Source organism: Pseudophryne corroboree, chromosome 11 (assembly GCF_028390025.1).
Source record: "Pseudophryne corroboree isolate aPseCor3 chromosome 11, aPseCor3.hap2, whole genome shotgun sequence".
In the NCBI taxonomy this organism is placed as follows: Eukaryota; Metazoa; Chordata; class Amphibia; order Anura; family Myobatrachidae; genus Pseudophryne; species Pseudophryne corroboree.
In genome coordinates, this window is record NC_086454.1 from 76,626,454 (window position 1) to 76,746,066 (window position 119,613).

A 119,613-nucleotide genomic window follows, 5' to 3' on the forward strand; every position below is an offset into this window, starting at 1 on the left:
GAAATTGCATGCGGGGATAAAGGAATTAAAAAGTTGGTATTGGGTGTATGCTATAGGCCGCCTGGTATTAATGTATCTGATGAGGAATTGTTACTGAAGCTAATTGAAAAAGCAGCAGGAGTAGGTGACATAGTAGTGATGGGAGATTTTAACTATCCAGAGATAAACTGGAAAAACGATTCATGTGATACTGCTAGGGGTAATATGTTTTTAAACACACTAAATGATAACTACTTAGTTCAACTAATTGAGGAACCTACCAGAAACAATGCAATCTTAGACCTGGTATTAACAAACAATGGGGATTTAGTATCAAGTATTATAGTAGGGGAACCCATAGGAAACAGCGACCACAATATGGTCACATTCAATATCAGTTTTCATAAACAGTCCTATACTGGCTCAACTAGGACTCTAAACTTTAGCAAAGCGAATTTTGAAAAGACAAGGGTATTTTTCAGGGATATTGATTGGGAAGGTTTGTTTCTAGGAAAAAATACTACGGAGAAATTCCTGCTAGCTAAAAATACTCTCAAATTTATTCCTACGAGCAGCAAAAAAAGGAATAAAAATCATAAACCGATGTGACTTAACAAAAAGATAAAGGTACTTATGGGCAAGAAAAGGCGAGCATTTAAAAAATACAAATCTGATGGGGAAGCGGAGTCATTTCAGCACTATAAGGACTGTAATAAAATATGCAAAAAGGAAATAAGAGCGGCTAAAGTAATAACTGAAAAACTAGTAGCAAAGGAAAGCAAAGCGAATCCCAAAAAAATCTTTAAATACATTAATAGCAAGAGATTAAAGAAGGAGAGTATAGGCCCTTTAAAAGACAAGTTGGGAGTCTTAAGCAAAAATGATAATGACATAGCGGACACACTAAATTAGTTTTTTTCAACACTATTTACTAGAGAGGACCCAATTCAGGGACTGACACATAATCTCAATAATGAGAATATCCCACTGATAGGTACTTATTTAAGCGAGGAGGTAGTCTGTGACCGATTAAAACATTTAAAAAGATTAATAAGTCACCGGGTCCCGATGGAATTCAATTCACCCAAGGGTTCTAATGGAGCTTCACTTTGAACTTCCAAAACCGCTATTTTTGATCTTTAAGGATTCAGTAATATCAGGTATGGTTCCCAAAGACTGGCGTATAGCGGAAGTAGTGCCTATATTCAAAAAGGGAAGTAAAGCTGAACCAGGTAATTATAGACCAGTTAGTCTTACATCTGTAGTGGGGAAAGTATTGGAAGGTATTCTAAGAGACAGTATTCAGAAGTTCCTTGAAGTCAATAAAGTCATTAAAAGGAATCAACATGGATTTGTGAAGGACAGATCCTGTCAAACCAAGTTACTTGGCTTTTATGAAACAGTAAGTGCAAACTTAGATCAGGGAAAAGAGGTGGATGTAATCTTTTTAGACTTTGCGAAAGCTTTCAACACTGTACCACACATGAGACTTATCTACAAGCTATAAGAATCAGTGCTAGGAAGCACAATATGCACTTGGATCAAAAATTGGTTAGATAATAGGGAGCAGCGCGTTGTGGTTAATGGGTCTTTTTCAAATTGGACTGAAGTGTTAAGAGGTGTGCCACAAGGCTCAGTATTAGGACTGCTATTGTTCAATATTTTCATTAACAACCTAACAGAAGGTCTAGAGAGCATGGTGTCAATTTTTGCAGATGATACCAAATTGTGTAAAGTTATAAATACGGAGGGGGATGCTGAGTCGCTTCAGAACGACTTAGTTAAATTAGAAGCATGGGCAGCGAAATGGAGAATGCGCTTCAATACAGACAAGTGTAAGGTAATGCACTGCGGTAACAAAAACAAAAATAACACCTACATACTAAATGGGGTAAAATTAGGGGATTCGGTACTGGAAAAGGACTTAGGTGTCCTCATAGATAGCAAACTAAGCAGTAGTACCCAAAGTAGGATTGCAGCAAAGAAGGCTAATAAGATATTAGCATGCATAAAACGGGGAATTGATGCTAGGGATGAGAGTGTTATACTCCCGTTGTATAAATCACCAGTGAGGCCACACCTTGAATACTGTGTACAATTCTGGGCACCATACTACAAAAAGGATATCCTGGAGCTAGAAAAGGTTCAGAGGCGGGCGACCAAACTAATTAAGGGCATGGAGACGCTGGAATACGAGGAAAGGCTAGCAAGGCTAGGCATGTTTACATTGGAAAAGAGGAGACTAAGAGGGGACATGATCATCATCTACAAATATATAAAGGGACAATACACAGATCTTGTGCAGGACCTGTTTTTGGTTACATCAACACAGAGAACTCGTGGACACTCGCTCAGGTTAGAGGAGAGGAGATTCCACACAATACGGCGTAAAGGCTTTTTTATGGTACGGACGATACGTGTTTGGAATTCCCTGCCTGAGGGAGTTGTAATGGCGGACTCAGTCAACACCTTTAAGAATGGATTAGATAAATTCCTAATGGATAAGGATATCCAGGGTTACGGGGCATAGTGACGCACTATGGTTATTATAAAAAAGAGGGATAAAACATAACGGCAGACATCAGCATCAGTCAAAATTTTATACAAAATTATCGTGCATAGGAGACCACAAATTGGTTGAACTCGATGGACAAATTGTCTTTTTTCAACCTTAGATACTATGTTACTATGACAGGGTCAAAAGGTCGACAGTCAAAAGGTCAACAGGGTCAAAAGGCCGACATGACATTGGTCATCACACATATGGTCGACACTTTTTTGTTATCACTTTCTTTTCAACCTTTTCATACTTTACCATTTACAAGCCCTACGATTGGGAATCGTAACCTGTGGAGAGCGAAGCAAGGCACCTTGCCCGAAGCATGGCGAGTGAATAAAGCCATGTGAGGGGACGTGGTACACTAATTGTTTGTGGCACAAACGAGACACAACAACCCAAAAAAACATAAAATTATTGTGTCTACCTTTTTTGTGTTGACCATTTCCATGTCGACCTTTTGATCTTTGTGACCTTTTGACCCTGTCGACCTAATGCATGTCTACTATTAGTAGTTGACCTATTGACTGTAGACCTTTATAGTGTAGATCTAATAATTCACACCAGAGGGAAATATAGCATGTTCTTATCACTTAACATTTTGCATTTGACTTTTCACCAACAAAGGAGAAATACATTTGTCATGAGTCAGAGATGTAAGCTAACCTGATTTTTACACTATGGAGTGATTAACTGCCGACCGCATATGTGTCTAAGGAGCTTATGTACTAAGCCTTGAAGAGAGATCAAGTGGAAAAAGATAAGAGTGGTGTCAGAAGTGGGGTTCTGGCCGCACTTAGGTGTCACCCTCGGAGGGGGTGACACCAAAATGCCAGCTACTCCATAGTGACAGGAGCCGGGTGCTGCAGTCTGTCATCATCCTGGAGCTCCTGTCTCCTGTCACTGAGAACGAGGCGGCAGTGCTGGAACAGGGGATTCCGCGAGGCTACACCCCCAAAGTGATGTAGAATGGAAGCTCTGGTGATGCCATGCCCCTTTATGCGAGGTCATGCCCCCTTTTCAAAGGCGCACGCAAGGGGGCTATTGGCCACACCAGGTGTCACTATCCCCAGTGCCGCCACTGAGATAAAGTACCAACCAATCAGTTCCTGTCATTTTTCAAATGCAGCCTATAACATAACAGTTATGAGCTGATTGGTTGGTACTTTGGGGCAGACTACTAAGCCTTGGAGAGAAAGAAAAGTAGAGAGAGATAAAGTACCAGCCAATCAGCTCCCATCAGCAGGTTATGTTTTAAAAATGACAGGAGCTGGTTGGTTGGTACTTTATCTCCTTCCATTTTATCTCTCTAGAAGGCTTAGTACATAGACCCGTTTGTGTTTTTTCTTTTTCCTGCTGTAGTGTGCATGTACTTCCTGCATAAAGTAATGAAGAAATATAAGCCTTTTTGCAATGAAAGCTTTTCAAGGCTGTAGAGCAGAGGTTCTCAAACTCGGTCCTCGGGAGCCCACAGAGTGCATGTTTTGCAGGTAACCCAGCAGGTGCACAGGTGTATTAATTACTCACTGACACATTTTAAAAGGTCTACAGGTGGAGCTAATTATTTCACTTGCGATTCTGTGAGGAGACCTGCAAAACATGCACTGTGTGGGCCCCCGAGGACCGAGTTTGAGAACCTCTGCTGTAGAGACCCTAGCTGTCCAGAGCTAGAAATCTCAGATCATGTTTCTCCAGGAGCCAGCAGGTTTACTGCGATACAGTCTCTACAAGGTGACGAGACTTATTTTGCTTAATTAAGCCACAGGCTTTTCCAAGATTCCATCTGCCGCTGATAGCGTTCATATTCCTGTCTGGCTTTCACATCGCTGATCGTACTTGGGTTTCAACATGTCTGGTCAACATGAACCTTGGGACAGCTTTTCAAAAATCCAGTTCCACATCGACCCATATAATCAGACCAGTATATACATGTCACAGACTACAGTTTGAAAATGTCTTTCTTTTTCCGCTGAGTGAGATATTTCTTGGGTTCCAGGTTCCCAACTCTCAGTCTACATGGTGGCATTTCAATGTAGAACGCTTTTGGAGAGCTGTTAATTTTCTGTGCATTCACTTTATAAGAAGGATTTATATTAGATGATGTTTTGATAAAAACTGACGTCTCTGCAGGGACGCTTTCAGGCCCTCCATATCGTAGGAGGACAGCATGGACTTGAGGAATCTTTAAGCAGTCCCTTTTGTCCCAGCCCTTTTTCTTTGGATGTGAGACAAACACTCCATGTTGGCCAGTTTTCTCGCCAGGGTCAGCCTTCTTCACATCATCCTGGTTTTTCTTACTTGACATAAGTAAATGAAACTCATTCAATTGCAAGTTGTAGCTTGCACAGAGCCTACACTGTTGGATTTGGTCCACCTTTAGTGGCTTGGTGTAGGAGAGGTCAGGATGGAGATTCGGTAGAGTTAACCCTGTTCTCTTTTTAAGAAAGCTGGTGGTAGGTGTAGCACAGGGAACAGCGGGTGGAATCCATTCGCTTAGAAGTCTTTCAACTACATTCTTCTGTGCGTCATGATACCGCCATACATCTCGTACAGGCATGATTCATGTCCTTTAGCACCTATAAATGAAAGAGATAACTCATCAGAGATAAAGAAATAAAAGGGGAACGAAATGGAAAGTATATTTATGGGTAATGGTGTGAAAGTGTTCTGTTTATTAATGTACTTTCTTTAGCACCGGTGACCAGGGCTGCCACCAGAAATTGTGGGGCCCGGGACTGACAAAATAGGCAGCCCCCCCCCCCCCCCCCCCTCTTTGACAGAAAATATTTTAGGCAGATATTTTGGCCATAAATTACGCCAGGCAGAGCACATTATACACATTACACCAGGCAGAGCACATTGTACACATTAGGCCAGGCAGAGTACGTTATACACATTATGCCAGGTATAGCACGTTATGCACATTATGCCAGGCAGAGCACGTTATACACATTACACCAGGCAGAGCACGTTATACACATTACGCCAGGCAGAGCACGTTATACAGGTGGGGGGACAATTCAATTGTGATCGCATTGTAAACCCAGCAAATAGTGGTGGAAACCCTGCATACATAGCCAGACTTTCTTCCACAGCGGCCACCACTGCTGATACATTGGCTGCCCCTAAACCGTTCTGGGCACACCTGTGTTGTCTGGACCACTCCCTCCTAATGTTGCTTCGCCGCCCCCCCATTGGCCACTCCTGTCAATCACAATGCAATCGCATCCTTCTGGGATGTGATCGCACTGTGAAAGCCTGCGTACAAGCTGTGCAACTGGAGCAAATGCGCAGACATCTGAAAATTGCCTATTTACAATTTTTGGATATCTGCGTCTGATACTGAATTAGGCCCATTGTCAATGTTGCTGGAAGTAGTAAGATATCTGACAAACCCACCAAGCTAAATATATTTATAATTTTATATATATATATATATATATATATATATATATATATTATAAAAGAGCAAACTAGAAGAGGCTTGGGGAGAAAGACATGAGGAGAGAGAGACAGACAGACAGACCTGGGGGGGGGGGGAGAGAGACAGAGAGAGAGACGGAGGCATGGGGAGAAAGAAGGAGAGAGAGAGGCATGGAAAGAAAGTGACAGAGAGGGCACCCAGGCCGTCACACACCTGTAGGCAGCGTGGCTGGTGGACTGCAGTGCAGACAGAAGGAGCTCCTCTTCACACCGCCAGCACTGCTTCCTGTCATACATTTTACAAGTGCAGGAAGCAACAGCCGGCACCCATACAGTGTGCACTGCGCAGTGACGTTTGGGCAGGCGGCGCGGCACACAAGCAAGGAAGCAGGGAGGGGGAATTGCTCTTCAAGCTGCCAGTGCCACTTAGTCATGGGCAAAGTGATTCACTGAACTGAGTTGAGACACATGACTCAGTTCAGTGAAGTGTCTCGAGTCAGTGTCTCGGCACATGAGTCATGACTCATTTGTAGTGGAATGTGTTGCAGAGACTGCACATGAATCAGTGAGTTGCCAGTGCTGGAGGATCAGTGCTGGACTCATGGAGTTATTCAGCTGCAGTGATTGTGCAGTGTATCTGGGGGATGCAGCTGCTTATTAGAGATGAGCGGGTTCGGTTCCTCGGAATCCGAACCCGCCCGAACTTCAGCTTTTTTTACACGGATCCGAGCGACTCGGATCTTCCCGCCTTGCTCGGTTAACCCGAGCGCGCCCGAACGTCATCATGACGCTGTCGGATTCTCGCGAGGCTCGGATTCTATCGCGAGACTCGGATTCTATATAAGGAGCCGCGCGTCGCCGCCATTTTCACACGTGCATTGAGATTGATAGGGAGAGGACGTGGCTGGCGTCCTCTCCATTTAGATTAGAAGAGAGAGAGTGAGATTGAGACAGAGACACTTGATTTACTGGAGCTTAGGAGTACTAGAGAGTGCAGAGTTTACTAGTGACTGACCAGTGACCACCAGTGCAGTTTTATTTAATATAATCCGTTCTCTGCCTGAAAAAAACGATACACAGTGACTCAGTCACATACCATATCTGTGCTCAGCCCAGTGTGCTGCATCATCTATGTATAATATCTGACTGTGCTCACACAGCTTAATTGTGGGGGAGACTGGGGAGCAGTTATAGGTTATAGCAGGAGCCAGGAGTACATATTATTAAAATTAAACAGTGCACACTTTTGCTGCAGGAGTGCCACTGCCAGTGTGACTGACCAGTGACCTGACCACACTGACCACCAGTATAGTATACTATATTGTGATTGCCTGAAAAAGTTAAACACTCGTCGTGTGACTTGTGTGGTGTTTTTTTATTCTATAAAAAACTCATTCTGCTGACAGACAGTGTCCAGCAGGTCCGTCATTATATAATATATACCTGTCCGGCTGCAGTAGTGATATATATATATTTTTTATATCATTATTTATCATCCAGTCGCAGCAGACACAGTACGGTAGTTCACGGCTGTAGCTACCTCTGTGTCGGCACTCGGCAGTCCATCCATAATTGTATACCACCTACCCGTGGTTTTTTTTTTCTTCTTTATACATACTACATCTCATTATCATCCAGTCTATATTAGCAGCAGACACAGTACAGTACGGTAGTCCACGGCTGTAGCTACCTCTGTGTCGGCACTCGGCAGTCCATCCATAATTGTATACCACCTACCCGTGGTTTTTTTTTTCTTCTTTATACATACTACATCTCATTATCATCCAGTCTATATTAGCAGCAGACACAGTACAGTACGGTAGTCCACGGCTGTAGCTACCTCTGTGTCGGCACTCGGCAGTCCATCCATAATTGTATACCACCTACCCGTGGTTTTTTTTTCTTTCTTCTTTATACATACTACATCTCATTATCAACCAGTCTATATTAGCAGCAGACACAGTACAGTACGGTAGTCCACGGCTGTAGCTACCTCTGTGTCGGCACTCGGCAGTCCGTCCATAATTGTATACCACCTACCCGTGGTTTTTTTTTCTTTCTTCTTTATACATACTACATCTCATTATCATCCAGTCTATATTAGCAGCAGACACAGTACAGTACGGTAGTCCACGGCTGTAGCTACCTCTGTGTCGGCACTCGGCAGTCCATCCATAATTGTATACCACCTACCCGTGGTTTTTTTTTCTTTCTTCTTTATACATACTACATCTCATTATCATCCAGTCTATATTATCAGCAGACACAGTACAGTACGGTAGTCCACGGCTGTAGCTACCTCTGTGTCGGAACTCGGCAGTCCATCCATAATTGTATACCACCTACCCGTGGTTTTTTTTTCTTCTTTATACATACTACATCTCATTATCATCCAGTCTATATTAGCAGCAGACACAGTACGGTACGGTAGTCCACGGCTGTAGCTACCTCTGTGTCGGCACTCGGCAGTCCATCCATAATTGTATACCACCGACCCGTGTTTTTTTTTTCTTTCTTCTTTATACATACTACATCTCATTATCAACCAGTCTATATTAGCAGCAGACACAGTACAGTACGGTAGTCCACGGCTGTAGCTACCTCTGTGTCGGCACTCGGCAGTCCGTCCATAATTGTATACCACCTACCCGTGGTTTTTTTTTCTTTCTTCTTTATACATACTACATCTCATTATCATCCAGTCTATATTAGCAGCAGACACAGTACAGTACGGTAGTCCACGGCTGTAGCTACCTCTGTGTCGGCACTCGGCAGTCCATCCATAATTGTATACCACCTACCCGTGTTTTTTTTTTTCTTCTTTATACATACTACATCTCATTATCATCCAGTCTATATTAGCAGCAGACACAGTACAGTACGGTAGTCCACGGCTGTAGCTACCTCTGTGTCGGCACTCGGCAGTCCATCCATAATTGTATACCACCTACCCGTGGTTTTTTTTTCTTTCTTCTTTATACATACTACATCTCATTATCAACCAGTCTATATTAGCAGCAGACACAGTACAGTACGGTAGTCCACGGCTGTAGCTACCTCTGTGTCGGCACTCGGCAGTCCGTCCATAATTGTATACCACCTACCCGTGGTTTTTTTTTCTTTCTTCTTTATACATACTACATCTCATTATCATCCAGTCTATATTAGCAGCAGACACAGTACAGTACGGTAGTCCACGGCTGTAGCTACCTCTGTGTCGGCACTCGGCAGTCCATCCATAATTGTATACCACCTACCCGTGGTTTTTTTTTCTTTCTTCTTTATACATACTACATCTCATTATCATCCAGTCTATATTATCAGCAGACACAGTACAGTACGGTAGTCCACGGCTGTAGCTACCTCTGTGTCGGAACTCGGCAGTCCATCCATAATTGTATACCACCTACCCATGGTTTTTTTTTCTTCTTTATACATACTACATCTCATTATCATCCAGTCTATATTAGCAGCAGACACAGTACGGTACGGTAGTCCACGGCTGTAGCTACCTCTGTGTCGGCACTCGGCAGTCCATCCATAATTGTATACCACCGACCCGTGTTTTTTTTTTCTTTCTTCTTTATACATACTACATCTCATTATCAACCAGTCTATATTAGCAGCAGACACAGTACAGTACGGTAGTCCACGGCTGTAGCTACCTCTGTGTCGGCACTCGGCAGTCCGTCCATAATTGTATACCACCTACCCGTGGTTTTTTTTTCTTTCTTCTTTATACATACTACATCTCATTATCATCCAGTCTATATTAGCAGCAGACACAGTACAGTACGGTAGTCCACGGCTGTAGCTACCTCTGTGTCGGCACTCGGCAGTCCATCCATAATTGTATACCACCTACCCGTGGTTTTTTTTTTCTTCTTTATACATACTACATCTCATTATCATCCAGTCTATATTAGCAGCAGACACAGTACAGTACGGTAGTCCACGGCTGTAGCTACCTCTGTGTCGGCACTCGGCAGTCCATCCATAATTGTATACCACCTACCCGTGGTTTTTTTTTCTTTCTTCTTTATACATACTACATCTCATTATCATCCAGTCTATATTAGCAGCAGACACAGTACAGTACGGTAGTCCACGGCTGTAGCTACCTCTGTGTCGGCACTCGGCAGTCCGTCCATAATTGTATACCACCTACCCGTGGTTTTTTTTTCTTTCTTCTTTATACATACATACTACATCTCATTATCAACCAGTCTATATTAGCAGCAGACACAGTACAGTACGGTAGTCCACGGCTGCAGCTACCTCTGTGTCGGCACTCGGCAGTCCATCCATAATTGTATACCACCTACCCGTGGTTTTTTTTTCTTCTTTATACATACTACATATCATTATCATCCAGTCTATATTAGCAGCAGACACAGTACAGTACGGTAGTCCACGGCTGTAGCTACCTCTGTGTCGGCACTCGGCAGTCCGTCCATAATTGTATACCACCTACCCGTGGTTTTTTTTTCTTTCTTCTTTATACATACATACTACATCTCTTTATCAACCAGTCTATATTAGCAGCAGACACAGTACGGTAGTCCACGGCTGTAGCTACCTCTGTGTCGGCACTCGGCAGTCCGTCCATAATTGTATACCACCTACCTGTGGTTTTTTTTTCTTTCTTCTTTATACATACATACTACATCTCTTTATCAACCAGTCTATATTAGCAGCAGACACAGTACGGTAGTCCAGGGCTGTAGCTACCTCTGTGTCGGCACTCGGCAGTCCATCCATAATTGTATACCACCTACCCGTGGTTTTTTTTTCTTTCTTCTTTATACATACTACATCTCATTATCATCCAGTCTATATTAGCAGCAGACACAGTACAGTACGGTAGTTCACGGCTGTAGCTACCTCTGTGTCGGCACTCGGCAGTCCATCCATAATTGTATACCACCTACCCGTGGTTTTTTTTTTCTTCTTTATACATACTACACCTCATTATCATCCAGTCTATATTAGCAGCAGACACAGTACAGTACGGTAGTCCACGGCTGTAGCTACCTCTGTGTCGGCACTCGGCAGTCCATCCATAATTGTATACCACCTACCTGTGGTTTTTTTTTTCTTCTTTATACATACTACATCTCATTATCATCCAGTCTATATTAGCAGCAGACACAGTACAGTACGGTAGTCCACGGCTGTAGCTACCTCTGTGTCGGCACTCGGCAGTCCATCCATAATTGTATACCACCTACCCGTGGTTTTTTTTTCTTTCTTCTTTATACATACTACATCTCATTATCAACCAGTCTATATTAGCAGCAGACACAGTACAGTACGGTAGTCCACGGCTGTAGCTACCTCTGTGTCGGCACTCGGCAGTCCGTCCATAATTGTATACCACCTACCCGTGGTTTTTTTTTCTTTCTTCTTTATACATACTACATCTCATTATCATCCAGTCTATATTAGCAGCAGACACAGTACAGTACGGTAGTCCACGGCTGTAGCTACCTCTGTGTCGGCACTCGGCAGTCCATCCATAATTGTATACCACCTACCCGTGGTTTTTTTTTCTTCTTTATACATACTACATCTCATTATCATCCAGTCTATATTATCAGCAGACACAGTACAGTACGGTAGTCCACGGCTGTAGCTACCTCTGTGTCGGCACTCGGCAGTCCATCCATAATTGTATACCACCTACCCGTGGTTTTTTTTTCTTCTTTATACATACTACATCTCATTATCATCCAGTCTATATTAGCAGCAGACACAGTACGGTACGGTAGTCCACGGCTGTAGCTACCTCTGTGTCGGCACTCGGCAGTCCATCCATAATTGTATACCACGACCCGTGTTTTTTTTTTCTTTCTTCCTTATACATACTACATCTCATTATCAACCAGTCTATATTAGCAGCAGACACAGTACAGTACGGTAGTCCACGGCTGTAGCTACCTCTGTGTCGGCACTCGGCAGTCCGTCCATAATTGTATACCACCTACCCGTGGTTTTTTTTTCTTTCTTCTTTATACATACTACATCTCATTATCATCCAGTCTATATTAGCAGCAGACACAGTACAGTACGGTAGTCCACGGCTGTAGCTACCTCTGTGTCGGCACTCGGCAGTCCATCCATAATTGTATACCACCTACCCGTGGTTTTTTTTTTTCTTCTTTATACATACTACATCTCATTATCATCCAGTCTATATTAGCAGCAGACACAGTACAGTACGGTAGTCCACGGCTGTAGCTACCTCTGTGTCGGCACTCGGCAGTCCATCCATAATTGTATACCACCTACCCGTGGTTTTTTTTTCTTTCTTCTTTATACATACTACATCTCATTATCATCCAGTCTATATTAGCAGCAGACACAGTACAGTACGGTAGTCCACGGCTGTAGCTACCTCTGTGTCGGCACTCGGCAGTCCGTCCATAATTGTATACCACCTACCCGTGGTTTTTTTTTCTTTCTTCTTTATACATACATACTACATCTCATTATCAACCAGTCTATATTAGCAGCAGACACAGTACAGTACGGTAGTCCACGGCTGCAGCTACCTCTGTGTCGGCACTCGGCAGTCCATCCATAATTGTATACCACCTACCCGTGGTTTTTTTTTCTTCTTTATACATACTACATATCATTATCATCCAGTCTATATTAGCAGCAGACACAGTACAGTACGGTAGTCCACGGCTGTAGCTACCTCTGTGTCGGCACTCGGCAGTCCATCCATAATTGTATACCACCTACCCGTGGTTTTTTTTTCTTTCTTCTTTATACATACTACATCTCATTATCAACCAGTCTATATTAGCAGCAGACACAGTACAGTACGGTAGTCCACGGCTGTAGCTACCTCTGTGTCGGCACTCGGCAGTCCATCCATAATTGTATACCACCTACCCGTGGTTTTTTTTTCTTTCTTCTTTATACATACATACTACATCTCTTTATCAACCAGTCTATATTAGCAGCAGACACAGTACGGTAGTCCACGGCTGTAGCTACCTCTGTGTCGGCACTCGGCAGTCCGTCCATAATTGTATACCACCTACCTGTGGTTTTTTTTTCTTTCTTCTTTATACATACATATTACATCTCTTTATCAACCAGTCTATATTAGCAGCAGACACAGTACGGTAGTCCAGGGCTGTAGCTACCTCTGTGTCGGCACTCGGCAGTCCATCCATAATTGTATACCACCTACCCGTGGTTTTTTTTTCTTTCTTCTTTATACATACTACATCTCATTATCATCCAGTCTATATTAGCAGCAGACACAGTACAGTACGGTAGTCCACGGCTGTAGATACCTCTGTGTCGGCACTCGGCAGTCCGTCCATAATTGTATACCACCTACCCGTGGTTTTTTTTTCTTTCTTCTTTATACATACATACTACATCTCATTATCAACCAGTCTATATTAGCAGCAGACACAGTACAGTACGGTAGTCCACGGCTGTAGCTACCTCTGTGTCGGCACTCGGCAGTCCATCCATAATTGTATACCACCTACCCGTGGTTTTTTTTTTCTTCTTTATACATACTACATCTCATTATCATCAAGTCTATATTAGCAGCAGACACAGTACAGTACGGTAGTCCACGGCTGTAGCTACCTCTGTGTCGGCACTCGGCAGTCCGTCCATAATTGTATACCACCTACCCGTGGTTTTTTTTTCTTTCTTCTTTATACATACATACTACATCTCTTTATCAACCAGTCTATATTAGCAGCAGACACAGTACGGTAGTCCACGGCTGTAACTACCTCTGTGTCGGCACTCGGCAGTCCGTCCATAATTGTATACCACCTACCCGTGGTTTTTTTTTCTTTCTTCTTTATACATACATACTACATCTCTTTATCAACCAGACTATATTAGCAGCAGACACAGTACGGTAGTCCACGGCTGTAGCTACCTCTGTGTTGGCACTCGGCAGTCCGTCCATAATTGTATACCACCTACCCGTGGTTTTTTTTTCTTTCTTCTTTATACATACATACTACATCTCTTTATCAACCAGTCTATATTAGCAGCAGACACAGTACAGTACGGTAGTCCACGGCTGTAGCTACCTCTGTGTCGGCACTCGGCAGTCCATCCATAATTGTATACTAGTATCCATCCATCTCCATTGTTTACCTGAGGTGCCTTTTAGTTGTGCCTATTAAAATATGGAGAACAAAAATGTTGAGGTTCCAAAATTAGGGAAAGATCAAGATCCATTTCCACCTCGTGCTGAAGCTGCTGCCACTAGTCATGGCCGAGACGATGAAATGCCAGCAACGTCGTCTGCCAAGGCCGATGCCCAATGTCATAGTACAGAGCATGTCAAATCCAAAACACCAAATATCAGTAAAAAAAGGACTCCAAAACCTAAAATAAAATTGTCGGAGGAGAAGCGTAAACTTGCCAATATGCCATTTACCACACGGAGTGGCAAGGAACGGCTGAGGCCCTGGCCTATGTTCATGGCTAGTGGTTCAGCTTCACATGAGGATGGAAGCACTCAGCCTCTCGCTAGAAAAATGAAAAGACTCAAGCTGGAAAAAGCACAGCAAAGAACTGTGCGTTCTTCGAAATCCCAAATCCACAAGGAGAGTCCAATTGTGTCGGTTGCGATGCCTGACCTTCCCAACACTGGACGTGAAGAGCATGCGCCTTCCACCATTTGCACGCCCCCTGCAAGTGCTGGAAGGAGCACCCGCAGTCCAGTTCCTGATAGTCAGATTGAAGATGTCAGTGTTGAAGTACACCAGGATGAGGAGGATATGGGTGTTGCTGGCGCTGGGGAGGAAATTGACCAGGAGGATTCTGATGGTGAGGTGGTTTGTTTAAGTCAGGCACCCGGGGAGACACCTGTTGTCCGTGGGAGGAATATGGCCGTTGACATGCCTGGTGAAAATACCAAAAAAATCAGCTCTTCGGTGTGGAAGTATTTCACCAGAAATGCGGACAACATTTGTCAAGCCGTGTGTTCCCTTTGTCAAGCTGTAATAAGTAGGGGTAAGGACGTTAACCACCTCGGAACATCCTCCCTTATACGTCACCTGCAGCGCATTCATAATAAGTCAGTGACAAGTTCAAAAACTTTGGCCGACAGCGGAAGCAGTCCACTGACCAGTAAATCCCTTCCTCTTGTAACCAAGCTCACGCAAACCACCCCACCAACTCCCTCAGTGTCAATTTCCTCCTTCCCCAGGAATGCCAATAGTCCTGCAGGCCATGTCACTGGCAATTCTGATGATTCCTCTCCTGCCTGGGATTCCTCCGATGCATCCTTGCGTGTAACGCCTACTGCTGCTGGCGCTGCTGTTGTTGCTGCTGGGAGTCGATGGTCATCCCAGAGGGGAAGTCGTAAGCCCACTTGTACTACTTCCAGTAAGCAATTGACTGTTCAACAGTCCTTTGCGAGGAAGATGAAATATCACAGCAGTCATCCTGCTGCAAAGCGGATAACTGAGGCCTTGACAACTATGTTGGTGTTAGACGTGCGTCCGGTATCCGCCGTTAGTTCACAGGGAACTAGACAATTTATTGAGGCAGTGTGCCCCCGTTACCAAATACCATCTAGGTTCCACTTCTCTAGGCAGGCGATACCGAGAATGTACACGGACGTCAGAAAAAGACTCACCAGTGTCCTAAAAAATGCAGTTGTACCCAATGTCCACTTAACCACGGACATGTGGACAAGTGGAGCAGGGCAGGGTCAGGACTATATGACTGTGACAGCCCACTGGGTAGATGTATGGACTCCCAGCAAGAACAGCAGCGGCGGCACCAGTAGCAGCATCTCGCAAACGCCAACTCTTTCCTAGGCAGGCTACGCTTTGTATCACCGGTTTCCAGAATACGCACACAGCTGAAAACCTCTTACGGCAACTGAGGAAGATCATCGCGGAATGGCTTACCCCAATTGGACTCTCCTGTGGATTTGTGGCATCGGACAACGCCAGCAATATTGTGTGTGCATTAAATATGGGCAAATTCCAGCACGTCCCATGTTTTGCACATACCTTGAATTTGGTGGTGCAGAATTTTTTTAAAAACGACAGGGGCGTGCAAGAGATGCTGTCGGTGGCCAGAAGAATTGCGGGACACTTTCGGCGTACAGGCACCACGTACAGAAGACTGGAGCACCACCAAAAACTACTGAACCTGCCCTGCCATCATCTGAAGCAAGAAGTGGTAACGAGGTGGAATTCAACCCTCTATATGCTTCAGAGGTTGGAGGAGCAGCAAAAGGCCATTCAAGCCTATACAATTGAGCACGATATAGGAGGTGGAATGCACCTGTCTCAAGCGCAGTGGAGAATGATTTCAACTTTGTGCAAGGTTCTGATGCCCTTTGAACTTGCCACACGTGAAGTCAGTTCAGACACTGCCAGCCTGAGTCAGGTCATTCCCCTCATCAGGCTTTTGCAGAAGAAGCTGGAGACATTGAAGGAGGAGCTAACACGGAGCGATTCCGCTAGGCATGTGGGACTTGTGGATGGAGCCCTTAATTCGCTTAACAAGGATTCACGGGTGGTCAATCTGTTGAAATCAGAGCACTACATTTTGGCCACCATGCTCGATCCTAGATTTAAAGCCTACCTTGGATCTCTCTTTCCGGCAGACACAAGTCTGCTGGGGTTGAAAGACCTGCTGGTGAGAAAATTGTCAAGTCAAGCAGAACGCGACCTGTCAACATCTCCTCCTTCACATTCTCCCGCAACTGGGGGTGCGAGGAAAAGGCTCAGAATTCCGAGCCCACCCGCTGGCGGTGATGCAGGGCAGTCTGGAGCGACTGCTGATGCTGACATCTGGTCCGGACTGAAGGACCTGACAACGATTACGGACATGTCGTCTACTGTCACTGCATATGATTCTCTCAACATTGAAAGAATGGTGGAGGATTATATGAGTGACCGCATCCAAGTAGGCACGTCACACAGTCCGTACTTATACTGGCAGGAAAAAGAGGCAATTTGGAGGCCCTTGCACAAACTGGCTTTATTCTACCTAAGTTGCCCTCCCACAAGTGTGTACTCCGAAAGAGTGTTTAGTGCCGCCGCTCACCTTGTCAGCAATCGGCGTACGAGGTTACATCCAGAAAATGTGGAGAAGATGATGTTCATTAAAATGAATTATAATCAATTCCTCCGCGGAGACATTGACCAGCAGCAATTGCCTCCACAAAGTACACAGGGAGCTGAGATGGTGGATTCCAGTGGGGACGAATTGATAATCTGTGAGGAGGGGGATGTACACGGTGATATATCGGAGGATGATGATGAGGTGGACATCTTGCCTCTGTAGAGCCAGTTTGTGCAAGGAGAGATTAATTGCTTCTTTTTTGGGGGGGGTCCAAACCAACCCGTCATATCAGTCACAGTCGTGTGGCAGACCCTGTCACTGAAATGATGGGTTGGTTAAAGTGTGCATGTCCTGTTTTGTTTATACAACATAAGGGTGGGTGGGAGGGCCCAAGGACAATTCCATCTTGCACCTCTTTTTTCTTTTATTTTTCTTTGCGTCATGTGCTGTTTGGGGAGGGTTTTTTGGAAGGGCCATCCTGCGTGACACTGCAGTGCCACTCCTAGATGGGCCCGGTGTTTGTGTCGGCCACTAGGGTCGCTTATCTTACTCACACAGTCAGCTACCTCATTGCGCCTCTTTTTTTCTTTGCGTCATGTGCTGTTTGGGGAGGGTTTTTTGGAAGGGACATCCTGCGTGACACTGCAGTGCCACTCCTAGATGGGCCCGGTGTTTGTGTCGGCCACTAGGGTCGCTTATCTTACTCACACAGTCAGCTACCTCATTGCGCCTCTTTTTTTCTTTGCGTCATGTGCTGTTTGGGGAGGGTTTTTTGGAAGGGACATCCTGCGTGACACTGCAGTGCCACTCCTAGATGGGCCCGGTGTTTGTGTCGGCCACTAGGGTCGCTTATCTTACTCACACAGCTACCTCATTGCGCCTCTTTTTTTCTTTGCGTCATGTGCTGTTTGGGGAGGGTTTTTTGGAAGGGACATCCTGCGTGACACTGCAGTGCCACTCCTAGATGGGCCCGGTGTTTGTGTCGGCCACTAGGGTCGCTTATCTTACTCACACAGCGACCTCGGTGCAAATTTTAGGACTAAAAATAATATTGTGAGGTGTGAGGTATTCAGAATAGACTGAAAATGAGTGGAAATTATGGTTTTTGAGGTTAATAATACTTTGGGATCAAAATGACCCCCAAATTCTATGATTTAAGCTGTTTTTTAGGGTTTTTTGAAAAAAACACCCGAATCCAAAACACACCCGAATCCGACAAAAAAAATTCGGTGAGGTTTTGCCAAAACGCGGTCGAACCCAAAACACGGCCGCGGAACCGAACCCAAAACCAAAACACAAAACCCGAAAAATTTCCGGCGCTCATCTCTACAGTGCTTATGCACTGATTGTTTATAATATATTAACATAGATTCACTGTTATGTTGATATATTATTAATAACCACTTATTGCATACTACTTACAGAATATGCACATTACTTCTGGCTGAGGAGAGAAAGCTTAACAGCCATGAAACACATCATTCAGTCTGTAACTAAAACAAATAAAAACATTTTTTATTTTATTTTGCATACTTTGCTAATTAATATTTTAGGTGGGCTTTTTTTTAGGTGGACTTGGATTTATTATATTATCCACTATCTAGCCTCCAGGGAGTTTGTCACCCACAATCACATTGAGCAGGAACAGTGAGTTGAGAGCCCTGTACCACAGGGGCTCCACCTCCTGCAGGCTTATGCTGCATGAATCAGATCCATCCACTGAGTCACTGAGTCTACACAGTGTACAACTGTCTCAACTCACTGGCAGACTCAGGATGAATCATGATTCATGACATGACTCAGGCACAGCAGCACAGCACTCACTGACTGGTGAGTCGTGACTGCTCCCTCCCCCCTCCCACTGGGTGTCACCTGGTATAGCCTCTGGCCAATCACAGCTAAAGACACTCAGCAGAACACACTGACTGAAGGACACACTGAGTTTCCTCCCTCTGGCTGAGAGAGGCTGCTGCTGCAGCTGTCTCGACTCATGAAACAGTGAGTGACTCGAATCATTCATACTTCCTGATGATTCGAGTCACTGTGTTGAGACAGTGAGTCAGTAGCCATCTCTAGTGCCACTGCCTGTCACACATTTGACAGGTGCAGGCTGTCAAAGTCAGAAAAATATCTTGCTACACACTGCCATATTTGCACCTCATGCGAGTGCCTGTTGCACGTTCATGGGCCCTGCCGTGCGTGCGCATACTCGCCGCTGCGGGCACCCGCGGGCGCACGGTGTGCGCATTTACGGTAAAGTTTATGTGCGTCTAGCGGGCGACTCGTTCGTAACATATTTTAACTATATAATGTATTTTGTAGATTATGGTCCCTTTGATAGAATCTGAAAGTTTAGTTAATGTAGCATGTTCATAGACAAAGAGATCCCTCTTTGTTTGATACGAAGGGTCAGACAGAGGTTATACAGTGGTGTTTAGTATCCATCGGAAGAGTATTTAATTAGCAATATTCCGGTGTTGGTTTGAAGCAGATTAATCGCTCGTGCGAATAGTTATGGACATAAGAAGTTTATGGACATTTGCTATTATTTGCACTTTATTATCCATGCGGCGGGAAACCTAGTTTCCCACCCACCTGAGCAGTTGGAAATAGTCACAGCCCACCTGTATGAATCAACCTATGACCTTTTGTTATAATGCAAAGACGAATTCCTGTGTCCAATGAACAATAAGAATATAGGGACCATTGTACTGTATTATGTGTAGGGTATAAAAGGACAAGCCGATCTGGGCCAGCTCTCTATTCTCTTCAACGGTTCTCACCACTGATAATCGGGAGCTGGATATCCAGAGGCGCATGCGATTGTTTCCCTTGAGCGTAAGTTTCTCCGCAACCATATTGCCTTTATTGTTATTGTGAGCCATATCTCTCTCTCTCTCTCTCTCTCTCTCTCTCTCTCTCTCTTCTCCTCTTTCTCTCTCTTTCTCTTAAGTATTATTGTACTGCTAATGTATTTCATGTGTAGTTATCTGGTTAGGTAGTCAATGTTATTTTGGTAGTGTATGACTTGTATTGTATTATTCTTTTGCAAATAGAACGTTCATATAAGGTGTTAGAACCTAATACCGGTATCTGTGTATTTATTATATTTCTAAGTATTCTCAGAGCGTCGGAGACGCTCGTACAGCTTTCAAGTTAATAAGGTTACACTGTGTTACATTTACACCCTATCACTGCATCAAGGTTTATTGCATAAATACATTGTTTATGGTATAGTTATAAAGGTTTAACATTGTGAGCATCAGCGCCGCTTGTGATCTCCTCGTGGTCCCAAGCGTCCGCTACGCTAGTAGCATATCATTACGTTAGTCAGCAGCCTATAGCGTGCCTGCCTGTGATCTCTTGGCCGTGAGCGAACGTGACGCTCGAGCGTCTCGACTACGGCTAAGCGATTGTTACGCAACGTGCGTACCCTTACGGTATACCATACGCCAATAGCGTACTGTGTTCTTTCACCTTTTAGAGGGTTTTAAGTAAGATAAATATTAGGCTTTATCAATTGGCGGCTCGTCCGTCCTTCACATATCTGCACTAGGTAATTTCAGCAGACATTATCCTTCAGCAAAGGGCGGGAGGTCATATTCCTCGTAGTGCTGACTGGATAAGCGTCTGCTTCGCTTAGTAAAGGGTGCTGAAGGAATCCGGAACCGGAGGTAAGAACAATACGCTAGTGTCTTTTAAAACTGTTTATTTCTGTCTTGCGTACGCACGCACGCATATATCTGCATTTCTTTTCATTCGTGTATTTTCACATATCACTCTCCTGTTTGCCATTTCACAATTAATAACGTGCTAAGAAAGATTTGTTGCTATTAGTAGTTAAAGAGTAAAAGTAATACATTTAAGGGGTAATTTGTAAAGCACGCACACAGCTTTGCCTAAGATACAAGGAGAGATCTGGGTGGTGCTCGGTAGATGATTGAGGATCATCTACATTGATAAATGTGTTAATTGTATTTCTGTGGACATATCTGGCTGGCATACACGTGTTTCTAACAAAAGGGTTAGACTAGTGTACGCAACGTAAAGGCCAACGCACGCAGCGTATATTACGCAACGGAGCATCCGGGTACGCCCACGTAACTCAAATCACACTATAGTATTATTTTAACAGGCGAAAAGGTGGCAACGCGATAAATAGCGCAAGTCAATTTTAGTGTCCGAAATTTAAACTAATAGATCCTTCTCTAAATTTACGACTCATCTGGTCTAAAGGAAAGAAATTTCTGCGCAGAAATAGAAACAAAAGTAAAGTGTACATGTGGTGAGTGAGTGTTTGCATATATATGTTTTTTTACAATTTTTGGGTTGAACCACAAGAAGTCGAGTTCTCGTGAGGTACATACATGTAAGTGACGTGCATGGTGGCTGGGGAGGCATCCCTTGTTAAACATAAATTTGAGCATTAGAGTATAGCAGACCAGGAGGTCCACTGTAGCACAGACCAGGAGGTCCGGAACAGACCAGGAGGTCCAGGTACAGCAGACTAAGAAGTCCGCTATAGAGAAAAGAGCACAACCCAGGGGGTTGGTGCAGAACCCATATAGGCCATTAAAGCTCTGGCTGAAGGAATTCGCAGCCGCAATTTTCGATTCCACTGGTCGCTCCACACATAAGATTAGTTGCTTATGTGCCGAACGATTGTACCGCACGTAATTGTGTGCATTAGTTAGTAATTTGACCCAGTACCATTTGCGTACGCTAGAGGGGTCATAAACGCTATTTGTACATTTTAACGTGATTTGTGAAAATTTTTTTATTTTAAGGGAGGTTCGCTGGTCACTCAGGGACTATCCAACAACCGATACTTACTGGGGACTGGTAGGTCCAACACGCCCCAGTAAATAAAGGCTTATAGGGGCCCTAGGTTGGGTACAACAGCTCTGGATACAGTGATTGCAGTACTGGCCAACGTGGGCGAGGAGTGAGTGGGGTACTCGGTAAACCGCCACCGCCGGCCTGCCCCGGACATCTTGGTTTTTGTAAGGGTTTGCTGAAGACCCTGATTGAAGGTCAGAGGTAGTGAAAGCAACACCTGCAAGTTATGGGGGCCAGTTGTTCAGGTAGGGGGCGATCAACCTCGGTTCGGGTTGATTCAGTAAACCGACCAATCGGGTCGGCAAGGTATGTAATGTGTGAAAAATACGGTTCATACACAGAGGTTTTATGTGATGAATGGGAAAGAATGACTGTACATGACGGGGAGAAGTTCCCAAGAGTAGGCAGCTTTAGCCCAGATGTGTTACTAAATCTAAGGAGAAGGATATGTCTCATTAAATCAGCAAAGAGACGGATCAAACATTATGATTATTTACAGTTATGGCAACAGGAGGGTGAAATTCAGAGAGGATTGGCTCAGGCGGCGGGATCTAACCCTATCAGGAAACTGATAGCTACGGCACCACCGCCACCTTACATAACGGGAGAGAAGTTGGTTGCGGAGAATGACGCACTAATGTGTAATAAACAGGCACTTAGTAACTGTATAAATGTTAAGGATAATATGAATAAGATGAGTAATGCAAGTATTAACCCGTGCAAGTTGTACCCTGTTTTAAACTTTCCCCAGGAGTGTGATCAAGAGGACGAATCGGCAACAATATCGGCGCTCTCTCTAGCAGCCACCATATCAGAAACAGCAGTAGGCACGTCCCAACCCCCGAGATTAGTATCAAAAGCCCCTAGCGGAGGGACAGGTGAGGTCGTATCAACGGGTAAGTACGGCACCATACACTATGCTGAAACCATATCACCACAGGCTGTAGAATCTACTCAGAATGATGTTATTAAACTTAATCCCGTTAGGGTAATAGCAGTGCCAAATGGGAAAACGGACACTTCAGGAGTCACTCCTGTCAGAAACATTGCCATGCACTGCCCATTTTCCCGAATGGAATTAAGAGCAATAGTGTCTGAATTCCCTGACCCTAGAAAAGATCTAGTTGCTAGCCAGAAATACATTAGAGACCTAGGGAATACGGTAGAGCCCAATAACAAAGATTGGCAGATATTGCTGAGGGCATGTTTACCCTCCAATGTCGACTCAGCACAATTCTTAGCTGACTGTAAATTAGATGAGGATGTACCCCTTACGGATGTGTACAACCAAGACAATGTAAAGAGGATAAATTTACAGTTAAAAGAGTATTTTCCAGCTGTAGTTAAATGGAACAAAATTTTCTCCATTAAACAAAAAGAGTCAGAAACAGCTGCTGAGTATTTTCATAGGGCACTACTAGAAATGGCTAAATACACAGGCATTGAAGACATTAAGACAAATGTAAATCATAGAGAAGTAGCAGTATCTGTGCTAATGGATGGTTTAAAAGAAGCATTAAAGACAAGAGTACAGACCACGCAACCATGTTGGCGAGGTCTGTCGGTGGCTACTTTGAGAGAGGCCGCTGTTGATCATGATCGCAATATCACCAGACACAGAGAGTCACAAAGTGATAAGTTAATGGCAGTAAGTATACAGGCCCTGACCACAAGGCAACCTTTGTATAAATCTCCAAACCCTGTGGGTAAGTCAAATGTGGTAACTTGTTATTCCTGTCATAGAGAGGGACATTTTGCACAAGACTGTAGATCGAAAAACACACAAAAATCATATCAGCACCCTAGACAACGACATGACACACGAAAGTGGGATCAGGGATCGCAGAGACGGAGTCATGAGCCACATGCAGGGGAAACAAAAAGGTATCCCCCAAAAAGAGACTGGCAAGTCTCGGGGTAGTTCCCATTTACCCCCTTCTCAAGTAGTTGCTGCCAGCGCGATTCAGGGAGGTCACCATACCCAATAGGGGTGTGGCCATACCTGTAATCTGCAGCCAGTGAAATTGATTGCAAGCCTTGGAAGTGAACCCGAGGTCACAATTGATGTAGCTGGTAAATCATTAAACTTCCTTGTAGATACGGGGGCGGCCAAATCAGTGATAAATTCGACAGTGGGCATGAGAACCACTGGTAAGACAATTCCAGCCATGGGAGTAACGGGAGTAGTCCAGCACTACCCTGTTATCAAACCAGCAGAGATTACAATAGGGCCTTTGCATACCAAGCATTCCTTTTTGCTGGCAGCATCGGCACCGACTAATCTCCTGGGAAGAGATTTATTGTGTAAAATGGGGTGCGTCATTTATTGCACTCCTGAAGGTGTATTCTTAGACATACCTGAGAATCACGCTCAGGAAGTGCGAGACATGTTAGACTCCCCATCAAAATTAATGTCACACACTGTTATATTAAATAGGAATCCATCCCAGGTAGAAGAAATGACATCCCAAATACCAGAGTCACTGTGGACTAAAGATGGACAAGACACTGGATTAATGGCAAACGTAGCTCCAGTAGTTGTGCAAGTAAAAGATGGTAGGATAGCTCCAAAAATCCCACAATACCCTCTGAAGCCAGAGGTGGAATTAGGAGTATACCCCGTAATAGAGCGCTTGCTACAACAGGGCATTCTGGTAAGAACATCCAGCACTGCCAATAGTCCCATCTTCCCTGTGAAAAAGAGTGGGGGGAGGGGTTACAGGCTAGTGCAGGATCTAAGGGGGATTAACAAAATAGTTGAGAGTCAGTTCCCTGTAGTGCCAAATCCAGCTGTCATCCTTATGCAGATCCCTCCCACTGCGAAATTTTTCACTGTTATTGACCTCTGCTCCGCCTTCTTTTCAGTACCCCTGCATCCTGACAGCCAATATTTGTTTGCATTTACATACAGAGGAGTCCAATACACATGGACTCGATTACCACAAGGTTTCATAGACAGTCCAAGTATATTTTCACAGGCTTTGCATGATTGTTTACAGTCTTTCCAACCAGAGAGTGGATCAATATTGATACAGTATGTGGACGATTTACTACTGTGTTCAGATTCACTGGAAGCGTCCCTGAAGGATACGAAACAGCTCCTGTTTCATCTTTCAGACACAGGACACAAGGTTTCCAAAGACAATCTACAATTATGCCAGCCTAAAGTAAAATATCTGGGACACTGTCTAACACAAGGACTGAGACACCTGACCGCTGATAGAATTCAAGCAATTAGAGACATGACTCTGCCACAAACCCAGCAACAGATCAGAACGTTTTTAGGAATGTGTGGGTATTGCCGTAACTGGATCCCAGGGTTTTCCATTCTAGCATTACCTTTGCAGGAGATGGTTTCATCAAACAAACTTGATCGGATTTCGCATACAGACGAATCTGAGATGGCATTTGAGAGACTCAAACAGTGCCTAACGCAGGCGCCAGGATTAGGTATGCCAGACTATGGGAAACCCTTTGAGCTGTATGGAACAGAAAGTGCTGGTTGCGCGGCAGGCGTCCTAACCCAAAAGCACGGTGATACCAGCAGGCCGGTAGCATACTACAGCGCTCAGGTAGATACGGTAGCGCGATCCCTCCCTACATGCTTGCGAAGTGTCGCTGCGATAGCATTGTTAGTCACAAAAAGCGAAGATGTAGTGCTAGGACACAACCTCACAATTCATACACCACATGCAGTGTCAGCCTTGCTGAATTCTGCCCAAACCAGGCACGTCTCATCAGCGCGGTTTACAAGATGGGAATTGGCATTAATGGCCCCCGTAAACATCACCATAAGGAGATGCAGTGCATTAAATCCTGCAACATATCTCCCAGGTGTGCCTGGACAGGCACAAAGGGTGGAGGATGAGAGTGATGGGGAAGGAGGATTTAATACAAGGGATGACACACATGATTGTATGGAATATTTGACCCAAAATTTCACAGCAAGGCCTGACATCAGTGACAACCCACTGGAAGATGTAGATTTCACTTTCTACACTGACGGTAGTTGTCACAGACAGACGGACTCGGGAGACTTGTGTACTGGATACGCAGTCGTAGATGACCAAGGCACCATAGAAGCAGAACCGCTAGGCCCACCTCACTCAGCCCAGGTTGCTGAACTGGTTGCCCTAACCAGAGCATGTGAATTGGCTAAGGGAAAGTCAGCCAATATCTACACCGATTCTAGATACGCCTTCGGGGTAGTCCATGATTTCGGAGCCCTATGGCGCCTCAGAAATTTCATGACGGCAGCTGGTACACCGGTAGCGCATGCAGCCCACATCAAAAGACTTCTAACAGCGATACAGGAACCCGACAGAGTGGCTGTTATCAAGTGTAAAGCACATACATATAGCCAAGACCCAGTATCACTTGGTAACAGCCGAGCAGACGAAGCTGCTAAGTTAGCAGCTGGTACCCCCAGACAGACAGACACCACACAATTGATGGTATTCAATACCATCAACACACAGAAGTTGTGTGAAATGCAAAATTTGTGTTTCACACAGGAAAAGGCAGTTTGGAGGTCAAAAGGATATGGCCAGGAGTCCTCAGGACTCTGGACAGATGGACAGGGTAAACCAGTGGCACCCAGAGCATACCTTCCATGTTTAGCTGAAGCAGCACATGGGCTGACTCATCTGGGCAAGGAGGGAATGTGCAAGTTGGTAAGAGCATATTGGTGCGCCCCAGGATTCTCATCCTATGCAGGTAAGAGAGCAATGTCATGCCTTACCTGCTTGAGGAAGAACATCGGAAAGGCAATACCAACAGAACCATCCCATATCCCACCTACAGGCGGCCCTTTTCAGGTAATACAGATTGATTTTATACAATTACCCCCTTGTCAAAATTTGAAATATGTACTTGTTTGTATAGATGTGTTTTCAAATTGGGTCGAAGCATTTCCGGCGGCCACAAATACCGCTATGTTTACTGCTAAGAAAATTGTGCAGGAATTTGTGTGTAGATGTGGTATCCCTAGAATAATTGAAAGTGATAGGGGTACCCATTTTACAGGTGATGTCTTTCAAGGAATGTGTAAGTTGATGGGAATTGATAGTAAGCTGCACACTCCATATCGCCCCCAGGCGAGTGCGAAGGTGGAAAGAGTGAACAGCACTATTAAAAATAAATTGAGCAAAGTTATGGCAGAAACGGGATTGACATGGCCAGAAGCTTTACCCATTGTACTATACAGCATCAGAACCACTCCCAGGTCCCCTCTTAATCTGTCCCCCTTTGAAATTCTGTTTGGTCGACAACCGCATGTTATGATTAACCCTCAGGATGATTTGAAGTGTAACAATGAAGTGACTGTAAAATACCTGGTTAACATGAGTAAACAGATAAGGAATCAAAATGACAATCTGAAGTTAGTGATTCCTGATTTGCCAGATAGTAATTGTCATGACATTGAACCTGGGGATTATGTAATGATACGGAATTTTCTACGCTCAGGTTGCCTTATTGACAGATGGGAAGGACCATACCAAGTCTTATTGATTAGCACGACAGCATTGAAGGTTGCCGAGAGAGAGACTTGGGTTCATTCGTCCCATTGTAAGAAGGTTGCTGATCCAGAGAGGTCCCGTGATAAAGAACAGACGATAGAGGAAGTTGTATCACTGGAGTGTCTGTTTCAGGAGGACTGAGACGGCACCTGAGCATTGAAAATAATAAGATCGGAGGCAGTTGTCGATCCCCTGTTCCCTTTTATTGTTTTTCTCCACTTCCCATCCCATCTCCCTCAATTATTTCTTTCCCCCTTCTCATTCTTCTCCATTTCCTCCTATAAGATGGACTTGCCCCAAGAGACTGTGATCCGGATTTTCCTGTTGACCATGATGTTGACCAGAGCAGTCTGTTCCGGCGAGAGTACCATGGAGGTCGAGAGAGGTTCTGGAATGGGTTCTGATGACAGAGATGGAGGCGTAGATTTCCAAGAACAACATAATCACCGAGTAAAGGCGAGTATCAGAAAACGATCTGGTAGCATTGACAATAGAAGAAATTGTGAAGGATTGTTAGCTGAAGAGAACTGTATCTGTAGACTCTGTGACAGTGTAGTTGAGGATGGGTGTATCAAGAAATGCCAATCCAGTTTTAATATCCACATGGACCGGCATCCATTGAGTGACTATCACACCTTAGTGGGTAAAGTGTTAAATCAGACAGATTGTTGGGTATGCTCTCAAGTACCTCAAGGCCATAGCAAATCAGGATTAGTGCCCTTCCCTTTAACTATAGGGGAGGTACTTGAGCTAAGTGGTGGGAGGCCGGTGGACAGGAGGTTTAATATCTCCAGTCCTCCTAGTTTGAAGCTCCACCAATATCATGTGGATAGATCCCTAGTATGTTTTAACATTTCCAATCCCCGAAAGCCGGGAAATTGGGAAGTGTCATGGAATAATCAAACCATGACCTTTTCATACAGAGCCGATAGAATGCCAACAGATACAGAACTTATACGCCACATAGCTGGTAGTGGAAAATATTTCCGATATAGGTATACCCTAGGAAGTAGGACCATGAGAGTTGGAGAGGTATCACCAGGATACTGTGCACATATCATACAAACTGATACGTGTAGTAAATAGTAGATGGGAGAATTAGGGTTAGGAAATTTCATATGGATAATGTGTAATATGGTTATGTCCTACTCCGTCCCATATGTTCTCCCCGATGATGCATATTTCATATGCGGGAGGAAGGCGTATAAGTGGCTTGCCCCAAATTCAGAAGGGTTATGTTATATTGGAAAAGTACTGCCTGAGGTAATGACCGTATCCCACACTAAAATGAAGGATATTCACCGCAGTGCCCAAGCTCCTTATACTCACACTCATTACGAGCACATCGTTAAACGGCACCTGATAGAGAGAACAGAGCATCCGGCCTCTGACCTGATCAGTGAATCCACCGGGATTCAATTCCTAATCGCGTTAGATATCACTCGCACCGCCAGAGGAGTGATAAATTATAAATATATATCTGCGCTTGCAAATTTATTAGACAATATCACTGAAATGTATGATGACACATTCAGGTATACTGGAAGGGAGCTCCAAGCTTACAAAACAGAACTGGTTCAGCATAGGATGATTCTCAATTATCTCACAGCTGTGACGGGTGGGTATTGTGTCACCCTAGCAACTCAGTATGGAATAAAGTGCTGCACGTATATCACAAACAGCACCGAGGACCCGGTCGAGGTCATAGACCAAAATATGGACGACATTCTCCAATTAAAATGGGAGTTCCGAAGGAAACACAATCTCACCCTTGCCGCTGTGGGTAATGAGCTGACCAGTTGGGTGTCATGGTTGAACCCGCGAAATTGGTTCTCTGGTTTAGGAGAATGGACCCAAGGTATTATCATGGATGTAGGGAAATTCCTTTTGTGTGTTCTGGGTGTCATCATATTAGTCGGTCTGATATTTAGATGCGTTCGGATTTTAACAAAGTGTAAACGTAGCGCTCGAGTGATGAGTTTAAGGAGTGAAGATACTGTAATAACAACGACGGATTTGATTTATGACCCAACGATAGAGACAATGTTGTGATGAAAATGTGATTCCACGGTCCGTTTCTTTCACCTGTTTCTCGTTTTCCTCCAAGGTAAAAAGACCCGCTTAGAAGAGGAATTTGACGACCTTGTATGCAGACAACAGATGGACTAAAGAAGAAGTTTGACAACCTTTTACACAGACAACTGATGGACTATGCCATAGACCCCCATATCCCTAGTGCTTTTAATTTTACGCTAGCCCAACACTTTTTGTAAGTCTATGGACATTGATAAAGCTTTGCTTACGTTTATTAGCAAAAGCACAAAGAGACTACAGTCAACATGTACATCAAGACAAGACAAGACAAGACAAGACCTCAATCGGCAAATGTATATTAAACTCACATAGTTTATCAATGCATTTACCATAAGTGTTCTTTATCTTCATCTCTACAACCTTCAGGTAATGACACACATAGTCGATAGGGAATACAGGCACAGATATCAGCACTCACATATTCCCCCCATTCATGTATCATCAACTAAAATGTGCTCCCCCATTTTGTTGCAACTAAAAGCCGAAAAGAGCTCGGTAAAGTTTGACAGCCCATCCACAGACCACGGGATAAGAAAGAATTCAAATGTATACTTCGCAATACCTCGAAGCTTGATTTAAGACACGTACGGCACGATGATACATGACCCCCCAAACATGGATTCATACACACATGCTTCTGCTATCTCACTAGGTCATACCCTTTTCTCACCTTCTCCTCTCCTCCCCTACCCAACCATAGAAATATTTACACATGACATATATTTTTCTCTTTTTGAAATGTTTTAGAAAGTGGCAGTTATTGGTGACTGCCAAAGGGTGGACTGTCAAAGTCAGAAAAATATCACGCTACACACTGCCATATTTGCACCTCATGCAAGTGCCTGTTGCACGTTCATGGGCCCTGCCGTGCGTGCGCATACTCGCCGCTGCGGGCACCCGCGGGCGCACGGTGTGCGCATTTACGGTAAAGTTTATGTGCGTCTAGCGGGCGACTCGTTCGTAACATATTTTAACTATATAATGTATTTTGTAGATTATGGTCCCTTTGATAGAATCTGAAAGTTTAGTTAATGTAGCATGTTCATAGACAAAGAGATCCCTCTTTGTTTGATACGAAGGGTCAGACAGAGGTTATACAGTGGTGTTTAGTATCCATCGGAAGAGTATTTAATTAGCAATATTCCGGTGTTGGTTTGAAGCAGATTAATCGCTCGTGCGAATAGTTATGGACATAAGAAGTTTATGGACATTTGCTATTATTTGCACTTTATTATCCATGCGGCGGGAAACCTAGTTTCCCACCCACCTGAGCAGTTGGAAATAGTCACAGCCCACCTGTATGAATCAACCTATGACCTTTTGTTATAATGCGAAGACGAATTCCTGTGTCCAATGAACAATAAGAATATAGGGACCATTGTACTGTATTATGTGTAGGGTATAAAAGGACAAGCCAATCTGGGCCAGCTCTCTATTCTCTTCAACGGTTCTCACCACTGATAATCGGGAGCTGGATATCCAGAGGCGCATGCGATTGTTTCCCTTGAGCGTAAGTTTCTCCGCAACCATATTGCCTTTATTGTTATTGTGAGCCATATCTCTCTCTCTCTCTTCTCCTCTTTCTCTCTCTTTCTCTTAAGTATTATTGTACTGCTATTGTATTTCATGTGTAGTTATCTGGTTAGGTAGTCAATGTTATTTTGGTAGTGTATGACTTGTATTGTATTATTCTTTTGCAAATAGAACGTTCATATAAGGTGTTAGAACCTAATACCGGTATCTGTGTATTTATTATATTTCTAAGTATTCTCAGAGCGTCGGAGACGCTCGTACAGCTTTCAAGTTAATAAGGTTACACTGTGTTACATTTACACCCTATCACTGCATCAAGGTTTATTGCATAAATACATTGTTTATGGTATAGTTATAAAGGTTTAACATTGTGAGCATCAGCGCCGCTTGTGATCTCCTCGTGGTCCCAAGCGTCCGCTACGCTAGTAGCATATCATTACGTTAGTCGGCAGCCTATAGCGTGCCTGCCTGTGATCTCTTGGCCGTGAGCGAACGTGACGCTCGAGCGTCTCGACTACGGCTAAGCGATTGTTACGTGCGTACCCTTACGGTATACCATACGCCAATAGCGTACTGTGTTCTTTCACCTTTTAGAGGGTTTTAAGTAAGATAAATATTAGGCTTTATCAAGGCTAAGGCAGCCGGCAGCAACTGCCTATGCACAGTGACAAGTGAGCGGGCGGGCAGCACCAGCGTGGGCCCGCCTGCCGCGATAAAAGGTGCAGGTGCTCACTATCCGACAGTGCAGGGCAGGCAGGCTCAGCAGAATGACAGCGGACGCCGGCATCTGAAGTCAAGGGCGGTGTAATGAACTGGTAGAGGCGGCAAGCCGCGGTCAGTGTCCCAGGCGGCGGTGGCGGCCGCCGGAAATATCCACACGGCTAGCTGTTTGAGCAGCCCGGGCCCTCCACTCTGTCAGAGTGGCCGGGCCCGGGACAACTGTGCACAGGGCCAGTGGCGGTTCTTGCCACGGGCAAGCGGTACTTTTGCCTGGGGCGCCGCCTTCCGGAGGGCGCCGGCGCCATCCGGAGGGCGCCGCACCAGGGCAAGATCCGCCACTGTGTCCCCCGCAGTGCCCTGCTGTGCCCCCCCGCTTTGAAGGGAACTAGACGCGTAGCGTCTAGTTTCCCTTCATTGAGAGGACCTTAGTTGTGCGGTGCGCGATGACGTCATCGCGCACCGCACAGCAAAGGTCCTCTCCATGAAGGGAAACTAGACGCTACGGTCTAGTTTCCCTTCGTCTAGAGGACCTTTGCTGTGCGATGCGCGATGACGTCATCGCGCACCGCACAGCAAAGTGGCACAGACACTAGGGGTCATAATTGACCTCTAGTGTCTATGCTGTTCTATGGGAGAGACGTAATAACGTCTCTCCCATAGATAGAAGAGAGGAGAGGAGAAGAGCGGCGCCGCCGGCGGAGGGGGTCTGGATCAGGAACGGGGATGGTAAGTATACTTTTTATTTATTTATTTTTTTCTTTCAGCGCATTGACCACGCCCCCAATTGAAGCCACGCCCCCATATTTTGCCCGGGGCGCCACAAATCTTAGAACCGGCCCTGCACAGGGCACCCCCTTGATGGTGGCCCTGCCGGTGACAGATTTTATCTAGGGACTGCAGGACTGCAGACTACCCCCAGTAAAATATGCCATCCACAGGGACTATCTAGCAGTGGTAGTGACTTCCCATAGGAAGCACTCCATGCAAATCACAGCCAGACAGGCAGTCCCAGGGGGATGTACTATCTTCCTCTGGTACTGCCAGGCCACCTGTGATAGCAGAAAGAACACTTCCCATGAGAAGCCACTTCCCCTGCTATAACATCAGCCCTATTTGGCTTTTAAGGGTTGCAGCTGATGCAGTCCCTAGAAGCCAGCAGTTAGCAGTACTGGATTTAAGCCCCACCCCAGGGCCTAAGCCCCACCTCCCAGTGACATCAGCCATCAGTCACCGGGAGAGCAGGGAGCTGCAGATCCTTCGGACAGACAGGTAACAAGCCACTGCTGTTTTGCCAATTTATCAAAAATCCTGCAACATTTTCTATATACTTGTTGATGTCTTAGACATGCAAGAGCATAACAGCGAAATTTACATACACAGAAATGTCACAACAGCAAAACTGGGGCATACACAGTAGGTGGCGATCCTATTAGCGACATTACAAGTCCCTGAATGTTGTGGTCACTCGATAAGATAACTGCGCAAAATTTTTGTGCACCTTTTTGACATTTTTTTATGATTTTCTTACCACATCTCATTTTGAGACAATTTAAAACATATAATGGTCTATTTCAGTAGTTCTCAAACTCAGTCCTCAGGACTCCACACAGTGCATGTTTTGCAGGTAACCCAGCAGGTGCACAGGTGTGTTAATTACTCACTGGCACATTTTAAAAGGTCCACAGGTGGAGCTAATTATTTCACTTGTGATTCTGTGAAGAGACCTGCAAAACATGCACTGTATGGGGTCCTGAGGACCGAGTTTGAGAACCTGTGGTCTATTTGAACACCTAAAACCCCCTTTTTTTGTTGGGTGGGGGAACTTAATAATAATATTTAATTACAATATATGTTTACAAATAATCCCATTGGGGAAAAATGACATGCATGGTTTTACTTATTTATATTACTTTAAGAAGTAGTTTCGTCTGTTACCTGACTTCACCTCATATCTCAGTAGAAAAAACAGTATGGCGTATGGCACACACAGAAATAAATAGCTTCCCATTACAGAGTTACATCTCATTTAGAAACAAGCACACACAAAAAAAACCTTTAATGCCGCAAAAGTGAAGACATTTTGAACCATGGTGCCGTCTGGAATGTATGTGTCCTGCATTCATTTCTTAATATTGATATGTACTGTGAGTTATGAGTTAGGCACTTTTCAATCAATAGTTCTTGCGAGGCAAAAATTGCATATTGTACATAAAAGAACATTCCACTAGTATGCTTGTAAAATAAAAATTCCTAGTGATACTCTGTGCATAGCTAGACAGCGTGCAGAATGCAGGATGGATCAGCTGCAGGTGGAAATGGGTGCACTAACTACTTTTACTTTTTAATCTTTTTAACCTTATTTTCGATACATATAGAAATCTACCATGCATTCAGAGCAGTGGGACTAATTCAGGGGTGTGGTTCGTTTTATCGACAGTATCTAGGTCGACAATGTTTAGGTCGACCACTATAGGTCGACAGTCACTAGGTCGACATGGATGGAAGGTCGACAGGGTTTCTAGGTCGACATGTGCTAGGTCTAAAGGTCGACATGAGGATTTTTATTTTATTTTTGTGTCGTTTTCTTCGTAAAGTGACCGGGATCCCAAATTAGTGCACCGCGTCCCCTCGCATGGCTCGCTTCGCTCGCCATGCTTCGGGCATGGTGCCTTCGCTTCGCTCGGCACACTTTACCGTTCCAATCGTAGTCCACGTGGATCGTTAAGTATGAAAAAAAAATTTGAAAAACTCATGTCGACCTTTAGACCTGTCGACATAGAAACCCTGTCGACCTTCCATCCATGTCGACCTAGTGACTGTCGACCTATAGTTTTTCGTCCTTCTATATATATATATACACTGTGTACACTGTGAGTGTATGTATGTATGTGTGTATATATATATACTGTGTGTGTATGTGTGTGTGTGTATATGTATATATATATATATACACACACACACGCAACCCAGAGCCTATGTTTAAATTGAATACATAACTTTAAAAAATAAATAAACAGCCCATCCTGACCTTACAGACAGGACTAGAGCCTGTCTCTTCATCCGGCCAGTAGTACACACGCGCTGGCAGGGAGCTTCCTTCTTTCCTGCAGCCTGCGTGCTCAGCCAGTCACTGAGCAGCAGGCTGCAGTGTCAAACACTATTGGGCAGCTGAGCCGTCGCTCAGCAACAGCCAAGGAAGCTCTCTGCGGCGCCGGCGGCTGTGTGAGCGGCGGCTGCTGCTGGGCAGATAGTGGGGAGGGGAGCGCAGTGAGGTGCCGCAGATCGGATCGGATTACAGATCCGATCTGTGGCGCTTGACAGAGGGCCCTTTCAGACAGGGGGGCCCGGGGTACTTAACCCCGGAGCCCCCCCTTAATCCGGCTCTGCATCCAAGCAATGAAAATGTCATGTCTAACAAGTTCTTTCAACTTTAGCAATTCACAATTCCACACTATTTGCAGGTACGGCCTTTATCCCCCTACTGTAAATGCAATTAATATATAGCAATAAAATGTACTATAATATTTAATTAGGTACCACATAAAAAGGGACCCAAGTGATCATGGATTAGGAACGTCAATTGGGCAGGTAAATCATTCTAAGATTGGCAGGACGTGGAAGGTTTGAGTTTGACCAAATAGATAGTAAGCAGGGTGAAATTAATGGGAGATGGGCCGGGGGACACATTAACCCACATCAGATAACACCTGCAATCCATTCCACTACTTATTACAAAAGAATTTAGAATTGACCAAATTTTAAAGTAAGTAATCTATATGCAGTGGCGCCGATGGGGAGCGGGGGGGGGTTTCTAATTACCCAGGCCCAGGTCGGATGGAGGGGCCCAGCGGGAGCCCAAATACTGCCCCTTGCCTGACAGCAGCAGCTACAGCTCTTCTCCTCAGCCCAGTACACAGCAGCCGTCAGCCTAGTACACGCTGCTGTATGCTGGGCTGCAGTGTTGCCAGGAGGGTGCTTAAAATACTATTTTTTTCTGTATTTTTTTTCTAAGGGTGCATGGCCACGCCTCCTGCAATCAGGCCACACCCACTAAAGAGTACCTGGGCCCAGCCAGGCAGTCTAATGCCCTGTCTATATGGGAACTTTGACCTAAAAACGCATTACACCTACAGTATGTACATCTCCTCCTGTGCTTACATAATGCAGTCATGCCTGGTCTTTCTTATACACCTCATTCATTTAACCACAACATATTCCAGTACACAAAGAGACTCTGTATTTTATTCATAATATGAAATCTATGGGATCTGACATTACCCCAGCAACAACTTGTTTCCTTAACCACTTTCTGTAATGGTAAAATGACTGACAAGTAAATATTAATGGACTGCAGATTAATCACTGGACATGTAATTGTTTCGGCCTGTCTGTAGAGCTGTACAAATCCTCCCACATAATAAGCTAGTTAATGCTGGTGCATGCCCCAAATCCGGTCTCTTTTTATCTGATGTTTACATTTCTATAGCTCAGAAAACACATCATCCTTTGCATGAAAAAAACAGAAGTATACTCTGAAGCATGCCCTATAAGGGTTTTTATAATGTCAGAGCCATAATCATACATTTTGGTACCCTGTGCAAGAAAGACCTTTGGTTCCCCTCCACCCCCCCCCCAGATTTTAGATAGGGACAGTGCACACTCCCAGGAAAGTGGTATGGTGTCTTGGGAAGGGCGTGGCCACACAAAAGTACCCACACTTCAACATACAGTAGTGCCCCTTCCTCACATTACACCACATAGTAGTGTCCCTTCACATTACACCACACACTAGAGCCCCTTATACACGTTATGCCACACACTAGAGCCCCTTAACACATTACGCCACAAAGTAGTGCCCCTTATACACGATACGCCACATGGTAGTACCCCTTATACACGTTACCCCACTTACTAGAGCCCCTTATACATGTTACGCCACACACTAGAGCCCTTTGCACACGGTATGCCCACAAAGTAGTACCCCTTATCAGGGTCAGACTTTCCCACAGGGGTACAGGGAAAACCCTGGTGGGGCCCACTGCCTGGGACCCACTCCCTCCTCAAGGGATCAGGTTCCAGACTGTGAACATGAATTATACATTATACATATGTTACATTATACTGCACAGGACTATGGAGTATCTTCTACATTGCATTGATGTTATCATCTGGTACATTATCATGCATTAGCAGTATCTACCATATATATATTTATCAAGAGGGCCCAGACCATGCACTCTATAATCGTTAGCAAAACCGATAAATACGGGCCACTAACACTGCATTCCCCTGCACTTCATGCCCCAGTCCGACACTGCCACTTATACACATTATGCCTACTCAGTAGTAGAGCCTCTTACACATGTTATGCCCACACAGTAGTAGAGCCTCTTACACATGTTATGCCCACACAGTGGTATATCCTCTTACACATGTTATGCCCACACAGCAGTAAAGCCCCTTACACATGTTATGCCCACACAGTAGTAGACACCCTTACACATGTTATGCCCACATGGTAGTGTGCGGATTGTAACAATCCCTAACCAGAAGTGAAGCACTTGTAACCTAAATCAAATGTAACTAAACATCAATAACAGGACCACACACACACACACACACACACACGTATACATAGGTAGTTAAAGATCAAAAGGGGAGGCTTGTCAGTGGCTTCAAAAGGGGAGTGCGGGCCACACCCGGGTGTTACCCACCGGGGGGTGACACCAAAATGCCAGCTCCTGCTCAGTGACAGGAGCCGGGTGCTGCATTGTAACATTATGTGCAGCACCCAGCTCCTATCACTGTGTAGGAGACGGCACTGCACTCCTGGGGGCAGCCTGCATCTCCCGTACCCCTTGAGTGCCGTAAACAAGGGTCCGGGACGCAAGGCTATGCCCCTTCTCACTAAGCCACATCCCTCAAATCAGGCCACACCCCTTTTGCGGTCGGCTGCACCTGGTGTCATCTGGGGCTTGTGCGCAACAAAATAAACCCAAATAAAGGTTAATTAACTAAAATGTAATTTTTAGAAGTTTAAAATGTGTGCTGCATGTACTCTAACCCACAAACACTTTTTAATATCATATATTGGGGTAAATGTACTAGGCAAGAAGCCAGAGGTGCGGGAGTTTGACCTATTACTTTTACCCCATATGGTCCTACAGTATATGGTTTCAGCAATCATAAAAACAGGTAAAATAGCATAACTAACATAAATGTGCACATGCATTACAAATTCAGTAAATTATCCTTAAACTCAGTAAATAACATAAGGGGGCAAATTTACTAAGATGGGAGTTCTATTAGGGATGGGATGTTGCCCATAGCAACCAATCAGATTTTTCGTCTCATTTATCTAGCACCTTCTAGAAGATCATATCTGGAATCTGATTGGTTGCAATGGGCAACATCCCATCTTAAATAGAACTCCCATCTTAGTAAATTTACCCCAAGGAGTGAAATACGCCGGATAATGACCAGTTCTTATTGCAGTACCTCTTAAAGCATATGGGTAAAGCATTGGTTGGTCAGTATAGCAGGTTCATAGAGGTGCAGCTTCTGGTGTTGATACCTTGTACAAATGGAAGCACTCCTGTGATGAGGTAATTCCTGTACGTTTACCACTGTCCATAGGTAAGTTGTGTTACTGTAGCTGCAGCTGTTCCGCTATGTGCTGAGGGTAAATGATCAGATGTCTGCTGTAGTCTCTGCCCAGCTGGGATGCCTGATGGGTGCTTAACTTGTCACTTACACGTCTGAGTGTTAAGGAGATTAATTTCACCAAGACCGCATCTTAAATAAGGGAACCTAAAGCCCTTGTTCATATTTCTCTGTTGTTGTTGTTGCTGGAGAAATAATCTGCAGAAAACGTTATCATGTAATACGACCAGTGTTTGATAAGATCTGTGTGTGGCGTGTGTGCAAAATCCCTTCTGATGGGAAGAGCAAAATACAGTAGCAGACTGTATATCTGTAATGGGGTGGTCTTCAGGTTGCCATCTGTCGGGATCCCGGCGCACAGTATACCAGCGCCGGAATCCCGACAGCCGCCATACCGACACTATTTTCTCCCTCTTGGGGGTCCACAACCCCTCTGGAGGGAGAATAGATAGCGTGGCACGCGTAGCCCTACTACACCCCTGTAATGGGAGGCTAAAATGATGCTGCACTATATACACCAGTACTGGCACGTGTAAGCTCAGCAGTCCCCGCACAGCTCCCGCCCAGTCTGGGGGGTAGAGGACATCAGTAGCCACCAGCAGGTGGCCGGAGGAGTCTGGGCATGGCCTATGTGGGAGGGGCGAGCAGAGGACCCCGCCCCTCCATCGGTGTGCAGTATATATAAAGCAGCTGAATTGGTTATCTGCCTCCTCCTCACCCGGTCATCTGCAGCCCCAGCACCGACCACTCCACCTCCCGGTCACTGTACTGCTCACCCCACACAGGGTCTTACCCATTCCTGCTGGACTGATTGACCCTTTCCTCCTGCTGGTAAGCAGCCACACGTGTCCCGATGCCTCTACCCTGAGCGCTACGGGACCGTCTGGTGGTTCCTGCATTTGATTCCTGGTTACTTCTGCTACTTGTTGCCGAGTCCTAGGATGGCAAGTAACCTGAGGTTGCAGCATAGTATATGGAGGAGGGGGTGCAGAGTATGCAGTATATAGCGGGAGCAGTATATGTACGTATGTACAGTGCATCCGGAAAGTATTCCCAGCACTTCACTTTTTCCACATTTTGTTATCTTACAGCCTTATTCCAAAATGGAATAAATTCATTTTTTCCCTCAAAATTCTGCACACAATACCCCATAATGACAATGTGAAAAAAAGGGGGGGTTCAGATTTTTGGAAATTTATTACAAATAAAAAACTAAGAAATCACATGTGCATAAGTATTCACAGCTTTTGCTCAATACTTTGTTGATGCACCTTTGGCAGCAATTACAGCCTCAAGTCTTTTTGAATATGATGCCACAAGCTTGGCACACCTATCTTTGGCTAGTTTCGCCCATTCCTCTGTGCAGCACCTCTCAAGCTCCATCAGGTTGGATGGGAAGTGTCGGTGCACAGCTATTTTCAGATCTTTCCAGAGATGTTCAGTCGGATTCAAGTCTGGACTCTGACTGGGCCACTCAAGGACATTCACAGAGTTGTCCTGAAGCCACTCCTTTGATATCTTGGCTGTGTGCTTAGGGTCGTTGTCCTGCTGAAAGATGAACCGTTGCCCCAGTCTGAGGTCAAGAGCGCTCTGGGGCAGGTTTTCGTCCAGGATGTCTCTGTACATTGCTGCATTCACCTTTCCCTCTATCCTGACTAGTCTCCCAGTTCCTGCCACTGAAAAATATCTTGCTGCCACTACCATGCTTCACTGTAGGGATGGTATTGGCCTGGTGATGAGCGGTGCCTAGTTTCTTCCAAACATGACGCCTGGCATTCACGCCAAAGAGTTCAATCTTTGTCTCCTCAGACTACATGATTTTGTTTCTCATGGTCTGAGAGTCCTTCAGGTGCATTTTGGTAAACTCCAGGCGGACTGCTATGTGCTTTTTAGTAAGGAGTGGTTTCCGGCTGGCCACTCTACCATACAGGCCTGATTCGTGGATTGCTGCAGAGATGGTTGTCCTTCTGGAAGGTTCTCCTCTCTCCACAGAGGAATGCTGTAGCTCTGACAGAGTGACCATCGGGTTCTTGGTCACCTCCCTGACTAGGGCCCTTCTCCCCCGATCACTCATTTTAGACGGCCGGCCAGCTCTAGGAAGAGTCCTGGTGGTTCAGAACTTCCATTTATGGATGATGGAGGCCACAGTGCCCATTGAGACCTTCAAAGCAGCAGATATTTTTCTGTTCCCTTCCCCAGATTTGTGCCTTGAGACAATCCTGTCTCAGAGGTCTACAGACAATTCCTTTGATTTCATGCTTGGTTTGTGATTAGACATTGTGGGACCTTATATAGACATTAGACAGGTGTGTGTGCCTTTCCAAATCATGTCCAATCAACTGAATTTACCACAGGTGGACTCCAATTAAACTGTAGGAGCATCTCAAGGATGATCAGTGGAAACAGGATGCACCTGAGCTCAAGTTTGAGCTTCATGGCAAAGGCTGTGAATACTTACGTACATGTGATTGCTTAGTTTTTTTATTTTAATAAATTAACAAAAATCTGAAAAAAACTTTTTTCATGTTGTCATTATGGGGCATTGGGGGTAATTCCAAGTTGATCGCAGCAGGAATTTTGTTAGCAGTTGGGCAAAACCATGGGGGTAATTCCAAGTTGATCGCAGCAGGATTTTTGATAGCAATTGGGCAAAACCATGTGCACTGCAGGGGAGGCAGATATAACATGTGTAGAGAGAGTAAGATTTGGGTGGGTTATTTTGTTTCTGTGCAGGGTAAATACTGGCTGCTTTATTTTTACACTGCAAATTAGATTGCAGATTGAACACACCCCACCCAAATCTAAGGGTGTGTACACACGGTGATATTCGGGCTATGCCCGATTCTCACTATGCGACAGGGGCCAGGTCGGCACTTAGCCAGTATCGCAAGCATATAATAAGTGTGCTTGCGATACTTGCTATGTGCGATTTTGGCTAAGTCCAGATTTTGGCTATCTCTTCTATAGAGATACCCAAAATTGACTTGCCTGCACAGTCTATTTTTTCTTTCGATGCCGACCGCGCGGGGCCGAGCATCGGCATCGAATCGGGATCGCAAGGTGACTGTCACCTTGCGATCTGCACTAACTTTTCTTCCGATTTTGTCTATATAGTCAGAATCGGAAGAAAAAATCTCACCGTGTGTACACACCTTAACTCTCTCTGCCAGGGGCGTTTTAAGAGAGGAGGAGGCCCGTGTGCAGCCTTCTGCTTCAGGGGCCCCCTCCTCTCTGACTGATGAACAGGTATTTTAATACTTACCTCTCCTGGGTCCCCCGGCGGTGCCATCCCTCTCCGCAGCGCAATAGAGTCTGAGAAAAGACTCTATTGCGCATGCGCATACCTCCGGGAACACAGCGCGGCGGCCATTTTCCCGAAGATTTTGCTAATGCGCATGCGCGAAACTCCAAAAAAATGGCCGCCGTGACATCTTTCCGGAGTTTTCAGCAAGCGCAATAGAGTTTGTTCCCCCTAGTGTTCAAACTCTATTACTCTGCTGAGAAGGGATGGCTCCAACGGGGGACTCCAGAGAGGTAAGTATTAAACAAATGTGTGCAGTGTGTGCGGGGTGGGCCCCCCAGAACCTCGCACACACTGCACCCATTATAGATACGCCAATGCTCTCTGCACATGTTATATCTGCCTCCCCTGCAGTGCACATGGTTTGCCCAATTGCTAACAAAAATCCTTCTGCGATCAACTTGGAATTACCCCCCATGTCCACTGCAGGGGAGGCAGATTTAACATGTGCAGAGAGAGTTAGATTTGGGTGTGGTGTGTTCAATCTGCAATCTAATTTGCAGTGTAAAAATAAAGCAGCCAGTATTTACCCTGCACAGAAACAAAATAACCCACCCAAATCTAACTCTCTCTGCACATGTTATATCTGCCTCCCCTGCAGTGCACATGGTTTGCCCAATTGCTAACAAAAATCCTTCTGCGATCAACTTGGAATTACCCCCCATGTCCACTGCAGGGGAGGCAGATATAACATGTGCAGAGAGAGTTAGATTTGGGTGTGGTGTGTTCAATCTGCAATCTAATTTGCAGTCTAAAAATAAAGCAGCCAGTATTTACCCTGGAGAGAAACAAAATAACACACCCAAATCTAACTCTCTCTGCACATGTTATATCTGCCTCCCCTGCAGTGCACATGATTTTGCCCAACTGCTTACACAATTCCTGCTGCGATCAACTTGGAATTACCCCCATTGTGTGTAAGCGGATCGTATATGGTACGAAGTCTGCGCCCGTGCAAGTAAATCCCTGCTTACCTCTGTATACGTCTTATGCACTGCCCTCAACCTGGGCTTCTGGGGTCGCTTCTTCGGAGCCCTCCCCGCCGTGGCCCAGCCGGAACTCGACGGCTAGAAAAGGACAAGAAACAGTCTTACTGCGGGGCCACTGGTTCCCTCCAGGGAATAGGTGGCACACCGGGGCAGCTGCGACGTTCACCGATTAGGTGAATGTCATCATCGGCCCGTGGGCCTCAGCTACCCAATCATCACCTATTGGCACTTGCGCACCGAGGTGTGAGCGGGTCCGCTAGGCCTAGCGGGATCCTGCAACCGGTGCTCGACACGGACAAATACACAACTCACAATTAGTACTTACGCAGGCAATCTTGTCAGCTTGCTTGAAGCGCCCCTCCGCTCCTGGGGAAAAAGGACGACAGCAACCTCCCTACAACTAAACAACGGCTAACAACAAACTGAGCCTAATTGTTAGAAACTACAACTTATTGGGCCGGCTACGTCTCCTAATCACTAACAGGTCAAGCAAGTGCAAGTTCAAATGCGAATACATTTATTATGAGGAGTACCTTGTCATCCGGTCCGTCACAGGTTCTGCTGCCCCTCCTGGTGAGGCCCCACTCCCCACGGTCCTTACCCACCTGGGAGCGTACACCCGACGCGAGGGTCAGCCGACCCTCCGCGCCTCACCTACAGCGCACCCCGCCGAGCGGCCGCACAGCACACTCGTCGAGGTACGCAAGGCACGGGGTTCCACCTATTAGGTCAACAGCCCGATGGTGTTCTCCTCCCCTGGTGGGTCTGTTACCGGGTCACCTTGTAATACCCTAATGCCCCACAGGCCTAGTGCCTGGCTTGCGCCCCGGACCTAGTGCCCGCCTAACTGGCGCCCGTTGGGTGACCTGGGCCTAATACCCAGGGTCACCTTATTCGTCCCACTTGGCCACAAGGACTCAACAGTATGCCCCACGGGCCAGGAGGACCCGACTCGGTGCCCACGGGCCGGAGGGGCCCGACTAACTACCCACAGGCCGAGAGGGCCTGACCATGCCCACGGGCCTAGTGCCCGAACACCCGGTGGTCTAGTGGTAGGAGGCTCGGCGCGAGGCCGCTTACCGGGCCGTTGGGAGAGGCCGCGGTGGGGAGCTTCGTTAGCTCTTTCGCTTCCCACACACCGCGGCACTCTCCGCCGGGACTTCCGGTGGGCTCCTCTGTCCTGGCCGTTCCGACGTCTTCGTCCTCTTCCCGGGCGTAGACAGGTTCTTCCAGCTGTGACCTCTTCTGTCTTCTTTTGCCGCTTCCGGGCCGCTCTCGTCGTCGTCGCCGCCGCCGCTTCTGCCGCTTCCCGGGCACCGCCGCCGTCTTCTTTCTTCTTTTTCTTCTGGAGCTCTTCTCTGCTCCGTCCCCGGCGCCGACTGACTGCTCCCGCTCCGCCGCGTCTGTTATAAGACGCTGGGAGGGGGCGGAGCTATGACGCGACGAGCCTTGATTGGCTCGTCGCGGCATGTCCTGATTGGCTGACCGGGCGCGAGCCCTGATTGGCTCCCGCCCGGCGCCGCTCCGTGCCGCGATTGGAGGGGCCTGAATCCCAACGGATGCAAGCCCCTCCGCACTCGGGACCCGCCGCAATGCCGCCGCCGACCGAGGGAGTGGGGGCAAGCAACTGCCCCCGTCCCCCGCAACCCGCTGCCCTCTCACAGTGTGTAGAATTTTCAGGGAAAAAATAATTTTATTCCATTATGCTGCAACATAACAAAATGTGGAAAAAGTGATGGGCGCCCTCCAGTGGCTGGCGGCACTGAGGATCAAGGTTAGCCTATACAGATATTTACCAGAGTGCATTGTACACCTTTTAGCATACTTTGCATAACAGCTAATTACTAGACACACTTCACAAAATCAAATAAACAAAAGTGATGCATTGATAAATCCCAATGTTACCTAAATCTCATAAGGCGTCTATCATTTATTGTGATTGCTCTAACCCAGGGGTGTCAAAGACAAGGCCCGCGGGCCAAATCCGGCCCGCCAGACCTCATCTGATGGCCCGCAGTGCCGCCGCCATGAAACCCCCTTCTCCCGAGTGCCCAGCTCGGGGGGGGCGGGGTTTCGCGGAATGACGCGATTGCGTCGTGACGTCACGGCGCAAACGCGTCATTCAACGAAACCCCGTCGGAGGAGGGAGAAGGGAGCCGCGCAGACGAGGAGGGAGAGGCGGCTGAAGAGCGGCGAGAACCGCTTCAAATGTAAGTCAGCCCCTCTCCCTTCCTCTCTTTCTCTCTCTCTCCCTCCTTCCACCACCTGCCGCAATGTGTAAAATGGGGACCTGTGCCTGCCACAATGTGTAAAATGGGGACCTGTGCCTGCCACAATGTGTAAAATGGGGACCTGTGCCTGCCACAATGTGTAAAATGGGGACCTGTGCCTGTCACAATGTGTAAAATGGGGACCTGTGCCTGCCACAATGTGTAAAATGGGGACCTGTACCTGCCGCTATGTGTAAAATGGGGACCTGTGCCTGCCACAATGTGTAAAATGGGGACCTGTGCCTGCCACAATGTGTAAAATGGGGACCTGTGCCTGCCACAATGTGTAAAATGGGGACCTGTACCTGCCGCTATGTGTAAAATGGGGACCTGTGCCTGCCACAATGTGTAAAATGGGGACCTGTGCCTGCCACAATGTGTAAAATGGGGACCTGTGCCTGCCACAATGTGTAAAATGGGGACCTGTGCCTGCCACAATGTGTAAAATGGGGACCTGTGCCTGCCACAATGTGTAAAATGGGGACCTGTGCCTGCCACAATGTGTAAAATGGGGACCTGTACCTGCCGCTATGTGTAAAATGGGGACCTGTGCCTGCCACAATGTGTAAAATGGGGACCTGTGCCTGCCACAATGTGTAAAATGGGGACCTGTACCTGCCGCTATGTGTAAAATGGGGACCTGTGCCTGCCACAATGTGTAAAATGGGGACCTGTACCTGCCGCTATGTGTAAAATGGGGACCTGTGCCTGCCGCAATGTGTAAAATGGGGACCTGTGCCTGCCGCAATGTGTAAAATGGGGACCTGTGCACTATAAAAGGGGGCACATGGCTGGGCACTATAAAAGGGGGCACATGGCTGGGCACTTTAAAAGGGGGCAGATGGCTGGGCACATATAAGGCAGGTGGAGCGGTAAATTTTGGATAGACCTACAGATACAACCGGCCCTTTGATGGGGACCAAACTGCTGATGCGGCCCCCGATGAATTTGAGTTTGACACCCCTGCTCTAACCTTAACAATATACTTTAAGCTAGCTTATCAACTAAAAATAACGACGCGGACATAAACTGCATTAGATTTAAAAGGTCATTGTATTTATTCATTGGATGACCCTAAACGTAGGGATGGCAAGGAAGACGCTACAATGGCCAGTTCCAGTCAAATATATCATACAACTTGGCGGCGACTGAAACGCCCCCAACTGTAATGGCGGCGACTGAAATGCCCCAACTATATATAAGCATAACCTGTGCTGTGAAGGACTCACCACCCCTTACTGGCAGTCTGGCATAGTACGGACCTCCTAGTGGGAACGCCCATTGTCCCCCCTCAGGTGCAGTACAACACCGGCTGTCCATCAATGGGGGAGGGGCCCCACAGCGACCACTTATGCTACATATGACCGCTGGCTGTAGCGCCTTCCCGCTGAATTAAATTGAATGAATTTCAGATCGAACGAGTATTAGAAATGTAGAACATGAACAAAAATAAATAAAATCGGTAGGGTGTGTGGGCTTCCAAACCGACAAGAGGATTTATATCCCTCAAACTCCTCCCTACTAAAGCCAGGGCCGAAACTAGGGGGGGGCTAGGGGGGCATGTGACCCAGGCGCAGGATTTAGAGGGGCGCTGAGAGAGACCCGGCGGCAGTGCCGTTTCTACTCCTTATCGCCTCTTCCGAGCGCTCCTGCTCGGGGGGCGGAGTTTCGCGGAATGACGCGTTGCGTCGTGCCGTCACGACGCAAACGCGTCATTCCGAGAAGCCCCGCCCCCCAAGCAGGAGCGCTCGGGGAGAGGCGATAAGCATGAAGGAGGAGGCGGCCGGCGCGAGGGACATGAGGCGGCGGGACCGAAGAGCGGGAAGACGTAAGTATTCTCTCTCTCTCCCCCCCCTCCTTCCCCCCAACTTGAAACCTGCCTGCCGCTGCCGCACTGTGTAAAATGGGGACACCTGCCTATGGGGATACCTGCCTGCCGCACTGTGTAAAATGGGGGCACCTGCCTGCGTACTGTGTATTATGGGGGCACCTGCCTGCGTACTGTGTAATATGGGGGTATCTGCCTGCGTACTGTGTATTATGGGGGCACCTGCCTGCGTACTGTGTAATATGGGGGCACCTGCCTGCGTACTGTGTAATATGGGGGCACCTGCCTGCGTACTGTGTAATATGGGGGCACCTGCCTGCGTACTGTGTAATATGGGGGCACCAGCCTGCGTACTGTGTAATATGGGGGCACCAGCCTGCGTACTGTGTAATATGGGGGCACCTGCCTGCGTACTGTGTAATATGGGGGCACCTGCCTGCGTACTGTGTAATATGGGGGCACCTGCCTGCGTACTGTGTAATATGGGGGCATCTGCCTGCGTACTGTGTAATATGGGGGCATCTGCCTGCGTACTGTGTAATATGGGGGCACCTGCTGTTAGGTTCCTGGTGCTCAGAACAAGGGAGATGTTATGAAGCGAGTCCAGAGCACCAGGACGTAATGCTGGGAAAGGGGAATGGAAAGGGAATAGCCCCTGGCGCCCTAACTCCGTTGTCTCGCCCGTGTGGTCAGAAATCCCCTGCGAGACTATGGTTGCTTGAGCCCATGGCAGCCGCGTTTGAAGGGCGGATTATGTCTGCCCAACTCCGATGCCCCCTCAGGTCTTAATGGGAGACAAAGGGAAATCCGAGACAGGGTGATAACAAGGGGCCCTCTGACTAAACAACCAGGCCAGGGGCTACAAGCTAACTGACTAAACCTGAGGTATGTGCGGTAACCCGCCAGGAAAAAGGACAACCAAAATCCACTAGTCCGTACTCCTACCCAGCACCGCTGGATACCAGAGTGGATCTGTGGGAGCGGAATCCTCCGCAAAAGCTCCGGAACACAAATAATAAAAGATAAATAATTAAGCGGCCCAAGCCGCAACACACGGCTACGCCGTGACTCACGAACACCACTGGATGTTCAAAGGTGCTCAGTCAGGACTCCAGGAACAGATGACGACTTCCGAGTACAGGACAACTGAGAACAGGAACGACCGGATACAGCAGGACTGGAAACACTTTCAGCAAACAGATTCAGCATTCAGGAAGCTCAGGAACTAGCAGGAACCAAGCTCAGAACTCAAGCAGACTGAAAACCCAGAAATATCACCAGCATCTGCGAACTGCAATCAGCCAGCATATAACAGAGAGGCCTAATTAATAATCCAGTGCAGCTGGCCTATTGCAGGACTCCAAGCTGACAAGATGCAATTAGCAGCCAGATGAGGCTGAACACATGGGAACAAGCTGCAATTGCACAGACTCACCAGCGGCAGCAGACAAGAGTAATCTAAAACAGAGCAATGGGAAATCCTGGCATGCAAGACAACTAAATAAACATAAAATAGAAATGAACCACTACCTGTGGTTCATAACAGTATCCCCTCCTTAAGGGTGAGCTCCGAGCACCCCATGACACCCACGGGGAACATAAACAGAAGTATAACATAAAATACATAACAAAAATGCAAAACAGGAATGAGCCACAGCCGTGGCTCATAACACCTGCCTGCGTACGGTGTAATATGGGGGCATCTGCCTGCGTACTGTGTAATATGTGGGCATCTGCCTGCGTACTGTGTAAAATGGGGATATATGCCTGCCGCGCTGTGTAAAATGGGGATATCTGCCTGCCGCACTGTGTAAAATGGGGATACCTGCCTGCAGTGTTATTGTTGGTAATGTAGATGTAGTGTAGTGTAGTGAAATGAAGTAATATATAGTACAGCATATAGGGTATGTAGTACAGTGTATAGGAGCATGTAATGTAGTGCAGCATATAGGGGATGGTGTAGTAGTGTAGTGCAGCATATAGGGGATAGTGTAGTAATGTAGTGCAGCATATAGGGGCATGTACGTAGTGTAGTGTACAGGAGCATGTAATGTAGTGCAGTGTATAGGGGATAGTGTAGTAATGTAGTGCAGCATATAGGGGCATGTACGTAGTGTTAGGAGCATGTAATGTAGTGCAGTGTATGGGAGATAGTGTAGTAATGTAGTGCAGCATATAGGGGCATGTACGTAGTGTAGTGCAATATAAAGGGCACTTAGTGTAATCATGTAGTGCAGTAATGTGGTGCAATGTGTGGGGACACACAGGGGCTATGTGACAGATGCTTAGGACATTTGGGGCACATGAGGCGCAATTTTGTTCAATGGTATCCCCTTTCTAAATATTTGATAACATGATAATTTTTTGTGTAATGCGGGAGGGGGGGGCGCGCCAAAATGCTTCCTTGCCCCGGGTGCTGACAAGTCTAGTTTCGGCCCTGCTAAAGCCCTCCTACCCTCTACTACTGATAGGCCAAGCCTAAACCAATAATAAACAGCCTAATACCCTTGATCTGCCTAGCAACATAGCCTAAACTAACCAATCACAAAAATCAAAGACTCTTATATGTTTCTCTAACGTCCTAGTGGATGCTGGGGACTCCGAAAGGACCATGGGGAATAGCGGCTCCGCAGGAGACTGGGCACAAAGTAAAAGCTTTAGGACTAGCTGGTGTGCACTGGCTCCTCCCCCTATGACCCCCCTCCAAGCCTCAGTTAAGATTTTGTGCCCGAACGAGAAGGGTGCAATCTAGGTGGCTCTCCTGAGCTGCTTAGAGTAAAAGTTTAAATAGGTTTTTTATTTTCAGTGAGACCTGCTGGCAACAGGCTCACTGCATCGAGGGACTAAGGGGAGAAGAAGCGAACTCACCTGCGTGCAGAGTGGATTGGGCTTCTTAGGCTACTGGACATTAGCTCCAGAGGGACGATCACAGGCCCAGCCATGGATGGGTCCCGGAGCCGCGCCGCCAGCCCCCTTACAGATGCTGAAGCAAGAAGAGGTCCATAAATCGGCGGCAGAAGACTTTCCTGTCTTCATAAGGTAGCGCACAGCACTGCAGCTGTGCGCCATTGCTCTCAGCACACTTCACACTTCGGTCACTGAGGGTGCAGGACGCTGGGGGGGGGCGCCCTGGGAAGCAATGAATTTACCTTATTTGGCAAAAAATACATCACATATAGCTCCTGGGCTATATGGATGTATTTAACCCCTGCCAGTTTTCCAGAAAAAAGCGGGAGAAGAGCCCGCCGTGAAGGGGGCGGGGCCTATCTCCTCAGCACACAGCGCCATTTTTCCCACACAGCTCCGCTGGTAGGAAGGCTCCCAGAATCTCCCCTGCATTCTGCAACTACAGAAACAGGGTAAAAAAGAGAGGGGGGCACTTATTTGGCAAAATAACAGATATAAGCAACTATAAGGGATAGACACTTATTGTAAGGTTGTCCCTATACATATATAGCGCTCTGGTGTGTGCTGGCAAACTCTCCCTCTGTCTCCCCAAGGGGCTAAGTGGGTCCTGTCCTCTATCAGAGCATTCCCTGTGTGTCTGCTGTGTGTCGATACGTTTGTGTCGACATGTATGAGGAGAAAAATGATGTGGAGACGGAGCAGAGTGTCTGTAACAGTGATGTCACCCCCTAGGGGGTCGACACCTGAGTGGATGTACTGTTGAAAATTACGTGACAGTGTCAGCTCTATATAAAAAAACAGTGGTTGACATGAGACAGCCGGCTACTCAGCTTGTGCCTGTCCAGACGTCTCATAGGCCGTCAGGCAGATGGCCGATACAGACGCCGACACGGATACTGACTCCTGTGTCGACGGTGAAGAGACAACCGTGATTTCCAGTAGGGCCACACGTTACATGATTGAGACAATGGAAAATGTTTTATACATTTCTGATAATACGAGTACCACCAAAAAAGGGGTATTATGTTCGGTGAGGGAAAAACTACCTGTAGTTTTCCTGAATCTGAGAAATAAAATGAGGTGTGTGATGATGCGTGGGTTTCCCCCCGATAACAATTAATAATTTCTTAAAAAGTATTGGCTGCATACCCTTTCCCGCCAGAGGTTAGGATGCATTGGGAAACACCCCCTAGGGGGGATAAGGCGCTCACACGCTTGTAAGAACAAGGGCTCTACCCTCTCATGAGATGGCCGCCCTTAAGGATCCTGCTGATAGAAAGCAGGAGGGTATCCAAAAAAGGTATTTACACACATACTGGTGTTATACTGCGACCAGCTATCGCCTCAGCCTGGAGGTGCAGTGCTGGGTTGGCATGGTCGGATTCCCTGACTGGAAAAATTGATATCCTAGATAAGGATAGTATATTATTGCCTATAGAGCATTTAAAGTTGGCAAGCGGACAAAAGGTTCCTCTTTTCTGCTCGTGACAGAGGGAGAGGAAAAAGGCTGCAGAGATCAGCCAGTTCCCAGGAACAGAAACCCTTTCCCGCCTCTGCCAAGCCCTCAGTATGACGCTAGGGCTTTACAAGCTCAGGCACGGTGGGGGCCCGTTCTCAATGAATTTCAGTGCGCAGTGGGCTCACTCGCAAGTAGACCCCTGGATCCTTCAGGTAATATCTCAGGGGTACATATTGGAATTCGAGACGTCTCCCCCTCGCCGTTTCCAAAAGTCGACTTTACCGACGTCTCCCTCTGACAGGGAGGCAGTTTTGGAAGCCATTCACAAGCTGTATTCCCAGCAGGTGATAATCAAGGTACCCCTCCTGCAACAGGGAACGGGGTATTATTCCACACTATTGTGGTACCGAAGCCAGACGGCTCGGTGAGACCGATTCTAAAATCTAAAATCTTTGAACACTTACATACAGAGGTTCAAATTCAAGATTGAGTCACTCAGAGCAGTGATTGCGAACCTGGAAGAAGGGGACTACATGATGTCTCGGGACATCAAGGATGCTTACCTTCATGTCAAAATTTACCCTTCTCACCAAGGGTACCTCAGGTTTATGGTACAGAACTGTCACTATCAGTTCAGACGCTGCCGTAGGGATGGTCCACGGCACCCCGGGTCTTTACCAAGGTAATGGCCGAAATGATGATATTCCTTCGAAGGAAGGGAATTTTAGTTATCCCTTACTTGGACGATTCCCTGATAAGGGTAAGATCCAGGGAACAGTTGGAGGTCGGTGTAGCACTATCTCAGGTAGTGTTGCGGCAGCACGATTGGATTCTCAATATTCCAAAATCGCAGCTGGTTCCGACGACGTGTCTTCTGTTCCTAGGGATGATCCTGGACACAGTCCAGAAAAAGGTGTTTCTCCCGGAGGAGAAAGCCAGGGAGTTATCCGAGCTAGTCAGGAACCTCCTCAAACCGAGCCAAGTCTCAGTGCATCAATGCACAAGGGTTCTGGGTAAAATGGTGGCTTCCTACGAAGCAATCCCATTCGGCAGATTCCACGCAAGAACTTTCCAGTGGGACCTGCTTGACAAATGGTCCGGGTCGCATCTTCAGATGCATCAGCGGATAACCCTGTCACCAAGGACAAGGGTGTCCCTCCTGTGGTGGTTGCAGAGTGCTCATCTTCTAGAGGGCCGCAGATTCGGCATTCAGGACTGGGTCCTGGTAACCACGGATGCCAGCCTGCGAGGCTGGGGAGCAGTCACACAGGGAAGGAATATCCAGGACTTATGGTCAAGCCTGGAGACATCACTTCACATAAATATCCTGAAGCTAAGGGACATTTACAATGCTCTAAGCTTAGCAAGACCTCTGCTTCAAGGACAGCCGGTGTTGATCCAGTCGGACAACATCACGGCAGTCACCCACGTAAACAGACAGGGTGGCACAAGAAGCAGAAGGGCAATGACAGAAGCTGCAAGGATTCTTCGCTGGGCGGAAAATCATGGGATAGCACTGTCAGCAGTATTCATTCCGGGAGTGGACAACTGGGAAGCAGACTTCCTCAGCACGACCTCCACCCGGGAGAGTGGGGACTTCACCCAGAAGTCTTCCACATGATTATAAACCGTTGGGAAAAACTCGACAGGTATTGCGCCAGGTCCAGGGACCCTCAGGCAATAGCTGTAGACGCTCTGGTAACACCGTGGGTGTACCAGTCAGGGTATGTGTTCCCTCCTCTGCCTCTCATACCCAAGGTACTGAGATTGATAAGATGGTGAGGAGTAAGCACTATATTCGTGGCTCCGGATTGGCCAAGAAGGACTTGGTAACCGGAACTTCAAGAGATGCTCACGGAGGATCCGTGGCCTCTACCTCTAAGAAGGGACCTGCTCCAGCAAGGACCCTGTCTGTTCCAAGACTTACCGCGGCTGCGTTTGACGGCATGGCGGTTGAACGCCGGATCCTGAAGGAAAAAGGGCATTCCAGATGAAGTCATCCCTATCCTGATCAAAGCCAGGAAGTATGTAACCGCAAAAACATTATCACCGCAATTGGCGAAAATATGTTGCGTGGTGCGAGGCCAGTAAGGCCCGACGGTGGAAATTCAACTGGGTCGATTCCTACATTTCCTGCAAACAGGAGTGTCTATGGGCCTGAAATTGGGGTCCATTAAGGTTCAAATTTCGGCCCTGTCAATTTTCTTCCAAAAAGAACTAGCTTCAGTCCCTGAAGTTCAGACGTTTGTAAAAGGGGTACTGCATATACAGCCTCCTTTTGTGCCTCCAGTGGCACTTTGGGATCTCAATGTAGTTTTTTGGGTTCCAAAAGTCACATTGGTTTGAACCACTTAAATCTGTGGAGTTAAAATATCTCACATGGAAAGTGGTCATGCTGTTGGCCCTGGCCTTGGCCAGGCGCGTGTCAGAATTGGCGGCTTTATCCTGAAAAAGCCCTTATCTGATTTTCCATTCGGACAGGGCGGAATTGAGGACTCGTCCTCAATTTCTCCCTAAGGTGGTTTCAGCATTTCACTTAAACCAACCTATTGTGGTGCCTGCGGCTACTAGGGACTTGGAGGATTCCAAGTTGCTGGACGTAGTCAGGGCCCTGAAAATATATGTTTCCAGGACGGCTGGAGTCAGAAAATCTGACTCGCTGTTTATCCTGTATGCACCCAACAAGCTGGGTGCTCCTGCTTCTAAGCAGACGATTGCTCGTTGGATTTGTAGTACAATTCAGCTTGCACATTCTGTGGCAGGCCTGCCACAGCCAAAATCTGTAAAAGCCCATTCCACACGGAAAGTGGGCTCATCTTGGGCGGCTGCCCGAGGGGTCTCGGCTTTACAACTTTGCCGAGCAGCTACTTGGTCAGGGGCAAACACGTTTGCTAAATTCTACAAATTTGATACCCTGGCTGAGGAGGACCTGGAGTTCTCTCATTCGGTGCTGCAGAGTCATCCGCACTCTCCCGCCCGTTTGGGAGCTTTGGTATAATCCCCAAGGTCCTTTCGGAGTCCCCAGCATCCACTAGGACGTTAGAGAAAATAAGAATTTACTTACCGATAATTCTATTTCTCATAGTCCGTAGTGGATGCTGGGCGCCCATCCCAAGTGCGGATTGTCTGCATTACTTGTACATAGTTATTGTTACAAAAATCGGGTTATTGTTGTTGTGAGCCATCTTTTCAGAGGCTCCTTCTGTTATCATGCTGTTAACTGGGTTCAGATCACAAGTTGTACGGTGTGATTGGTGTGGCTGGTATGAGTCTTACCCGGGATTCAAAATCCTTCCTTATTGTGTACGCCCGTCCGGGCACAGTATCCTAACTGAGGCTTGGAGGGGGGTCATAGGGGGAGGAGCCAGTGCACACCAGCTAGTCCTAAAGCTTTTACTTTGTGCCCAGTCTCCTGCGGAGCCGCTATTCCCCATGGTCCTTTCGGAGTCCCCAGCATCCACTACGGACTATGAGAAATAGAATTATCGGTAAGTAAATTCTTATTTTTTCGGCCTATTCAGCTCGCTCCCATTTGAATGTTAAAACATAAATTAGTCTAAAGCAGTATTTTAGGAGGGCAGCCTATAGGGGTCAGAGGTTGGACTTTAAAGTTGCAATCTTTTCACAATAGCCATTTGCATGTGGATCCAACAACCAGCAAAACTAGGCACACGTTGATTTGTTGGGGATAGTCACAAGTACATGAGCAGTGAGATGATTTTATGTACTATGCACTTACACATACACGCCAGTACTGTAAGGTGCATCTGCATTTTTTGCTGTTAGTAAATAAACCTTATTGTTTTTTGCACACATATAGAAGAGTTTTCCTTCACTACGTATGATGGGGTTCATTCCGAGTTGATCGCTAGCTGCAATTGTTCGCAGCACAGCGATCAGGCAAAAAAATGGCTGTTCTGCGCATGCGGCGCAATGCGCACGCGTGTCGTACGTGCACAACGAACGATTTAGTTTTGCACAGGGTCTAGCGAAGCATTTCAGTCGCACTGGTGGCCGCAGTGTGGTTGACATGAAGAGGGCGAACTTTCTGGGTGTCAACTGACCGTTTTCAGGGAGTGTTCAGAAAAATGCAGGCGTGCCAGGAAAAACGCAGGCGTGGCTGGGCGAACGCTGAGCGGGTTTGTGACGTCAAAACAGGAACTGAATAGTCTGAAGTGATCGCAAGCGCGGAGTAGGTTTTGAGCTACTCTGAAACTGCACAAAAAAACTTTGTAGCCGCTCTGCGATCCTTTCGTTTGCACTTCTGCTAAGCTAAAATACACCCCCAGTGGGCGGCGGCATAGCGTTTGCACTAGAGATGAGCGCCTGAAATTTTTCGGGTTTTGTGTTTTGGTTTTGGGTTCGGTTCCGCGGCCGTGTTTTGGGTTCGACCGCGTTTTGGCAAAACCTCACCGAATTTTTTTTGTCGGATTCGGGTGTGTTTTGGATTCGGGTGTTTTTTTCAAAAAACCCTAAAAAACAGCTTAAATCATAGAATTTGGGGGTAATTTTGATCCCAAAGTATTATTAACCTCAAAAAACATAATTTACACTCATTTTCAGCCTATTCTGAACACATCACACCTCACAATATTATTTTTAGTCCTAAAATTTGCACCGAGGTCGCTGTGTGAGTAAGATAAGCGACCCTAGTGGCCGACACAAACACCGGGCCCATCTAGGAGTGGCACTGCAGTGTCACGCAGGATGTCCCTTCCAAAAAACCCTCCCCAAACAGCACATGACGCAAAGAAAAAAAGAGGCGCAATGAGGTAGCTGACTGTGTGAGAAAGATAAGCGACCCTAGTGGCCGACACAAACACCGGGCCCATCTAGGAGTGGCACTGCAGTGTCACGCAGGATGTCCCTTCCAAAAAACCCTCCCCAATCAGCACATGATGCAAAGAAAAAGAAAAGAAAAAAGAGGTGCAAGATGGAATTATCCTTGGGCCCTCCCACCCACCCTTATGTTGTATAAACAAAACAGGACATGCACACTTTAACCAACCCATCATTTCAGTGACAGGGTCTGCCACACGACTGTGACTGATATGACGGGTTGGTTTGGACCCCCCCCAAAAAAAGAAGCAATTAATCTCTCCTTGCACAAACTGGCTCTACAGAGGCAAGATGTCCACCTCATCTTCACCCTCCGATATATCACCGTGTACATCCCCCTCCTCACAGATTATCAATTCGTCCCCACTGGAATCCACCATCTCAGCTCCCTGTGTACTTTGTGGAGGCAATTGCTGCTGGTCAATGTCTCCGCGGAGGAATTGATTATAATTCATTTTAATGAACATCATCTTCTCCACATTTTCTGGATGTAACCTCGTACGCCGATTACTGACAAGGTGAGCGGCGGCACTAAACACTCTTTCGGAGTACACACTTGTGGGAGGGCAACTTAGGTAGAATAAAGCCAGTTTGTGCAAGGGCCTCCAAATTGCCTCTTTTTCCTGCCAGTATAAGTACGGACTGTGTGACGTGCCTACTTGGATGCGGTCACTCATATAATCCTCCACCATTCTATCAATGTTGAGAGAATCATATGCAGTGACAGTAGACGACATGTCCGTAATCGTTGTCAGGTCCTTCAGTCCGGACCAGATGTCAGCATCAGCAGTCGCTCCAGACTGCCCTGCATCACCGCCAGCGGGTGGGCTCGGAATTCTGAGCCTTTTCCTCGCACCCCCAGTTGCGGGAGAATGTGAAGGAGGAGATGTTGACAGGTCGCGTTCCGCTTGACTTGACAATTTTGTCACCAGCAGGTCTTTCAACCCCAGCAGACCTGTGTCTGCCGGAAAGAGAGATCCAAGGTAGGCTTTAAATCTAGGATCGAGCACGGTGGCCAAAATGTAGTGCTCTGATTTCAACAGATTGACCACCCGTGAATCCTTGTTAAGCGAATTAAGGGCTGCATCCACAAGTCCCACATGCCTAGCGGAATCGCTCCGTGTTAGCTCCTTCTTCAATGCCTCCAGCTTCTTCTGCAAAAGCCTGATGAGGGGAATGACCTGACTCAGGCTGGCAGTGTCTGAACTGACTTCACGTGTGGCAAGTTCAAAGGGCATCAGAACCTTGCACAACGTTGAAATCATTCTCCACTGCACTTGAGACAGGTGCATTCCATCTCCTATATCGTGCTCAATTGTATAGGCTTGAATGGCCTTTTGCTGCTCCTCCAACCTCTGAAGCATATAGAGGGTTGAATTCCACCTCGTTACCACTTCTTGCTTCAGATGATGGCAGGGCAGGTTCAGTAGTTTTTGGTGGTGCTCCAGTCTTCTGTACGTGGTGCCTGTACGCCGAAAGTGTCCCGCAATTTTTCTGGCCACCGACAGCATCTCTTGCACGCCCCTGTCGTTTTTTAAAAAATTCTGCACCACCAAATTCAAGGTATGTGCAAAACATGGGACGTGCTGGAATTTGCCCATATTTAATGCACACACAATATTGCTGGCGTTGTCCGATGCCACAAATCCACAGGAGAGTCCAATTGGGGTAAGCCATTCCGCGATGATCTTCCTCAGTTGCCGTAAGAGGTTTTCAGCTGTGTGCGTATTCTGGAAAGCGGTGATACAAAGCGTAGCCTGCCTAGGAAAGAGTTGGCGTTTGCGAGATGCTGCTACTGGTGCCGCCGCTGCTGTTCTTGCGGCGGGAGTCCATACATCTACCCAGTGGGCTGTCACAGTCATATAGTCCTGACCCTGCCCTGCTCCACTTGTCCACATGTCCGTGGTTAAGTGGACATTGGGTACAACTGCATTTTTTAGGACACTGGTGAGTCTTTTTCTGACGTCCGTGTACATTCTCGGTATCGCCTGCCTAGAGAAGTGGAACCTAGATGGTATTTGGTAACGGGGGCACACTGCCTCAATAAATTGTCTAGTTCCCTGTGAACTAACGGCGGATACCGGACGCACGTCTAACACCAACATAGTTGTCAAGGACTCAGTTATCCGCTTTGCAGTAGGATGACTGCTGTGATATTTCATCTTCCTCGCAAAGGACTGTTGAACAGTCAATTGCTTACTGGAAGTAGTACAAGTGGGCTTACGACTTCCCCTCTGGGATGACCATCGACTCCCAGCGGCAACAACAGCAGCGCCAGCAGCAGTAGGCGTTACACGCAAGGATGCATCGGAGGAATCACAGGCAGGAGAGGACTCGTCAGACTTGCCAGTGACATGGCCTGCAGGACTATTGGCATTCCTGGGGAAGGAGGAAATTGACACTGAGGGAGTTGGTGGGGTGGTTTGCGTGAGCTTGGTTACAAGAGGAAGGGATTTACTGGTCAGTGGACTGCTTCCGCTGTCACCCAAAGTTTTTGAACTTGTCACTGACTTATTATGAATGCGCTGCAGGTGACGTATAAGGGAGGATGTTCCGAGGTGGTTAACGTCCTTACCCCTACTTATTACAGCTTGACAAAGGGAACACACGGCTTGACACCTGTTGTCCGCATTTCTGGTGAAATACCTCCACACCGAAGAGCTGATTTTTTTGGTATTTTCACCTGGCATGTCAACGGCCATATTCCTCCCACGGACAACAGGTGTCTCCCCGGGTGCCTGACTTAAACAAACCACCTCACCATCAGAATCCTCCTGGTCAATTTCCTCCCCAGCGCCAGCAACACCCATATCCTCCTCATCCTGGTGTACTTCAACACTGACATCTTCAATCTGACTATCAGGAACTGGACTGCGGGTGCTCCTTCCAGCACTTGCAGGGGGCATGCAAATAGTGGAAGGCGCATGCTCTTCACGTCCAGTGTTGGGAAGGTCAGGCATCGCAAACGACACAATTGGACTCTCCTTGTGGATTTGGGATTTCAAAGAACGCACAGTTCTTTGCGGTGCTTTTGCCAGCTTGAGTCTTTTCAGTTTTCTAGCGAGAGGCTGAGTGCTTCCATCCTCATGTGAAGCTGAACCACTAGCCATGAACATAGGCCAGGGCCTCAGCCGTTCCTTGCCACTCCGTGTGGTAAATGGCATATTGGCAAGTTTACGCTTCTCCTCCGACAATTTTATTTTAGGTTTTGGAGTCCTTTTTTTTCTGATATTTGGTGTTTTGGATTTGACATGCTCTGTACTATGACATTGGGCATCGGCCTTGGCAGACGACGTTGCTGGCATTTCATCGTCTCGGCCATGACTAGTGGCAGCAGCTTCAGCACGAGGTGGAAGTGGATCTTGATCTTTCCCTAATTTTGGAACCTCAACTTTTTTGTTCTCCATATTTTATAGGCAGAACTAAAAGGCACCTCAGGTAAACAATGGAGATGGATGGATTGGATACTAGTATACAATTATGGACGGACTGCCACGGTTAGGTGGTATAAAAAAACCACGGTTAGGTGGTATATATTATAATAATAATACAATTATGGATGGACGGACTGCCTGCCGACTGCCGACACAGAGGTAGCCACAGCCGTGAACTACCGCACTGTACACTGGTTGATAAAGAGATAGTAGTATACTCGTAACAACTAGTATGACACTATGACGACGGTATAAAGAAAGAAAAAAAAATACCACAGTTAGGTGGTATATATTATAATAATAATACAATTATGGATGGACGGACTGCCTGCCGACTGCCGACACAGAGGTAGCCACAGCCGTGAACTACCGCACTGTACACTGGTTGATAAAGAGATAGTAGTATACTCGTAACAACTAGTATGACACTATGACGACGGTATAAAGAATGAAAAAAAAACCACGGTTAGGTGGTATATATTATAATAATAATACAATTATGGATGGACGGACTGCCTGCCGAGTGCCGACACAGAGGTAGCCACAGCCGTGAACTACCGCACTGTACACTGGTTGATAAAGAGATAGTAGTATACTCGTAACAACTAGTATGACACTATGACGACGGTATAAAGAATGAAAAAAAAACCACGGTTAGGTGGTATATATTATAATAATAATACAATTATGGATGGACGGACTGCCTGCCGACTGCCGACACAGAGGTAGCCACAGCCGTGAACTACCGCACTGTACACTGGTTGATAAAGAGATAGTAGTATACTCGTAACAACTAGTATGACACTATGACGACGGTATAAAGAAAGAAAAAAAAAATCCCACAGTTAGGTGGTATATATTATAATAATAATACAATTATGGATGGACGGACTGCCTGCCGACTGCCGACACAGAGGTAGCCACAGCCGTGAACTACCGCACTGTACACTGGTTGATAAAGAGATAGTAGTATACTCGTAACAACTAGTATGACACTATGACGACGGTATAAAGAATGAAAAAAAAACCACGGTTAGGTGGTATATATTATAATAATAATACAATTATGGATGGACGGACTGCCTGCCGACTGCCGACACAGAGGTAGCCACAGCCGTGAACTACCGCACTGTACACTGGTGGATAAAGAGATAGTAGTATACTCGTAACAACTAGTATGACACTATGACGACGGTATAAAGAAAGAAAAAAAAATACCACAGTTAGGTGGTATATATTATAATAATAATACAATTATGGATGGACGGACTGCCTGCCGACTGCCGACACAGAGGTAGCCACAGCCGTGAACTACCGCACTGTACACTGGTTGATAAAGAGATAGTAGTATACTCGTAACAACTAGTATGACACTATGACGACGGTATAAAGAAAGAAAAAAAAATACCACAGTTAGGTGGTATATATTATAATAATAATACAATTATGGATGGACGGACTGCCTGCCGACTGCCGACACAGAGGTAGCCACAGCCGTGAACTACCGCACTGTACACTGGTTGATAAAGAGATAGTAGTATACTCGTAACAACTAGTATGACACTATGACGACGGTATAAAGAAAGAAAAAAAAATACCACAGTTAGGTGGTATATATTATAATAATAATACAATTATGGATGGACGGACTGCCTGCCGACTGCCGACACAGAGGTAGCCACAGCCGTGAACTACCGCACTGTACACTGGTTGATAAAGAGATAGTAGTATACTCGTAACAACTAGTATGACACTATGACGACGGTATAAAGAATGAAAAAAAAACCACGGTTAGGTGGTATATATTATAATAATAATACAATTATGGATGGACGGACTGCCTGCCGAGTGCCGACACAGAGGTAGCCACAGCCGTGAACTACCGCACTGTACACTGGTTGATAAAGAGATAGTAGTATACTCGTAACAACTAGTATGACACTATGACGACGGTATAAAGAATGAAAAAAAAACCACGGTTAGGTGGTATATATTATAATAATAATACAATTATGGATGGACGGACTGCCTGCCGACTGCCGACACAGAGGTAGCCACAGCCGTGAACTACCGCACTGTACACTGGTTGATAAAGAGATAGTAGTATACTCGTAACAACTAGTATGACACTATGACGACGGTATAAAGAAAGAAAAAAAAATACCACAGTTAGGTGGTATATATTATAATAATAATACAATTATGGATGGACGGACTGCCTGCCGACTGCCGACACAGAGGTAGCCACAGCCGTGAACTACCGCACTGTACACTGGTTGATAAAGAGATAGTAGTATACTCGTAACAACTAGTATGACACTATGACGACGGTATAAAGAATGAAAAAAAAACCACGGTTAGGTGGTATATATTATAATAATAATACAATTATGGATGGACGGACTGCCTGCCGACTGCCGACACAGAGGTAGCCACAGCCGTGAACTACCGCACTGTACACTGGTTGATAAAGAGATAGTAGTATACTCGTAACAACTAGTATGACACTATGACGACGGTATAAAGAAAGAAAAAAAAATACCACAGTTAGGTGGTATATATTATAATAATAATACAATTATGGATGGACGGACTGCCTGCCGACTGCCGACACAGAGGTAGCCACAGCCGTGAACTACCGCACTGTACACTGGTTGATAAAGAGATAGTAGTATACTCGTAACAACTAGTATGACACTATGACGACGGTATAAAGAAAGAAAAAAAAATACCACAGTTAGGTGGTATATATTATAATAATAATACAATTATGGATGGACGGACTGCCTGCCGACTGCCGACACAGAGGTAGCCACAGCCGTGAACTACCGCACTGTACACTGGTTGATAAAGAGATAGTAGTATACTCGTAACAACTAGTATGACACTATGACGACGGTATAAAGAATGAAAAAAAAACCACGGTTAGGTGGTATATATTATAATAATAATACAATTATGGATGGACGGACTGCCTGCCGACTGCCGACACAGAGGTAGCCACAGCCGTGAACTACCGCACTGTACACTGGTTGATAAAGAGATAGTTGTATACTCGTAACAACTAGTATGACACTATGACGACGGTATAAAGAATGAAAAAAAAACCACGGTTAGGTGGTATATATTATAATAATAATACAATTATGGATGGACGGACTGCCTGCCGACTGCCGACACAGAGGTAGCCACAGCCGTGAACTACCGCACTGTACACTGGTTGATAAAGAGATAGTAGTATACTCGTAACAACTAGTATGACACTATGACGGTATAAAGAATGAAAAAAAAACCACGGTTAGGTGGTATATATTATAATAATAATACAATTATGGATGGACGGACTGCCTGCCGACTGCCGACACAGAGGTAGCCACAGCCGTGAACTACCGCACTGTACACTGGTTGATAAAGAGATAGTAGTATACTCGTAACAACTAGTATGACACTATGACGACGGTATAAAGAAAGAAAAAAAAATACCACGGTTAGGTGGTATATATTGTAATACAATTATGGATGGACGGACTGCCTGCCGAGTTCCGACTGCCGACACAGAGGTAGCCACAGCCGTGAACTACCGCACTGTACTGTGTCTGCTGCTAATATAGACTGGTTGATAAAGAGATAGTATACAATACATACAACAATATACTACTATACTGGTGGTCAGGCACTGGTCACCACTAGTCACACTGGCAGTGGCACTCCTGCAGCAAAAGTGTGCACTGTTTAATTTTAAATTAATATAATATTATGTACTCCTGGGGGCTCCTGCTATAACAACCTGCAGTGCTCCCCAGTCTCCCCCACAATTATTATAAGCTTTGCCTTTTATACATTGATGTGCAGCACACTGGGCTGAGCTGAGTGCACACAGACTGAGTCACACTGTGTGACTGGCTGCTGCTGTGTATCGTTTTTTTTCAGGCAGAGAACGGATATAGCAGAGAACGGATATAGCAGAGAACGGATATATTATATTAAAATAAATAAAAGTTAACTAACAACAACTGCACTGGTCACTGTGGTAAACTCTGTCTGACTCTGCACAATCTCTCTCTCTCTTCTAATCTAATTTCTAATGGAGAGGACGCCAGCCACGTCCTCTCCCTATCAATCTCAATGCACGTGTGAAAATGGCGGCGACGCGCGGCTCCTTATATAGAATCCGAGTCTCGCGAGAATCCGACAGCGTCATGATGACGTTCGGGCGCGCTCGGGTTAACCGAGCAAGGCGGGAGGATCCGAGTCTGCTCGGACCCGTAAAAAAAACATGAAGTTCGTGCGGGTTCGGTTTCAGAGAAACCGAACCCGCTCATCTCTAGTTTGCACGGCTGCTAAAAACTGCTAGCAAGCGATCAACTCGGAATGACCACCCATGTCATTGATACTTTTCACAAAAGTACTATAGATGAATATTAAAGATTACGGGCCGCATGTAGGGGGTAATTCCAAGTTGATCGCAGCAGGAAATCTTTTAGCAGTTGGGCAAAACCATGTGCACTGCAGGGGGGGCAGATATAACATTTGCAGAGAGAGTTAGATTTGGGTGGGTTATTTTATTTCTGTGCAGGGTACTGGCTGCTTTATTTTTACACTGCAAATTAGATTGCAGATTGAACACACCCCACCCAAATCTAACTCTCTCTGCACATGTTATATCTGCCTCCCCTGCAGTGCACATGGGCCCTCATTCCGCGTTGTTCGCTCGTTCTTTTTCATCGCATTGCATCGATTTTCCGCAAACTGCGCATGCGCAATGTTCGCACTGTGGCTGCGCCAAGTAAATTTGCTAAGAAGTTTGGTATTTTATAGAGATGAGCGGGTTCGGTTCCTCTGAATCCGAACCCGCCCGAACTTCAGGTTTTTTTACACGGGTCCGAGCAGGCTCGGATCTTCCCGCCTTGCTCGGCTAACCCGAGCGCGCCCGAACGTCATCATCACGCTGTCGGATTCTCGCGAGGCTCGGATTCTATCGCGAGACTCGGATTCTATATAAGGAGCCGCGCGTCGCCGCCATTTTCACACGTGCATTGAGAGTCATAGGGAGAGGACGTGGCTGGCGTCCTCTCCGTTTAGAGAAGAGAGAGACACAGTATTTTGGGGAGCATTATTAGGAGGAGTACTACTATACTGTATACTACTATACTACTTGCTGAAGTGATATTTATAGATTAGATAGTGTGACTGTAAGTGTATTATCTGACTTGTGGGGGAGACACTGACAGTGGGGAGCAGTTAGAGTCTGAGAGCAGGACTCAGGAGTACATATAACGTACAGTGCACACTTTTGCTGCCAGAGTCAGTGCCACACTGCCATTGTTGTGACCACACTGACCACCAGTATAATAATATATTTTGTGATTGTCTGCTTAGGCCTCGGAGTACTAGTTGCAAGTTGCAACGTGACCTGAAGTGACCACCAGTTTAATAATCAATCACCACCAGTTTAATATATATATATATATATATATATAATTGTATATAATATATATATATATATATATATATAATATTGTATACCACCTACCCGTGGTTTTTTTTTTTTCATTCTTCTTTATACATACTACTATAGTAGCTTACTGTAGCAGTCTGCGGTGCTGTGCTGACCTGACAGTGTCCAGCAGGTCCGTCATCAGTCATTACATAATAAATATATATAGTACCTGTCCGGCTGCAGTACTAGTGATATTATATTGATTTCATCTCATTATCAATAATTTATCATCCAGTCTAGACTCTATATTAGCAGCAGACACAGTACGTTAGTCCACGGCTGTAGCTACCTCTGTGTCGGCACTCGGCAGTCCATCCATAATTGTATACCACCTACCCGTGGTTTTTTTTTTTCTTTCTTCTTTGTACATACTACTATAGTATAGTAGCTTACTGTAGCAGTCTGCGGTGCTGCTGAGCTGACAGTGTCCAGCAGGTCCGTCATCAGTCATCATTACCTAATAAATATATTATCTACCTGTCCGGCTGCAGTACTAGTGATATTATATATACATACATATATATATTGATTTCATCTCATTATCAATCATCCAGTCTATATTAGCAGCAGACACAGTACGTTAGTCCACGGGAGCTCCAGGGAGCCCAACGCGTTTCGTCACAACTGACTTCTTTGAAGAAGTCAGTTGTGACGAAACGCGTTGGGCTCCCTGTGGTGACTCCCTTGCCTATTTTTAAAGAGTTAAGTCAGAACTTCCTTACCTTTTTACAAAGACCTTTTATGTTTATGTTTTTATGTTTTTATTAATAGTCTGGAGTACGTTTTATGTTGTAACACGCTTTTATGTGATATTAAAGCTTGCCTGTTTTATTATATATCTTTTGGCTTTTAAAATCTATTTCTAAGTATTTTTAACTATTATTTTTAAAAAACATAAGTCGCCGGTACCCTTATTCCCCCCATTTCTATACATTTCCCAGCAGTACTGTACCAGTACTGCATTCTTAAGGGTTGGCAGACACCTTCTAGAGAGGTTACGTGTGTTTTTATCAGCAATTCTGTTTTTTTATATATACTATACTGAGAACCCACCCCACAAGTGGCGCTGTGTCATTCCACTTCTTTCACATACATATATATATTGATTTCATCTCATTATCAATCATCCAGTCTATATTAGCAGCAGACACAGTACGTTAGTCCACGGCTGTAGCTACCTCTGTGTCGGCACTCGGCAGTCCATCCATAATTGTATACCACCTACCCGTGGTTTTTTTTTTTCTTTCTTCTTTGTACAAACTACTATAGTATAGTAGCTTACTGTAGCAGTCTGCGGTGCTGCTGAGCTGACAGTGTCCAGCAGGTCCGTCATCAGTCATCATTACCTAATAAATATATTATCTACCTGTCCGGCTGCAGTACTAGTGATATTATATATACATACATATATATATTGATTTCATCTCATTATCAATCATCCAGTCTATATTAGCAGCAGACACAGTACGTTAGTCCACGGCTGTAGCTACCTCTGTGTCGGCACTCGGCAGTCCATCCATAATTGTATACCACCTACCCGTGGTTTTTTTTTTTTCTTTCTTCTTTGTACATACTACTATAGTATAGTAGCTTACTGTAGCAGTCTGCGGTGCTGCTGAGCTGACAGTGTCCAGCAGGTCCGTCATCAGTCATCATTACCTAATAAATATATTATCTACCTGTCCGGCTGCAGTACTAGTGATATTATATATACATACATATATATATATTGATTTCATCTCATTATCATCCAGTCTATATTAGCAGCAGACACAGTACGGTAGTCCACGGCTGTAGCTACCTCTGTGTCGGCACTCGGCAGTCCATCCATAATTGTATACCACCTACCCGTGGTTTTTTTTTTTCTTTCTTCTTTGTACATACTACTATAGAGTATAGTAGCTTACTGTAGCAGTCTGCGGTGCTGCTGAGCTGACAGTGTCCAGCAGGTCCGTCATCAGTCATCATTACCTAATAAATATATTATCTACCTGTCCGGCTGCAGTACTAGTGATATTATATATACATACATATATATATTGATTTCATCTCATTATCAATCATCCAGTCTATATTAGCAGCAGACACAGTACGTTAGTCCACGGCTGTAGCTACCTCTGTGTCGGCACTCGGCAGTCCATCCATAATTGTATACCACCTACCCGTGGTTTTTTTTTTTTTCTTTCTTCTTTGTACATACTACTATAGTATAGTAGCTTACTGTAGCAGTCTGCGGTGCTGCTGAGCTGACAGTGTCCAGCAGGTCCGTCATCAGTCATCATTACCTAATAAATATATTATCTACCTGTCCGGCTGCAGTACTAGTGATATTATATATATACATACATATATATATTGATTTCATCTCATTATCAATCATCCAGTCTATATTAGCAGCAGACACAGTACGTTAGTCCACGGCTGTAGCTACCTCTGTGTCAGCACTCGGCAGTCCATCCATAATTGTATACCACCTACCCGTGGTTTTTTTTTTTTCTTTCTTCTTTGTACATACTACTATAGTATAGTAGCTTACTGTAGCAGTCTGCGGTGCTGCTGAGCTGACAGTGTCCAGCAGGTCCGTCATCAGTCATCATTACCTAATAAATATATTATCTACCTGTCCGGCTGCAGTACTAGTGATATTATATATACATACATATATATATTGATTTCATCTCATTATCAATCATCCAGTCTATATTAGCAGCAGACACAGTACGTTAGTCCACGGCTGTAGCTACCTCTGTGTCGGCACTCGGCAGTCCATCCATAATTGTATACCACCTACCCGTGGTTTTTTTTTTTTCTTTCTTCTTTGTACATACTACTATAGTATAGTAGCTTACTGTAGCAGTCTGCGGTGCTGCTGAGCTGACAGTGTCCAGCAGGTCCGTCATCAGTCATCATTACCTAATAAATATATTATCTACCTGTCCGGCTGCAGTACTAGTGATATTATATATACATACATATATATATATTGATTTCATCTCATTATCATCCAGTCTATATTAGCAGCAGACACAGTACGGTAGTCCACGGCTGTAGCTACCTCTGTGTCGGCACTCGGCAGTCCATCCATAAGTATACTAGTATCCATCCATCTCCATTGTTTACCTGAGGTGCCTTTTAGTTGTGCCTATTAAAATATGGAGAACAAAAATGTTGAGGTTCCAAAATTAGGGAAAGATCAAGATCCACTTCCACCTCGTGCTGAAGCTGCTGCCACTAGTCATGGCCGAGACGATGAAATGCCAGCAACGTCGTCTGCCAAGGCCGATGCCCAATGTCATAGTACAGAGCATGTCAAATCCAAAACACCAAATATCAGTAAAAAAAGGACTCCAAAACCTAAAATAAAATTGTCGGAGGAGAAGCGTAAACTTGCCAATATGCCATTTACCACACGGAGTGGCAAGGAACGGCTGAGGCCCTGGCCTATGTTCATGGCTAGTGGTTCAGCTTCACATGAGGATGGAAGCACTCAGCCTCTCGCTAGAAAACTGAAAAGACTCAAGCTGGCAAAAGCACCGCAAAGAACTGTGCGTTCTTCGAAATCCCAAATCCACAAGGAGAGTCCAATTGTGTCGGTTGCGATGCCTGACCTTCCCAACACTGGACGTGAAGAGCATGCGCCTTCCACCATTTGCACGCCCCCTGCAAGTGCTGGAAGGAGCACCCGCAGTCCAGTTCCTGATAGTCAGATTGAAGATGTCAGTGTTGAAGTACACCAGGATGAGGAGGATATGGGTGTTGCTGGCGCTGGGGAGGAAATTGACCAGGAGGATTCTGATGGTGAGGTGGTTTGTTTAAGTCAGGCACCCGGGGAGACACCTGTTGTCCGTGGGAGGAATATGGCCGTTGACATGCCTGGTGAAAATACCAAAAAAATCAGCTCTTCAGTGTGGAGGTATTTCAACAGAAAAGCGGACAACAGGTGTCAAGCCGTGTGTTGCCTTTGTCAAGCTGTAATAAGTAGGGGTAAGGACGTTAACCACCTCGGAACATCCTCCCTTATACGTCACCTGCAGCGCATTCATAATAAGTCAGTGACAAGTTCAAAAACTTTGGGTGACAGCGGAAGCAGTCCACTGACCAGTAAATCCCTTCCTCTTGTAACCAAGCTCACGCAAACCACCCCACCAACTCCCTCATTGTCAATTTCCTCCTTCCCCAGGAATGCCAATAGTTCTGCAGGCCATGTCACTGGCAATTCTGACGATTCCTCTCCTGCCTGGGATTCCTCCGATGCATCCTTGCGTGTAACGCCTACTGCTGCTGGCGCTGCTGCTGTTGTTGCTGCTGGGAGTCGATGGTCATCCCAGAGGGGAAGTCGGAAGACCACTTGTACTACTTCCAGTAAGCAATTGACTGTCCAACAGTCCTTTGCGAGGAAGATGAAATATCACAGCAGTCATCCTGCTGCAAAGCGGATAACTGAGGCCTTGACAACTATGTTGGTGTTAGACGTGCGTCCGGTATCCGCCGTTAGTTCACAGGGAACTACACAATTTCTTGAGGTAGTGTGCCCCCGTTACCAAATACCATCTAGGTTCCACTTCTCTAGGCAGGCGATACCGAAAATGTACACAGACCTCAGAAAAAGACTCACCAGTGTCCTAAAAAATGCAGCTGTACCCAATGTCCACTTAACCACGGACATGTGGACAAGTGGAGCAGGGCAGGGTCAGGACTATATGACTGTGACAGCCCACTGGGTAGATGTATGGACTCCCGCCGCAAGAACAGCAGCGGCGGCACCAGTAGCAGCATCTCGCAAACGCCAACTCTTTCCTAGGCAGGTTACGCTTTGTATCACCGCTTTCCAGAATACGCACACAGCTGAAAACCTCTTACGGCAACTGAGGAAGATCATCGCGGAATGGCTTACCCCAATTGGACTCTCCTGTGGATTTGTGGCATCGGACAACGCCAGCAATATTGTGTGTGCATTAAATATGGGCAAATTCCAGCACGTCCCATGTTTTGCACATACCTTGAATTTGGTGGTGCAGAATTTTTTAAAAAACGACAGGGGCGTGCAAGAGATGCTGTCGGTGGCTTGAAGAATTGCGGGACACTTTCGGCGTACAGGCACCACGTACAGAAGACTGGAGCACCACCAAAAACTACTGAACCTGCCCTGCCATCATCTGAAGCAAGAAGTGGTAACGAGGTGGAATTCAACCCTCTATATGCTTCAGAGGTTGGAGGAGCAGCAAAAGGCCATTCAAGCCTATACAATTGAGCACGATATAGGAGGTGGAATGCACCTGTCTCAAGCGCAGTGGAGAATGATTTCAACGTTGTGCAAGGTTCTGATGCCCTTTGAACTTGCCACACGTGAAGTCAGTTCAGACACTGCCAGCCTGAGTCAGGTCATTCCCCTCATCAGGCTTTTGCAGAAGAAGCTGGAGACATTGAAGGAGGAGCTAACACGGAGCGATTCCGCTAGGCATGTGGGACTTGTGGATGGAGCCCTTAATTCGCTTAACAAGGATTCACGGGTGGTCAATCTGTTGAAATCAGAGCACTACATTTTGGCCACCGTGCTCGATCCTAGATTTAAAGCCTACCTTGGATCTCTCTTTCCGGCAGACACAAGTCTGCTGGGGTTGAAAGACCTGCTGGTGAGAAAATTGTCAAGTCAAGCGGAACGCGACCTGTCAACATCTCCTCCTTCACATTCTCCCGCAACTGGGGGTGCGAGGAAAAGGCTCAGAATTCCGAGCCCACCCGCTGGCGGTGATGCAGGGCAGTCTGGAGCGACTGCTGATGCTGACATCTGGTCCGGACTGAAGGACCTGACAACGATTATGGACATGTCGTCTACTGTCACTGCATATGATTCTCTCACCATTGAAAGAATGGTGGAGGATTATATGAGTGACCGCATCCAAGTAGGCACGTCACACAGTCCGTACTTATACTGGCAGGAAAAAGAGGCAATTTGGAGGCCCTTGCACAAACTGGCTTTATTCTACCTAAGTTGCCCTCCCACAAGTGTGTACTCCGAAAGAGTGTTTAGTGCCGCCGCTCACCTTGTCAGCAATCGGCGTACGAGGTTACATCCAGAAAATGTGGAGAAGATGATGTTCATTAAAATGAATTATAATCAATTCCTCCGTGGAGACATTGACCAGCAGCAATTGCCTCCACAAAGTACACAGGGAGCTGAGATGGTGGATTCCAGTGGGGACAAATTGATAATCTGTGAGGAGGGGGATGTACACGGTGATATATCGGATTATGATGATGAGGTGGACATCTTGCCTCTGTAGAGCCAGTTTGTGCAGGGAGAGATTAATTGCTTCTTTTTTGGTGGGGGTCCAAACCAACCCGTCATTTCAGTCACAGTCGTGTGGCAGACCCTGTCACTGAAATGATGGGTTGGTTAAAGTGTGCATGTCCTGTTTATACAACATAAGGGTGGGTGGGAGGGCCCAAGGACAATTCCATCTTGCACCTCTTTTTCTTTAATTTTTCTTTGCGTCATGTGCTGTTTGTGGAATGTTTTTTGGAAGGGCCATCCTGCGTGACACTGCAGTGCCACTCCTAGATGGGCCCGGTGTTTGTGTCGGCCACTAGGGTCGCTTATCTTACTCACACAGCTACCTCATTGCGCCTCTTTTTTTCTTTGCGTCATGTGCTGTTTGGGGAGGGTTTTTTGGAAGGGCCATCCTGCGTGACACTGCAGTGCCACTCCTAGATGGGCCCGGTGTTTGTGTCGGCCACTAGGGTCGCTTATCTTACTCACACAGCTACCTCATTGCGCCTCTTTTTTTCTTTGCGTCATGTGCTGTTTGGGGAGGGTTTTTTGGAAGGGCCATCCTGCGTGACACTGCAGTGCCACTCCTAGATGGGCCCGGTGTTTGTGTCGGCCACTAGGGTCGCTTATCTTACTCACACAGCTACCTCATTGCGCCTCTTTTTTTCTTTGCGTCATGTGCTGTTTGGGGAGGGTTTTTTGGAAGGGCCATCCTGCGTGACACTGCAGTGACACTCCTAGATGGGCCCGGTGTTTGTGTCGGCCACTAGGGTCGCTTATCTTACTCACACAGCTACCTCATTGCGCCTCTTTTTTTCTTTGCGTCATGTGCTGTTTGGGGAGGGTTTTTTGGAAGGGCCATCCTGCGTGACACTGCAGTGCCACTCCTAGATGGGCACAGTGTTTGTGTCGGCCACTAGGGTCGCTTATCTTACTCACACAGCTACCTCATTGCGCCTCTTTTTTTCTTTGCGTCATGTGCTGTTTGGGGAGGGTTTTTTGGAAGGGCCATCCTGCGTGACACTGCAGTGACACTCCTAGATGGGCCCGGTGTTTGTGTCGGCCACTAGGGTCGCTTATCTTACTCACACAGCTACCTCATTGCGCCTCTTTTTTTCTTTGCGTCATGTGCTGTTTGGGGAGGGTTTTTTGGAAGGGCCATCCTGCGTGACACTGCAGTGACACTCCTAGATGGGCCCGGTGTTTGTGTCGGCCACTAGGGTCGCTTATCTTACTCACACAGCTACCTCATTGCGCCTCTTTTTTTCTTTGCGTCATGTGCTGTTTGGGGAGGGTTTTTTGGAAGGGCCATCCTGCGTGACACTGCAGTGACACTCCTAGATGGGCCCGGTGTTTGTGTCGGCCACTAGGGTCGCTTATCTTACTCACACAGCTACCTCATTGCGCCTCTTTTTTTCTTTGCGTCATGTGCTGTTTGGGGAGGGTTTTTTGGAAGGGCCATCCTGCGTGACACTGCAGTGCCACTCCTAGATGGGCCCGGTGTTTGTGTCGGCCACTAGGGTCGCTTATCTTACTCACACAGCTACCTCATTGCGCCTCTTTTTTTCTTTGCGTCATGTGCTGTTTGGGGAGGGTTTTTTGGAAGGGCCATCCTGCGTGACACTGCAGTGCCACTCCTAGATGGGCCCGGTGTTTGTGTCGGCCACTAGGGTCGCTTATCTTACTCACACAGCTACCTCATTGCGCCTCTTTTTTTCTTTGCGTCATGTGCTGTTTGGGGAGGGTTTTTTGGAAGGGCCATCCTGCGTGACACTGCAGTGCCACTCCTAGATGGGCACGGTGTTTGTGTCGGCCACTAGGGTCGCTTAGCTTAGTCATCCAGCGACCTAGGTGCAAATTTTAGGACTAAAAATAATATTGTGAGGTGTGAGGTATTCAGAATAGACTGAAAATGAGTGGAAATTATGGTTTTTGAGGTTAATAATACTTTGGGATCAAAATGACCCCCAAATTCTATGATTTAAGCTGTTTTTTAGTGTTTTTTAAAAAAAACACCCGAATCCAAAACACACCCGAATCCGACAAAAAAAATTCGGTGAGGTTTTGCCAAAACGCGGTCGAACCCAAAACACGGCCGCGGAACCGAACCCAAAACCAAAACACAAAACCCGAAAAATTTCAAGTGCACATCTCTAGTATTTTACTCACGGCATTACGAGGTTTTTTCTTCGTTCTGGTGATCGTTGTGTGATTGACAGGAAGTGGGTGTTTCTGGGCGGAAACTGGCCGTTTTATGGGAGTGTGTGAAAATTGAAAAACATTCCGAGTTGTTCGTTCGCAAGCTGCTTTTAGCAGCATTGCACACGCTAAGCCGCCGCCTACTGGGAGTGAATCTTAGCTTAGCAAAATTGCGAACGAAAGATTCTCAAAATTGCGAATAGAAATTTCTAAGCAGTTTCTGAGTAGCTCGACACTTACTCTGCCACTGCGATCAGTTCAGTCAGTTTCGTTCCTGGTTTGACGTCAAAAACACACCCAGCGTTCGCCCAGACACTCCCCCGTTTCTCCAGCCACTCCCGCGTTTTTCCCAGAAACGGCAGCGTTTTTTCACACACACCCATAAAACGGCCAGTTTCCGCCCAGAAACACCCACTTCCTGTCAATCACACAACGATCACCAGAACGAAGAAAAAACCTTGTAATGTCGTGAGTAAAATACCAAACTTCTTAGCAAATTTACTTGGCGCAGCCGCAGTGTGAACAATGCGCATGCGCAGTTTGAGGAAAAGCGCTGCGATGCAATGAAAAAGAACGAGCGAACAACTCGGAATGAGGGCCATGGTTTTGCCCAACTGCTACAAAATTTCCTGCTGCGATCAACTTGGAATTACCCTCGTAATGCAGTGCGAGACGGCCGGAGCTCCAAGATTCCGGCTGAACTCGTACTTTTTTTAAAGCGACAATCATTTACAAGGCAAAACCAACCTGGTTTTGCCTTGCAAATGATTGCCGCTTTAAAAAAAAAAAACTACAACGTACGAGTTGTGCCGGAATCTCGGAGCTCCAGCCGTCTCGCACTGCATTACATACAGCCCTACATTTTTTTATTTTTTTAAATCATCTTTTGAGCCTGAGAACTGGGAATGCCCCTCTGTGTGCTGGAATTCCACTCCTTGCAACTCATACCCCTTTCACATCGCACTAAAAACCCGGTATCGACACGGCATATTGCCGTGTCGAAACGGGTCCGTGTGCGATGTGAAAGGTCCTTTGGTGAATTAGCAGGTCGCCTGACCCGGTAATTCAACCCGGTAAAAAAGAAGGGTTATTACCGGGTTGATTACCGGGTCAGGCGCAGTGTGAATGGGAGCCGTTCCGATGCGACACGGCTCCCATTCACAGCATAGGCAGAGGCAGCGCAGGAGATGAGCTCATCTCCCGGCGCCGCCTCCACCCCCGCCCCTGCTGCTGCTGCGCCCTCCGCTGCCATGGCAACCGACCCGGTATATTGCCGGGTCTGAAAGCCAGCAACGGAGCGCAAATGCCGGATCCCACCCGGTAAGTACACGTTTCTCTTACCGGGTAGGATCCGGCATTTGCGATCTGAATGCAGCATTAGTGGATTATCTGGTCATGTAACCAGAATAAGGTTTTTGCAGAATTCAGTCTGCTGCTGTATTTTGCTCTTCCCATCAGAAGGGATTTTGCACACATGCCACACACAGATCTTATCAAACGAACGGTCGTATTACATGATAACTTTTCCTGCAGATTATTCCTCCAGCAACAACAACAGAAAATATGAACAGGGGTTTTAGGTTCCATAATTTAAAATGTGGTCTTGGTGAAATGAATCTCCTTACACTCAGACACGTTATTGCTATGACAGCTGGGAGGAAAGCAGTGCTTGATAGAAGTATACCGTCGTTTTATAGTACATATCATACTAATGATCAAACAGCATCTGAAAACCGCACAGATCCAATGTAGAACTTTTCAGGCTATATTTGTGTTAGTAGGAAGATAACAATGGATCACCCTTAGGGGTGTATTTTTCATATTTTCAGGTGTTTTGAGCATTACCTGCAAATAATTATCCCCCCGAATCAGAGATATATTAAGAGAGAAGAGGGTCCATGTGTGATCTCTGTCTGCGCCCTCTACTCTTTAGCCGGCAGCGCAGTAGACTCTGGGGGATATATAATTAGCGGCGGTAATTTACCGGGGCTAATTGTCCAGCCAGGGCTATCCTATTAGCTCCGATAGGCCAGCACGAGCGGTGGCTTATCGGGGGTTACCTGATGCAGCACCGGCTGCCGGCTGCTGACAGCGCTGCTCCTCCGGCTCCCCTCGATTACATGGCCGCTCCCCCGTCATGTGACTGCTGCTGGGGGCGTGGAGAGGGGGGGATGCGGGTCACGGTTCTTCCCAGGCTTCCCCACCGGGGGTCAACACACCAAGTGGCAGCTTCCGGCCCGCGGCGCCATGCCTGCAGTCCCAGCCTGCTACTACTGCAGCGGGCATGGGACACTGCAGGTTGTCCGCGGCCATCTGGGATTTTGTTTCGCCTGCCTCAGACAGGCGAAACTAAATCCCCAGAAACAGCCCAGTTTTTGTGCAAAAACGGGGCGGTTTCTACCAAAAACACACTGGTTTCACTGAACCTGTGTGTTTTTGAGAGAAAGGGCATTTTTTTTTTACAGGCGATCAATCAGGATAGCCTGTAAAAAAAGCAAAACGGTGAAACAGAGAAAAATCAAGAAAAACATACGTTTTCCGCACCCGATGTTTTACCAGGGCTAATAGGATATCCACCTCTGAGCACTAGGGGTACCAGGGACTGCTGTGCATGTGCAGTGGCCATTTTCCCAGTGATTTTCCTACTGCACATGCGCAAAAAGCTGGGAAAATGGCCCCAACGGCATTTACCCAGTGGCTTGACAGTGCTGCTGCTGGTGACATGGGAGTCTGGAGAGGTAAGTATTGAAAAAAATGTGTGCAGGGTGTGCGGTGTGGGTCCCCCAGGACTCAGAGGCCCAGTACACACTGCACCCATTATAGATATGCCACTGCCCCGAATATATGTAGGAATGTATTCGGAAATATCAGCACTAATTGAATAGACCCCTATTTGATAAATAGACAAAACTTAAACTATGTAACAGCAGCTTTATGATGCAAGACAATGCACTGTCACTCTCTTTATGAGATACCCTGTTAGCATGAATGGCCGGCAAAGTGAGCAAAACTATAAGTCGACCAGTCTAAAAAAGTGAATCTACTGTCATAAAACTAAAACCCCCAGTTCATATTATGCCACATTACAGTACTTGTAGTTCATATTATGTAACATCCCAGTGTACACATTATGCTATATTGTAGTGGCTTCTGATTCATTAACACTCCTTTCCCTCTCTCTGATCACAACCTTATCACCTTCTCAATCTCTTCCATGACTCCAAACTCTATGACACTGAAATCAAACAAGCCTCACCTAGCCCACAGAAATCCCAACACTATTCATTTTCAACAACTTTACATCTCTCTGCAACAACTTCTCTCACCAATTTCTACATTTACCTCTCCAGAGACTGCTGTATCCTACCTGAACCAGACTCTAGAGAGAGACCTTGATGAAGTTGTTCTGGCTACCTACCACATTCCACGTAGACTTAGGTGCCAACCCAGCACTCTATATCAACAGGACACCTACAAAAACTGACAAGTAAATTGGAACATCAGTGGCATAAATCTCAGAATCCATGTGACTTACTCACATATACGGCCACCTACCACTCCTATTGAAATGCCCTGGACACTGTCCTCATGCCACCAACCCCAATCAACCTTTTAATACATTTAAATCACTTCTTTACCCTCCCTAACCTCCCCCCCCCCCCCCCCCTTCACTATCAACTACGAGTGCACAAGAACTTACTTCCTACTTCAAGGACAAGATTGACTAAATCCAAGATGAAATGGTATGCTCTCCCTTAGCCAGTTACCTGCTCAATTCCTACCTAAACCCTCTGGCACATTCTCTTCATTTGATCCCACGAGTGAAGATGAAGTATCAGCACTTTTCTCATCCTCCTACTCCACTACCTCCCCTCTTGATCCTATACCCTCACAAATAAGTAAAGCTCTGTCTCTGGTGCTCATCCCTACCTTAACTAAAATCTGTAATCTCTCTCTCTCTACTGGTATCGTTCCTTTTCTGTTCAAGCATGCAGTGATTACTTCCATTCTGTAAAAAAAAAAATACAATTCTGACCCTAACTCTCTCTCTAACTACCGTCCCATCTCTCAGCTCCCATGCCCATCCAAGCTACTTGAGATACATGCCTGCACTCGCCTCACACGCTTTCTTAACTTCTACAACTTATTGGACCAACTTCAGTCAGGCTTTCTTTCCCAACACTTCACAGAGACAGCAGTGACTAAAGTAGTGAATGATCTGGTCACTGCTAGATCGAAAGGCCATTACTCACTTCTTATTCTCCTTGATCTCTCTGCTGCTTTTGACACTGCTGACCACTCTCTTCTCATACAAACACTACAATCCCTATGTCTTCAGGACACAGCCCTTTCTTTGTTCTCGTCCTATCTATCTAATTTGCTCCTTCAGTATTCGCTTCTCTGATTCCACCTCCTCTTTGCTACCTCTATCAGTCAGAATACCACAAGGCTCAGTCATAGGTCCTCTGCTTTTCTCAATCTATACCTCATCTCTAGGTAAACTAATCAGCTCCTTCAGATTTCAGTATCATTTGTACGCTGATGATACTAAAATCTACCGATCCTCCCCAGATTTATCACCATCTGTATTGGTTGGTGTTACTGAATGCCTGTCTGCCATTTTATCTTAGATGTCATCTCACCACTTCAAACTGAACATTTCCAAAATAGAATTAATTATTTCTATCACTGTTGACAACTCAACTATTTACCCTACCCCACAAGCTCGCTGCATAGGTGTCATCCTTGACTCGGAACTGTCCTTTGCTCCACACATTCAATCTGTTTCAAAATCATGTTACATGCATCTAAAAAACAAATCCAAAATACCCTATCTTACACAAGACACTGCAGCTCAAGGCTAATCTTCCTTGCTAGACGTTCGTCTGCTGATCCTCTCTGTCAGTCCCGCCATTGGTTTCCCATATTATACCGTATTTAATATAAAATATGTCTACTCACATATAAAGCTATTAACCAAACTACACCAACATATATCTCTTTGCTTATCTCAAAGTATCTCCCAACTCGACCTCTTTGCTCTTCACAAGGGGGGAGATGTACTAAGCCTGAAAAGTGATAAATATCACTGTGATAAAGTACCAGCCAATCAGCTCCTAATTGCCATTTCAAGGGCTGTGTTTGAAAAATGACAGTTAGGAGCCAATTGGCTGGTACTTTATCTCTGTGATATTTATCACTTTTCAGGCTTAGTACATCTGGCCCATAATCTGCATTTATCATCTGCAAGGATTACTCGCTCCCATTCAAAATTGCAGGACTTTCTTCGGGGCAGCACCCACCCTTTACAATGCCTTCTCATGCATGATAAGGCTCACCTCTAGCCTCCAAACTTTCAAGCGTTCCCTAAAAACTCACCTCTTCAGGCAAGCCTATCACATTCCTGAACTGCCCACATGACCTTCAGAGGCGTTCATATCTAATTACATCCCATGAGGACTATCTTTGCAATCTGGTGGGACTGCTATACTATAGATAGTGCCTATCCTTGTGTATCCTTCCTATTTCCCTATAGATTGTAAGTTTGCGAGCAGGGCCTTGCTACCTCTATGTCTGTCTGTTATTACCCAGTTTGTCGTATCACTGTTGTTTCCAATTGTAAAGCACAACAGAATATTCTGCGCTATATAAGGAACTGTAAATAAATAATAAATCATATTATGCAACCGTTTCCCCAATAGCTCATCCCTGCAGCCACCCCATTTAGAAAATGTATTACATGATATATCCATGTAATGAGATGACTGTCTCTATCTGCTGGATGAGTGTGGCCTTAAGTCTGTGGTACAGAAATCACAGCATCCACACCAAGTCCACCATATTGCTACTTGGTGAGTAATCCATGACTGGGGTGTATTCCCTCCATAGTATTGCTCCACAATGGCAGATGGCATCACGTGTGCCACATTATGCATGCCCATTCAACAGTTTAGGGGGAAGGGCAGTAACATTCTAGGAACTTGGTAGGCAAATATGAGCTGGGTGCAGGAGAGGGGAGTTCTGGAGGCTGGTAAAAGTGGCAGCAGCCTCTGTACCCATTATAGTTAAGCTTTTGGGTTTAAGGAGTCTCCCTGCAAGCTTCTTCACTAGATGATCCAAAGTTGTGTCCACCATATCTGTCTGTATTATTTTGGTGTCTCTATATTTACTTAAGCCTGGGGATACTCAATGATGCATTCCATGGTCTTAGAAGAAGCCCTGGACTCTAGTGTTTAATTGAGAATATTGCATGTAGCCCTCAAAATTGAGAATACAAATATAAGACATTGGTGCTTACAATGATGATGCATTTAATTAAAATAATGTGTTTCACCCAACAAACCATTGAATATATACATAGGCAGGGGGGTGGGGTAGGACAGGACAAACATCAGTCAGGACAAGAGGCGAAGCAGACTGAGGTCCCTTTTCTAGTTTATATATCTCATACATTTTATATATATATATATATATATATACACACATACATTTTATATTATATATATATATATATATATATATATATATACATACATACAACCACAGAGATATATAGACAGATGGATAGATACCGTAGATAGTTAGATAAAGCATTTTGTTTAATTCTTAAAAGTAATTGCCCAAACTGACCTAGTTCTAATTATAAAAGGAGTAAAGATCCTTTTAGCTTGCTTTTTTTAGCAAGAAAATGTGGTTGTTATTATTATTATTATTATTATTATTATCCTTTATATATATGGTGCCACAAGGGTTCCGCGGCGCCCAATTACAGAGTACATAAACAAATAATCAAAACAGTAAAACAGCAACTTACAGTTGAAGACAATATAGGACAATACATGGTAAATAAACATAGCTACATCAGCAGATCACACTGGAATAAGTATCAGGTGGCAGAAGACTGCTGGAGTTGATGCAGTTGAAGATTATTAAAGTAAGAAAGGATAAGCACATGAGGGAAGAGAGTCCTACTCGTGAGAGCTTACATTCTAAAGGGGAGTAGTAGACAGAGAGGGGCGACACAGACGGGGTACATAGAGAGCGTGGAACAGAGGGTTAGGATGAGATTTGGCTGGGTTTGGTGAAGAAGTGGGTCTTGAGAGCCCATTTGAAGTTTTGTAGAGAGGTGGAGAGTCTGAGGGGGAGAGGTAGAGAATTCCAGAGAATTGGAGCAGCACGTTTGTTACTTAATAATTTTTTTTAAGCAGAAACAGTTGAGAAATAGTTAGATCTTTGCTGTTTTGTTGCATACAGTGTAAAAGTGTCAGTCACATAGCTTACAGGGTTATTTAATTTGCTGGCTGTCAGGATACCGACGCCAGAATCCTGACAGCTGGCAATGCTGCCTGGTGGAATACCATCACTACAAGACTATTCCCTCTCGTGGGTGTCTACAACACCCATAGAGTGGGAATAGATCCTGTGGCGAACGCAGTGAGCCACCAAGCCTGCAGTGAGCCCACAAGGGGAATCTTTGCACTCGCCCCGATGCCGGCATACTGGCGGCCGGGATGCCGCTATCATAATTTTTTATGCTGCTTTTTGGCTTTCTTTTTAAATAGACCCTTAGTCACCAGAAATCCAGAAAGTTTCATTTATTTTTATCTTAATAGATCCAAATTAAACAGGATTAGACAATAGGATACATCACAAATTGCATATATGGCACAATATACACCAGCTCTAACTAGAATACCAGTAACACAATGTACACCAGCTCTAACCAAAACATCAATAACACAATGTGCACCAACTCTAACCAAATCAATAACACAATGTACACCCGCTCTAACCAAAACATCAATACTACAATGTACACCAACTCTAACCAAAACATCATTAACACAATGTACACCAGCTCTAACCAAAACATCAATACTACAATGTACACCAGCTGTAACCAAAACATCAATAACACAAGGTACACCACCTCTAACCAAAACATCAATACTACAATGTACACCAACTCTAACCAAAACATCAATAACACAATGTACACCAGCTCTAACCAAAACATCAATACTACAATGTACACCAGCTCTAACCAAAACATCAATGACACAATGTACACCAGCTTTAACCAAAACATCAATACTACAATGTGCACCAACTCTAACCAAAACTTTTTTTAACACAATGTGCACCAGCTCTAAGCAAAAAATTCATAGCACAATGTACATCAGCTCTAACCAAAACATCAACATAGTGTACACCAGCTCTAACCAAAACATCAATAACGCAATGTACACCAGCTCTAACCAAAACATCAATAACACTATGTACACCAGCTCTAACCAAAACATCAGTAGCACAATCTGCACCGGCTGTAAGCAAAACATCAACAACACAATCTGCAACGGCTCTAAGCAAAACATTCATAGCACAATGTACACCAGCTCTAGCCAAAGAATTAATAACACAGTGTACATCAGCTCTAACCAAAACATCAATAACACAGTGTACACCAGCTCTAACCAAAACATGAATAACACACTGTAGATCAGCTCTAACCAAAATATCAATAACACAATGTGCACCAGCTATAACCAAATCATCAATGACATAATGAACACCAGGTCCGTCTGACCAAAATATCAATAACACAATGTATACCAACTTTAATCAAAACATTAATAACACAATGCACACCAGCTCTGACCAAAACATCAGTCTGACCCAGCTTCATGATTACATCAATAACTGTGACTGCTAATGAACAAGTTATTTTGTATCCTTGAGGTGAGAACATTCCCCACAAACTTACAAACTACAGGTAAGTACCTGCAATTTTTTCAGGTACGTAACAGAAACCTGCAAACCACAAGCTGGAAAGAATATAACACATAACATTTATACTATAAAATGTTTCAACATTTTGCAAAGACCCCCTGTCCTCAATGTAGATGATAAATGATGTAATCATACGTTACCATAAGCTTCCACTTCTGGTATCCTCCTTAATTCAGCGTACAGTACTTGGCATTAAGCTCTTTGGAACCGTTTGCAAGATGTTTGTTGTTTTCTAACTCTTTCTATCACGTTACTACAATGTACTTTAGCCAGCCATTGTGCTAAAATAAACTACAAGACAAATTACCCTGTTAGCACCTAACTACTCTGTGTCTGTTTGCTAAAGGTGGATAATGAAGTGAGCCGTGAATTGCTAATTACCTCCAGGGCAGGACTGTCAGACAGAGACTGTACATGTGGAAGGTTTGTGCATTTTGTTATTGGCTACAGACTCCTTGTCATTACAGTTATTATAATGTTACACTCTTATAGTATTTAACAGCTTGATGACCAGGAGCATTTTATATGCTGATAATCAGGCCACATTTCCATTTTTCTATGTTTGCCACTTTTAACTGCTTTGTGTATAACCTTACTAAATTGCTTATTTTTTTTTTAAAGGCTACATTAGGCTTTCTTTTAATAACTCAATATATATATATATATATATATATATATATATTGTATAAGCATCACAGAAGCCAAGCACATACATTTAAATACGTACTGTATATAGTTTCCAAATTATTGGACACTACAGTACATATTATATTAGGTATGATGCAGGGGCATAGCCAGAACTTTGTGGGCCCCATAGCAGCATTTTAAAGGGGCCCCCGTCCCAATACTTCTAGAGAGACACTTCTCTGCAGCAGTTGTTCATGTTATTCCCTATAATAGTGCCCTAGCTAATTTTCTGATCAATAGTAGAGCCTTATTTAATGTTATGCCCCATAGTAGTGCCCTAGTTTCTTTTATGAATCGTAGTAGTGCTTAAGTTCACCCTATGTCACATTTCAGAGCTGCCAGTACACATTATGCCGCACAGTACCCCCAATTCACATTACGATATATAGTGCTCCCCGTTCATATTGTGCCTCATTACAGTGCCCCGGTTCATATTATATAACATTAAAATGCCCTCCAGTTCATTTTATACCACACTACAATGAGCAGGTCCAAGGGCATACCTAGATATATTGCAGGCCCCAAGGGAAAAGTTTGAAAGGAACCCTATATACCACCCAATGGCGAAACATTTATATAATACATAAAACTTTGACAGGGAAGGTGGGCCCCTTCTAAGCTCTGGGCCCCATAGCAGCTGCACTGCCTGCACCTATGGTAGCTACGCCCTTGGTATGATGGATATCTGGGAGGGGAATAGGGTGTGAGAATCAAGAAGTGAGAGATCATCGGCGAGATGTAATGGAGTCCGAGATAACTGTAGGTGTGGGATGCCGGATGATCTCTCACTTTTTTTTAAAGGGGTAAACACTTACAAGGCAAAATCAAGTGATTGCCTGTAAAAAAAAATGTCCAAGATCGTCCGACTTCCCACACATCCGGCGATTGGGAAACCTCCTGTTGTTTTTTAAAGTGGCAATCTTTTACATGGCAAAATCAACCTGGTTTTGCCACATAAATGATTGCCACTTTAAAAAATAAAAAAAAGGGAAAATTCTCACAAAATCTCTCACTTCTTGATTCTCACACCCTATTACGTTCCACCCTAGGGGTTTATTTACAAAGCGTCGGGTGCTTCTTATTGTGTATTTGCTTAATATTTAAAAGCGAAATACTGTTACCAGGAAGACACAGCTAGTAAAAGAATTTCCCTTTTAAATATCAGACATTAACACGATCAGGGCCATGATGTAGTGAAGTCTGTGAGGGATGCCGGCTGGCCGCAGACTTTTTTTAAAGGGGTAATCAAGTACGAGGCCCCTTTAAAGAAAACGTCCGCATGGCCGCCAACCTTAGACTTTATTACACCTCAGCCCAGGAGTGGATTCGCAAAAATAGACTTCTAAGGGTGTTAAAAAATGACTTTTTTTAAATTCTTTTTTTCTTTATATATTTTCTTTTCTTTTTCTTCCTTTCTCTTTAGCCAACTATTTATTCTCCATTGTCCTTTTACTGGCAGCACTGATAGATTTAGTGCAAAGTGAATGTGACAGCAGCTGACTTACCAGCCACTGCTAGTCCAGTATACAATCTCCCCAGCATGGCAGTGTTGTCAGGTAGGGGAGATGGGAGATACTGTAGAACTTATTGCAGTTCCATGGGGTCACTTTCATAGCAAAATCCCTGTTGATGTTACTGTTGTGACCTCACAGGAATTCCTGTCATAAGCAGGGAATGCCACGCTGTCCTCTGACCTGCCTAAGCTGTCATTTACATGGCCAAAAAAAATGTGTATACTGTACGTGTATGCCATTTACTGTAATAAATTCTCTAAAGCTGAGTACACACTGGGGGGTCATTCCGAGTTGTTCGCTTGCTAGCTACTTTTAGCAGCCGTGCAAACGCATAGTCGCCACCCACGGGGGAGTGTATTTTCGCTTTGCAAGTGTGCGAACGCCTTTGCAGCCGAGTGCAGCAAAAACATTTTGTGCAGTTTCTGAGTAGCTCTGGACTTACTCAGCCCTTGCGATCACTTCAGTCTTTTTGGTGCCGGAATTTACGTCAGACACCCGCCCAGCAACCGCCTGGACACGCCTGCGTTTTCCCAAACACTCCCAGAGATGGTTAGTTGACACCCATAAATGCCCTCTTTCTGTCAATAACCTTGCGCTCGACTTTGCGAATGGAATCTTCGCTAAACCCATCGCCCAGCTCCGATCCTCTTTGTATCCGTATGACGTGCCTGCGCATTGCGGTGAATATGCATGCGCAGTTTTGTTATTTTTTTGCCTGATCGCTGCGCTGTGAAAATCGGCAGTGAGCGATCAACTCGGAATGACCCCCATTATACAGTATATATTGTGCAATCTTGGTACTTTCGACCAATCTGTATGATCATCATATAGTGCATACACCCAATCTGTAATTTTCACCCGTTATTCATTGCATCATTCCATTGGCGTCGAATGTAACGATTCCACAGATGACGCTGTGTTGTTACGTGAGGCAGGTAACGATACAGGGCCTGATTCAGATGTGGCGCTGCTTACATGGAGGCAGCAGCGATAGTACTAATATAGTAATGCCGCAGGATGCATCATGCCTCCTGCTGCATTAGTGATCCGGGCTGCGTCCTAGGACAAAACATTGGAGCACCAGCAACACCGTCTTCCAGATATGTGACCTATGGGGTCGCACAAGTCAGCCTCCACAGATCCAACGACACCATAGATCTTCCTAAGGAGATCCTGGCCTTGTTAATCCCCCAAAATGGCGGCGACAAGCCTCTATTTTGGGAAACCTCTCCCCACCGCCCTTTCCCCGCCACCAAATGGCAGACTGTCAATCACTGACAGTCTGCTGCCTATCTGCATCCAACATCGCAAATCCGTACTGCACATGCGCAGTACGCATCCGGAGCATGCACGAAGTACCTAACACTGGTACTTTGCAGCATGAGCCGGAGGTACACCGGGACCTTAATCACGGGCACTGATGTTCAGGTGTGCACCTGTGTCACCCTGGAGAATGGTGTATGTGCCCCTTTAAAGTTGCTTACAGGTCTGCAGCAGCAGAAGGGGAAAGCGCCGGCACAGCAAGAGTTAAGCAAGGACCCTGGTCCGATCACATGGTCTGGATGCGGACAGCTAATTGGGCAGAGCAGCCTGGGAACAGAGAAGCCTTGTGGGAAGAAGAAGGAGGAGTCGTTTGTGGAGACTGGAGGTGCTGGATGCATGGTGAGCGGGGAGAAGAGCAGGAGCTGAGAACGGATGCCAACCGCAGGGTCACGCTGGGCGGTGAGAGCAGCACTGCAAATTAGAAGCAGTGGGGTGATACCTGATTGCCAAGTGCCAGGTGAGTGAACGTGAGATGTCGCAGCCGGAGACCAGACACCGCCAGACCTAGTAAGAGGTGCTTACACTGCAGCCATCTTGTAACAGTGAGGAACTGTTGAAAACTGGTCCAGCAAGTGACTACCTCCATATTAACGGTCTGAATAAGTACATTAAAACTGACTGATTTGAGTCACGGGCAGACCTAACACCCAGCTTTAGTATCCATTGCCATCCGTGGTGCAGTGTTAAAAGTGCGCAGACAGCACAGCGCCATATCCACAAGCTAAACCTTGTCAAAGGGCCAGTAAAGACAGTCATCCCCCCTGCATTGACACTGTTGGGATATTAAAGACTGAGCTATTGTGCAAGTGCAAGTTAGATATTTAATCTGCAAGTACAAGTACATTCCATTACCTGAGAGAGACTATCTAACCAAGAGACCCTCATTGTCAACTGAGTTTTATTTTTAAAGATACACTACCATCCCTTCATTAGCTACACCCTCTTTGGATAGAACTGAAATACATTGTCATTATTACAACCCGGGATTCTTATAACATCTGTATACCAATTTCCCCATTGAGACACTGTGACACTATAGAATTCTACCAGAGCTCCAACATTAATTGCCAGTGAAGATAATTATACCTTGGCTAGGGAAAGCTAGAACGTAAGTAATCATTATTGTTGAATGTGTTTTTTATCACTCTCTTCGTGAACACATTATAGACAATGATTCCAATTATACTATGCTAATATCTGTGATTGCAATTATAATATGCTAATAGCTGTGATTCAGTTAATTGTCTTTTGCATTTTGAATGATCCTTTGTGGTGTGAACTGTAGCCAGTTGTCTTCTCTTTATTCTTCTTTGATGCTCAATTCTTCTAGTGATCATTTCAATTTAATGCCAATTAACCAATCATCATCTTCAATCATCATTGCGGCTCAATAAAAAGACATCCTCTTGGAATTGTTGACTCACTCCTGTTTCATATTAATCTATCCTACCTCTCCAAACACTGTACTACAGGACAAGGTACGGGGAGAAACATTTCATGGGAAAGGTCCGTCACATAGCCACATAGTTATCTCTCTCAACCACTTAAGACGCACCTGCCAACCCTGGAGTGTTACATACTCAGCTTTACAGTACACATGTGTTGCATAATATAATGTTATGCAAAAGTTCCATTTCGAAACAGTCACTACTTTTTAGGCCAGAAGTTTAATTATTTGCTAAAACATAAAATATGTGTAAATAAAATGTAGGCAATATAGCAGCACATCACTTCTTATGAGCAACTGTATGAGGAAACAATGCTGGGAGTTTTAGCACAACCTGAAATAGATTGTACTGAGCTACTAGTTAACCACAAAACAATGAAAAGGGATATCTGAGTGCAAATTATCTTTATTGGTATCCGCAAACACAGTAAAACATGTATAGGGACAGAAATGGAAAGCAGTTATTTTCCCGGCTGTCGGGATCCCGGCGGTCAGGACACCGATGCCAGAATCCCGACAGCCAAGGGAATCCCAGCGATAGGAATCCCAACCGTGGCCCGGAATCCCCACTCGGTGGGCTGTCCACGCCATCCCCCAAGGGGGAATAAATTAGGGCTAAAGCATGGCGAGCACAGCGTTCCTGCGAGGGGACGCGTTGCGTTCGCCGCTGGGATCCCATAATAAATCCATAGAAATACCAGCTGAGAAACATACAATACAAAGGCTTCAGCAAAACAAATCAGTTACCTACAAGATTAATAACATAGATGCAGGACAACAGCCTATCCAGTGGAAAAGCTTATTTTGTCATTCACAAATATATAAATGTACCCAGTTCATCACAGAGCTTAGAGTGTATTATATACACAGGTAAATCGTACCTGGTATCAGTAGTGTTGTTGCTCCTGGTGAATTGATAGGCTACATTTTCATCCCTGTGTCTGCAATGCTTCATGGTTCAGTGACGTCACTAGTTCCCAGAAAGATGATAGGCTTTAGGGTCATGGTCCCTGCATCTGGCTAGCGGGATGCCCAAAGTGTTCTTTGGACGCTCGAGACATGCACACTGCAGCCTGTACAGACCTGCTGCTGCAAAGAGTACAGCTGCTATGGGGCCCAGAGCTGAGAGGAGCCACCTTCCCTGTCACAGGTACATGTGTTATATACAGGGTGTAACTACCATAGGTGCAGAGAGTGCAGCTGCTTTGGGGCCCAGAGCTGAGAGAGGCCACCTTCCCTGTCACAGTTACATGTGTTATATACAGAGGTGTAGCTACCATAGGTGCAGGAAGTGCAACCACTTTGGGGCCTAGAGCTGAGAGGGGCCCACCTTCCCTGTCAAAGCTACATGTGTCATATACATTTCTCTGACGTCCTAAGTGGATGCTGGGGACTCCGTAAGGACCATGGGGAATAGCGGCTCCGCAGGAGACAGGGCACAAAAGTAAAAGCTTTAGGATCAGGTGGTGTGCACTGGCTCCTCCCCCTATGACCCTCCTCCAAGCCTCAGTTAGGTTTTTGTGCCCGGCTGAGAAGGGTGCAATCTAGGTGGCTCTCCTAAAGAGCTGCTTAGAGTAAAAGTTTTGTTAGGTTTTTTTATTTTCAGTGAGTCCTGCTGGCAACAGGCTCACTGCAACGTGGGACTTAGGGGAGAAGAAGTGAACTCACCTGCGTGCAGGATGGATTGGCTTCTTAGGCTACTGGACACTAGCTCCAGAGGGACGATCACAGGTACAGCCTGGATGGGTCACCGGAGCCGCGCCGCCGACCCCCTTGCAGATGCTGAAGAGAGAAGAGGTCCAGAAATCGGCGGCTGAAGACTTCCCAGTCTTCTTAAGGTAGCGCACAGCACGGCAGCTGTGCGCCATTGCTCTCAGCACACTTCACACCAACGGTCACTGAGGGTGCAGGGCGCTGGGGGGGGGGCGCCCTGGGCAGCAATGAAAGTACCTATGCTGGCTAAAAATACATCACATATAGCCCCTGAGGCTATATGGATGTATTTAACCCCTGCCAGGTTGTCAGAAAAACCGGGAGAAGAGCCCGCCGGAAAGTGGGCGGGGCCTATTCTCCTCAGCACACAGCGCCATTTTCCTACACAGCTCCGCTGCTAGGAAGGCTCCCAGGCTCTCCCCTGCACTGCACTACAGAAACAGGGTTAAAACAGAGAGGGGGGGCATTTTGTGTGGCGATATTATAATATATTAAGATGCTATACGGGAAAACACTTATTATAAGGTTGTCCCTGTATAATTATAGCGTTTTGGTGTGTGCTGGCAAACTCTCCCTCTGTCTCCCCAAAGGGCTAGTGGGGTCCTGTCCTCTATCAGAGCATTCCCTGTGTGTGTGCTGTGTGTCAGTACGTGTGTGTCGACATGTATGAGGACGATGTTGGTGTGGAGGCGGAGAAATTGCCTGTAATGGTGATGTCACCCCCTAGGGAGTCGACACCGGAATGGATGGCTTATTTATGGAAATACGTGATAATGTCAACACGCTGCACGGTCGGTTGACGACATGAGACGGCCGGCAAACCAATTAGTACCTGTCCAGGCGTCTCAAACACCGTCAGGGGCTTTAAAACGCCCATTACCTCAGTCGGTCGACACAGACACAGACACGGACACTGACTCCAGTGTCGACGGTGAAGAAACAGACGTATTTTCCAGTAGGGCCACACGTTACATGATAAGGGCAATGAAGGAGGTGTTACATATTTCTGATACTACAAGTACCACAAAAAAGGGTATTATGTGGGGTGTGAAAAAACTACCTGTAGTTTTTCCTGAATCAGATGAATTAAAAATTGCTAATATCTAAGAAATTATTGGCGTTATACCCTTTCCCGCCAGAAGTTAGGGCGCGTTGGGAAACACCCCCTAGGGTGGATAAGGCATTCACACGCTTATCAAAACAAGTGGCGTTACCGTCTCCAGATACGGCCGCCCTCAAGGAACCAGCTGATAGGAGGCTGGAAAATATCCTAAAAAGTATATACACACATACTGGTGTTATACTGCGACCAGCGATCGCCTCAGCCTGGATGTGCAGTGCTGGGGTGGCTTAGTCGGTTTCCCTGACTGAAAATATTGATACCCTTGACAGGGACAGTATTTTATTGACTATAGAGCATTTAAAGGATGCATTTCTATATATGCGAGATGCACAGAGGGATATTTGCACTCTGGCATCAAGAGTAAGTGCGATGTCCATTTCTGCCACAAGATGTTTATGGACACGACAGTGGTCAGGTGATGCGGATTCCAAACGGCACATGGAAGTATTGCCGTATAAAGGGGAGGAGTTATTTGGGGTAGGTCTATCGGACCTGGTGGCCACGGCAACAGCTGGAAAATCCACCTTTTTACCCCAAGTCACCTCTCAGCAGAAAAAGACACCGTCTTTTCAGCCTCAGTCCTTTCGTCCCCATAAGGGCAAGCGGGCAAAAGGCCAGTCATATCTGCCCAGGGGTAGAGGAAAGGAAAAAAGACTGCAGCAGGCAGCCCCTTCCCAGGAACAGAAGCCCTCCACCGCTTCTGCCAAGTCCTCAGCATGACGCTGGGGCCTTACAAGCGGACTCAGGTGCGGTGGGGGGTCGTCTCAAGAGTTTCAGCGCGCAGTGGGCTCACTCGCAAGTGGACCCCTGGATCCTACAGGTAGTATCTCAGGGGTACAGATTGGAATTCGAGACGTCGCCTCCTCGCAGGTTCCTGAAGTCTGCTTTACCAACGTCTCCCTCCGACAGGGAGGCAGTATTGGAAGCAATTCACCAGCAGGTGATAATCAAAGTACCCCTCCTACAACAAGGAAAGGGGTATTATTCCACACTATTTGTGGTACCGAAGCCAGACGGCTCGGTGAGACCTATTCTAAATCTGAAATCTTTGAACACTTACATACAAAGGTTCAAATCAAGATGGAGTCACTCAGAGCAGTGATAGCGAACCTGGAAGAGGGGACTATATGGTGTCCTTGGACATCAAGGATGCTTACCTCCATGTCCCAATTTGCCCTTCTCACCAAGGGTACCTCAGGTTCGTGGTACTGAACTGTCACTATCAGTTCAGACGCTGCCGTTTGGATTGTCCACGGCACCCCGGGTCTTTACCAAGGTAAGGGCCGAAATGATGATTCTTCTTCGAAGAAAAGACGTCTTAATTATCCCTTACTTGGGCGATCTCCTGATAAGGGCAAAGTCCAGGGAACAGTTGGAGGTCGGAGTAGCACTATCTCGGGTACTGCTACAACAGCACGGGTGGATTCTAAATATTCCAAAATCGCAGCTGATCCCGACGACACGTCTGCTGTTCCTATGGATGATTCTGGACACAGTCCAGAAAAAGGTGTTTCTCCCGGAGGAGAAAGCCAGGGAGTTATCCGAGCTAGTCAGGAACCTCCTAAAACCAGGAAAAGTGTCAGTGCATCATTGCACAAGGGTCCTGGGAAAAATGGTGGCTTCTTACGAAGCGATTCCATTCGGCAGATTTCACGCAAGAACTTTTCAGTGGGATCTGCTGGAAAAATGGTCCGGATCGCATCTTCAGATGCATCAGCGGATAACCCTGTCTCCAAGAACAAGGGTGTCTCTTCTGTGGTGGCTGCAGAGTGCTCATCTACTAGAGGGCCGCAGATTTGGCATTCAGGACTGGGTCCTGGTGACCACGGATGCCAGCCTGAGAGGCTGGGGAGCAGTCACACAGGGAAAAAATTTCCAGGGAGTGTGGTCAAGTCTGGAGACTTCTCTCCACATAAATATACTGGAGCTAAGGGCAATTTACAATGCTCTAAGCTTAGCAAGACCTCTGCTTCAAGGTCAGCCGGTATTGATCCAGTCGGACAACATCACGGCAGTCGCCCACGTAAACAGACAGGGCGGCACAAGAAGCAGGAGGACAATGGCAGAAACTGCAAGGATTCTTCGCTGGGCGGAAAATCATGTGATAGCAGTGTTCATTCCGGGAGTGGACAACTGGGAAGCAGACTTCCTCAGCAGGCACGACCTCCACCCGGGAGAGTGGGGACTTCATCTGGAAGTCTTCCACATGATTGTGAACCGTTGGGAAAGACCAAAGGTGGACATGATGGCGTCCCGCCTGAACAAAAAACTGGACAGGTATTGCGCCAGGTCAAGAGACCCTCAGGCAATAGCTGTGGACGTTCTGGTAACACCGTGGGTGTACCAGTCGGTGTATGTGTTCCCTCCTCTGCTTCTCATACCCAAGGTACTGAGAATTATAAGACGTAGAGGAGTAAGAACTATACTCGTGGCTCCGGATTGGCCAAGAAGGACTTGGTACCCGGAACTTCAAGAGATGCTCACAGAGGACCCATGGTCTCTGCCGCTAAGAAGGGACTTGCTTCAGCAAGTACCATGTCTGTTCCAAGACTTACCGCGGCTGCGTTTGACGGCATGGCGGTTGAACACCGGATCCTAAGGGAAAAAGGCATTCCGGAAGAGGTCATCCCTACCCTGGTCAAAGCCAGGAAGGAGGTGACCGCACAACATTATCACCACAGGTGGCGAAAATATGTTGCGTGGTGTGAGGCCAGGAAGGCCCCCACGAAGAAATTTCAACTCGGTCGATTCCTGCATTTCCTGCAAACAGGAGTGTCTATGGGCCTAAAATTGGGGTCCATTAAGGTTCAAATTTCGGCCCTGTCGTTTTTCTTCCAGAAAGAATTGGCTTCAGTTCCTGAAGTCCAGACGTTTGTCAAGGGAGTACTGCATATACAACCCCCTTTTGTGCCTCCAGTGGCACCGTGGGATCTCAACGTAGTTCTGGGATTCCTCAAATCACATTGGTTTGAACCGCTCAAATCTGTGGATTTGAAATATCTCACATGGAAAGTGACCATGCGGTTGGCCCTGGCCTCGGCCAGGCGAGTGTCAGAATTGGCGGCTTTGTCTCACAAAAGCCCATATCTCTTTTTCCATTCGGACAGGGCAGAACTGCGGACTCGTCCCCAGTTTTTCCCTAAGGTGGTGTCAGCGTTTCACCTGAACCAGCCTATTGTGGTACCTGCGGCTAATAGGGACTTGGAGGACTCCAAGTTGCTAGATGTTGTCAGGGCCCTGAAAATATATGTTTCCAGGACGGCTGGAGTCAGGAAAACTGACTCGCTGTTTATCCTGTATGCACCCAACAAACTGGGTGCTCCTGCTTCTAAGCAGACGATTGCTCGTTGGATTTGTAGTACAATTCAGCTTGCACATTCTGTGGCAGGCCTGCCACAGCCAAAATCTGTAAATGCCCATTCCACAAGGAAGGTGGGCTCATCTTGGGCGACTGCCCAAGGGGTCTCGGCTTTACAACTTTGCCGAGCTGCTACTTGGTCAGGGGCAAACACGTTTGCAAAATTCTACAAATTTGATACCCTGGCTGAGGAGGACCTGGAGTTCTCTCATTCGGTGTTGCAGAGTCATCCGCACCCTCCCGCCCGTTTGGGAGCTTTGGTATAATCCCCATGGTCCTTACGGAGTCCCCAGCATCCACTTAGGACGTCAGAGAAAATAAGAATTTACTTACCGATAATTCTATTTCTCGTAGTCCGTAGTGGATGCTGGGCGCCCATCCCAAGTGCGGATTGTCTGCAATACTTGTACATAGTTATTGTTACAAAAATCGGGTTATTATTGTTGTGAGCCATCTTTTCAGAGGCTCCGCTGTTATCATGCTGTTAACTGGGTTCAGATCACAGGTTGTACAGTGTGATTGGTGTGGCTGGTATGAGTCTTACCCGGGATTCAAGATCCTTCCTTAATGTGTACGCTCGTCCGGGCACAGTATCCTAACTGAGGCTTGGAGGAGGGTCATAGGGGGAGGAGCCAGTGCACACCACCTGATCCTAAAGCTTTTACTTTTGTGCCCTGTCTCCTGCGGAGCCGCTATTCCCCATGGTCCTTACGGAGTCCCCAGCATCCACTACGGACTACGAGAAATAGAATTATCGGTAAGTAAATTCTTATTTTTTCACCACTTGTTCTTACAAACGTTTTCCTTGGGGCCTGCAATGTATCTAGATATGCTCCTGGACAGGGCCAGTGCTAGAGTGTTTGTCGTCCCCCTGCAAATGATTAATTTGCGCCCTCCCATCCATAAAAAGGGAACAGTGCGCACCGCAAAAAGGGGTGTGGTCACACAAGGGAGGGCATGGCCACAATGGTACCCACAATTCAAATAACGCCACATAGTATTACAATCTTATTCACATTACCCCAAACGTAGTGCCCCGATTCATATTACACCACATAGTATTCACGTTATGCCACACAGTACTATCCCTTACACCCAATGTCCACAGTAGTGCCTCTACAATATGAAGTGGAGGCACTATTGTGTGATCTTAATATGAACTGGGGGCAGCATTGTAATGTGACTTAATATGAACTGGGTACACTGTATTTCATAATGTGGGGTACTGTCAGGGCCGTCTTAATAGCAGTGTAGGCCCCTGGGCAAAGCAATGCACTGGTGCCCCTACCCATCCTCCAGCGATGGGGGTGGGGGTTCTATCAGTGGCTGTGATGTCCCGCGGGCAGTAGGTGGTGTTCTATCTTTCGCTCATCAGGGGTCATTCAGATCACGTTGCAATGCGACCGCAATTTCCCTGTTCTCTGCGCTAATGTGCACACGCAGGTGCCACCCTGCACGTGTGCGGCGTAGCCAATGCGATCGCATTGCATTGTCCTGTGAACAGCTCTACCTGATTGACAGGTAGAAGCGTTTATGGGGCGACCGGGGGCGGTGACGGACCATTGCAGGGGCAGCGCAAGGAAAACAGGGGCGGATCGGTGGTGTTTGCAAGGCGGCTGCGTGATGTCACACACAATCGCTCTGATGGACAAAAAGGCGGTAGTGCGCTTGCCTTTGTAGCCGAGCTGCAGAGGCAGGGGGTTGTCCACAGTTACTGCGACCGGGCAAAACATTCAGCAAGCTAGGCGGCCTTGGCCAGCGATGTGCGGCCCCCAGCATGCGAAAGAAAGGATTTCAGATCTGTAATCCATCCTGCATGCAGGACCCGGAGCAGTAATTTCTGCTAATTACTTCTTTACTGCACAGATGGGAAGGGTCGGGGGGGGGGGGGGGGACACTAAACTGTAGCAGGGGGCATTGGACTGAATGAAGGGGCCCTGGTACATGACTTCCAGAGTGGTAGGGGCTGTTTAATATGCAGGAAAGGGGTGAAAAGAGGTGTGGGCTTAATATTGATTATTTTCCGGTTGGAGGGCAGCTTGCTTGACCATGGATATCTTTGTTCCTGGAGGTGGATTTCTTACCGTTCAATGGAATAACAATTTAGAGAGTCCCTCCTTTCAGGAGATACCAGGGTCTTGGGGATCGGACTTCAAAAATATAAAATCCCATCCCAGGCACGTGGAGCTGAAGCGGGACCGGCTGTTGGAAGGATGATATCTCCAGTTATGGGCACAGTAGAGAAACGGGAGAGTCCCAGGTTTTGGATTGTTCCCTCAGAAAACAGACAGAACCATATATATCTGGCCATGAAGAGCAATTAACAGGCTCGGACGTGGACCGCTGTTTTGAAGTCGGATATCTCCGGTTCCCCAGGTTTGATTTTCAGCTATCAGATTAGGGCCCTTAGGGGTCTATTTATTAAGCCTTGGAAGGAGATAAAGTGAATGGAGATAAAGTACCAGCCAATTAATGTCTAACTGCAATGTCACAGATTGGGTTTGAAAAATGACAAGAGCTGATTGGCTGGTACTTTATCTCCGTCCAACGCTTAGTAAATAGACCCCTTAGAATCATGGGGCCCTTGAGCAACTGCCCATTAAGCCCAGTGGAAAAGCTGGCCCTGGGTATTGTGTTGCCCTACAATGTGACATAACATAACTAGGGCACTACTATGGTTTATAAAATGAACTAGGGCACTACTGTGGGGCATCTATTAAAATAAAGAACAACAGACAATATTTATTTTACCATGCCTGTGTGTACGAGCCCAAAGGCAGCCAATAAAAGGGAGAGAGGAGTGCATAGCATCCCTCACTCCCAATATGAATGGCAAAACACAACGTCCTTCAATGCAACAACAACAGCCACTGGAGGACTTTTACTCGCTCCCATATCCCTCAGTGATTTAATATCATGATCTTCAACATCTGCTGTCTGAAACAGAGGCCTAGATTTCCTTCCCGATAAAAGACAGGACCCTGAGATCACCTCCCACCATTCAATTGTACGAAATGGTAGTACTCTTTAAACCGTACGCAGCCACACCTATATCTGGCAGTCAGTACCGCACTTACCAGCGGAGGCCAAGCATTCAGGGCCAGCTGCTGTTAGCATTGTGATCTGCTCACACAATGCCAGGGTGATTCATCTGTCTGTGTCAGTAAGCCAGACCAAACATATGCAGCAATGACACCTGTTATGTTGTGTGTACAAAAAACTGGGCATGTGTGGGGCTGTATTTGAGTGTGTTATTGCAGAGCAGAATATACTTGCCTACTTTTAAAATAGTATTTCAAGGATATTGTGAAAATAACCCCTATTAGCGCGGCATCATAAAATTAACTTCCATTCAAATGTAAACGAGCCTCTAAGCAGTTATAGGCCCTACACACTGGCCGATATTCCTCAAAGATATGAACGATCTCGTGTGGAGTCACCAGCGATGAACGATGCGTAGCCCCATGCTCGTTCATCGCTGGTGCCCCGTTGGCTGTGCAGGCCAATATGAATGATCTCGTCCATATTTGCCTGCACTTCAATGGAGCCAGGTGACGGGGGGAGTGAAGAAACTTCACTCCCCCCGTCACTGCCCCCCCCCGCCGCCGGGTCGCCCGTCGGCCGTATCCGTCGGGCAACTCGGCGGCGGATCTTTATATGTGTAGGGCACTTTACAGTTTGGCACATACAAGTATATATACTCTCAAGTGACCATGGGAAACCTTTTTTGAAACTATATGTAGCCATGGGGATCATTGTGCCTTATAACCACACTTGCCTACCTGATCTTCTCCATGAGGGAGAAAATGCTCTGTTCCTGGACTTTTCTGGTAATGTATGATTGCCATCACCTGTGGTGAAACACCTTTCTTATCAATTAACTAGCTCACCACAGGTGATGGCAATCATACATTACCAGGAAAGTCCAGGAATAGAGCATTTTCTCCCTCATGGAGAGGGTCAGGTAGGCAAGTATGATGTCAGGGCAGTTGAGTTAACTTAAAACAGACTTTATTTTGTTTGTATGTGTGATAAAAGTAGGTAGACCATTACGACTCCACTTATCTCTCCCTAATCACATCACGGCTGGGGTGGGAAAGCCACTTGAGATTGTCTGAGTGAGTAAAGGGAGTCTAATAATTTGCTTCTTCTCTAATTTTGTGGAAGAGATCTAAGTTTTCGTCTTTCTTTCATGTATTCTTGTTTCAATTAGCCAGTAAAAAACAAATTGTTATGGCTTTCCCTTTGGATTACAAATGAAAGACATCATCCTTTGGTTGATCTCGAAGATTGCGTTACTGTTATAATAAAACAACTCGGATGGCAAAGTTGCCTCTTCAGAAATCAGATTCCTCTCTGCTCATTAGCCCTGTAACCACATACCGGGGATTCATGGAAAATGAAAATGTCGACAAAATGTTACTGGTGACCTAGTGGTGATTTACCTGGTTTAGTAGATTCAGCGTTGTCTTCCTCGTCTGGCGGTCAGTGGATGAGGAATTCCAGCTGATCCTACAGCACTTCCAGCGGTGTCTCCCTAACCCTCCCCTAGTGCCTGTCCCCAACCTCTCCTCCCACAGCCTATCCCTAACTCTCCACTGCCGCAGCCTAACCCCCCTAGCGCATAACCCTAACTTCCTCTTCCCCTAGTGCCTAACTCTCCCCTCCCCCCACAGCCTAACTCTCCACTGCTAATACTAACCCTCCCCCTTAAGCCTTAGCAGAGCAGCGGTGAATATACGCTGTGGGCATGCGCACAGAGTCTATTCACAGAGACAAGAGGGAGAGGGGGCATGCCAGCAGTTCACAGAGCACTGAGCATGCCCCCATAGTGAAGAGAAATGGGGGCATGGCTCACGAGTGCCGCTTTGCCACAAGACCACGCCCCCTTTCATTAGGCCACTCCCCCTTTTTCCGTGTGGGAGCGGCTACCTGGCGCAGGAGTCCCTCTTTCTGTCTCTCAAAAGTTGGGAGGTATGCCTTACCCTCGTCTCCCGCAGCCTAACCCTAACCCTCCGCAGCCACAACCTAACCCCCCCAGTGCCTAACCCTAACCTCCCCTCCCTTTAGTGCCTAGCCCTCCCCTCCCCTCCCACAACCTAACCCTAACCCTCTGCTGCTGCAGCCTAATCCTCCCCCTAGTGCACTGGTGCTGAGGAGGTGGAGCGGGCACTAATTACCCAGGCCCCGGGTTGTGGAAGGGAGACCTGCTTTCTTTTCTGGGTGGCCTGGTGTGCCACCTGATTTTTTAAAGCCTCCCAGCTGTTATGAGAGAGTAGACAAGTATGATGTAACTGAATATATATAATAAACTATTCTAGTTTATATAAACATTTTATATATCTGAATAATATATATATAAATGTATTAAAATAATTATTGGCTTCATTAAAATTTGCTTTCTTGCAGCCCAACTTGTAAGAGCATAGGGTTAAAAATTCCTTACGAATTTCTCTGAAAGTATTTATGTTATATTATCATTCCCTATCTGCCGATTCTTCCATTATAATGTACAAAATGTATCTAATTGCTCTAATTTCTCACAGGTGCTTGATATTCCAGATCAATAGAAGGAAGGAAAAAAGTACTCTATAAATCAGGCGCTCACCTCCCAGTCTGCATTGGCGCAGTGAATCAAGTTCACCAAGCATGTCAAGTGATATGACCAGAGGTTAATCACAACCAATTAATGGGAACAGCTGTTATTTTGTGCTAAGTAAGTACGTCTAGCCAGGGAGTAGCAGAATCTGAGAGCATAGGTAAATGTGTACACAACTCCGGAAGCATCAAATATCTGAAGAGCAGTAAATAATAATTTATTTATTTTTTTTTGCAATATTAGTGGTGCTCCATTCCATGTAATGTATTGGTATTTAAAGATTTTATTCCTGGAAATAAATTACAGGGTGAAAATGTAAGACTGCCTTTCTTCAAAGGTCAAGAGATCTATATAGTATGGCCCACATTTAGGGATACCACGGTCAGTGGCATCATAAGGCGGGTGCGGGGGGTGCGTCCCGGCCCGTACCTGGGTGTCACCCTCGAAGGGGGTGACACCAAAGTGCCGGCTCCTGCGTACTGCCATTGATGAGGAGCCAGCAGCGAAGGAAGAGTGTCTCCGGGGACTGCCCAGTACAGCCCATCATCTCCGGAGATGCTGGGCATGCCCCCAGAGTGACGAGCTCGGGATCCTGCGAGGCCACGCCCTATGGGTATATGGCCATGCCCATTTATGTGCAGCTACACCCCCTTTTTGCGGTGCGCAGGGAGAGCTAGGGTGCGCACTGGGTGTCACCACACTTGGTGACGCCTCTGCCCATGGTGCATATCTATAATGAGTGCAGTGTGTGCCTCTGGGTCACGGGGACCCACACGGCACAACCTGAAACCAGTTCTTCAATACTTACCTTGCCGGAGTCCGGCGTTGGAAGCAGGTATGGTGGCCATTTTCACTGCATTTTTTATGCATGCGCAAAAGGAAAGTTACCAAGAAAATTGCTGTCGCATCATTTGCCTGGAAACCTGTGCATGCACAGAGTTTACTAGTGCTCAGAGTCTACTGCACTGCCAGCTAGTGAGGGGTACATGATGGAGACTGAACAAGGGCGCCCACGCAGGAGCGTATTAATAGAGGAGGAGACCCGTGTGCAGACTCCTCCGTCCGAGTCCCCTCCTCTGTAGCCAGCAGCACCGCAGCGAAATGGAGTCTGAGCACTAGGGCGCACAGGCTCTATTGCGCATGCACACATCCGTGGGAAACGGTGCGGTAACCATTTTCACAGAGACTTCCTTACAGCGCACGCACAAAACTCGAGGAAAATGGTAGCCGCACCATTATACTGGTGATTTGTGGAGACTAGGTGATGGAGGACTCTGGAGAGGTGAGTATTGTAAAAATGGGTCAAGGGTGTGCGGAGTGGGCTCCCACAGACTTAGGGTCCGTCTTTACCGCACGCACTGCACCCATTGTAGATATACGTCACTGCGCCCATGGTTGAAACTGTAAAATAGGAGACCCATATGCCTTTACTTCATAAAGACTATTTTTATATTGTATTTTTCAAATGTAATTCTTAAACTATTAGGGGGATATCCAGTTAGCCCCGGTAATTTACCGGGGCCAACTGTACCGCCGGGGGCTAGCTTATTAGCCCCGATAAGCCATCGCGTGCCGCGGCTTATCAGGGATTTAGTTTCACCTGCCTCTGGCAGGTGAAGCATAATCCCTGGAACCTGTGTGTTTTCGGGAGAACGTTTTTTTTTTTTACAGGAGATCAATCTGGATAGCCTGTAAAAAGAAATCGGTGAAACATCGGAATAAAGTCAGAAAAACGGCAGAAAAACGGCTGTTTTTCGGACCCGATGTTAGATGTGCAGTGTTACTCACTCAGCCTGCAGACCAGTGGCGGAAGTTTGCATACCTCCCAACATGACCCTCTCCAGGAGGGACACAATGCTCTGCTCCTGGACTTCCCTCTTACTGTATGATTACCATCACCTGAGCTGTACCCTAATACTGACCCAGTGCTCATACCTATGTCATACCTCCCAACATGACCTCTCCAGGAGGACACAATGCTCTGCTCCTGCTCTTCCCTCTTACTGTATGATTATCGTCACCTGTGTTGTACCCTAATACTGACCCAGTGCTCATACCTATGTCATACCTCCCAACATGACCTCTCCAGGAGGACACAATGCTCTGCTCCTGCTCTTCCCTCTTACTGTATGATTATCGTCACCTGTGTTGTACCCTAATACTGACCCAGTGCTCATACCTATGTCATACCTCCCAACATGACCCTCTCCAGGAGGACACAATGCTCTGCTCCTGCTCTTCCCTCTTACTGTATGATTATCGTCACCTGTGTTGTACCCTAATACTGACCCAGTGCTCATACCTATGTCATACCTCCCAACATGACCCTCTCCAGGAGGGACACAATGCTCTGCTCCTGGACGTTTTCTCAATGTATGATTATCTGCGCCTGTGCTGAACAGGTTAATGGATAAGAAAGGTGTTTCAGCACAGGTGATGGCAATCATACATTAAGAGAAAAGTCCAAGAGCAGAGCATTCTGTCCCCCCTGGAGAGGGTCATGTTGGGAGGTATGAGTTTGCCCCACTTACCCGGCCGGAGGCAAGATAAATAATGGTGTCCCCCCCTCCCCGCATATAAATAAGTGTGTGCGTGCGTGCGTGCGTGTAAGGAGTGTTCTAAAAAAAAAAGTGTGTGTATATATATCTTTAAGTGCCCATGTCATGTTACACTGAAGGTAGACACCTTACTGAGAGATTTGCTGCTGCAATAGCACACCTGCAGATTCTAACTATATGAAGCTGATACTTAGAATTGTCAGTTCAAAACTGTTGCAATTAGGCAGATATATGTAGTGTCCAGCCATACACTACATAGATCTGCTTAGTCACTCACAATACTGATCAGTTATTTGATAATTATTTTGCAAGTGTCATAGCCAGGTTTAGAACCCACAACCTATTACACTGGAAGCAAGCACCTTACTGATGAAGCTATCTGCTCTTACATAGGATGTATGATAATTCTAACTATATGAAGTTACTTGTAATTGTCAGAGAACTAACTTCATATAGTTAGACTTCTCATGCTTCCTTTATAGGAGTAAATATCTCCATCAGTAAAGTGTCTGCTTCCAGTGTAATAGGTTGTGGATTCTAAACTTGGCTATGACACTTGTAAAATATGTATCTATTATAAAGAGGATGTGATTTGTAAGGTGCAATGACTAGTGGGGGAGATGGCTACGGAAGAGATAGCTGCGTCTGTCAATTAACTTAATTGAATGATGTCACGGAACAGGAGGAGAGGTGCCCCCATTCAGAGCAGGAGCCCGGCGGCAGCTGACTCTGTTGCCTCCCATAGTTACGCCTCTTCTGCAGATGTTACCTGTTTCCTTGCCTAGTATTAGATTTTGTTGTTGTTGGGTTTTGTTCTATAATTCTTGATTCTTTCACTATATTCCTGCAGGTTGTAGTTACAGCATGTGGGCCACGTTTCTCACAATACAATAACCTATGCCCTAGTGGTGGAATATCTACAATGGGTGCAATTACTTGCCCTGTGACTGCTGGCGCCATTATTCAGACTGTTCACCAAACAGCTCTACATCAGAAGAACTGTCCTGGTGGGTAAATATTCATGCAAACCAGTGTTAGAAAATGCAGTACATGATACAGTACAAGCCGCCCTAAGGGCCTAATTCATATGTGTATGCAAATCCGATGGTTTGCGTACAAATCCAATGTTTTGGGGTCTGCGCAGATGCAAGACCCATTCTGCGCATGTCCTGAGCGGGTCTTGTGCAGAACGGTTCTTGCGAGATCGTAGCGCCCTGTCAGATGTAGCATGAATTTGGGGTGGCGACACCCGGCAACGTTCTTCAAAATGGGGGGGGGGGGGGGTGTTGTCTTCGTTTTGAAGGCTCGACTGGTCCAGGGTCTGCGTTGTCGGGCGCAGACTTCCTGGATCCGAATGTCCAGACCTGCCGGCCAGCATGAGTAAGTGTCAGCTTTGGCTGATCGGTGCCTGTAACCATCGCGATGGTTATCCGAATCTGTGTCCTCAGATGCAGCACACGCATCCTAGATAATGCACACAGGAGGTGTTTATCTCCTGTTGCATTTGCATTGTACTGATTGAATTACACCTCCTTCTTTGCAGCTGTGCAAATCCTAAAGGCGCATGCACACTTGCCGCTAAAATGAACGACGTTGCTTATTTTCACCCTTCCTGAGCGACGTTGTTCACTTTCTCGGCAAGCGTGTATGCCAGCGACGACCACCGATGCGCTGCATCACGGGTCATTGATGACCCTCTGTGTCAGTGGTGCATGCATGCTCTATTTGGATCATGGCGTGACGTCACTGAGCGATATGGTTGACATATCGCTCAGTGCATACAGCCAGCCGCCGACCGCCTGGCCCGGGAGGGGGAAACACTAGGCGACGTCGCTCATATCTTGCAGCAATCTGCCGCAGCCAGTACATCTGTGTACCTTTTACATTAGGAACCCCCTTCCCACTTAGCAATCCCATAATTGGGAGTAAGATATAAATATATAATTAAAATACAAAATAAAGATATAATAAAAATCAGTCTTATGGTGTCCATATGCTTTGACGAGCAACGGTGAAAGACTAACCTCAATGTAATGCATCTCTCATTTAGTAGCCAGATGTGTTTAATAGCTCCAGCCAGTCTGACGCTGAGAATAGGGACGACGGAGAGGCACAAGGTGCTTAACCAAGACTGAACTCATTACCAGACATGACTGATAGGGTTCAAGGTCTCCTGAAAAGCTAAATACTCTTCAGCCATGTTCCACAGGAGGAATTTGCATTGTAGGCTCACCAACGTTTGTATTCCTTTGGAATATTCATAATCTCCAAAGAAACATTCAAAGCTAATTTGCAGAGTTTAAAATAAACAAAAATGACTCAAAATGTACAGAGCGGATGTCAGTGATAAATATCTAGGCTAACGTAAGTTGTGAAAAATGAGGGTTATTTCCTACTTAATGAACTGTGACTCTGCCTGGCTGTATGCATCCACATTAATCTTTCCTACAACAGTATTCGTGGCATGGGAAATTATATTAGTGAAAACTGAAGTATGATACTTTTGTATTTTAAGGTTAGGCTTGTTTGCCATAATTGTTTGGTGTAAATGGATGGAATAGTGTATGGAAAAATAGTTTGTTATCTTAATTCATATGTAATGAGAAGATATACAAATGAGAACATTAAAATGTACATTAATGATCACCTAATTGTAAGGCTTAAACATACGAATGGGAACACTTGATTGGGGTCCTGTAATCTGAATAATAACAATGTTTAATCATGTAGCGTTTTCTAAAAAAGGTCTTGAGCGAAACCGTGGGTGCTAAAAGGGTGGAAGTCAGAAGGGTGAGGGCCAGGAGTGGAGATTGTGGACAGGGCATTAACTCCCATCTGAGCATGTGTATCAATGGCTTATTGTTCATTGCCATCACACCCAGGGTAAGTGCAGATACAGCTTTAGCCTGCTGGAGGCTCTAAATACAGATTGCTTTTTGCAGCCCTTGTAGAAACCGGTCCTGTTGGTGAAGCCAAGGGACAATCCCACATAACAAAAATAATGTAGCGCAGGAGTCACAGGCAGTTCAGAGAACATGATTCAGGCATGTGTCAATTCCAGGAGTCCAGGCAGATAAATTAGGACAATGGTTGGCCTGAAAGGACTGTGTCAGCGTCCGTAGTCTTACCGGTACGCTGTGACCGCGGGGCTGGCTTCCTTGGCGTTGTGTGGGCAGCGGCAGAGATGGGCTGCTACGCCGGATCCGTGGGCAGCAGTAGCGGCGGTGAGGGGGTCCGCTTGTGGCGGCGGGACGCCGCTACAGCGGGTCGCTCTTGCTGAACCGTTGCTTGGAGACCAGGGGCAGTGAGCAATGTGGCTTTGCAAAAAGGTCTGCATTACTGGGCGCCGCCATGTTGGAGACCAAGTTTTAAGCATAGTTCCTGTTTCCTGTTTCTTCCAGCCAATCCAGGGGAAGCTCTCCCTATAAAAGGGGGCTGGTTTAGGACAGGGATGCCAGTGCTTCAAGTTACAACCCTGTTGTAGGTGCTTTAGCCTGTGCTCCCAGGATTCCTGCTGTATCTTGGTTCCTCCTGATCCTGCTTGGTCGGTTCTCTGTTGCTGCTGCAGCCCTGCCGTTTCTTGCCTGCTACTGCCTGTGGAAGCGCTCCTGGAAAACCCGGTCCAGTAAGACTCTTTGGGCACAGTCGGCCCCGGGTCTTCTGCCTCGTCTTTCAAGCCACAGATCTCCTTCACCAGCCACGCCTTTGTACCACTGACCACAGCCTGCAGATTATTATCTTCAAGCCTCGTTTTCCAAACCACAGTCCACAGTCCTTGTCTCCAGCCACGTTTTCAACTACCATCCACAGTTCCACAGTTCCACAGTTCATCATCTACAGTCTCGTCTTTTGAATCACAGTCCGCAGTTCTTCACCTCCAGCCACGTCTTTAACCATTGTGCTTCAGCCTCGGTTCTCTACCTCAGCCCTGTACATAATAAATACTTTCCATTGACTCTCAAACCTCGCCTACGTTCTTCATTGCTCCGTGTCCCATGCGAAGGAACTATATCCAGCCCCCTCATCTGGTTCATTCACAGCCTGCTACCTCCTCGGGCAAATCTCAGCTGCCGGATCCTCAAACCCTGCCAGACGTGACAGTAAGCACTGGCCCAATGGATTCGACGGGTGATCAGGCCTCAGGAGGGGATTCAACTGCAGATATCTGGTCTCGCCTAAGTAAGCAGGAGGCCACACAATCTCAAATCGTGCAGTTCATGCAGAGTATGTCCGAACGTCTCGATTCTCTCTGTGTTGCCATGACGGCCCCTCAAGTATCTACAGCTGCTCCCACATTGGCACTTCCGGTCCCGCTTCCTCCTGTACTTCCACTTCCACGTTTGCATTTGCCACCTCCCAGTAAATTTGATGGGAATCCAAAACAATGCCGCGGGTTTCTTAACCAGTGCGAAATCCAGTTCGAACTACAGTCGGCCAACTTCCCATCAGCACGAACCAAAGTAGCCTATATAATTTCTTTACTTACCGGGCAAGCGTTGGAATGGGCTTCACCTTTGTGGGAGAGGATGGATCCCATCTTATCTAACTATCCAGAATTCATGGCCACCTTTCGAAGAATCTTCGACGAACCGGGCAGGACTTCTGCCGCCTCATTGGAGATCCTGCGCCTGTGTCAGGGCACGCGTACGGTCAGTCAGTATGTGATCCAGTTTTGCACCCTTTCCTCAGAACTGAACTGGAACGAGGAGGCTCTTATTGCAGCTTTCTGGAGCGGTCTCTCCGAAAAGATCAAAGATGACCTCGCAACTCAGGACGTACCTGATAAGTTGGATAAACTAATTTCTTTATGCAATAAGTTAGATCTGAGGTACAGAGAACGCTGTATGGAGAGGTTGCGGTCAGATCGCCCTAAGCCTAGAGTTGTTCTTCCACCAATACCATCATCACCAACTGTGGAAGAACCCATGCAGATTAAACGCTCCCACCTCTCCAATGAAGAACGTCAGAGACGGCGACAAGGGAACCTCTGCCTGTACTGTGGTGCATCTGATCACTTTGTTAAAACTTGCAGTCTACGTCCGGGAAACGCCCGCTCCTAGTTTGTGCTGGAGAGGTCAAGCTAGGAGAATTCTCAGAATTACATACCAAGAAAGAGTCTGTCCTGTTAACCCAATTGGAGCTCGCTTCTTCTCTTCTCATCCCTGCACTACTCTACTCCGGAGCCGCCGAAAGCTTCATTACGTCAGCTCTGGTCAAACGATCTAGAATACAAACGGTTCCTTTGGATCGTACCATTTCTGTTACCGCAGTGGATGGAAGTTATATCCCAGAGGGTATTATCCTTTCGTACTATTCCTCTCAAGATGAAGGTCGGAGTTCTCCATTCAGAAGAAATCTCTTTCCTTGTAATTCCTAAAGCCTCTCATGAACTAATCCTAGGGTTTCCATGGTTAATCAGACACAATCCCCACATTGATTGGCAAACTATGGATGTTCTCTCTTGGGGACAAGACTGCTTTCAGAACTGTTTACCTTCAGTTAGACCTCTCTGTTCTTCCAATCCTTCCAGCCTTCCTGTGGAGTACCAATCTTTTCAAGATGTTTTCAGTAAGCATGGGGCGGACACCTTGCCTCCGCATCGTACTTGGGATTGTCCCATTGAGCTAGTACCCGGTAAGACTCCTCCCCGAGGTCGAATTTACCCTCTCTCACTTCCCGAGACACAGGCCATGTCGGAGTATATACGGGAGAACTTGGAGAAAGGGTTCATCAGGTCTTCTACATCTCCGGCCGGAGCAGGGTTTTTCTTCGTCAAAAAGGATGGGGAGTTGCGGCCCTGTATTGACTATAGAGGTCTCAATGACATAACAATTAAGAACAGATATCCGTTACCTCTGATTCCAGAACTATTCGACCGTGTTAAAGGAGCTACTGTATTTACTAAGTTGGACTTACGGGGGGCCTACAATCTTATACGTATTCACCCAGGGGACGAATGGAAGACGGCATTTAATACCCGCGACGTCCATTACGAATACCTGGTAATGCCTTTTGGCCTATGTAACGCCCCAGCAGTCTTTCAAGAGTTCGTTAACAAAGTCTTCAGAGATCTCCTCTATGACTGCTTGGTAGTGTATCTGGATGACATCCTCATTTTTTCTAGGGATCTGAAGATCCACTGGGAACAAGTCAAAGAAGTGTTAACTCGTTTACGAAGGAATCAGTTATTCTGTAAATTAGAGAAGTGCACCTTTGAAGTACCCACGATTCCATTCCTCGGTTACATTCTTTCAGGGCAGAGGTTACAGATGGACCCTGCTAAAGTCCAGGCGATTCAGGATTGGGCACTTCCAGCTACCCTTAAAGGAATTCAATGTTTCCTGGGGTTTGCGAACTTCTACCGAAGATTCATTCAAAATTATTCTTCTGTCATAGCTCCTATAACCGCATTAACTAGGAAGGGAGCTGATCCTGCCAAGTGGTCTCCGGAGGCTTTGGAGGCTTTTTCATCTTTAAAGGAGGCCTTCACGACTGCTCCAGTTCTTCGACAACCCGATCTCAGCCGTCAGTTCTTGGTGGAGGTTGATGCCTCTACTGTAGGAGTAGGAGCAGTATTATCCCAGCTTTTCAAGGACAAGAAGGTCCATCCTTGTGCGTTCTTCTCGCAAAGATTCTCCCCCGCTGAACAGAATTACGCTATTGGGGAACAGGAATTACTGGCAATTAAGTTGGCCTTTGAGGAGTGGAGGTATTTGTTGGAGGGAGCTCAGCATCCAATTTCGGTGACCACGGATCACAAGAACCTCCTGTATCTACAGTCAGCCCAATGTCTGAACCCACGCCAAGCAAGATGGGCACTCTTCTTTACCCGTTTTAATTTTAAACTCAGTTACCGACCAGGTTCCCTCAACAAAAAGGCAGATGCATTATCTCACTCCCTAAGTTCAGAAGAACCCTCTGACCGTTCAAAAGAGCAATTTATCCTGGAATCCACATCTTTTTCTGCAACTAATACCTCTCCACTTCCTCCTCCAGGGAAGATCTTTGTTGCACCAAATCTTCGCAAAAAAACTTCTTACATGGGCTCACTCCTCCTCCTTTATGGGCCATGCGGGCGGTCATAAGACACTTAAATTCATTCAGCGCTCCTACTGGTGGCCTCATCTCAGGACTGACGTTCAGGAATTCGTAGCTGCCTGTCCAAAATGTGCCGAGCATAAAAGTCCCAAAGGTCCACCAGCCGGGTTACTCCATCCTTTGCCGGTACCACTAAGACCATGGACGCATATTTCTATGGACTTTATTACAGATTTACCTATGTCTGGTGGGCGGAACACCGTATGGGTCATAGTTGACCGATTCTCTAAAATGGCACACTTTGTTCCTCTGGCTAATCTTCCATCTGCATCCCAGTTGGCAAAATTGTTTATAGCAGAGATCTTTCGACTCCATGGTCTACCCCAGGAAATCGTGTCTGATAGAGGTCCTCAATTTGTGGCCAGGTTTTGGAGATCCCTATGTTCTGCTCTTGGCGTGAAATTAAACTTCTCCTCAGGATATCATCCTCAAATGGATGGTCAAACAGAGAGAGTGAACCAGGATCTGGAGACTTTTCTGCGTTTATTCATGTCCTCCTCACAGGACGACTGGCTGGACTTCCTCCCGTTCGCAGAATTTGCCCATAACAATCTTTATCACTCTGCCACAAAATCTTCTCCATTCTTCATTAATTATGGTTATCATCCAAGAGTTCCTGACTTCCAACTTCTGCCTACGCTCGAGGTTCCGGCTGCAGAGTCAACACTTCGTCAATTTACTGAAGCCTGGAAACAAGTTCACAAGACTTTGCTCAAGACATCCAAGAAATATAAGACCTATGCAGATCTGAAACGAAAAGCTGTACCAAGCCTTAAGGTAGGAGATCGGGTTTGGGTTTCCACACGTAACCTAAGATTAAAGGTTCCTACAAAAAAGTTTGCTCCCAGATTTATTGGGCCTTACCCAATCGAAAGAGTGTTGAATCCTGTGGCTTACAAAGAGAAATTACCTCCGCAGTTAAGAATTCCTAATGCATTTCATATTTCTCTCTTAAAACCACTGGTACTTAATCGGTTCAGAGCCGCTCTGCCTAAATCACCCAAGATCCAATCAGCACATGGAGATGAATTTGAGATTCACAAGTTCCTCGATTCTCGCAGACGTTATGGTTGCATCCAGTACCTTGTTGATTGGAAGGGGTATGAGCCAGAGGAGAGATCTTGGGTAGATGCAGAGGATGTCCATGCTCCAAGACTTCTTCGGACATTTCATGCCAAGTTTCCAACTAAACCACATAGGTGTCCGGAGTCCACCCGCAAAGGGGGGGTACTGTCAGTGTCCGTAGTCTTACCGGTACGCTGGGGCCGCGGGGCTGGCTTCCTTGGCATTGTGCGGGCAGCGGCGGAGGTGGTCTGCTACGCCGGATCCGTGGGCAGCAGTAGCGGCGGCGAGGGGGTCCGCTCGTGGCAGCGGGACGCCGCTACAGCGGGTCGCTCTTGCTGAACCGTTGCTTGGAGACCAGGGGCAGTGAGCAATGTGGCTTTGCAAAAAGGTCTGCATTACTGGGCGCCGCCATGTTGGAGACCAAGTTTTAAGCATAGTTCCTGTTTCCTGTTTCTTCCAGCCAATCCAGGGGAAGCTCTCCCTATAAAAGGGGGCTGGTTTAGGACAGGGATGCCAGTGCTTCAAGTTACAACCCTGTTGTAGGTGCTTTAGCCTGTGCTCCCAGGATTCCTGCTGTATCTTGGTTCCTCCTGATCCTGCTTGGTCGGTTCTCTGTTGCTGCTGCAGCCCTGCTGTTTCTTGCCTGCTACTGCCTGTGGAAGCGCTCCTGGAAAACCCGGTCCAGTAAGACTCTTTGGGCACAGTCGGCCCCGGGTCTTCTGCCTCGTCTTTCAAGCCACACTCCACAGATCTCCTTCACCAGCCACGCCTTTGTACCACTGACCACAGCCTGCAGATTATTATCTTCGAGCCTCGTTTTCCAAACCACAGTCCACAGTCCTTGTCTCCAGCCACGTTTTCAACTACCATCCACAGTTCCACAGTTCATCATCTACAGTCTCGTCTTTCGAATCACAGTCCGCAGTTTTGCACCTCCAGCCACGTCTTTAACCATTGTGCTTCAGCCTCGGTTCTCTACCTCAGCCCTGTACATAATAAATACTTTCCATTGACTCTCAAACCTCGCCTACGTTCTTCATTGCTCCGTGTCCCATGCGAAGGAACTATATCCAGCCCCCTCATCTGGTTCATTCACAGCCTGCTACCTCCTCGGGCAAATCTCAGCTGCCGGATCCTCAAACCCTGCCAGACGTGACAGACCGGCAGCAACAAGTAGGGCTGACACAGCCCCAGATGAGTTTAGATTAGCCTAAAGATCCAGCACAAAGAGATGTGGACACTTGTGGAATGAATTGACAACTAGCTGGCCACGTGCAGTAAGACCCAAGTGGTGACAAGTGGGAACCACAATAAGTGGGAATCAGTGATTGACGGTTGCCTGTTGCTATTGCTATTGATTGGTAATGCAGTTGCACGATGACTGCACACAATGGCCAACAGATATTGGCCCTCATTCCGAGTTGTTCGCTCGTTGACGAATTTCGCTATATTGCGATTAGTCGCTTACTGCGCATGCGCAATGTTCGCAGAGTGCATGCGCTTAGTTATTTTACTCAAAAGTTAAGTATTTTACTCACGGCATTACAAGGATTTTTCTTTGTTCTGGTGATCGGAGTGTGATTGACAGGAAGTGGGTGTTTCTGGGCGGAAACTGGCCGTTTTATGGGTGTGTGTGAAAAAACGCTGCCGTTTCTGGGAAAAATGCGGGAGTGGCTGGAGAAACGGGGGAGTGTCTGGGCGAACGCTGGGTGTGTTTGTGACGTCAAACCAGGAACGAAACTGACTGAAATGATCGCAGTGGCAGAGTAAGTGTCGAGCTACTCAGAAACTGCTAAGAAATTTCTATTCGCAATTTTGCGAATCTTTCGTTCGCAATTCTGCTAAGCTAAGAGACACTCCCAGAGGGTGGCGGCTTAGCGTGTGCATTGCTGCTAAAAGCAGCTAATGAGCGAACAACTCGGAATGAGGGCCATTGAGTCTAATTCGACCTGATTGCATCAGCAACTCTAATGGGCAAAACCATGGGGGTAATTCAGACCTGATCGCTAGCAAGCGATTTTAGCAGTGCTGTGATCAGATAGTCGCCACCTACAGGGGGAGGGTATTTTAGCTGTGCAAGTGTGCGAACGCATGTGTAGCAGAGCTGTACAAACAAATTTTGTGCAGTCTCTGTGCAGCCCAGGACTTACTCAGCTGCTGCTATCACATCAGCCTGTCCTGGACCGGAATTGACGCCAGGAACCCTCCCTGCAAATGCATGGACACGCCTGCGTTTTTCCAGACACTCCCTGAAAATTATCAGTTGACACCCACAAACGCCTTCTTCCTGTCAATCTCCTTGCGATCACACGCGCGAACGGACCCGTCGCACAAACCCATTGCTGAGGGGCAATCCACTTTGTACCCGTGCAACGCGCCTGCGCATTGCTGTGCATACACATGCGCAGTTTGGACCTGATCGCCCGCTGTGCAAAAACGCAGCATAGCGATCAGGTCTGAATTGCCCCCCATGTGCACTGCAGGTGTGGCAGATGGGTGTGGCTCATCAAATCGACAGTGTCTAGGTCGACAATGTTTAGGTCGACCACTATAGGTCGACAGTCACTAGGTCGACATGGATGGAAGGTCGACAGGGTTTCTAGGTCGACATGTGCTAGGTCGACAGGTCTAAAGGTCGACATGAGGATTTTTATTTTTTTGGGTGTCGTTTTCTTCGTAGAGTGACCGGGATCCCAAATTAGTGCACCGCGTCCCCTCGCATGGCTCGCTTCGCTCGCCATGCTTCGGGCATGGTGCCTTCACCTTGCTCGGCACACTTTACCGTTCCAATCGTAGTCCACGTGGATCGTTAAGTATGAAAAAATTCAAAAAAAGAAAAAAAATGTGAAAAACTCATGTGGACCTTTAGACCTGTCGACCTAGCACATGTCGACCTAGCACATGTCGACCTAGAAACCCTGTCGACCTTCCATCCATGTCGACCTAGTGACTGTCGACCTATCGTGGTCGACCTAAACATTGTCGACCTAGACACTGTCGATCTTCAGACCGGATCCCGTGGCAGATATAACATGTGCAGAGAGAGTTAGATTTGGGTGGGTTATATTGTTTCTGTGCAGGGTAAATACTGACAGCTTTATTTTTACACTGCAATTTAGATTTCAGTTTGAACACACCACACCCAAATCTAATTCTCTCTGCACATGTTAAATCTGCCCCCCTGCAGTGCACATGGGCCCTCATTCCGAGTCGTTCGCTCGGTAATTTTCTTCGCATCGCAGCGTTTTTCTGCTTAGTACGCATGCGCAATGTTCGCACTGCGACTGCGCCAAGTAATTTTGCTATGAAGAGAGTTTTTTTACTCACGGCTTTTTCTTCGCTCCGGCGATCGTAATGTGATTGACAGGAAATGGGTGTTACTGGGCGGAAACACGGCGTTTTATGGGCGTGTGGATAAAAACGCTACCGTTTCCGGAAAAAACGCAGGAGTGGCTGGAGAAACGGGGGAGTGTCTGGGCGAACGCTGGGTGTGTTTGTGACGTCAAACCAGGAACGACAAGCAGTGAACTGATCGCAGATGCCAAGTAAGTCTGAAGCTACTCTGAAACTGCTACGAGGTGTGTAATCGCAATATTGCGAATACATCGGTCGCAATTTTAAGAAGCTAAGATTCACTCCCAGTAGGCGGAGGCTTAGCGTGTGTAACTCTGCTAAAATCGCCTTGCGAGCGAACAACTCGGAATGAGGGCCATGGTTTTGCCCATTAGAGAACAAATTTGCTGCTGCGATCAGGTCTGAATTAGGCCCATTATCTGTAGCCATCTTTAAACTCATTTACCAAAGTGCTCGATCATCATTTCATAGGTGCAACTATTATTGAGTATGTTTGTTGTTTTAGGAACTCACAAGCTGTGATATGGGGTCAAAAATCTCTGAAGATATTAGCGTGTGTGTTGCCAACATTATTCAAAGACAAATTGATCATTTAACTGGGTGGAGCTGGACATGCAGCAAGGATGAGTACGTCTGTCCAGAGAAGTGGAAAATACATATTCAGAGAGGCTCTAGAACGAGGAAATCAGACCAGCAATACAGATGTTAATGGTCCCAAGCCCCCGTGGGAATATATACAGCAATTTTTCCTGAATGTTTCACTGCACACAGAATCACAAGAGCAAGCCCTAGATCCCAGATGACAGAAGGAAGTCAGAGGCTTATTAAATGTGTCAGTTTTGAGTGACACAGACGTAGAATCTCATCCTCTGTACAGTGAAACATTGGTTCATAAAACCAGACAAGCTTTATAATAGTCATACAAATACCAGCTGAAAGCACCAAACATTGTGGAGGGTGGTCAAGTCCCTTCCCCTACTGTTGTATGACATTTCCAATTTCAGCTACAAAAAGGGAGCCATTTAAGGATACCCCTGCATGAGTCCAGATGGTCAAATCACATTGCTTGAGGTACTTATTAAGTCACCTGTACACAGTCCTGTACCTGTACTATTTGCAGTCTAGTATAAGTACACTGATATGTGATCAATTCAAATAATAAAAGGACTCACACTACTATACTGTTCCATAAATTACATCATGGAACCTCTCTGCTGTTAGGAAGTGTTTCCTTCTAGAGAACAATGAGATTTATTATAGTATAATGATCACCGATAGTCATGCAGATAGTCATAAATACACAAGAGAGAAGGAGAATTCTGAATATATGTTTACAGTACTCTTCAGTCTAGTTGGACATAGGGGGTCATTCAGATCTGATTGCTGGGCTTCTAATTTTGCTGTCCTGTGTTCAGATAGTCGCCACCCCCAGGGGGAGTGTATATTCACTGTGCAAGTGTGCGATTCTATGTGTACGCTGAGCTGCAAAAATCCACTTTGTGCAGTCTGTGCGCAGCCCAGGACTCACTCCTCCAGTGTGATCACATGAGGCTGATCGGGGCCGCAGCTGACGTTAGACACACTCCCTGAAAATGCTTGGGCACGCCTGCTTTTTTCCGGACACTCCCAAAAAAACGGTCAGTAACCACCCACAAATGGCTTCTTCCTGTCATGCCCGGTAGACTCCAGCATAGTGCCATAGTTTACACTGCACATGCATCTGCGTCTGTGCAGAGGGCACATTCATACACTGCGCACAGGCCTCTTCCCTCCTCCGCGCATAAGACATCCCTGCTTTAGAGCGCATCAAGATTTGTTTGAAGCATTATCATGATGCGGACGTGTACTAGAGACGCCAGTCACCATCAGCTTTGGCAGTTGATGATGATTACTGCCATATTAAAGTAGAATTTAAGAAAAAGAGAAATTAGATTTATATGTCTTTACACCCCATGTCCCATGGCTTTGCCCCAAAAAAAGTGATCCAAGCACCAGCGCTCATACCCTCGGCTAGACGCTGAAATTGTGGGAGGACCAACTCAAATAATGGATCATGCATCTGGTTATGTCATTCGATAGGCCAGAGTTTCCCAAACTCCACCACTACAGTCCAGGTTTTTAAGGATATCCATGCTTGTGTACAGGTGACTTAATAAGTACCTCAAGCAATGTGATTTGACCATCTGGACTCATGCAGGGTATCCTTAAAACCTGGACTGTAATGGCGGAGTTGGGAAACTCTGCAATAGGTTGATCACAGTATAATAGGAAACACATAGCATGGAGTCTCCCTGGTAATGTGACACACGGGGGTAAATGTATGAAGCAGTGATAAGAGTGGAGAAGGGAGCCAGTGGAGAAGTTGCCCATGGCTACCAATCAGCTGCTCTGTATAATTTTATAGTATAAATAATAAGCTCCATAGTGAGCAATCAGTGTTCTTTGAACTCCTTGTGATAGACAAGTGATCCCAAGGTGTATATGAATAAACCTGTGTGTGTGTTTATATATTTTTCCTTTTCAAATTCCTGTTAATTTTAAAGATACAATTAAAGGTTATATTTTAATGATACCTAAGGGTATATCTGGCCCTATTTATATTTCAAAGAGTGCCCCCAAGATAGAGTCTTCTTTTCTCTTTCTAGAATATTTGGTTTTCTGACTCTGGGGAGCAACACCAACCCTGTATTATGGTGAATCTACCCGAGTAATCATAGGTATTTGGTTTTCTTTAAAGAATTAACCCCCCTCGTGTGTTCATTTTGTGTGTAACTGTGTCATCCAGGCACAAACAAGGGGGTATCTTGTTGCGGATCATCACAAATGTTTCTTCCTAATTTTATAGTATGCAAATTGTAAATGTTACGTCAATGCTGATTAATAATCATGGGCAACCTCCACTGGCTCACTTCTCCACTTTTATCACTGCTTCATACATTTACCTAACAGTCCTATAACTAAAGAGAAATGTAGCAAAACACACACACATAATATAGAAAAATACTTTCTCAAAATAAAGCCTCCCCCAGTTGCTTGTTCAACAACCAAGGGGGGCACACCATTTTAGGTATTTTTTTCTTTTTAATTGTTCCGGCAGTCGAACACCCACTGGAGATCCACCTGCTTACAGCGTTAGTCCCCCTTTAGTCACATTTGCGTGAACATGTGGATACTGATCTTCGCTAACACTTTCCTAACCCTTCCCTCCACCGTGATGCCTCTCTAAGTGTAAGTAGTCATAAGATGTGGGAGAATACCTACACAGTCATATACGGTCACACTGCGGGGCCTGGCAGCATGGTCACTATTGCCATCTCTCAGGTCACCCTGGTCCTGCTCTGCCATAGAGGATCCATGTCCAGGTCTGTTGGCAGCTTCCTCCTCTTCCTAGCAGCTGCAGTGGATCCATGCGTGCAGAACTGCCGTCATTTTAGGCTTTTGTAATAGCTGAACTATAACATCTGTTTGGTGTCCAGTGCAAACATCCCTGTCTATTTAAACCATCTCTAGCTCTAGCGTTACGTCCATGCTAGTCTATTTGAATCCAGTGTACTGACCCAGCTTCTATCTCAGTTCTGCCCCTCTACCTGTGACGCCAACTTTGGCTTGTTTCCTTGTTCTGCTCCTTTGCCCTTGACCCTGATCTCAGCTTGCCTGTCCATTCTTCTGACTCCTGATTCTACACTGTGCCTGCGCTCCCATACCATCATCACTGGAGGCCAGTCAGAGGACAGCGACCTGCAGATCCCTGGCAACGAAGCCCAACCTGCTTTGCGGCAGTACTTGGTGAACACAAAGGGGAGACCATTAGACCGGGCGCCTCGACTCTGCCTATTACGGTACACTGACATTCAGAGAGAGCATCCATAGTTACCATTTCCATATACGACCACATCCATATTTACTTATCAGACACCACCCCTTTAAACACATACATACAACTTTTCAGTTATGTGCCTGACTGTCCCTTATTTCCTGCACCTTACTGATTGTGTCACAATAGTCATCAACTGCCTAGGCACTGGCACTAGTGATGGCCGTCTATGACTCGCTATCATTGTTGGTCGACAGTTTTATACCATCAGCAGGAAACCATCATTGAATGAGCCATTAATGGCTAAGTGCTGCCCATGTGCAGACCTACATCAGTCCGCTGCTGATGTTCCTAAACATCAGGCCGCCACCAACATCTGTGGCATCGGGGACTCACCATCAATTTAGAAAAAAAAAATGTAATAGATCTTACATGGTTGCAATACCATGGATGGTCCATGGCCATCCCTAGCAAGCACCACTACTTTTTCAACCCTTAGCCTTCTTCTTAAGAAAGAGTAGGACTTGGGAGGGTAGCTTCCCTCCCCCTCTCCTGAAATATATGAGTCTCCTGGACTGTCCAGGAGAGTAAGCATTATTGAGCTAGCATAGAGGCTGCACCAAGCATACGTGCAGGATCCCTTTGATAACCAAAGTAAGCGCTAGATTCATGTTGGCTGGCAAAAATGTTTATTGGTACACACAGTACACTGACTAGTCTAAAGGCTAGTCAGGAGACCGCCGGTCACAATACCTCTCCATACATCCCGACCCCCTTACAATCCCGATGTCAGGAATTGGCGTTCAGCTGCGTCTCACTTACGAGCGTGCTGGTGTGCAGGCCTCCGGAGGTCATGGCCCCAGTTGCGGCTGCATGGATGCGCTGACCGCGAGCGTCATCTCCCGTGTCGCTGAGTACCCCTGAGTCTGGTCCTGTGTGTATTCTGCTGTGTGCCGGCATCCGGCCTGTATGGACGCTGCCATGACATCTGCACTCAGCTGATCCTGGCATCCAATCCAGCGCTGTGTTTCCAGCCAGAGTTCAGTGACCAATCACTGCAGAGCAAGGGGTATAAGTTCCAGTCCGTGGCTCACTCACATCGCCTCGGACAACGAGTCACATAGCGTGTGCCTTGTTCTCCTGGTTCCTGTGTTCCTGTTTCCAGCGTTCCTGTTTCCAGCATTCCTCTGTGGTTATCTTCATTGTTCCAGTTACCATTTCTACACTTCTCCTGTTACTCCGGATTCCAGCTACATCCAGCCACAAACCCATCAGCAATAAGAGACTCTCCTCAGGTGTTCCTTTCATTACCTTACCTGTGCACTCGTTATCAGCATACCATCTGTGTATCTCAGCAGTTATTCCAACTATTTGCTTAGAGACTGTCTCCTGCTTAAGCCTAGTGTGGCTATATGGACTTGTGCTATATAGAGACTGTGTGTTTCCCAAGTATACCGGAGTTCTGCTTTTCCAACAGTTGTTAGTTTATCTCATCTTGTGTTATACAGAGACTGTGTGCTTTCAAGTACTATTGGAGTTCTGTTCATATCATCTGCATTCATTATCAAGTTGTTTTACAGTTTACTGCAAGAGACTTTCAGTTGTTTGGATTCAGTTACCTATCATTGTTTTCTGCATTACCGGGTTTCAGTTTATACAGTGTTATACCATCTGCTCTGTGCTAATAAACATCAGCGCATATGCGCAGGACTTTTATATTGCCTCCCCGCTTTATACATCGCACCAACACTGACCCACCAGCGCCCCCGCTGGGGACAGACAAAACCAGAGACCTGATAGTTTGTCCGAGGCCCATGGACCCGGACGGAGGTCAGAGTATGGGGTCAGGGACACTCCAAGGTTTAGTGTCACGACTGGATGGTCAAGAGGCTGCGCAGCAGCAGATTATACAATTTCTGCAAGAAATGTCGTCCCGTTTAGATACTCTGCAACAATCATTTCCAACTTCAGCTCCTCCAGTGCCCTCTTCAGTTTCTGCTCCTGTTCCTAGTTCCTCAGTTTCTAGTGCTCCAGTTGCTTCTGTTCCAATGTCTCGCATTCATCTTCCTACACCAAGTAAATTTGATGGTAATCCTAAAATGTGTCGTGGATTTCTGAATCAATGCGAAGTCCACTTTGAATTGCAACCACAAAACTTTCCAACATCCAGAGCAAAGGTTGCATACATTGTTTCTCTTCTAGCTGGCTCTGCCCTGAATTGGGTCTCTCCGCTGTGGGAGCCAGCAGATGCATTGCTGAATAATTATACAGAGTTTGTTGCCGCATTCCGATGCATCTTTGACGAACCTGGACGCACGACTTCTGCTTCTTCAGACCTCCTTCAGATCCGCCAGGGAACACGTACTGTTGGTCTGTACGTTATCCAGTTCCAGACATTGGCATCAGAGGTGAAGTGGAATAACCAGGCATTGGTTGCCGCCTTCTGGCATGGTCTGTCTGACCGCATAAAGGATGAGTTGACTACCCGAGACTTACCAGAGCAACTGGAAGCCCTAATTTCCTTATGTGTCAAGTTGGATCTACGTTTACGCGAACGAGCCTGTGAACGCTCTCGAGGTGATCTTCGCAAGCACCGTGTTATGCCTCCTGTACAGTCTCTACCTATTACTGCTGATGAACCCATGCAGGTAAACAAGTTTCGTTTAACACCTGAAAAGCGGTCCAGAAGATTAAAGGAAAGACTGTGTCTCTATTGTGCTGCTGCTGGTCATCTGATTGGTTCTTGCCCTGCTCGGTCGGG

General features: G+C 46.3%; 1 long non-coding RNA gene across 1 annotated transcript; it reads left to right on the plus strand.

The window, feature by feature from the left end:
* Window positions 1–32,963: 32,963 nt before the first annotated feature.
* Window positions 32,964–99,205, plus strand: LOC134968881 (uncharacterized). Its single transcript, XR_010189348.1, has 3 exons — window positions 32,964–33,018; window positions 82,546–82,622; window positions 98,911–99,205. It is a non-coding gene; the product is annotated as an uncharacterized LOC134968881 (long non-coding RNA).
* The last annotated feature ends 20,408 nt before the right edge of the window (window positions 99,206–119,613 follow it).